Here is a 124,285-nt window from a genome sequence, read left to right on the forward strand (position 1 = left end):
GAATTTTATATTGATAGCAGTTTGGTGGTTGTTTTGGCTGAATAATGCCGACCATTCCCAGAATCTCTTATAATATTATATCACATAGTCCTGGACAAGTCATTGCTAAAAACATTTCCTGTTCACCAACTAATGTGTTTGTACAAGGTGATCCCAAGTATTACAATAGCAAAGTATTAGCGAGTTACAAGAATCTGGATGAATATTCAAGAGGAAGTCCCACGAACACCAAAATCGGCAGGCCGGGGGTGGGGGTGGTGGAAAATAATAAACAAGGGAACTCACCTGTCCCCGTGCCTCCGTTGCAACGTTCTCAGGTCCCATTCACAGCAGCTGGCCGTCATCTTCTGCTGAAAACTGGCTATGTCACGTACCCAGCTCTCCCAGCACACAGTGGTCTCTGCTGCCACCTCTGTCCATGTCAGGAACTGTCGAGAGCAGGAGAGGTTTTCTATGAGGATTTGCTACTACTACATAGACCAATAGAAGTAATAGTTTTCTGACACTAGATAATTTTAATAAATTTTTTTCTCTAGACTACCTCTTTAACCCCTTCCTGCATAAAAACGTAACTGTACATCCTGATGCGGGTGTGGGGTGGGGTTTAGAGAGGGGTCACGCTGCGACCCCACTCTGAACCAACATAATCCAGGCTGCTATTTGTAGCCCGGGACCAAGGCTATTAGAGGCATGGTCCGATCGCCATGCCCACTAATTACACATTTATGTGCAGCTGTCAAAACTGACAGCTGCATTTTACATGTATGATGTGCCCCTTTCTCTGGTGTCTAGTGGGTGGATTTCACCCCAGCAATGCAATCGCAGAGGGGAAAACCCTTCTCCTTACTAGGCCGGGGCTCAGCGTTGCACTGACGCTGATCCTGGCTCGGCAGTTGATGTATCTGGTCTGCAGCAGACCAGAGTAATACAGCGCTGATCTAATCGATCAGTGCTGTATTAAGTATCCTGCACTGATCTCTATGGGAGAGCACTGCAGTAATAATAATAGTCCCCCAGGGGGACTAAAAGTTAAAGTGTAAAAATAAAAATAAAGTATTTTTACTAACAAAAAATCCCCTCCCCAAATAAAAAGTAGAATCACCCCCCCTTTTCCCATTTTATAAATAAAAATGAAATAAATAAATGAACATATTTGGTATCTTCGCGTGCGTAATCGCCCAAACTATTAAATTATTACATTTCTGCTTAAAGTGTAAGCTCAAAAACTTGCCATTGCAATTGCAGATTTTTTTGTCACATCAAATTTAGAAAAATTGTAATAAAAAGTGATTTAAAAAAAATCACAAATATGCAAGTAAGGTACAGAGAGAAAGATCATGGCACAATTAAAGACTCCTCACACAGACCCGTAGACCAAAGGATAAAAGCGTTATAAGGATGGGACATTTTAACCACATTTAGTTTTTTTAAAAAGGTTTTATAAAAAAAAGTTATATAAATATCTTTCTAATTGTACTGATAACATGTCAGTTTTACTATAGGCAAATGGCGTAAACACGACCCCCCCACCCAAAAAAAAAAAGTATATATATATATATATATATATATATATATATATATATATATATACTTTTTCTTTTTTTCAATTTGACTGCACAAATAGTTTTTTTCCCAGTTTCCCAAAGTACAATTGGTGTCGCAAAATATAAGGGCTCATGTGGGTCTTTAGGTAAAAAAATGCAAGTGCTATGGCCTTATAAACATGGAGAGGAAAAAATTAAAATATAAAAATGAAAATTAGCCCGGTCCTAAAGGGGTAAAGTTGTCTGGTGTAAACATATGGAAAACAGTGTTGCGCAGCATAAATGCCAATATATGTATAAGTTGTCTGTGACAAGTACTGTCTACAGCAGGAGAGGTTTTCTATTGGGATTTGCTGCTGCTCTGGACAGTTCCTGACAATGACAGAGGTGGCAGCAGAGAGCACTGTGTCACACTGGAGAGAATACACCACTTCCTGCAGAACAAACAGCGGCTGATAAGTACTGGAAGACTAGAGATTTTGAAATAGAAGTAAATTACAAATCTGTTTAACTTTCTGAAACCAGTCAGAGAAAGAGAAAAATGAAAAAACAGAGAAAGAAAGTTGCCTAAGTACCCCATTAAATATAAAATCTAAATATCAATGATGGCAGAATTGCTAATTTACATAAACAAAAATAACATGTAGTCAACAAGATCTATATACCCCTAAATAGTATCAATTAAATTAAAACCTGTCGTGCAAAAATAAAAAAATCCCTCTTACACAGCGCCTATGACAGTTGTTCCAACTCTAAAAGCGTGCAGACAGAAAACAATTGTGCTAAAAAATATTTTACTGTGAAAAACAGGTAAAACACAAAGAGAACAACATATATTTGCTCATGGAATGTAGCGACAAAAAAACTAATTAGCAAGCAAGTCCTGCTGTATTCCGATCCGTCATGGGAATAGAGAGAGCCGTGTATGTATGGTCACTATTCTCAGCTACTGCCTCACCACGTGGATTTGCCATAAGACGCCTTTAGTGCAGGTTCACGTAGGCTAAAATGTTTGCAAATAACACAAAAAAAATGGTCATGACTTTTTTTTGTTTTGTTTCTTTTGGGGTTTTTTTTTTTAGCAAAAACGCTGCAGCCAAATGGTAGCAGAAAGTCAATTGAATTTTCTGAAATGACTAACTCTGTGTTTTTTGTCTGTATTCTATTTCTCTCCTCTCTGAATTTTTTTTTTATTTGTGTCTTTGTGGAAGTTTTTCCAAAATTTAGCGTGGTGGTGGGATTGGCGTTTTTATGTTCTTTTCTGCAAACTGTGGCGTTTCTCTCTTACAGCGTTTAAAGTGTCACTTTCATTTTTTGTTGCTGTTTTTTATGGCAGAAATCAATAGTCCAGGCGATTTTAAGGAACTTTGTAATTGGGTTTATTATCCAAATATGCCATTATCTGCATTCAAAAACACTTTCCCCAGGTCCCCCCATCTCTCCTCTCTCTCATCCACTGCTCATTATCAGGAAATCTTGACTCTTTTACATCAGTCGGGCCATGTGTAACCTATGAAGAGGGGAGGGGGGAGGAGGGAGATTAGTTACCTGCAGAGAACAGAGAACAAAGGATTACACAGCGGGACCTTTGTGAAAGCCGTATTCAGAAGTCAGAGAGGTCAGTGCTGACTTCAGAGGAGATAGCTCAGTGATGTAGCTGTAAATTAACTCTTTGTTGTCCTGTTTTGGTGCCTCATCTCCCTTCACCCCTCCCCTCTCCATAAGAAAACCATGAAGACGGGGGGGGGGGGGGGGGGGGGGACTTCAAGCTGCTTTTTCATGATAAAAATGCGTTTTTCGGCTAATAAACCCAATTACAAAGTTTATTAAAATCGCCTGAACTATTGATTTCTGCAAAAAAAAAAAAAAAATTAACTTTAATGGACTATATAATGTTCGTCTCAAGGCAAAAAAAAAAAAAGCCATTCAGACCTAAAGTCAAAAACTCCAGAAAAAAAATCTTTGGCAGTTTTTTTTTTTTGGAAGCCAGAAAAATGCAAGAAAAATATGTGTCAAACAGCATTTACTTTTATTAGCTATACAGTGTTTACTAATAAATTACCTGTAAGACGAAAGGGGGGGGGGCAGCACTTATCAAAATAGACTATATTAGCTCAAAACTAAGAGAGGCAAGCGGGGTCTCAAGGGACAAGGCACTTTTGTCCCATAAAATCTAAGATTTCCCATGGTATCATGTTGCATGTCTAACTACTGGATGTGATGATGAAGGTTGTGTCAATAATGATAAACTTAGCGGGGGATTAGAACTTCATGTGTATGTTTGTATAACCTGTGATCACTAATGGGCCCACGTGAAGGTGGCTGCTGAGTCCCATATGTTATGCCTTCCAGCCTATTAGTTAAGCCCTTGCTGAACCCCTTCCCAGCAAATCTCTTCCCTACGCCTTTATGACTATTCCAGGACCGCTGCTGGTTTTCTGATTCAGCAAAGTATCACACGACAACGTATTTACGATTATGGTTTCGTCTGCACATTCTTGTAGCTACAACTGCTGTAAAAGTATTTCCGACTGAAGTATACAATCGGTTGACACACTGCTAATGTGTGAACATTTGTGGTTTTGCTTTTTTTTTTTTTTTTTTTTGCTTTTTCTTCGGCGGAGATGTGTTTGCAAAGCCAAGATTTTTCTATCAAGGACTATAGACAGACAAAGTCTAAAAAGCAGAACTCAAGCATGGAATGGAGCAGCTCATCTTTATTTATTTCTTTGTTGGGTAGTGCCCCACGTTTACTAATCATGACGTCCTCAATTTTAATACAATCTATACAATTTTTCAACAATGTATTGAAAGTTCCCATTGAATGCAACAAAAAAGTTTAGTGAAAAAAATTTTAGGAATTTGTAATACATTTGGGTGGACACATGCTTTTTAGTTTTGCTCTTAGCTGACGTATTTTACACCAAAGTTTCTTTTTTTTTTTTTTTTTTTTTCAAAAATTGCCCTCCCATTAATAAACTTGACACATTTTAGGAGTCCACTAATAGTCCGTTTACACGAAGCGGTAATTCGCCCCATTGATCGTTTGACGATTTTGAAGCAACAATTTGGTTTTTATAACGATCAGCGTTTAGACGAATAAAGCGTTTAAAAAATTGATCGAAAATTTGTTAGAAAAATCGTTATTGCGCATTTTTTGCGATCGCTTAAGCCCATCTCACACATAGGGTGAATATTTGAAAGACTGTTTGCACGAAGCGATCTGCGAATTTTTAGCGAACAACCAATGGCGATTTGAGAACACGTTGAAAGATCACAATGATCACGATTTTTCGCTCGTCGCTTGATCATTTGCCGTGTTTACACGAGCCGATTATCGCTCAAATGCGATCGTTATCGCGAAAATTCAAACGATAATCGTTCTGTGTAAACGCACCATTACCCACAACTCTTTTACAATACACTGTTCAGAACAGAATCACCTAAAGGCTATCCAAAAATATTGAAAAGGCGGCCAATTTTCATATTTAAAAAAAATGACAGTTTTTGCCGTGATTTAACTGACTGCAATGGCAATGCATGGAAGTCAATGGGAAGACAGATGCCCAATGCACACAGTGTATTGAATAACGGACGTTTTTGCCGCGGACGTCAAAATAATGAACATGATCATTATTTTCGGACGTCTTTTGCAAACAGCGGACATTTTTTATTACTAGTTCACACGCAGTTTTGCTTTTGTCATCGTTCTTTCTCCGTTTTTGCTATTAAATTCAATGGACTTTTCAATTAATCCACAACCAAAGGCCAATTAGGTTTTATAACATTTTACTAATTTTAAACAGAAAAAAATTTTTATTTGCAAATAATTATGATGATCAAAATTGCCCAATTGTGATTAATTTTTATTAATCAAGTCAGCTCCTGAACGTGCTTCATAGAGATGTAAATCTATCCATCCAAGTGACGGACGTGGATGGCAAACATTTGCGTCATCTGTTGTTAATATCATCCTTAGGCTATGTTCACACAACATTTTTTAAGTTCCGTTAAAAATGACATCCGTTATTTTGAGTCTAAAAGAACGGACGTCATTTAGCTGTCTGACCTCCCTTTAGTGCAATGACGGGTGTTTGTACATTATTTTAGTTTGGTTGCTAATTGGCCTTTGGATGCGGCTTAATCGAAAAGTCCATTGAATTTAATAGAAAAATAGAGAAAGAATAGTGACAAAAGAAAAACTGTGTGTGAACAACTAATAAAAAACGTCCGCTGTTTCCAAAAGACGTCCCAAAATAATTGTTAAACTCATTTTTTTGACATCTGCGGCGATAACGTCCATTATTCAATACATTGTGCACATTGGACGTCCGTCTTTCCATTAACTTCAGTGCATTGTAGTAAGTTAAATTGTGGCAATAACGGACGTTATTTTAAATAGCAAATTTCTCTATTTTTGACGTTGTGTGAACATAGGCTGTAGTTTTTATCTGTACAGGCTACATCTGACAGCGAGGAGATGAGTGTCAGATGCAGACAAGACCCCAGGCTATGGGCGGTAGGGGGGCTGGTAACAACGGGAGAACACAAAAGACTTGAACCAGGTGGCCAGTGATTAATGCAACATAAAAAAACTAGAATCACACATCGGACAGACTAATGCTGCGTTTACACGAAGCGATAATTCGCCCAATCGATTGTTTAACTTTTTTTAAGCAACAATTAGGTTTTTATAACGATCAGCGTTTAGACGAATAAATCGTTTGAAAAATTGTTAGAAAATTCGTCTGAAAAATCGTTATTGCGATCGTTTTTAAGAACGCTTAAGCCCATCTCACAAAGGATGAATCTTTGAAAGACTGTTTACACGAAGCGATCTGCAAATTTTTTGCGAACGACGAACGACAATTTGAGAACATGTTGAAAGACCAAGATGAACGATTCCTCGCTTGTCGCTTGATCGTTCGCTGCGTTTACACAGAAAAATTATTGCTGAAATGCGATCGTAAACTTAGCATTAGAAACTGCAACTATATTGCAACTTTTTAAAAAGTTAAAAAAAAAAAAAAAAAAACTGGTAGAAACAGTCACACCAAACAAACCATCTCCATCTCAGCCAATAAAAATAGGACAAACACAATGACAAGACGGCAAAGGTAACCAAAATGGGCATCTCCGTTAGATACCCAATGAAAATCAAACTTTTATTTGTGTGGCCAGATTTTTCTAATTTGGTAGATCTAAAAAGAAGGAATTTATTAAAGTGAATCTGTCAGCTGCAATTGATGTTCCAAACTGGTGACACTGTTAGATAGCTGTTAGAGCAAGGCGACACATGGTACCTTTCATATACCCATCTGTGCTTCCATATTGACTGTTAATCAGGCAGGGACAGAGATCGGAGCGAAAGCGAGGGGGCTTAGGAAAGCCTCTTTGACACTTTGGCCAGAGAAGGAACTTTTCTATGTTCTGGAAGCACAGATGGGTACATGAAAGGTGTCTGCCTTCGCAACGTCTCTCCTTGCTCTAATACCTAAGAATCTTAGTGGTTTGGAACAGATTTACTTTACCAGTGCTTTGCAAAATTATTTGGCCCCCTTGAACTTTTCCTCCTTTTGCCACATTTCAGGCTTCAGGCACAGCTCTGGGAGTCGAGTCGTGACATCACCATGTTATCCAGGAAGTGACATCACCATGTTATCCCGGAAGTGGCATCACCATGTTATCCGGGAAGTGACATCACCATGTTATCCAGGAAATGACATCCCCATGTTATCCCGGAAGTGACATCACCATGTTATCCAGGAAGTGACATCACCATGTTATCCAGGAAGTGACATCACTATGTTATCCCGGAAGTGGCATCACCATGTTATCTAGGAAGTGACATCACCATGTTATCCAGGAAGTGACATCACCATTTTATCCAGGAAGTGAAGCCTTGATGCAGTAGTAAGTTCAGAGAAAAAAGCAATTTAGAAGCATTTCCCGTAATAAGTGTATATTGGTGATTTGTATATTTTTTGAAGGGCAATATAATATAATACTGTGATAAAAAAAATTTGCTGGACTTCTCCTTTAATGAGAACCCCGTGACTATTACAGAGCAGGTACACCCATACGAGTGGATTCTATTTATCGTCATTAGTCACAGAGATCCTCACTGACCTTCTGGAGGGAGTTTGCTTCACTCAAACTAAAGGGGCGAATAATATTGCACGCCCCACTTTTAAGTTTTTTATTTGTTAAATAACTTTAAAATATTCAATAAATTTCATTCCATTTTACGGCTTTGTCCCAATTGTTGATTTTTTATAAAAAAAAAATATATATCTTTATTTTTGAAGCCTGAAATATGGGAAAAGGTTGAAAAGTTCAAGGGGGCCAAATACTTTTGCAAGGCACTGGTAAAGTAAATCTGCCATTTATGTTAGGATTGCAAAACGGATTGCAAAAACACAGTGTGGACCCGGCCTTTTTCTTTGTGCAAAGATTGATAAATATATAGATATATAGATATTTTGGTGCTCTAGGCAAATAGTAGAAATGCTCCTCCATCATGCTGTTACTACCCAAGCGAACACAATAAAACGCTTGTTACTTGAGTTGAGATTTTTTTCAATGTTCGGGTGCTCAACTCAAGTAACAAACCCTATCGAGCTCAATCTGAGACCCGAGAATTTAACCAGGTGCTCCCTGATTAGCAGAAGTGGTTAAGGAAAGTGTAACTGAAAAGTAGGACAATAAAATGCAATACTTTACTGCAAGACACATTAGAACTCCGGCGGTATGTTGTCAATTGACGGCATACCACCAGAGTTCTACTACATCTTGCAGTAATCTGAGCGCCACAAGGTGCTTGATAGAGCATATCATTAGGGATGGCCGTGCAGGCCATGGCTGTGCACGCGGGACCGGGATCTATCTATCTATCTATCTATCTATCTATATATTATCTATCTATCTATCTATCTATCTATCATCTATCTATCTATCTATCTATCTATCTATCATCTATCTATCTATCTATCTATCTATCTATCTTCTATCTATCTATCTATCTATTTATCTATCATTATCTATCTATCTATCATCTATCTATCTATTTATCTATCATTATCTATCTATATATCATCTATCTATTTATCTATCTATCTATCTATCTATCTATCTATCTATCTATCTATCTATTTATCTATCATTATCTATCTATCTATCTATCTATCTCCTATCTATCTATCTATCTATCTATCTATCTATCTATCTATCTATCTATCTATTTATCTATCATTATCTATCTATCTATCTATCTATCTATCTATCTGCTATCTATCTATCTATCTATCATCTATCTATCTATCTATCTATCTATTTATCTATCATTATCTATCTATCTATCTATCTCCTATCTATCTATCTATCTATCTATCATCTATCTATCTATCTATCTATCTATTTATCTATCATTATCTATCTATCTATCTATCTATCATCTATCTATCTATCTATCTATCTATCTATCTATCTATCTATCTATTTATCTATCATTATCTATCTATCTATCTATCATCTATCTATCTATCTATCTATCTATCTCCTATCTATCATTATCTATCTATCTATCTATCTATCTATCTATCTATCTATCTATCTATCTATCTATCTATCAATCTATCATCTATCTATCTATCTATCTCCTTTCTATCTATCTATCTATCTATCTATCTATCTATCATCTATCTATCTATCTATCATCTATCTATCTATCTATCTATCTATCTATCTCCTATCTATCTATCATCTATCTATCTCCTATCTATATATCTATCTATCTATCTATCTATCTATCTATCTATCTATCTATCTATCATCTATCTATCTATCTATCTATCTATTTATCTATCATTATTTATCTATCTATCTATCTACTATCTATCTATCTATTATTATCTATCTATCTATCTATCTCCCATCTATCTATCTCCTATCTATCTATCTATCTATCTATCTATCTATCTATCTATCTATCTCCTATCTATCTATCTCCTATCTATCTATCTATCTATCTATCTATCTATCTATCTATCTATCTATCTATCTTGTGCTGTGCAGTCTGTGTCCTTAGTATTGATTGCATACCATTACAGTGAAATCCTTTAAGCGCAGACCTCTCGCTTTGCATTTTTAATAGGATCTTTTTTTGAGGGATTTTGCTGTGTGATCGGTGAGAGACTTTCCTGGAAGCTTCCGCTGTTCTATCATTCTGCGCTTCCAAATCACAACTGGGAATATTGTCCAAAAGAAAAGGCGAGGTGAAGCGGAGAGGAGGCTCCATCCCTGAGCAATTTATACCTCTCTCACCTCTTCTGACACGTTGGTGGGATCTGCTCTTCTCACCGCAATCTGCTGCCGCAGTGTCATTTCTCCGTGGCCTCCAGGCATTGTGTCAGGGTGTTAATGACGGCGGCTTCGGAACGTGCTAACTCCAATTATCATGTGTTTATTGGGAGAAATAGAAACTTATTTTTACTGCGCACAATTTCAGAATGTAGGTGTAATGTGGGAAAGGAATGGGATTAGTCCAGAGCTGTGACATCCCTTCAGCTTCACTATATGAATGACACAGCATTAAAGGGGTAGTTCACAAAATAAAATAAAAAAAAAATCTTTACAGATTGGTAATTTACTTTTATTTAAAAAAAAAAAAAATATCAAGTTTTCCAGTACTTATCAGCTGCTTTATGTCCTGCAGGAAGTGGTGTTTTCTTTCCAGTCTGGAGAGCAGAAGAGGTTTTCTATGGGGATTTGCTGCTGCTTTGGACAGTTCCTGACACGGACAGAGGTGGCAGCAGAGAGCACTGTGTTACACTGGAAAGAATACACCACTTCCTGCAGGACATACAGCAGCTGATAAGTACTAGAAGACTGGAGATTTTTGATGATCTTTCCAGAGACCGGCCGTTCCGTGACCCAGTTGGGTTATGGAACGGCCGGTCTCTTACGAAGTGTGAACATAGCCTAAGTGTGCAGGCAATGCAAGTGATCAATGACATATATTAATGGATGAGCTTAGTCAGAAAATAACAAATCCATTTGGATGACTTATAATAATTCTTTTATTTAGTTGATTGGGCCTCAAAATCTAACATCCAGGTTTACCTATCTGTATGTTTTCATTCTTTAAAGGGGTTTTCTAGTTAAAAAAAAAAATGTTTAAATCGACTGGTGTCAGAATAATATACTGATTTGCAATTTACTTCCATAAAAAAAAAATCTCAAGTTGTCCAGTACTTATCAGCTGCTGTATGTCCTGCAGGAAGTGATGTATTCTCTCCAGTCTGACACAGTGCTCTCTGCTGCCACCTCTGTCCATGTCAGGAACTGTCCAGAGCAGTAGTAGCAAATCCTCATGGAAAACCTCTCCTGCTCTGGACAGTTCCTGACATGGACAGAGGTGGCAGCAGAGAGCACTGTGTCAGACTGGAGAGAATACACCACTTCCTGCAGGACGTACAGCAGCTGATAAGTATGGGAAAACTTGAGATTTTTAAATAGAAGTAAATTACAAATCTATATTTCGTTGGATAACCCCTTTAAAGCCAATACATTTTTGTTATCCATGATGAGTACACTCCAATTATAGGAATATATTTTCGGAAGGCTATTGTCACACGTTGGAGACTGCAGCGTCTTTACAACTGCAATGTGTGAACACAGCCTAAAATCCCAGAGTGCAATCTGTTTGTATACATTGCTCATTGACTAGAGTGTTTACACCCTGCCAGACAGGACATGGTAATGTGAATGAGAACAATGACTTGCATGTGGTTGCTGGGAAGGCTTTCATTCTCCACATCGAGCGATATGATACACAGAAGCAGCTCTCCTCTCTGAGTGATGTCATGGTGCTGAGGCAGAGCTCTTGTCTGCTATGTCAGAAACAGGTTCATAAAGTTACTATATTGCATCATCATCTATAATACAGAATGACAGATGACAAGGGGGTGGGGTTCCCAGCAGTCAGACTCTTAAGTTCATACATTCATGAATGTGGATGAGTATTAAAGGGGTTATCCAGGCTTAGAAAAACATGGCCACTTTCTTCTAGAAAAGGCATGAATCTTTTTCTTTCAAATCAACTGATATCAGAAAGTTCTATAGATTTGTAATTTACTTCTATTAAAAAATCTCAAGTCTTCCCATACTTATTAGCTGCTGTATGTCCTGCAGGAAATGTTGTAGGATAGTCATGTTTGGCAGCCTCTATAATGGAGTTGTGTAGCAGGACCTCTATAAAAACCAGTCTGTCTCGGACTACTCACGTCTTTACCTCAATACAGAATTAGACCGCTCAATTCTCTATAGTTTCTTTTGTGATAACTATATTTAAAGGGAACCTGTCACCATGAAAATGCTACCTAAGCTATCACCATCATGTTATAGAGCAGAAGGAGCTGAGCGGATTGATATTTATCTTTATGGGAAAAGATTCACTATAACTTGTAATTTATTGATTGAAATCCAAGTCCATTTAGTGACCCCGCCCACTGGACTCCTTATCACAGAATAATCAGGGATTTCAAACAAGTTATACCGAATCTTTTCCCATAAAGATATATATCAATCTGCTCAGCTCTTCCTGCTCTATAACATGATAGTGATAGATTAGATAGCATTGTCTTGGTGACAGGTTCCCTTTAAGCAATATAAAATCAAGAGTTACAATATATCCCTAAGTGTCTAACAACCCCACTAAGGGCACTTTTTGTTCTGGATACTGCTAAAAGATACCCCCCTCCATACTAGCACCTTTCTTTTCTAGACACCAAGGGGTGGGGGATGCATTGTTATTCATAAAGCTCTTCGACCCCCTGCTACCTATAGAGAGACATGTCCTGAAGCCAGCTGGGGTGCGGGTGGAAACAGTCAAATGTGCACAAATACACCCTATTCCACGGGACGATTATCGTTCGCATAATCGTTAACGATAAACTATACAAACGAGCGCTAATATGAGAGACCTGAAATCGTTCACCCATTTACATGGAACGATAATGGTTACTTATGATCGTTCTTGTGGTCGTCTTGTCTACTGCGAACGACCGAACGTCGTCTTATTTAATGCGAACGATTTGCGAACGATAAAAATAGGTCCAGGTCTTCTTAAACGATCGACGATTTCTCGTTCGGTCGTTAATCGTTAACTGCTATTCAACCGAACAATTATCGTTTAGATTCCAACGATAATCTGAACGATAATCGTCCAGTGGAATAGGGCCCTTGGGTTGTGGCTGGAGTTCTTTAATTAAAAAAAAATAAAAAAAAATAGCTGCTTCTGCCATGGACCAAATCAAGGTTCATAATAAAAATGCAAAAGCTAAAAAAAAAAACTATAAAAATGAAGAATTCTAATAGAGTCCGCCCCAGACTACCGGCCCCCTTTACTCTTTTTTACCTCGTTGCTTCTGGATGTAGAACCGAGAAGCAAAGAGTTAAAATTCTCTGTCAATCCCTAGAGGAGGTAGCACTTGCATGCAACAGATATCTGGCTTAAGTTAGGAGGAAAAACTGAATGCTTTGGTCATTTAAAAAAGTGAGAGGGAAAGTGAGAGTCAGTCGACTGCATGAAAGTGGATGGAGCCAGAGCTGCAAACACGCCGGGGCTTCTCAGTGCCTGAACACTTGGTTTTGCTGATGGACTACAATACAGACACAGGCAGAGCCCTCTCTCTCTATCCTCTCTGGAGTTATCACTAGCCTTCTTACCAGAGCTCACCTTGAAGTGAATTCTCCATCAAATTAAAAAGGAAAAAAAAAAAAAAATCAAATCTACATTTCCGGAGACTTTTTTTTTTTTTTTTTTTTATTATATTTTCTTTGTATTTTGGGGAAATTTTCTGGAAAGAAAGGATTGCTTCTAGAAACATATCTTTTCACTCCATCAAGTGGAATCTGGACTGCTAAGGTAAGGGTTTTTTTTTGTGTTGATTTCTGTATTGATCCTGTAAATGTAAATTCGAATGTTTTTTTTTTTTTTTCTTTGAGCACTAAAAGACAAAAAAAAAACTGAATTCCCGGTTAGGAACGGAGAAGAAAATCATTTGTATACTTCTGTTTGTATATGTGTAATGTATATGTACAGTGATATATTATATCCTGATGGCAAAAAGCAAACAGTTTAGCTTAGCTGGAGAAACAGACATCTTTAATTGTCAGAAGGCATTAGATTACTGACAGACACTTTTTTTTTTTTTTTTTTTTTTAACCAACGTGTAGAATTCCGTGTTGCTTACAGATGTAGAGGAGCTGACTTTGTGATTTAACTCTTTGATGGTGCAGACTGAGGTTTATAAAACCGCAGATAACGCAAACCAATTCACTATATACAGTATATATATATATTTGACAAGGATGTAGTAGAATTTTTTGGAAACTATTTTGTTGTTGCTCTCTGCATTGTTTAGCCGGCTCGGTGCCAAGGAGATCCTTCACTTATCAGATTTGGACGCTATCGTTCGCTGGCGTCATTAAGATAAAAGTGTGGGTTTTTTTTTTTTTTTTTGGGGGGGGGCTGTTCTTTTTGCATGAGTTGGATCGTGGGGGAGAGAGCGTGAGGTCTGCTCGGTAATATGTGCATGGGTTCAGAAAAAGTAGCTTCTGCAAGGTCAAATTTACAATTCCTTTTTAATTTAAAACAGACATATCTAGGTCGTAGTTAGTTACTGCACAATGGAGAACAGAGAGAGAGGGCGTGGAGAGATTTTCCTTTCTATATTCTCTCACTGCGCTTCCCTACTTGTTAGGTGGTTGGGGGGGGGGGGGGGGAGAAAAAAAAATCTACCGCAGCACTTGTGCGAGTTTCGTAACATTTTAGCCATGCGTAAGCAATGGGTGTTAGTTTACCTATAGCACTTTACTAGCTCGAAAGATATGTATATATATATATATATATATATATATATATATATATATATATATATGATATGTAACAAATGCAACCAGAATTGTAAAGAGCTGCGAAATCTGTTGGCGCTATATAAATAAAAAATATTATTATTATTATTATTATTATTATTATTATTATTATTATTATTATTATTAAATGCAACCAAATAATATATAAAGGTAACTATCCAAATGGTCAAGAATATAAATAATCTTGTTAGAAGGAGACCGTACATGAAGACCGGCTCATAATATACAGTACAAGAAAAGGGAAATGGACAGGGTTCTAGAACATGGATACCTATAGAGTACATGTTATAGGGGATATAGAGCAGATACAAGGGTGATACATATACAGTACACGGAAGTTCTCGAAGACTACGACATACATGCTACAAATATAAACTCTTAGATATACAACACAGCAGGGTTCTAAATGTCTGGTCCATAGGTAGTACAGGGTATTTCGAAATGAGGAATAAAGCATAGATCGTTCAAGAAGGTTCAGGATGACAGCTAATGCATATAGAGTCCTGCAGGGTTCTAGACCCATTTGCAATACAAGAGATTTCTAGATGAAGAACGAAGCATATATCATTCCAAGAGTTCAGAATAAAGACTGATGCGTGTAAAGAACGGCAGGGTTCTAGATTAGAGATGAGTGCACCTCTAGTAAGTCCTAGAAAACATGGATACAGCCTATGGCCTTTGGCTCTATCCATGTTTTCCAGGACTTCCTAGGGCTTCATCCAACTTCTTCAGCCACCGGTATTCAAATACCGAATGATCCGACTCAAGCATGCTCCAGTTGCCCTCATCTCTATTCTAGATTAACACTGATGCCTATACAAAGGGGTTCTAGATAAAAACTTGCAATTACAGTACAAGGGGGTTCTAGATTAAGACAATGTACAATGGGGGTGAAAACTGATGCACATATACTCCATGTTGAGGGGGTCCAAGTGTGCAAAGGATGTAGAAGGGTTTGTAATATGTTATATATTGAATTTCAGAGCATTATCCAGGGTACAGTGCTACGTTACGTCATGGGTGAAAAAGAGTGACTGTAAACACGTCCAATCTGCACCTGTAGTCTCCAAAATCCAAACGTCAACTATATATAAGCCCTTTAAAATCCGTTCAGGTGTATAGGTAATCTCGAATATATCAAGTCCTTACAAGACAGTGGACAGCAAAGTGGAAAGTTGAGGAAGGCTTGACGCCGAAAGTCCTGCTGCCATTGTATTTTTGTGATCAACTTTTTTCTACAATAAATATTATGAAGCATTAGGGTGAGTGCCGAGACTGAACTTTGATAGTAAAGTGGACGGTGACAACATAAAATCGCAACCAAAAATATAAAAAGTGACCTACGATCTATGCAGTTACGAGACGCTACTGCAAGTAACGTTTTTTTCCCTGGCTTGTCCCTGTGCCAGGACCATGTGCTCTCTCCTCCGGGCACGCCCATTGATTAGAGGCTTTCATTTATGAGCTAACAAATCTGCTAACACCTGATACCTCTTTAGCTGCCGCTCGGAGTCTGCATGGGGGGGGGGATGGGGGGGGGGGCTGGCAGTGTTACAGTGAAAAGTATCATTTTCTGCTTTTCAGGAGACGGACAAAGCTCCGATGACTGAGCCGATTACATCTTTCCTGGGTAATAACCCAATATTATATTGGATCGTCCTTCTTTCACAATAGTCTATGAGCCGATAAAGAAACACAGTTTAGCTTTGGAGAAAGACACATTTGATCTCGCGGCTCGTCCTGGGTAACTTTATCTAGTGATGTTGAGCGGTAGAAGCCAAGGTGACATTACATAAACTGAATGACGTAGTCATCGGGTCCATTTTTTTTTTTTTTTCCTACCATCAAACTTTTTTTTTTTTTTACAGTTTCCAAAAAGTTCAAAACAAAGAAATGCGTAAAGTTGTAGAAAAGGGCGAAATACTTGAATCAGGTTGAATTGTTAATCCTATATAGGCTCCAGGCAAACTTGCTGGAATCGAGTCCTAGGCCGGCTGCGCGTTGCTTTCATTCATTTTTGGCATGGTCCCTGTAGATCGCAGAAGACATCGGATATCTCCTTACATGGTCTAATCTTATTCTAGCTTCTCCAGCTTACTCATTAGCTTGTCATCACGCATCTGTGAACAGATAGAATAAAGACGCTAAACCAAGCTGATTGCGGCTTCTATACTGATGTGCCTTTACCTCTACATTGTTTCTCCAAAAAGAAGACAGGGCCTACGAAAGGCATACTTGACATGGTAACATGGAATGCCCCTACACTTTAGCCCCACTTTATGTACTAGTTAGCTGCCATACTCTACGTTCCACTGTTGTTAGGCTCCTATACTGTAAGTTGCCCTGTAGTTAGGCCTCCATACTGTATCTCCCTTCCCCCATCTATAGCTGTTCCCCTAAACTGTATATATCCCCACTCGGTAGTAAGGCACCCCATACTGTATACCTCCCCCCTCTGTAGTTCTTCACTATACTGTATACCGCCCTCCCCTGTGTAGTTGTTCCCCCATACTGTATACCTCCCTCCCCTGTGTAGTTGTTCCCCCATACTGTATACCTCCCTCCCCCCTCTGTAGGTGGTTTCCCCATACTGTATACCTCCCTCCCTCCCCCTCTGTAGGTGGTCTCCCCATACTGTATACCTCCCTCCCCCCTCTGTAGGTCTCCCCCATACTGTATACCTCCCTCCCCCATCTGTAGGTCTCCCCCATACTGTATACCTCCCTCCCCCCCTCTGTAGGTGGCCCCCCATACTGTATACCTCCTTCCTCCTCTGTAGGTCTCTCCCATACTGTATACCTCCCTCTCCCTCTGTAGGTGGCCCCCCATACTATATACCTCCTTCCTTCTCTGTAGGTCTCCCCTATACTGTATACCTCCCTCCCCCTCTGTAGGTGGCCCCCCATACTGTATACCTCCCTCCCCCTCTGTAGGTCTCCCCCATACTGTATACCTCCTTCCTCCTCTGTAGGTCTCCCCCATACTGTATACCTCCCTCCCCCCTCTGTAGGTGGCCCCATACCCTTTGTCCCCTCTCCCATATCCAATGTTTCCTACTGTACATTTTCTTACCCCTCCTGCCTCCCCTGCAGCTGCAGCACCCAGTGTCAGGGATCTGGTCAGCTGACTGTAACTATGGACTATTAGAGCTTATATTTCAAGCCTACTCCATAACGCCTGCAAAATGAAGATAGGTCTTATTTTTGGAGAAACACAGTAATATCACCCAAAAAAGATAATAAAAATATTGGCACCTCTTCTGTGTTTTGGACTCAGCCCTAGTTTTAGCTTATAAATACTGACAGATAATAAAGCGTGTGTCCAGTTGTGATCGTAAAGAAGCTCGGCAGCCAAACCCTGAAGCCAAACCCATTAAGTCGCTTAAGGCCCCATTACACCAAACGATTATCGGCCGCGCTCGGCACATAACCAGCCGTTCTGGCCGATAATCGCTTGGTGTAATTGATCATGTTAAACGACCACGGTCAACCAGCATGCTTGATGTCAACTGCTTGTGGTCTTCCAACATTTTGAAAAGCAATGAGCTGTCTTTGTTGGGGGGAGGCGGCTGGGGAGCTGTCCTGGGGGATATTGCCGGCTGGCTCCGCCTACTTCCACCAGAGACAGTGTGCGGCTTCAACAAGCAGCACTTCTGCTCGCTGGGATAATGACCCCCCCATCCCCCCGCTGGGACGGAGACACTGTCTCAGCCAGCGCTCTGTGAGAGACGGTGTGCTATTTTACAGTGTGTGAACTTGGCCATAGACTGTTTGGGACAGCCATAATAAGGATGCTTTTTTTTTCACTCCAGTATTATGAACACAACACTGGGACTTCCCGCGGTAGAGCGCAGCAGTTAGAGCACAATAAACCCCTCTGAAGGTGACCATACACTCTTAAATTAGACCCACCCCCTTTTCCCTGGTTGAATTCACTAGGAGGTGCACACTTCTAGCAGGTTTAGATTTGAATCGTAGTTTATGCCTGCGAGAAGGGGGATATGGGGGGATATGGCCTACTAGCGGGGAATACGGCCTGCAAGTGGGGAATACGGAGGGATATGGCCTGCGAGCAAGGGATATGGCCTGCTAGCGGGGAATATGGCCTGCTAGCGGGGAATACGGCGTGCAAGTGGGGGATACAGAGGGATATGGCCTGCTAGCGGGGAATACGGCCTGCAAGTGGGGAATATGAGGGGATTTGGCCTGCGAGCGGGGGATATGAGGGAATACGGCCTGTGAGCGGGGGATACGGAGGGATACGGCCTTCAAGCGGGGTATACGAGAGGATATGGCCTGCGAGGGGGGGATTCGAGGGGATATGGCCTGCAAGCGGGGGATACGAGGGGATATGGCCTGCGAGCGGGGGATATGAGGGGATATGACCTGCGAGCGGGGGATACAAGGAGATATGGCCTGCGAGCGGGGGATAGAAGAGGATATGGCCTGCGAGCAGGGGATACAAGGAGATATGGCCTGCGAGCGGGGGATAGAAGGGGATATGGCCTGCAAGCGGGGGATATGGGGGGATCCGGCTTGCAAGCGGGGGATATGGCAGGCAAACGCCAGGGAAAAGGGGCGGATCTGTGCCTTCTTCCTGGTGTACACCCGGCTATAGGTTTGATAAATGTCCTCCTATGTTCTTTAGACTGACAGCTTTAAGTATATAGGGGTCTCCCGACTCTCCACTGACAGTTGATATGTTGGAAAGAAGGGTCGGGTACGATAGATTTGAAATGTCAGACCCTATTGTTCTGGGAGTAACAAGCCATGCTACAGCTGTGTGACTGCGGTTTACTCCTCCTCTCACCATAGGGAACACATAAGCGAACGTATCTGTGTATGGGGAAGCTGGAAGAGAAAACTGCTGGCCGAACAGTTGTTCTGCTTAAAGTTATTGGAAATGTATGGGCCCCGTCACACTGGTTCTGGTGAACAGCAGGAGGTCCAGGCATCTGTAATACAGGCACAGGAAGGAATCTGTATCATGGCTGTCTGAATGTGGCCTTAGGACACAGATGTAGTCAGAGACGGCTGTTTATAGTCGTAAGTAGTTTGTAATTGAACTCTTTCTCCAATACAAATTAAGGATAGCGCTCAGTGATTACGCACTGTTCAGAACGGCTTATGTGTTGTAACATATGGTCACCACAACCCGAACCGGGAGTCACAACATGACATTTTCATATTACAGCAAGGGAAGTTTTATCCTATAACTATATGTGACTAAGTAACCAGCTACAAAGGATTATTACTGGGAAACTGTGCGTTTTTAATGCTTTTTGGGGGGGAATTTGGACATTGTACAAAATAAAACCAACTAGACTGTGGACTCCAACATCCCATCAGGATGCAGTCTTAGACCATGTTCACAACATCCCGTCAGAGAGGCATCTATCAGTGGAATAGTAGGCAATTTATAGCTGTCTAAAACCTATATAATTATTAAGCAAGGATGCAGTTTTAGGCCATGTTCACATGGTGTAAGACAGCGGCCGTTCTGTGACCCGGCCAGGTCACACAATGGCTGGTGTCAGAGAAGATCATCCTAGCCAGTACTGTAGTATCGGCCGCATGATCTTCCCCTCTGAACACAATGGAGCATGCAGCCGAAGCCGCACGCTCCATTGTGTGAACTGACACGTCTTTTGCAGCCGCTGTTCACTGAATAGCGGACGCAGAAAATTGACACGTCCATTTTTCGTGCGGCCGGATGGCTGTAACAACCCATTTGACAGACAGCCCACTCAGCCAGTCAGTGACTGTTATGGGACACCACTGCAGTAACTGATTGGCTGATCAGCTGGGTCGGGTATTTTACCCAGAGTTTCGACAAAATCGTAACTCGGTAGAAAATGCCTTTCGGCGGGGGTCCCGACGCGTCACAGGGAGAGGCAAGTAAGGATTGTTTATTATGTCCCTCCCCCCCTCCCCGCCTGATGACAAATTTTTTATTTCGACAGACTTTAAAGGGGTCGCCTGGGACTAGAAAAACGTGACAGTCCACATTGTAGGAGCGTTGTTTCTTTGAAAAAATTACTTTATCCTTAGAATCTAATAGAACCGATACAGCAGTACAAGGAGGCTGGAGGCTCTGTATTAGGGAGATGTACTCAGCCATGAGCCCCTAGGTTGCTGTCAGCAAGTCCCTTGCCCCAAAGAGCACGGATCTGCCCCATGTGTCTGCCTCTCCTCATAAATATTCAGTGACGTCACATCAGTGCGCCAGGGGCAGGCTGGACCAAAACAATGCTAATTTACATATTCACTAGGAGGGGGGGAGGATAAAAGAAATAAAATGCTCTTACCTCCCCCTGCTCTAGTGCTGGAGACGTGTGAGGTCCGCTCAGCCAGTCAGTGTCCGTAATGTGGGGTCCACTGACTGAGCAGACATCATATGTGCCCCCATGCCCCCTCCCCACTTAACCGCAAATCATTCCCCCCCCCCGCCCGCCCATCAAGTGCGCAGGGGATATGGCAGGCGTATACCAGGGAGAAGGCAAGAATCTGCTCCCTCCCCATGGCATACACTATAGCAATTGTCCCCAGTGTACAAAGGCATGGTTGACCACACATTTGCACGCTTTGTAAAAAAAATAATAATAAAAGCGCAACTTTGCAAAAGTGAAATTATAAGCAAAACTTACATACTGAGGCTATGTTCACACTACGTTAGTTCCGCAGAAATCATGGCCGTTGTTACAATGGCCGTGATTTCTGCGGAACTTAAGTTGTGCTGCAGGCTGAGGGAATTCCGGCCGGAGTGATAGCGGAGAAGCAGTCCCTGCTCCCTATCCAGCTGGGGGTCTGTGTCGAAATGGCGCTGATCCTGGCTCGGTAATCTATTGCTCTCGGCTGCAGCAAGCCAGAGCAATAGAACTCCGATCTCATTGATCTATGCAGTATATCTATACTGCATAGATCTCAATGGAAGATCAGTGTACTTATACTAGAAGTCCCCCAGGGGGAATAACCCTAACCCCAGGGGGAATAAGCCTAACCCCAGGGGGTGAATAACCCTAACCCCAGGGGGGATAACCCTCTTCCCAGGGGGAATAACCCTAACCCCAGGGGGAATAACCCTATTCCCAGGGGGAATAACCCTAAACCCAGGGGGAATAACCCTAACCCCAGGGGGGAATAACCCTAACCACAGTGGGACTTCTAGTTAGTGTGTAAAAAGAATCTGAATCACCCTCTTTCCCCATTTTATAAATAAAAAAATAAATGTTTGGTATTGCCGCGTGCGTATTTACCTGAAATATTAAATTATCATACTCCTGATGTCACACAGTAATCGGCATTAGCGCAAAAAAAATTCCAAAGTGCAAAGTTGCACATTTTTGGTTGCATCAAGTCTAGAAAAATTGTGATAAAAAGCGATCAAAAAGTCACATATATGTAAACAAGGTACCGATAGAAAGTACACATCATGGCACAAAAAATGACACCTCAATCAGCCCCATAGACCAAAGGATAAAAGTGCTATAAGCCTGGGAATGGAGCGATTTTAAGGAACTTTTTTTTTTTCAAAAAAGGTTTTAAAGTTTTAAAAGCCATCAAATAAAATAAAAGTTACACAAGTTACATATCGTTCTTATCGTACTGAGTTGAGGAACATATAAAATATGTTAGTTTTACCCTAGGGCAAACGGCGTAAACACGAAACCTCCCCAAATAAAATTTCACCACACATATAATTTTTCTCTGGTTTCACAGCATATTCTATGCAAAAATTATGTCTGCCATTGCAAAGTACAAATAGTGGCACAAAAAATAAGGGCCCATCCAGGTCTTTAGGTGGAAGAATGCACTGGCTATGGTCCTATATACACGAGGAGGAAAAAACGAAAGCGCAAAAATGAAAATCGGTCGGGTCTTCTAAGGGTTAAATAGAAGTAAATTACAAATCTATTTAACATTCTGACAGCTGTTGATTTCAAAGGAAAATATTTTGGCTGGAGTACCCCTTTAATCCTATGACTAGCCTATAAATCCTCTGCCCATCCGCAGTGTGCGCTTTATATACAGGATCCTGTCCGTTCTTCTCTGATTGCTAAACAGTAAAATGAAGGGAGACCAGGAGCGGCCTGTGTTTATTATAATTGGACTTTATATAGCGGCGCGGATGACGGGAGGACATGTAAATATAGTTAGGAATTATGTTGTGATTAGGAAAGCAGATGTCATAACTGTTTAGTATCTCAAGTGTTTACTGTTCATCTGGTTCGACATAACAAATGATACCACCCATAATTGCTTATCAAACAATGACGGCCGAAAATAAAATCAACGTCCATCCTAGGTGCATCCGAATGACGTCACAGAGGATGGGAAACCCGAAAGATTAGTCACGGCTTAGGTGAGCACCCCGCTACATGCCGCATAACTGGCCCCGGTGAGCCATTGTATGTAGTTAATTAGTGCTGGTCTGCTATTTCTCCTATGATAACAATATATAATATGCGTGGGTTCTGCCGAGGAAATGAGTTATTGCATTTCCTTTACCTAATAAATTTGCCTTCTGCTCCTATTTGAAACCAACTGGTGTCAGAAAGCTAGATAGATTTGTAACTTATTTCTATTTGAAAATCTCAAGTCTTCCAGTACTTATCAGCTGCTGTATGTCCTGCAGGAAGTGGTGTATTCTTTCCAGTCTGACACAGTGCTCTCTGCTGCCACCTCTGTCCAGTATGACACAGTGCTCTCTGCTGCCACCTCTGTCTGTATGACACAGTGCTCTCTGCTGCCACCTCTGTCCAGTATGACACAGTGCTCTCTGCTGCCACCTCTGTCTGTATGACACAGTGCTCTCTGCTGTCACCTCTGTCTGTATGACACAGTGCTCTCTGCTGCCACCTCTGTCCAGTATGACACAGTGCTCTCTGCTGCCACCTCTGTCCAGTATGACACAGTGCTCTCTGCTGCCACCTCTGTCCGTATGACACAGCGCTCTCTGCTGCCACCTCTGTCCAGTATGACACAGTGCTCTCTGCTGCCACCTCTGTCCAGTATGACACAGTGCTCTCTGCTGCCACCTCTGTCCAGTATGACACAGTGCTCTCTGCTGCCACCTCTGTCCAGTATGACACAGTGCTCTCTGCTGCCACCTCTGTCTGTATGACACAGTGCTCTCTGCTGCCACCTCTGTCCAGTATGACACAGTGCTCTCTGCTGCCACCTCTGTCCAGTATGACACAGTGCTCTCTGCTGCCACCTCTGTCCAGTATGACACAGTGCTCTCTGCTGCCACCTCTGTCTGTATGACACAGTGCTCTCTGCTGCCACCTCTGTCCAGTATGACACAGTGCTCTCTGCTGCCACCTCTGTCTGTATGACACAGTGCTCTCTGCTGCCACCTCTCTCTGTATGACACAGTGCTCTCTGCTGCCACCTCTGTCTGTATGACACAGTGCTCTCTGCTGCCACCTCTGTCCGTATGACACAGTGCTCTCTGCTGCCACCTCTGTCCGTATGACACAGTGCTCTCTGCTGCCACCTCTCTCTGTATGACACAGTGCTCTCTGCTGCCACCTCTGTCTGTATGACACAGTGCTCTCTGCTGCCACATCTGTCTGTATGACACAGTGCTCTCTGCTGCCACCTCTGTCTCCTGTATGACACAGCGCTCTCTGCTGCCACCTCTGTCTGTATGACACAGTGCTCTCTGCTGCCACATCTGTCTGTATGACACAGTGCTCTCTGCTGCCACATCTGTCTGTATGACACAGTGCTCTCTGCTGCCACCTCTCTCTGTATGACACAGTGCTCTCTGCTGCCACCTCTCTCTGTATGACACAGTGCTCTCTGCTGCCACCTCTGTCCAGTATGACACAGTGCTCTCTGCTGCCACCTCTGTCCAGTATGACACAGTGCTCTCTGCTGCCACCTCTCTCTGTATGACACAGTGCTCTCTGCTGCCACCTCTGTCTGTATGACACAGTGCTCTCTGCTGTCACCTCTGTCCAGTATGACACAGTGCTCTCTGCTGCCACCTCTGTCTGTATGACACAGTGCTCTCTGCTGCCACCTCTGTCCGTATGACACAGTGCTCTCTGCTGCCACCTCTGTCTCCTGTATGACACAGTGCTCTCTGCTGTCACCTCTGTCCAGTATGACACAGCGCTCTCTGCTGCCACCTCTGTCCAGTATGACACAGTGCTCTCTGCTGCCACCTCTGTCTGTATGACACAGTGCTCTCTGCTGCCACCTCTCTCTGTATGACACAGTGCTCTCTGCTGCCACCTCTGTCCGTATGACACAGTGCTCTCTGCTGCCACCTCTGTCTGTATGACACAGTGCTCTCTGCTGCCACCTCTGTCTGTATGACACAGTGCTCTCTGCTGCCACCTCTCTCTGTATGACACAGTGCTCTCTGCTGCCACCTCTCTCTGTATGACACAGTGCTCTCTGCTGCCACCTCTGTCCGTATGACACAGTGCTCTCTGCTGCCACCTCTGTCTGTATGACACAGTGCTCTCTGCTGCCACCTCTGTCCAGTATGACACAGTGCTCTCTGCTGCCACCTCTGTCTGTATGACACAGTGCTCTCTGCTGCCACCTCTCTCTGTATGACACAGTGCTCTCTGCTGCCACCTCTGTCCGTATGACACAGTGCTCTCTGCTGTCACCTCTGTCCAGTATGACACAGTGCTCTCTGCTGCCACCTCTGTCTGTATGACACAGTGCTCTCTGCTGCCACCTCTGTCCAGTATGACACAGTGCTCTCTGCTGCCACCTCTGTCTGTATGACACAGTGCTCTCTGCTGCCACCTCTCTCTGTATGACACAGTGCTCTCTGCTGCCACCTCTGTCCGTATGACACAGTGCTCTCTGCTGCCACCTCTGTCCGTATGACACAGTGCTCTCTGCTGCCACCTCTGACCAGTATGACACAGTGCTCTCTGCTGCCACCTCTCTCTGTATGACACAGTGCTCTCTGCTGCCACCTCTGTCTGTATGACACAGTGCTCTCTGCTGCCACCTCTGTCCAGTATGACACAGTGCTCTCTGCTGCCACCTCTGTCTGTATGACACAGTGCTCTCTGCTGCCACCTCTGTCCGTATGACACAGTGCTCTCTGCTGTCACCTCTGTCCAGTATGACACAGCGCTCTCTGCTGCCACCTCTGTCCAGTATGACACAGTGCTCTCTGCTGCCACCTCTGTCTGTATGACACAGTGCTCTCTGCTGCCACCTCTGTCCGTATGACACAATGCTCTCTGCTGCCACCTCTGTCCATATGACACAGTGCTCTCTGCTGCCACCTCTCTCTGTATGACACAGTGCTCTCTGCTGCCACCTCTGTCTGTATGACACAGTGCTCTCTGCTGCCACCTCTGTCCGTATGACACAGTGCTCTCTGCTGCCACCTCTGTCTGTATGACACAGTGCTCTCTGCTGCCACCTCTGTCCAGTATGACACAGTGCTCTCTGCTGCCACCTCTGTCTGTATGACACAGTGCTCTCTGCTGCCACCTCTGTCTGTATGACACAGTGCTCTCTGCTGCCACCTCTGTCCAGTATGACACAGTGCTCTCTGCTGCCACCTCTGTCCAGTATGACACAGTGCTCTCTGCTGCCACCTCTGTCCAGTATGACACAGCGCTCTCTGCTGCCACCTCTGTCCAGTATGACACAGTGCTCTCTGCTGCCACCTCTGTCTGTATGACACAGTGCTCTCTGCTGCCACCTCTGTCCAGTATGACACAGTGCTCTCTGCTGCCACCTCTGTCCGTATGACACAGTGCTCTCTGCTGCCACCTCTGTCTGTATGACACAGTGCTCTCTGCTGCCACCTCTGTCTGTATGACACAGTGCTCTCTGCTGCCACCTCTGTCTGTATGACACAGTGCTCTCTGCTGCCACCTCTGTCCAGTATGACACAGTGCTCTCTGCTGCCACCTCTGACCAGTATGACACAGTGCTCTCTGCTGCCACCTCTGTCTGTATGACACAGTGCTCTCTGCTGCCACCTCTGTCCAGTATGACACAGTGCTCTCTGCTGCCACCTCTGACCAGTATGACACAGCGCTCTCTGCTGCCACCTCTGTCCAGTATGACACAGTGCTCTCTGCTGCCACCTCTGTCTGTATGACACAGTGCTCTCTGCTGCCACCTCTGTCTGTATGACACAGTGCTCTCTGCTGCCACCTCTCTCTGTATGACACAGTGCTCTCTGCTGCCACCTCTGTCCAGAGCAGGAAAGGTTTTCTTGTGGGATTAGCTACTGCTAAAGTTAAAAGCATCTCTATGTACACAGTCCAATAATCATAGAATACAATGGATCATTATCTTTACACAAATAAAGGAAAAAGAGAGGACGCACGCGCTGCATCTCCATAGACTTATATTATGAGCCCCACTGATGGGGCACAGAGTCAGGAGAGGACACCTTTCACTCTCATAGGTTGCAGGTAATTTAGGCCCATAAGCTACCAGGACACAATCCCCACACTAGCTGGCACAATGATATGATGTCTTCATAACCTGCATGGGGATCCCATTATGGTGAGTATTAGGGCATTATTAGCACAGGGGCACAGGAGGCATTATTAGTACAGGGGCACAGGAGGCATTATTAGTACAGGGGCACAGGAGGCATTATTAGTACAGGGACACAGGAGGCATTATTAGTACAGGGGCACAGGAGGCATTATTAGTACAGGGGCACAGGAGGCATTATTAGTACAGGGGCACAGGAGACATTATTAGTAAAGGGGCACAGGAGGCATTATTAGTACAGGGGCACAGGAGGCATTATTAGTACAGGGGCACAGGAGGCATTATTAGTACAGGGACACAGGAGGCATTATTAGTACAGGGGCACAGGAGGCATTATTAGTACAGGGACACAGGAGGCATTATTAGTACAGGGGCACAGGAGGCATTATTAGTACAGGGGCACAGGAGGCATTATTAGTACAGGGGCACTGGAGGCATTATTTTTACAGGGGTGCAGGAGGCATTATTACTACAGGGGCACAGGAGGCATTATTACTACAGAGGCACAGGAGGCATTATTAGTACAGGGGCACAGGAGGATATATCCTGTCACAGGCCGAGTGCTAATAAGTCTCTCCCTCTTTCTGAGGTAAATATAGCCACAGAGGTTATAGAGGGGACTGCACCTAGGTGTGTGGTGATTATGATACTTGTAGTTCCCCCTGGAGCTTCTCTGTTACTACTGTCTGAGGTTTTTATGAAGAAGCCCTTGATGGTGATGAGGGGCAGAGAAAATCAGACAACAGGAAGCCGGGGCGGTGAGGTACAACAGTGATGATGGCCCCTCTCCAGCATGGCTCCTCTCTATAGTACAATAAAGAATAACCAATATATTAATAAATAATTCAACATAATATAGGGTCCATATTAAGTATGGACACCACTACTGTATGGAGGCAAGCGGTATTATTATGTCTCTCCATTAGTACTGGCATTATTACTATATTACACCAGGGATTCCTATTTACTGGGTACTGGGGTACTGTTGGGGTACTGTTAGGATGCTATTTGTTAATGGGATCACAGGGGCACCATACTTTGCCGAGACAAGTCATAGTTGAAAGAAGCCGTCATGGTGGTTAGAGTGAGATTCCGACTCCAATCAGAGATGACGTCATCTGTGACTCACTGGATGTAACTATTACAGGCTGCCAGCTTGTATATAAAATATTAGTATCTATCACTATATGGGTACTGTGTGGTAGTAATACTGTTTGGCCCCGTTCACACTGAGCTAGCGCGCGCCCTGTCCTTCACTCAAGGCAGCACACTGAGCATGGCATTGCTCAGTGTGAACGGGGCCTTTATGTGAATAACTAATAAAAACGTCCGCTGTTTGGAAAAAACGTCCGAAAATAATGTTCATGTTCATTATTTTGACGTCCGTGGCAAAAACGTCAGTTTTTCAATGCATAGTGTGCATTGGACGCCTGTCTTCCTATTGACTCCAATGCATTGTCATTGCAGTCAGTTAAATCGCGGCAAAAACGGACGTTTTTTTAAATAGTGAAATCAGACGTTTTTTCAGAGCTGACATACTGACAAGATCAACACTAAAGTGATCTTTACTATGCTGTTTTATAGCAAGAGCAATATCTATCTATTCATCTAGGTATTATTATCTAATATTTATTATTTTTATTGTTTACTATTATTATTATTATTATTATTATTAATAAATATTTATTATTTTTTTATTATTATTATTTAATATTTATTATTTTTATTGTTTATTATTATTATTATTATTATTATTATTATTATTATTAAATATTTATTATTTTTATTGATTATTATTATTATTATTTAATATTTATTATTTTTATTGATTATTAATATTTATTATTTTTATTGTTTATTATTATTGTTATTATTATTATTATTATTATTATTATTATTATTATTTATTTATTTATTTATTTTATTAGGGGGGCAAAAATTTTGCACAGGATATTCAAACCCAGCACGCCTGGAAACTAATCTATAGAACTTAATTTTTTCTTCTTTAACGCTTCATGAATCTGCATTCAAAATGAAGATTCTGGGGGGCCCCTTTACTGCCTCTATAGAATTATACTATGAGCATAACTGGCGGTATGCAGCAGAGTCTGGCACACTTTATGCGTGCAAATCCTAATTGATGTCAGCAGCAAAAAGTCAATAAAACAGTAAACGGCCTTTACATATACCCCATCATAGGCTGGAGGGGGGGGGGGGAATTACAATGTCATATTTTCCATCTAACTGTAACATGTGCTTACACATGATACGCATGTCCTTATCTATAGTGTTACACAAGTCTTCTGTACCAAGAAATAAAAATCTGCTAAGGCCGTTCCAGTGTCTCGAATGAACATTAGTCTACAAAGCGGATGGAGCATCTGCTGAACATAAATCGGCTATATTAATCTGCACTGCAACCATTTTACAGCGTCATCCTGTTTTTCTTTGGAAATTGGAATCTGGCAAGAAGATGCATTCCTTGCACTGTTTTAAAGCAGTCTTTAAGAGCTAAGAATAAAAGTTGACCTAAATGTGTCGCTCTATACATTGAATACTTCACAAAGGTCTAAGAGATAAGGAAAATAAGGTAGAATAGGAAAAAGTAAAAAAAAGAGGAGTGGCTCTACCCTCTAAGTCGCCTGTTTATTTGAAGGGCAATAATAAAAGCCTTATAAAGTAAATAGAAAGTCGACTAAATAAAAAATTTGAGGGTTTGCGCTATACTTTCATGTCATTGTGTAAAAGCCTTATTGGGGGGGGGGTGACAACTGAGACTGATCCCAAAAATCCCCAAAATGAGAAATGTTGGCCCCTAATGTCTGATGGGAGATGAACGTGCATGTGAAATGAATGAGATATATGTACACACCATCTCAGCACGTTAAGGTGACCTCAGAGAAATGGTTCCTAAATAGAATGTACCATCTCGCCATGTTAAGGTGACCTCAGAGAGATGGTTCCTATATAAAGTGTACCATTTCACAATGTTAAGGTGACCTCAGATAGATAGTTTCTGCTCAGTGTAGGAACCATCTCTCTGAGGTCACCTTAACGTGGTAAGATGGTACACTCTATTTAGAAACCATCTTTCTGAGGTCACCTTAACATGGTAAGATGGTACACTCTATTTAGAAACCATCTTTCTGAGGTCACCTTTACGTGGTGAGATGGTACACTCTATTTAGGAACCATCTTTCTGAGGTCACCTTTACGTGGTGAGATGGTACACTCTATTTAGGAACCATCTTTCTGAGGTCTCCTTTATGTGGTGAGGTGGTACACTCAGGGCCGTATTAACAGCTGCTGCTGCCCTAGGCACTAAACCTGAAGACGCCCCATCTTCACCAATTAGCATCATGATTGGTAGATTGGCAGGTAATAGCTTCAGGCATTACATTTACCACCATACCCCACCCCCACCCCCTAAAAAAGACACCAGATTTACTGGCAAGTCTTAACAGGAGGTGGGAGACTAGAAAAAATAAAAACAACTAAAAAAGTTGTTTCCTCCCCCTGCTACCTGGTGCTGCCCCCCTGCAAGGTGCTGCCCTAGGCACCAGGCTACAGATGCCTAGTGGTAAATACAGCCCTGGGTACACTCTATTTAGGAACCATCTTTCTGAGGTCACCTTTACGTGGTGAGATGGTACACTCTATTTAGGAACCATCTTTCTGAGGTCACCTTTACGTGGTGAGATGGTACACTCTATTTAGGAACCATCTTTCTGAGGTCACCTTTACGTGGTGAGATGGTACACTCTATTTAGGAAACATCTCTCTGAGGTTACCTTAACATGGTGAGATGGTACACCCTATTAAGAAACCATCTTTTTGAGGTCACCTTAACGTGTTGAAATGGTACATTCTATTTAGGAACCATCTCTCTGAGGTTACCCTAACATGGTGAGATGGTACACCTTATTTAGAAACCATTAGAGATGAGCGAACCTTGAGCATGCTCGAGTCCATCCAAACCCGAACGTTCAGAATTTGATTAGCGGTGGCTGCTGAAGTTGGATAAAGCCCTAAGGCTATGTGGAAAACATGGATACAGTCATTGGCCGTATCCAAGTTTTCCAGACAACCTTAGAGCTTTATCCAACTTCAGCAGCCCCAGCCCCAATACCGAAAGCTCGGGTTCGGATGGACTCGTACCCGAACCCAGTTCGCTCATCTCTAGAAACCATCTTTTTGAGGTCACCTTAACATGTTGAGATGGTACACTCTATTTAGAAACCATCTTTTTGAGGTCACCTTAATGTGTTGAGATGTTACACTTTATTTAAGAACCATTTTTTTAGGTCACCTTAAGGTGGTGAGAAGGTACATTCTATTTAGGAACCATCTCTCTGTGGTCACCTTAATGTAATGAGATGGTACACTCTATTCGATCAAATGGTTTTCTAAGAACCTTACCTTTTTAACTAAATTTTTGCAGCAGTTTTTCCATTTCAAATTTCTATATTGCATATACGATAGGGAGGGTATATACAGCAAGTCCTAGCACCGGCAGGTTTCTGTTGCACTTTTCTTGTTTTGTCTGTATTTTAGCAATGGCAGCGTGCACCTGCATAATGTGAATAGTGGTTTTGGTGTGCTGGCCAAAGGAGTTTTGATTGGGGTCTGAGTGTATGATAAACGAGACGGGAAAAGTCCACATGCAGCACTCTCATTTACGGCTCTGTGTTATGTGACCTGGACGGCCGCATAATATAAGTCTATGCAGCCATCCAGGTTGGACTGACACCGAGCTGGGAGAGAAACGTACAGCTGTGCAGTCTTCTTCCTGCTCATTCTTCTGGTCAGTCGCTGTCTGAACCCTTAGAAACCTCCTCTGATCAAAACTTTTGACATCTCTCTAAGACTTATGAAAAGTTTTTCCTAATGACAGATAGTCTTTAAGAGATTCCAGGGTAGATTTTTTGTGACTGCATGGTTGTGGTCGGTGCTGCTTGTGAGTTTCCCTTGTATAAGTGATGGAGTTGCACAGCAGACAGTTGGACATGGTGGTTCCAGGTTGTACGGCCGGAAATCACTGTGTAGCCCTAGTCTAGAGTGAAGCTCTTAGAGACAGAGACAGCAATGTGGACTGAAACATATATTGATTTTTCAAAACTGAAAAGCCATTTTCGGTCTGGCAATTAAAAATGATTGTATAATGAAATTTTAATGATAAGGAAGGGAGAACAATTACTGGTTTAACCTATTGATTAAACTGTTACTATATAATTATATAGCCATGGCCTATTACAGCATAGTCTAGAAGTGCAGGAGAACCCAGTGCAGTTATGTATTATACGATTTGCCATAAAGCAGAAGTCCGGTGAACATTTTTATTAAACTATTGTATTGCCCCCCCATATTTCCCTGCATTTACTACTGCATCAAGGCTTAACTTCCTGGATAACATGGTGATGTCACTTCCTGGATAACATGGTGATGTCACTTCCTGGATAACATGGTGATGTCACTTCCTGGATAATATGGTAATGTCCCTTCCTGGATAACATGGGGATGTCACTTCCTGGATAACATGGTGATGTCACTTCCTGGATAACATGGGGATGTCATTTCCTGGATAACATGGTGATGTCACTTCCTGGATAACATGGTGATGTCACCTCCTGGATAACATGTTGATGTCACGACCCGACTCCCAGAGCTGTGCAGGCTGTGGCTTCTGGAGAGGATGATGGAAGAGGGAGGCTCAGTGTCCCTCCAGTGCCCCATGTCCCTCAGTGTCCCCCTGCTATCATCCTCTCCAGCAGCCACAGCCCGCACAGCTCTGGGAGTCGGGTTTTGACAACACCATGTTATCCTGGAAGTGACATCACCATGTTATCCAGGAAGTGACATCACCATTTTATCGAGGAAGTGACATCACCATTTTATCCAGGAAGTGACATCATCATGTTATCCAGGAAGTGACATCACCATGTTACCCAGGAAGTGACATCACCATGTTATCCAGGAGGTAACATTGCCGTGTTATCCAGGAAGTGAAGCCTTGATGCAGTAGTAAGTGAAGGGAGAAAAGCACTTTATAAGTATTTCCCATAAAAAGTGTAAAGTGGTGATTTTTATAACTTTTGGGGGGCAATACAATACTTTCATAAAAATTTTTTCGCTAGACTTCTCCTTTAAATATATTGAAAACCATGTGATGCTACATCTCCCCTGTGTTTCTGGAACCTTTACATGTTAATAACAACTCATTGTCAGGGATGTTTGAAATGCTAAATAAAGCCCACTCCTTAAAGGGGTAGTCTACTCAAACCTAACTTTTGATATGTTGCTGCCCATGGTGAGACTAACAATTCCTTCCATACTTTTTATTATTTATTCAGTCTCCTTTACCCAGTTCTGAGCCGCTGCTTTCTGCTAAAGACACAAAAATCTGTGTGTGAGCTTTTCTCTCCGTCCACCCCCTCCTCCCTTCTGTTACGGCTGATGTAAACAAGTCCCTGGCAAGCTGTATCTGCAACCTTGCTTCTTTGTAAAAAAGAGGATTAATCTTAGTGAGTTCATGAACAACTTGACCTCAGATTCACCCTCTTAGCATTACAAAGAAGCTACAAAGTTGCAGATAAAGCCTGCCAGCCATCTCGGAAGGGAGGGGGGAGGAGTGGGAGAAGAGTGTGATGGAGATAAAAGCTCACGCAGATTTTTGTGTCTTCAGCTGAAAGCAACAAGCTGCCCCTCAACAATACCCTATGCACTTTTTAAAAGAGACAAGAGACATATAAAACATTAAATGAAGGGGTACTCCATCAATTTTATTTATTTAATTTTTTTTTTTTAAATCAACTGGTATCTGAAAGTTATTTAGATATTTAAATTACTTCGATTTAAAAAACCAAAGTCTTCCAGTACTTATCAGCTGCTGTATGTCCTGCAGGAAGTGGTGTATTCTCTCCAGTCTGACACAGTGCTCTCTGCTGCCACCTCTGTCCATGTCAGGAGTGGTTTTTTTATGTGGATTTGCTGCTGCTCTGGACAGAGGTGGCAACAGAGAGCACTGTGTCAGCCTGAAAAGAACACACCATTTCCTGCAGGACATACAGCAGCTGATAAGAAGTTGAAGACTTCTAACTAACTTACAAATCTTTATAACTTTCTGACCCCAGTTGAGTTGCGAGGGGAAAAAAAAGTAAGAAAGAAAATTCTCCTTTAAATGGATGTGTGATATGTTATTATAGCGTGTGCCTTCAATAAAAAGATAGTTTCAGTGATACTAAACCGCAGCGTTCTCACCTTTTTTATATCGACCATAACAAGGCTTTAGAGCTTAGCGGGTAACGTCTACATAAAACTCAAGGAAAGTGTTAAGGATTGTGCAATGTGACCTTTGTTTCCTCAGCCAGTAATACCCTCTACACCTCAATCCAGAAACCTCCCGACCAGCTCCAACCCCCCCACCCCCCAGCCGACCACCCCCCAAATTGCATTGAGCAAGTCATTTGCATATCTAAAGTGACACATTTGTTATATATTAATAATTTCCCAAGACCAAATGTGGCAAAGAACAGATCTAAACCATAACCCGACCGATAATGATTCCCATCTGTCTAGCGGAACATGCTGCTTTAATAGAAAACCTAAGGGAACCGCCGCTCGCATATTGTATCGGTCTCCATAGCCGAGACCTATATTGTGCAAGGTTCATCCATCTGAGTTATATTGCTCCTATTTTTCACCAGTTGATTATTTTTATATCTCGCCCCCCCCCCCTCCTCCCCCCTTTAGAACCCATAAAAGCAACTTTATCATGGGACGGCTTCAGCAATACCTTCTGACTTCCTCCCATCTCCCAGGAGCCGTCCACTCAGAGCGTGACCTCTTGTTCAGACACATTTTTAGGATATAATTCCTCTGTCTTGTGTGTATTTTATGGGTCTCTCATGGTGTATAAATTCTGTTAAGTGAGGGGGTAATGTGTCTGTAAAATAGAGCAATAGTGACCCCTGACCATTAACTAACCGCACTCAGTATGTGCATGTTGTCTCGGTTATTTATGGGCAGGAATAATTCCAGCCCAGTCAGCCAACCCACCATCATTTGTAACTCAGCAGCTTTCAGGAGATCTCCGTCAATTGTCAGATGTAGCCGGGAGAAGTTCGAGACTCGACCATTAGCATTACAGAGAGGTTTTAGGTTATCAATCATTCAGCTGGCCACGTCTACACTGCATGACTGTATGTCTTGCATTGGTTATTAGTATTACCTGCTGGGATCCTGGCCCTGGGCCAGGACAGAAGATGGTCAAGGTAGGTGGTAACTAAGGGCATAGGTAGAAATAAGGAATAGAAAAAAAAATCAATGTCAGTGAAAGGCTATGTTCACACAACATTTTTTTCAGCTCCATTTAAAATGACGTTCGTCATTTTGAGTCTAAAATAATGGACGTCATTTAGCAGCCTGGCCTCCCCTTAGTACAATGACGGCTGTTGGTACATTATTCTAGTTTGGTTACTAATTGCCCTTTGGGTGTGCCTTATTTAACGGTCCATTGAATTTAATAGTAAAAACGGAGAAAGAAAAACTGTGTGTGAACAACTAATAAAAAAACGTTTGCAGTTTGCAAAAGACGTCCGAAAATAATGATCATGTTCATTATTTTGACGTCCGCGGTAAAAATGTCCGTTATTCAATACATTGTGTGCATTGGACGTCCATCTTTCCATTGACTTCAATGCATTGCCATTGCAGTCAGTTAAATCGAAGCAAAAACTGATCTTTTTTTAAATAGCAAAATTGGCCGCCTTTTCAATATTTTTGACATTGTGTGAACATAGTCAATCTATGTATAAACAAGACTAGTAAGGATCTGCTAGATCAGCGCTCGGTTACTGGGCCTATTACACGGCCCGAAAATCGTTTAATAAGGGCTGCAGGGACATCATTACTGATGTCCTTGAAGCCCTTGTTCAAACACCATACTTTACCTAAACATGTTGCATGGCTTTCCCTGCGGTCTTGGCCAGTGATTGGCTGAGCGGTCTGTCAGCGAAGACAGGCCGCTCCGAAGCTGCTTCTGCGCGGGACTGGGAGGAAGAAGGAGCGCAGGAGAAGACCTGCAACATGCTTAGGTAAAGCATGGTGCTTTTGAAATCATCGTTCGCCCGCTGGGCATCGCTATTCCACGCAGCGATGTGCGGTCAGTGCCCGATGATTTTAGGTTTGAATCTAAATAAACAATCATCCAATGACAACCAGGTGATTATTGTCTCTATAATTCTTTTTAAGCTGTTCTTCTTGGTACACTGTAAACAATTTTACTGGGATTTCCTTTACCACTGATTTGCAGGAGATGTTTTCTATGGGGATTTGCTACTACTGTGGAAAGTTCCTGACATGGACAGAGGTGGCAGCAGAGAGCACTGTGCCAGGCTGAAAAGAATACAGTAAAACCTCGGTTTCCGAACACCTCGGAGTTCGAACTATTCGGTTTTCGAACTAAATTTCCCCCTGAAGTTTTGCTCGGTATCCGAACATTGCTCGGTATCTGAACAAAACCAGGGGGATAACTGTCAGCTGAACTGATGTTCAGCTGACAGTTAGAGGTGTTCGGAACACTGAGAGGCAGGAGCGGGCGGCTATTTAAACTTGCCGCCGTGCTCCTGCTCCAATCAGCTGCGGGGGACACCCTGTAAAGAAGTGGGGAATCCCATCATAATGATGGGATTCCCCACTTCTTTACAGGGTGTCCCCGGCAGCTGAGAGGAGCAGGAGCACGGCGGCAAGTTTAAATAGCCGCCCGCTCCTGCCTCTCACTGCGGGGACAGGCTGTAAAGAAGCCGTCTCCCAGCGCTGTCCTCCTGTCTCTCCCCACCAGCCCCTCCGCCCCCCCACCAGCCCGGAGCGCTGTACACCCCTATATAGACTGCGGCGCACCTGCAGCCCCGCTCACCAGCTTCTTGCTCCCGCTGCTCCCCGCCGCCTCTGCAGACTCTCTCTTACCCTGCAGCGGCGGGGAGCAGCAAAGCAAGAAGCTGGTGAGCGGGGCTGCGGGCGCGCCGCAGTCTATTGGGGTGTACAGGCTGGGTAAGTTTATCGGAAGCGCCCCGGGACGGCGGGGGCTGGTGGGGAGAGACAGGAGGACAGGGCTGGGAGCCGGCTTCTTTACAGGGTGTCGCCCGTAGCTGATTGGAGCAGGAGCACGGCGGCAAGTTTAAATAGCCGCCCGCTCCTGCCTCTCACTGTTGCGGGGGATGTGGAGTGTTTTTGCACTCTGTGGGCCGGGTGCTCTGCACCTGACCCACGGAGTGTAAAAACCAATTAATCACATTTACATTGTTCCCTATGGGAACTTACAGCTCGGTTTTCGAACTGCTCGGTTATGGAACAGCCTTCCAGAACCAATTATGTTCAAAAACCGAGGTACCACTGTACACCACTTCCTGCAGGGCATACAGCAACTATTAAAGTGTACCTGTCATTATAATTTTTAAAATCTAAATCAGCAGCAGATGTGAAAATAAACACGTTTCCAATCTACATTCACTTTTTTTAGTTATCATGGGAAACACGGCTCTTCCTGTTTTCAGGTTTTTTTTTTCTCAAAGAACCGGAAACAGTCAGAAAACTTAAAGTCCGGTGTATTCCAGGCCATCTAAGCAGTCACAGAGAGAAGGCAGTGATGTCACTTACAGACACATTGAGGAGCTACTCTCTCTACTGGCTGGAATTCCTATGTTTAGTCTGTTTTTTTCAAGTACAAGTCAGAAAATCTGCCTTCAGGAGACTGGACCTGGATTTCTGGTAAGTATATCTGTTATATAGCAGCCTTCAGGAGACTGGACCTGGATACAGTAAGTTTAACTGTTATATAGTTACATAGCTAATACGGTTGAAAAAAGACACATGTCCATCAAGTTCAACCAAGGAACTCAGGAGACTGGACCTGAATACAGTAAGTATAGCTGTTATATAGCTGCCTTCAGGAGACTGGACCTGGATACAGTAAGTACAGCTGTTATATAGCAGCCTTCAGGAGACTGGACCTGGATACAGTAAGTATAGCTGTTATATAGCTGCCTTCAGGAGACTGGACCTGGATACAGTAAGTATAGCTGTTATATAGCTGCTTTCAGGAGACTGGACCTGGGTACAGTAAGTATAGCTGTTATATAGCTGCCTTCAGGAGACTGGACCTGGATACAGTAAGTATAGCTGTTACATAGCTGCCTTCAGGAGGCTGGACCTGGATACAGTAAGTATAGCTGTTATATAGCTGCCTTCAGGAGACTGGACCTGGATTTCTGGTAAGTATATATGTTATTGTCACGGCCGCGGCGGCGGCCCGTGTTCCGGGCCACCGCCGCGACCTCCTCCTGCCCCATGCAGCCGCCGGGGTCCTTGTGCAGGGACCCGGCGCTGCTGCTAGTTCGGCCCCTGGGGGCGCCTCACCTCTCCTCCGCTCCTGTCTCCGTCTGTGCCGGCCGGCACGCGCGTCCCCGCCTCCTAGGGCGCGCGCGCGCCGGCTGTCTCAGGTTTAAAGGGCCAGTCCGCCCTTAATTGGCTAATTACACCTATCACTCCCTATAAATCCCAGCATGCCCTGTCCCTTGTGTTGGAGCCTCTATATGCTTCCCATAGCGTTTGGCCCAGCCCCCTGTTGTTCCTGTTTCCTATCCGCTACCTGGTCCCAAGTCCTTATTCCTGGTTCCTGCTCCCCTGTCACTTCATTGCGCCTGTGTTCAGCCTGTCACCTGCGGTTACGCCTACAGACCTCTGCCAGCACCATCTCCTGCCTACTGCTCCTGCCACGCCTGGCCTGCCGTCACTGGCAACCAAGCCAGGGGTAGCGACCTGGGGGTCGCCTGCCGCAGCAAGTCCATCCCGCCTTGCGGCGGGCTCTGGTGAATACCAGCGGCCCCTTAGACTCCACTCCCTGGTGAGGTTAGTGCCATCGCTGGTGACGGTCCAGTGGATCCACTACTCCAGGCGTTACAGTTATATATTTGTCTTCACTAGACTTGACCTGGATATAGTAAGTATAGCTGTTATACAGCAGCCTTTAGGAGACTGGACCTGGATACAGTAAGTATAGCTGTTATATAGCTGCCTTCAGGAGACTGGACCTGGATACAGTAAGTATAGATGTTATATAGCAGACTCCAGGAGACTGGACCTGGATTTCTGGTAAGTATAGCTGTGTTTTAAAGCATGATAACAACAAAAATAATAAGGAATGTATTTGGCAAACTTATAGATAAAATGTTGTTTTAAAAAAAGTAATTTCTAAAAAACAAACATATACACGGCGCTGTACTTAGAAAAAAGCCCACTGTTATGCTGCTAAAGTGTAGCAAGGGATTCCGTGGTCCCTCCTAATAGTTAAAATACGCCAAAAATATGTGTGTACACTTAAAGCGCAGGTGCATCAAGGCCAAAATTATCTCTGAGGAAGGCGACCGCTGATCGCCGAAACATGTTAGATGTTTGACCTGCATGAACTACGGCAACTACTACAGTGACGTCACTGCTACTCCGTGGAAAACCTTTGGATTACTCACCGCATGCCGAGAGTTGGTAGTAGTGGAGCCACCGGCCGGGGCCCGCTCCCAACTCGACACCTTAACACCTACAACTACTGAAAAGATACAGAAGAATCGAGGATACTATACCACATCACAAAACTACCAGGACAGTATCTCTCAGGAAACTTCTTTTCCATCATTTAAGCACGCACTGTAGCGCTTTAAGTGTACACACATATTTTTGGCGTATTTGGCAAACTTGCTTTATATCACATTTACTGTTGATTTAGATTTTGAAAGTTATAATGACAGGAACACTTTAAGTACTGGAAAAGTAATTTACAAATCTAATGAACTTTCTGATACCAGTTGAAGAGAAAAAAAATGTGGAAGTACCCCTTTAATTTGCCCCCAATGTAACATAATGACTTGATGGTAATGGTTGTTAGTAATAAATACTTATCTGTGATACCCCCCCCCCCTTTCTATTCCACTTTTTGTTCTCCATTAAGTACATTTGGCAGGGGTTTCCTCTTCCACATTCCATTTCCAGTGTTACAGACGGTGAAGCTTTGTTGTAGTAGCTATCCATGAAACCGAGCTAAATCAAGACCCTGTTTCCAGTTTTATTGTCACCATAGGACCTATTAGTTCTCGCATTTTATCTAAAGCTTTAACTGCATGTGCAGGAAACCAGTCTAAGTCAGCCGTGAACCGTGTGATGCAGCAGTGTTGATTTTGTAGACGTCCGCTTAGCAGTGGATGACATTTAGGTCTCATTTTACACTCTATAGCCTTCCAGTTGGCCAGACTAATAGACACAGTAATATAATGCATTCCTGCCGCTCCATTGAGAACACTATATTCTGATTATCTATAGTCCTAAAACTTCCATGTGTGTATCCTAACAATACCCCAGATAATTTTGTTTATCTGGATACACTCCATACCTTTAAACCGCTCCTAGTTTGCGAGGGGGCAAAGGAGCGTCTCGTCTCTTATTCATTGCAAACCTCCTGCTGAAGATAGAGGGTAGAGAAGAATCTGGCAAAGTAAGATTCGTTGTGAATCAAGCTGTCAATGTGCTTCGTTCTGTGAAGCGAATTCACGGGGATTAGTTAAGAAATTCGCAAAAAAAACATGACGGCCGCATATGCCATCTTGAGCATCACTGGGCGGGAGAAAGGGATTAACCATAATTCCTAGCACTTGTCCAATCAGCTGCAAGCCCCTCTGTGATGTCAGCACCTCCCCCTCTATATAAGGAGGTTTGGTGACGGAGGCGGCCAGTCGGCTGCGTGTGGAGGAGAGAGCAGGATGGCAGCAGGTATAGCAGAGCAGGGAGAGACTAACAGAGCGATATAGGGACAGGGAGGAGAGGAGAGCAGGGAGAGACTAACAGAGGGATATAGGGACAAAGAGGAAAGAAGAGGATAGGAGGGCTAATTGTGGAGGCTTGTGTGTTGAAGCTGCCAACCAAGTGTCCGGTTTACCAAGTAACTGGGTGCCTATAGGAATTTACTGGGCAATGTAAATTCCTATTGGGTTATACCAATTTATTGGAATCATTGAATTTAGTGTGCTCCTTACTGTACATAATCAGTGGTTGCACTCCACTCCTAATGTGTTCTAAAAAAAATTTTCATTAGTGAACTGAGCAAGCGCTTTACATAATCAGTGCTTGCACTCCACTCCTACTGTGTTATACAAGTTTGTTTTCATTAGTGAACTGAGCATGCGACTTACATAATCAGTGCTCACACTCCACTCCTGCTGTGTTATACAAGTTTGGTTTCCTTAGTGAACTGAGCGTGCACTTTACATAATCAGTGCTTGCACTCCACTGTGTTTTAAAAATTTGTTAAAGTGTCACTGTATGCCGCTCATTTACCAATATCAACAGCTGTCCTGGGAGAAAATAGATATTATGCCGCTTTTCCACCGATGTCCACTGCTGTCCATGGCGGAAATTGGATGACTGCCTGGCTGGTTGACATTTTTTCCAATTTTTGACACTTGTACAAGAACATGCATTTACAAATTTGCCCTTCTGTAATAGTCCCAGTATTGTAGTTACTATAGTTTTTGGCTTTTTTATTGAAATTAGTTAAGATTCGATTCACAAATATTAACAAATTTGACCCAAAATTCTCAAACCATACGAATTTCCGTCTGCTTCGCTCATCTCTAATAGAGGGGATTACACTGGGTTGGCCCATTTTTTTTTTCTTGGCCACATTTCTGCAAGAAGAGTTGTTTCACCAATTTGTAACTAAAAATCTTCAAGTCGAAGAATGGGTTTAGCGAGTCTTTACATGTGATAAAATACAGATGTGGTGACTTCTGATGGCTATGCTCGTAGGATGAAAATGATAGGTTGGTCTTGGTGGACTTGTATCTTTTTTTTTTTCACCCATGCTTGTAACATTGCAGACCTGGAAAGAATTTCGTAGTGTGCGGTATGACCTATTCTTTTTTTTTTTTTTAAATAAAGTGTAGAAGGGAAAAGGTCCATTCTAAATGTAATGTAGGATTTATTTCTATTAAATCCTTGTGTACAGACCTAATTCCTTCTCTGCACGCACTTGGAACAGATCTCAGTAGGCTGTTAAATCAAGAAGTGCCGGCGATGGATTCTACAGATATAAGAAGATCATTTATTATGCACAATTATATAAATGGAATCCTAAGGGTGGGATACGGGGAGTCGTGGTTATAAATGCCTCTTGTAATGGTATTTTTATTCACGATGGGACACAAAGGAAAACACCTCTAAACATCGAAGACCACTTCTGGGCATTGAGTTATTTTTATACATGTCAGAATATAGACGTCATTTGCACTTTTCGTTCCATTCTTCTGTTTAGATAAGACATAGACTGCTGTTTAGAGTGATTCTCGGATTCATATTACGCGGGATAGAAGAGAGAGGCAGCAAAAAGAATTTTCTGTGTAAGGGTGGGTTCATACTGAGGAATTCTCAAGAATAATGTCAGCGGAATTCCGCAGTATGTCCGCGCGCACGGCCGCGCGCCTTTCCGACGGCTCCGTGCACGCGGACATACGGCTCCGTGCGCGCGGACATACTGCGGAATTCCGCTGACATTATCCGCGAGAATTCCGTAGTGTGAACCCACCCCTACATAGTAATTTTTAAAATCTATCAACACATTAGCTAGCAGTTTTGATCTACAAGTTTCAAAAGCTAGAGAGAATCTATATTTTAAGACACACAAAAAAAAACTTTCCTGACTTATATGGCAGACAAAGCAAATTCCTGTATGAACAATCCATCTTCAGTATTCTAATTGAAACAACTTGTAATATTACATGAAAGGTATGCAGGCTACTACTGAGCGAGCACTGAAAAGCTTGAGTGCTCCTTACTCGAGTCGAGAATTTTTCAATGCTCGAGTTCTCGACTTGAGTAACGAGACCAATTGAAATCAATAGGAGACTCGAGCATTTAACCAGGTGCCCCCAACTCGGTTTTTGCATTTTTTTTATTATTTTTTTTTTCATTCTAATTTTTGTATATTTTGTCCCTTGTAGGGATGTGTAAGCAAAATATTGAAAAAAAAAATTGAATGAAAAAATGCAATGTCAATTGACAGCATACCTCCGGAGTCTTGCAGTTAGGTATTGCATTGCTTTTCTTTAATATGTGTATATTTCGTCCCTTGAAGGAATGTGTGAAAGAAATATACAAAAATTTGATTGAGTATTTGAAGTGAATGTACCACCAGGTACATCACTTTGTGTTTTTTACATGAACAGACCGTCGCCAGCGCAGGGATGCCGGTGTGGCGGTCCTTTTTTTGAAGCCCTGCCCAGTTCCCCCACATGGTGCCCGGAGACTCCCAGTGTGACGAAAGTGAGTATATACTTGTAATGAAGCTGTTTTTGCCATGTTATGGCTTAGGGGGGACAAAATCAATTTCGGATTGCTATAAAATTTACCTGCAAATTCTTAGCTGCATCATGCTCATGATATTATGGAGTTGTACTTTATCTCACCACTTTCTGTGTACAGGGGCGAGATCCACATATACACAGGAATTTTCCATGATTTCTGCCTGCTAGTTAGTGGACTATGTGATGGCACAGGGTGGGGGAATGTAATTACTTTTTAGGGTACAGGAGGACCTAGGTAATATATAGGGACAAAGAGGGGACCTAACTACTATACGAGGGCACAGTGAGAACCTAACTACTATATAGAGGCACAGAGGAAGCTTAATCCTATACTTTCTGGAGCAAGAAACCTAATATGTTTCTATGGCAGATTCTGCAGAGAAAAGTCGTGGACCGGGTCTTCTACTGGCATCATTTGTACAGTGTACAGAGCCTTTATATCGTTGATATGTACAAATATATGGTCACTGTACAGGGGGATATTGGTCTTAGTATAGTATAGAATTATATTCAGTACTAATATGGTGGTGATGGAAGTGGTCATGGTGTGGTGGTGGTATTATTTGTCACTTGTTTACTGGTATTATTGGTTTATACTGGTCTTGGTATACAGTAGCAGTGTAGTGGATGAAATTTTTACAAAAATCTCATCAGCAGATTTTTCCCAATGTGCTGGTTATTCTTTTTTTTTTTTTTTTTCCAAACAAATATCTAAAAAGAATGTTTATTGGAATGGAGCAATGTGTATTCCAGATTCTCTATCATTTTAATTTGAATCATTTTTAAAGGAAATATTTTTAATTCAGAATCTTCTTGCTTTGTAAGGGATTATGCAAGTAGAAGGATGTAATAACTAAGTCAATAGGACTTGATGTTTTGCTGTACAGTAACATTTGTGGCCTTTTGTAGAAGCGCTGACTCGGAGATTCTGCTCTGTTCTCTCTGCCATTGTCCTCTCTCGTCAGTTCCGATATAGAGAATGAAACGACCTAATTAATAACAACTCATCAGTTTAGGCCGGTGTAGCCGAGGGTTCTCACATAGATTCACATGGCCGAATGCTATAGCTTAGGAGATAATTACATAGTAAAAACTTCCTGACCTTATGGACTGACTGGGATGTGATTGGACAATGTACTGCAATCTAGATTTGTGGCAATACTTAGTCTTCATTTTTACAAAGGCGTAAAGTTAATTTGTAAAGTGACTTTTTGAAGAAATTTAAATTTTTTTTATCTTTTAAGGGGTTGTTGACCCCTTTTTTTGCAGGATGCCCAGAGCGGGGGTGAGTGAAAAAAATAAAAGGACATAACTACTATATGGCGGCACAGTGAAGGCTTAAAGGGGTACTCCAGCATGGGGGCACTTTTGCGCTGGGACCGGGGACGAGGTGGCCCAGGGAAAAGATGTCCACTCACCTCCCGGCTCCAGCAGCGGGTCTCACATCACCGCGCTCCGGTGCCCGGCCGCTTCCGGGTGTCTGAAGCGGGCCCGAGACGTGACGTCTCAGGTCCACTCAGCCACTCAGTGAAGGAGGCGGGAGGAGTGGCTGAGTGGACCTGATACGTCACGTCTCGGGCCCGCTTCAGACACCCGGAAGCGGCCGGGAAACAGGCACCAGAGCGCCGCAATGCGGGACCCGCCGCTGGAACCGGGGAGGTGAGTGGACGTCTTTTCCCTCGGCCACCTCGTCCCCGTTCCCAGCGCAAAAGTGCCCCCACGCTGGAGTACCCCTTTAATACTATATATGCTGGAGCAAGGAACCTAGATTTGTGGCAGTAACAAGCTATCATTAAAGGGGTTGTCGACCCTTTTTTTTGCAGAATGTCCAGGGAGGGGGTGATTGTAAAAAAAAAACATACTTACCTCTCTGGCTCCCACGCTGCTGGAGTGGAAGGTAGTCTGGCAGGAAGGTGGTAAGAACAAACATAACCATTTCTTGTGATTTCCCTTGGTATTATTGATTCTATAATTTATTTTTGTTAATGTCCACATAAGCTAGGTTCACACAATGTCTTTTTGCCATTTTGCACCTGTTCTTTTGGACAGCCGTCATTTTGGCGGCAAAACACGGGCATCCCATGCATATTATGTTGCCCTAAATTGCATAAAACTGGCACATTTTGGCACCAAAATGACGGTCGCAAAAAAAAAAAACATTTTGGAATACCGAAACTGCAGTGGGTGGAGGCTGGACTTTTTTCTTTACTGTTGGCTGTTAAAAAATTAACCCCAATACTTAAAGTTATCACCTTTTCATGGGATTGGGAATAATTAGCTGATCGATGGCAGTTTGATCACTGGGACCTCCACTGATCACCAAAATGAATTGTGAAAAACTTTGTAGAAGGTGAATAGATCGGAAGTCAATCATGTACCCTGCTGTTCCCTTCTTTTGGGGGACAAGTTGCTCTAATATCCGAGGTTCAGGATACTGGCATTCCCCCTCTCCATATTATACCGTACTATACACAGTACAATAGCTCTGTTTGTTCACATCTTATATTATATATCTTATATTTTTTAACTTTTTTCTTTTCTTCTCCATCTTGCCCAAGCCATCATGAATACTTCTCCCAATCACAATTTGTCTCTATAGAATCTGATGAACAAAACATTTAGGCCCTTTACTCTAGCAACCGACTTATCTCTATACAAACCCCCCACCTGTATTGCCGCACACAGATAAAGTGCAAATTTTGGCTCCCTATATTGAAGTACTATAGCCCTCCACACTTCGACCCCATATAGCATAAGCCTTCTCTGTGCCCCACATATACATAGGATCCCTCTGTACTCAATATAGTATAGGCCCCTCTGTGCCTAAATATAGTGTACATATTATAGCCCCCTCCTCTATGCCCCCATATAGTATAGGTTCCCACTCTGCCTTCTTATAGTATAACTCATACCTGTGTCTTCTTATAGTATTAGTCCCCCTCTGTGCCCCCCATATAGCACAGACTTTAACACTGTGCCCTCTCTTTTTAGTGTAAGCCCCCACTTTGTGCCACCCATATAGTATAGGCTTCCTCTGTTCTTCATATATTATAAACCCCAACTCTGTGCTGCCCATATAGTATAGGTCTCCTCTGTGCCTCCATATGGCCCTCTCTTTGCCACTCTCATATAGTATTATGCTCCTATGTGCCCCAGTATAGTTTTAGGCCCTTCTAAGCCCCCCTATATAGTATTAGGCCCCCTTCTTTGCCTTCATATTGTATTAGGTCTCCTTTGTGCCCCCATATAGTGTTAGGTCTCCTCTGTGCCTCCATATAGTGACTGTTCGCTCTTTGATTCCTTGCAGTAGTTAGGCCCCTATAGCTTTTTGTGTTTTTCTTGTCGTCCTGTTTTCTACACAAAGAATGAAATTGCAAAAGAATAAATAAATAAAACATATGAATGAAAACAAATGAAATTCCTTGGGGCAGAAACTATATCCACCCTGCAAGTATTCCAGATAAACAGACTTCTCATACTAACATCCATTTTATTTTTAATGTCACTGTACATTAGGACTATTACACAACCCTTTGCCGTCATATGAGTCCGTTTTGCATCAAATGTTTCTAATTTGACCGTACCATGCTATGTTCCTTTTTGGATCGTGATGAATAATACAAGGAGCAAGATCATTTGGTTACATTGTAAATAAAATACAATAATAATTTTTTTTTTATTATTTTTTTTTTTAACTCCGCTAAGCAAAAACAAAAAACAAAAAATGTTATAGCTAATCCAATCAGTTTGGAGGGAATTTAATTGGATACAACAGGTTTTAGCAGAACTAGAAAACTCTGCCTCAGTTCATAGCCCTGAGGTCATTCGGAGGGGAAAAAATGATAGACTTTCAAAACAATGAGACAGATTTGGGATGAAGTCAAACATCTGTAATATTTGGGAAGCCATTCTATCCTGGCAACGAAACCTGGGATGTAAACAGTGGTACAACTCATACATCACTAAAGTCATGCAAACCTAATTATCCACGTGAAAGCTTTCTAATAGATCAGACTAATAGGTATTATTGAAGTCCAACTCTAGATTGTGCAGACTTTAAGGGGTATTGCCACATTTAGTGAATACGTATCGTTGTAAGGCAATGTTCACACACCGTCCTGTCTTATTTTGTCCGTTTGACAGCCACCTTTTTGGACGGACGGCATTTTGAAGTAAAATAACAGCTGTGATTGTACAAATAACGGCTTATGTCCAAATAATGGGCACTATTTGGACATAAAATGACGTCCGTCTTAAAGGGGTATTCCATGCAAAATTCCAACTATTGCCCGCCTTATGATCACCAGGCAATGGAAATCTAGAATTCCACCGTTAGCTATGGATGTTATTGCTGAAATTAGACATGCCCATGCATTAGAACAGCTCATAGCATATGGAAGAGGCACCACCGCCTCTTTCACCGCTCAATGGGCCGCCTGGGCCACTAGCAAATTTAGTGAAAACACTACTGCTCGAAATTGACCGAGACGCCTTTACCTGCCTTTATCCTTAATACACTACATTGCTGTTGACCCTTTGTTCACCTGTTAGTTAACTACCTTATCTAATGCCTACCCACCTGTTTGAGATGTAGCTGTTCTCTAATGTGTTGTTGTTTTAGAATCTGGATATGTTGCATACGCCATTGCGGACGACCTACTTGTAAGACTTGTAGCCTATTGTTTGCGCCAATTTCTCCCTCCCCCTCCCTCTTTTTCCTCTCCTTTTCTTACTTCCTCTTCTCCTCCTCTTCCACACGTACCCTCTTCCTTACGCTAGCATAGAAGCCAGATGTTCCTATGCTGGTAACAGCTGGGCTAATTGATTAATGAGGTGGTAATTATTGTAGGGTAAGTCTCATTGAAATAGCTGTAAACATATACTATGAATGCCCGCCTCTCGCTATTTCACATCTGCAACGTTTTATGCCGTACTATGATTCTGAAGTCCTTATAGACCGACTGTCAAGACGACGTTCTGCTCAATTTATATAAAGTCCTGACCGAGCTTGGGGAAGATCACCCCTTTGTAACTGAGGTTTCCTGTTCTTGGTCTTATCAGAAATCCACTGCAGAACCTTGGACTTTTTATAAGGATTCTTAACACTAAAACTTTCATTTACAAGTTGCTTACTAAAGGAGACAAACCAAAGCACGTATAAAAGCTGGCACTGCTAGAGGTAAGTGGTCTCCGAAATGAGCAGGGAAAACTGACACATAGGCAGGGCCGTATTTACCACTAGGCACCCGCGGTCCGGTGCCTAGGGCAGCACCTTGCAGGGGGGCAGCACCAGGGAGCAGGGGAAGGAAAAAAAAAATTTTTTATTTTTTTATTTTTTTAGTCTCCCATATCCTGTTCAGACTTGCCAGTAAATCTGGTGTCTTTTCCAAGGGTGGGGGTGGGGGTGGGGGCGTATGGTGGTATTGGTCAGGTCTGGTAAGGTCAATCGGTGGGTGAAGATGGGGCGTCTTCAGGTTTAGTGCCTAGGGCAGCAGCAATTGTTAATACGGCCCTGCACATAGGTCAAGATACCATATCATTTTACCATTGTTACTTTTTTTCATTTTATTTCCCCATTTTGCACATTGGTACTGTATATTATATGGTCTTTGGAGTACCCCAAGAAATAACAGTCTAAGGGTATAAACCCACACACCGTATATGCAGCAGATATGCAACAAAAACGCAGAGGATTTGTTGGTACAGATTTGATGCTGTGTTCAGTTATTTAGATCTAATCTGCTGCGAGTTTGCTGCGAGTTTGCTGCGAGTTTGCTGCGTATCGCAGCAGCAAATACGCTGCATATACGGTGTGTGGGTTTATACCCTAAAAGAGGAAACAGCTTTAAACAACTTTGAATGCATTTGAAACATACTGTCTTTCTCTGAAAATAAGACCTACCCCGAAAATAAGACCTAACCCAAATATAAGACCTACTCTGAAAATAAGACCAACCCGAAAAATAAGACCTACCCCGAAAATAAGACCTAGCCCAAAAATAAGACCTACCCCGACCTACTCTGAAAATAAGACCTAGCCCAAAAATAAGACCTACCCCGAAAATAAGTCCTACTCTGAAAATAAGACCTACGCCGAAAATAAGACCTAGCCCGCAAATAAGACCTACTCTGAAAATAAGAACAACCCCGAAAATAAGACCTACCCTTAAAATAAGACTTATCCCGACAATAAGACCTGCCCTTAGAGTAGATCTTATTTCGGAGTAAGTCTTATTTTCAGGGTAGGTCCTGAAAATAGGACCTACCCTGAAAATAAGACTTACTCCGAAATAAGATCTACTCTAAAAATAAGACCTACCCTGAAAATAAGAACTACCCTGAAAATAAGATCTACTTTAAAAATAAGATCTAACTTAATTTGCTGGCTTTTTGGAGTAGGCTTGAAATATTTGCCCTACTACTAAAATAATCCCTAGTTACAGTCAGCTGACCAGATCCCTGGTACTGGGTGGGTGAGCATCAGCCAATCAGTGCCAGACTTGTTATGCTCCGCCCCACCTGTTCAACGCAAGCTGCAGGGAGACTGGAGGAGTAAGAAGATGCACAGTAGGGGGCAGAGAATATGGAGGAGACGGAGGGTACATGGGCCATGGGTAGTGTTTTCATAGTGATCCAGATCCTATTGTGTTTCGGTGTCCCCACAGTTGAAAAGGGTTATCTTTCAGATCAACTGGTTTCAGAAAGTTATACAGATTTGTAATTTACCTCTATTTAAAGATCTCAAATCTTCCAGTACTTATCAGCTTCTGTATGTCGTGCAGGAAGTGGTGTTTTCTCTCCAGTCTGACACAGTGCTCTCTGCTGCCACCTCTGTCCATGTCAGGAACTGTCCAGAGCAGGAGAGGTTTTCTATGGGGATTTGCGACTGTGACTTGGTTTAAGAGCATTGCTTTGGTTTAAGAGTTCCTTGTACTGGGTGGGAGCGCGGGTGGAGGAGGGGCATGGTCTGCATAGTGTGGTCTACAGCCCTGTACTCTGACCCAGGAAGTCTCCCTCACCTTCCAAATCATAGCAGATCCACTTCAGGCTGGGGCTTACATCAGGGGACAGGACTGTGGGGGTAATCTCTCCATAGCTGTAACCCATTGAACGAATTATGCTCGTAATCCAAGGCACCACTGTATTTTGAATTTGGGTCACAACCTACCTTTTTCAGCTCTCGTCTTTTTTTTTTAATTTCTAGTTATTTCTGTTGAAATTGAGCTAGTAGATAGACTTTGGGACAGACAGTGGTATGGGGGGGGGGGGGGAGTACAGTACTCCTCTAGAAAGAAGTAAACTCTCTACCCTACCAAATATTACGCTGTCTGACTAAGCAAACTGGTTACATAACATATACATATACCAATGTAATATTAAGCATGTCAAATAAAAGTCTGCATCTTCCAGACCATAGGGAGCAGAGCAGAATGAATATCCTCTCCTGGTAACATTGATGTCCCTACACCCCTGTAATCTAGCATGTGATTTAAACCAGACTGGACTGGGTAATGTTACTAAAAGGGAAGTCATTATCTAAGACTTTTAGGCAATCAAGCCATTTTTTTGTTGGCTTTCTGTTACATTTAACTTTTTTTTTTTTCTTGCTGTGCATAAAACTCTGGGAAAGAGCAAAAAGCTGATGAAACCTGCCAACTTTATGGTGTTCTGGGTGTGAAGTTTTATCAGAGGTCTTCACTTTAAGACTGTTAAAGACTGAACAGCTGTAAAGAAGGAAATATATTGGGACTAGTCTGGGGGATTCTCTGTTGGCGGCGTGAAAAGGCGTTTAATGGGTCTTTTATTCTAATTAAAAGGGAATGGTTTACTATATGCTGTTACAGCTACTAAGGAACCCTATATAAGAGGAATACGTCTCTGGTAGGACTGCAAACTATCTTTATAGTTAGAGATGAGCAAAGCGGGCGGAAATTCGTTTTGCGAGCTTCACAAATTCACAAAAATCCGTAAATCGAATCTTAACAAATTTCATTAAAACAGCCAAAACTATAGTAGCTAAAGTACTGAGACTATTACAGAAGGACAAATTTGTTAAAGCATGTTGTTGTAAAAGTGTGAAAAATACGAAAATCACAATTTAAAAAGAAGTCAATAAGACAATCAATCTTCCAATTTCCGCCATTCCTTTCCTTTCTGTCCCTATATCTCTCTGTTAGTCTCTCCCTGCTCTCCTCTCTGTCCCTATATATTTCTGGTAGTCTCTCCCTGCTCTTCTCTCCTCTCTGTCCCTATATCTCTGTTAGTCTCTCCCTGCTCTCCTCTCCTCTCTGTCCCTATATCTCTGTTAGTCTCTCCCTGCTCTCCTCTCCTCTCTGTCCCTATATCTCTCTGTTAGTCTCTACCTGCTCTCTTCTCCTCTCTGTCACTATATCTCTCTGTTAGCCTCTCCCTGCTCTCCTCTATATCTGTAATGCCCCTATTCCACGAGTCGTTTGGAGGAGCAAACGAGCGCTATTAGCTCGCTGCTGCCGCTATTCAACGCGGCTATTCAATTCAGCGAGCGGGTGAGTGCGGGAGGGGCGGCGGGGAGCTGCTGGGTGGGCTGCCCGGGGGATCGCTGATCGTCCGGGCAGCCCATAGGATATAGCAGCATCTGCTGCCAACGGTCCTATTCAATGGAGCAATATCAGTCACTTGTTTTTCAACATGTTGAAAAACAAGCGACTGTAACGATCAGCCGACATGAACGATGTCGGCTGATCGTTGCACTCTATTCCACGGGGCGAATATCGTTCGTAGCGGCCGTTATCGGCCGAATACGAACGATATTGCTCCTCTAAACGACCCTTGGAATAGGGCCTTTAGTCTCTCCCTGCTCTCCTCTCCTCTCTGTCTCTATATCTCTTTTAGTCTCTCCCTGCTCTCCTCTCTGTCCCTATATCCCTCTGTTAGTCTCTCCCTGCTCTGCTGTAACTGCCTGCTGCCATCCTGCTCTCTCCTCCACACACAGCTGACTGGCCGCCTCCGTTACAGAAACTCCTTATATAGAGGGGGAGAGGTAGAAGCTGACATCACAGAGGGGCCTGCAGCTCATTGGATGGGCGCTAGGGATTATGGTTAATCCCTTTCTCCCGCCCAGTTCTTTTGCAAATTTCCTTAACGGATCGGCAGGAATTCACTTCGCTCATCTCTGTTTATAGTCTGAAAATTTATTGCAGGAATAATTTAAATTTGAAGGTCGATATATATTTGAATATACAAAAAAAAGGGCTTTTTGGAGCCTTAGTTACAAAATACGGTAATAGCCAGATATCCCTCCTGGGAAGGAAACCCGTTGCTAAGGGGGTCTCTGAGTGGGGAGATCACCAAACAACCTGTAATGTAGCCCCTCAAGTCCCACTCAGTTGTGAGTATTAGGACGCAAGCTGGGAAATACCAGGGTGGTCCCTTTTGCGTCAAACTCTAACTCAGTTGCGAATATTGCAACATCAGCAAGGAAACACCAAAGCCAGGCATCCACCCACAGACAGCTGTTTCGGGGTGTTCGCCCCTCATCCGTGTGGAGTAGGATACTGGCTAATGGGGGCAATTAAATAGCCGTCTGTAAATGGTTGCCTGGCTTTCATTTTCCCTTCTCATGTTTCAAGACTCGCAACTGAGTTAGACTTTGATGCAAAAGGGGCTACCCTGTTATTTCCCAATACTCGCAACTGAGTGGACCTTAAGGGGTTACGTATCCAGGTGATTTGGTGATCCCCCCACAAGAAGGCACCCCTTAGCAAGGGGTTTCCCTTCCAGGTGGGATATCTGGCTATTTTTTTTTTTTTTTTTTGCATATTCTAACTTTTTTTTAGGCGGCAATGTATTAATGGAGACTCAGCTCAGTGATTGTTGTGTTTTTTTTTTGGTATATATTTGGCTATATATTTAGGTTATGTAATGGTAGAAATTGGTGGCAAAATCATTACATAGTTTTAATGTAATAATGTGGCTAAACTTCTGACATGAAGTTTGGATAAGTCGTGGTCTGAGTGCTGAGACCCCTCACTAAAGGCTAGAACGAAGGGCAGAAGCCTATGGGTGGGCGCTTCCATCGGAAGCTTGAGAATACAGGGTCTTTATGACGTGTCAGATGTTTGTTGTAGGTTTAGCAGCACCTTAAAGGGGTTGTCTGTTATAAATGAGCATTGTGTGCATACAGCTGAATGGAGTTGCTTGCCTAATACACGGGCAAGACTGTTTGTTTCTACAGAGGGAGAGTTCCTGTTGGTAGCGAGTTTAAAGGAAACCCCCTTTACTAGAGGTCTTTTCCAAACGTTTGCATAATAATGCTACTAGAGCAGGAACCTTTTCATGTTTTAGTGATTACATCCGTACCTATGGGAAGTGTTTAATACAAGAAAACTTTTCCACCTCCTGCTGCCTCCACTTTAAGGCTATGTTCACACACCGTTAGAGACCGGCCGTTCCGTGACTTAAGTGTCGGCCGGATGAACCGTCCGGCCGCAGAACTCTGATGCGGGCGCATCAGCATGCGCCCGCATCAGAGCTTCCCATAGCACACAGTGAAGCAAGCGTCCGGAGCCGCTCGCTTCACTGTGTGAACTGACAGGTCTGAATTCCGGCCGCAGAAAACTGACATGTCAGTTTTTTGTGGCCCCGCATGGGCTCCCGGCCGGAGAGTATACGATGTGTGTACTCTCCGGCCGGGATCCCATTTATCAATAGGCATTGTTCCACCCCGCAAACTACGACCGTAGTTCTGCGGCGAGAACTACGGCCGTAGTTGTACGTTGTGTGAACATAGCCTAATGATAAAACTGTAGGTACATACCCTTATCTTCTCCTACTTGGACTACTGCAACATCCAGCCTCTGGCCTTCCAAGACCCTTGCTCCCCCCAGTCTGCAATCCCCGACTAATCTACCTCTCCCCTTATTACTTCTCCCTATCTTCTCTCCCTTCTGATCCCTTCATTGGCTACCCATCTCCAGTTCAGTTTAATTTGTTATCCATGACATACAAGACCATCCACGCCCTGTCCATGTATCTGTGACCTGATCTCCCGATAATGCCCTCCAATCCTCACCAGACCTCCATCTGTGCCTTCCCCTTGTCCGCTCCTCACAGAACTCCTCCACGATTACTCTTGAGCTTCTCCCACTCCTGAACTCACTACGGCCACATATCTGGCTCTTACCCACCAATGCAACCTTCAAAAGCAACTTGAAAACCCATCTCTTCATGATGGACTACGTGATGGACTACAGTAACCCTGCTGCCAACCGCACTGTGATGGGCTGCCCTCCTCCCCTTGTATATTGTAAGCCCTGCTGGGTAGGGTCAACTCTCCCTATGGAGCGGTCTGTCCTACTGTTCATGTTGTTTTCTTGGTTTTTTGTTTCTTTCTGTATGTCTACATTCAGTATGTTAACCCCTTATCATATGTACAGAGTAGAGATGAGCGAACCTTAGGCATGCTCGGGTTTATCCGAACCTGCACACTGATTTTGATTACCGGTGGCTGAAGAAGTTATATGCAGCCCTAGAGAGTCCTGGAACATATGGATACATGAATACAACCTATGGTTTTATATGTGTTTTTTAGTAAGTCTTAGCACAAAGCTCTGGTAGGAAGGGCGCTATAAAAATTCAGGTTTCTGGGTGTTCAGACAACCACCAACTGTTAGAGCTCAGCTAAGTGTTTCACTGTAGGAGACAGGTCTTGTAGAGAGGCAGGGAGCCAGGCAGTACCTAAGGCCCTATTACACGTGCTGATCTAGAGGAGCAAGCAAGGGCCAACCTGTCAGATCAGCGCTTGCTAGCTCCTCGTTCCTTACCCACTGCCGGCGCCATTACACGTGCCGACAGCGAATCAATAAAGGGGGGCGTTCAAGAGCGAGGGGCTCCCCAGACGATCTAAAGAGCCCATAGGAGATAGCGGCAGTCTGCTGCCACCGATCCTATTACCATCTAGTTTGTTTTTTTTCATCAACATGTTGAAAGACAAGGATCAGTCGACATCGTGCAGATCAGCTGATCGTTGCCTTTTAACAGGATCTATTACGCCGAGTGATAATCGGACAAATGTGGTGTAATAAGGCCCCTGCTTTATCTAACAATCAGTGGGGCCTAAATACCCAACCCCAATTGATCAAAACCTTTGACACGTCTTTAGGACATTACAAACGTTTTTTATATGGTTATATTGTTAAATCTTGGCGGTGACGTCTCCGGCCACTTAATGTTGTTTACAGCAATCCTCTCGCTCGCTGCTGCTGCTGTTTCTTATGTAATTTAACGTAATGACATCCAGATCACTTGACTTTGTAGGAGTCGCCCTCTTATTGTGCTTATTGTACAGTATATTAAATTATGTGCATATGCAGGTCATGGCTCTTAGGCTTGTCGTAAACCAAGACAACTCGACACAATGCAATTTTCCAATTCACATCACAGCTTTCTGGGTGGACGTCTTTCACAAAATTCCATCTTCTGAGTCCAGGATTTGTAGCTAGGCACAGAAAGTTTCATGTTTAACACATTAACCCCAGGAAACATCGGCGCTTGTCATTATATTATGTGTGTGGGTCAAGGCGTCTCTCCTTCCTTCTCATTCTTCTTCCATCTCCCACATCTGGATCTTGTCTTTCCCTGTTGACTAATCCTGCGAGACCCCGTTTACATTACAGAATACCTTGATATGTCCTGAAGAGTGCAGCACCAGTATATATATATATATATATATATATATATATAGTATTTAAAATAACTGAGATGTCAGATCTGGGTTTCACTAGCCCGGAACAGGGGATGGGGCAATCATATCTGTTTTTTATTACTTTTGCTTAATACTCTGGTGTCTGAAACTTCTAAAGGCAAAAGAATGTAGCTATAATACTGAGGGGGGGGGGGGGGGGGGGGGGGCATCTACAGCTAAGGGATTCTAGGTGGATGTAAAAATTGTGTAGTGCTTAGTGTCAGACGACTAGTATGGTTTTACTTTCAATTCTCTTTTTGGAATAAAAATTAGATAGACCATAAGAATCATTACAATGAAGATTTCAATTCAAGCACCAGGTTAAATACTCAAGTTTCCCATTGATTTCAATGGGGTTCGTTACACAAATCGAACACTCGAGTATTGACTTAACCCAAGCTGGGTGTTTGCTCTACTTTACTGGCCCTATAGCTGATGATACACTAGGATACTCTATTTTACATTTATTTTTCTTGTTATGTCCTGACCTGATAGGGAAACCAAATGGCAATTTGTCATGTATTCTCTTCATCCGTAAACTAACGACACATCGCTTGCACACCTTGTGAGGGGCCCAAAGATCAATCATGATCCCAAATTTTACTTTAAAATATGCAAAATAGGCTTGCCTGACATGTCCTGATGTTTTTCCTTTAAATGAGAATGGTAAAAATGCCACAGATGTAATAAAATGACACATGGCTGTTTTGGCACTTTCGACATGAAATATCAGAAGCAGACATGGTTTGAAGGAAAGGAAATAAATATCTAAATTAGTAATTCGGCATACAACTTGTATATGTCAGGAATATGCAGCAGCCTCGTGTGAACTGGGCCTAGTTTTTGCTTTTGTGTGACACACCCGATTGCTTCTCAGCTTCCGACAATGCAAGAGTTACATTTAGCTCTGCTAGCCTTGATTACTGCAGCTGAGCAAGTCTTTTTGACTGACTTGTTCCTCTTCCTGTCCGGAACCTGGAGGATCAGAGCGCCGGTCCAATGGGGATCCGGAAAGGGCTCTTGATCCTAATAAAAGAAAGCTGAGCCAGTCTCTCAGCGCTGGCTATTAAGGTTCATACCCTGATCCCAGCTCCCTCTGTCTATTCCTGCGATCCCCGTTCCTAATTACTTTGCTTGCTCAACTTGTTCTAACCTCCTGCCTGACTTTTGACTATCCGATTGTTTACTAATTCTGTACTGCGTTGCCTGTTTGGTTTTGACTTTGGCTTGTTTGGTTGTTGACTATCCTTTGTGTTTGTTTGTCTGTCTGTCTCATTCTGTGTTACACTTACACCAGAGCAGGGTCCGCCTTCGTGGTTGTCCACGGCTACCTAGGGCCATCTGAGGAAAGTAGGTAGGGACAGTGGGTGGGCTCAGCTGTAGGGCTCACTGTCGTGTCTTGTCCCTGCCTCCCCTGTCCTGACTACACTTTGGAATATGACTCACTATATAGAGTGGCACACAACCTCTCACTACACAGTCTTATGACCCTATTCCACCAAGTGAATATTGTCCGCAATCGCTCTGTGTAATAGCTCCTGTTGAAAGACAACAATCAGCTGACATAAACCATGTCGGATGATCCTTGTCTTTCAACATGTTGAAAAAAACTAGAATGACAGCGATGGTCTGCTGGCCGTCGCATTGGGTAACCAATGCTATCTCCTATGCGCTTCCGGACAGCCCCTCATGCAGCCCCCCCCCCCACCTCCGCTCTTACCTGCTCGCAGTTGAACCTGTTGCTGGTTTCCAAGGTTGCCCCCCCCATCCTTCCCCACTGAAGGGAGGTTTGCTCTCAGCCAGTAGGGGAGCACCAGTGCCTCCCTCTATGCAGGCTCGATCCAGCCCAGAGTGGTCACAGTAAGGTCATCTATAGAAAAAAAATTAATGTAATAGAAGAAAACAAACTGCAGTTCTGCAATCGGCATGCCTATTTGTCTTAAACAGTTGAAAATTTGAAATCAACAGAAATTATGTTAAAAATTGTTCCCCAGTGTAATTTATAGACAAAAGAATCTGATATCAAATACTATTAAGAGCCTAAACACATTTAGTTGATGTCTATATTTTTTAATATATTCATTATAATGCTGTATAAAAATATAGGCCATGGACCATACAACGTCTTGTTTTGGCAGTTTTGGGGGGGGGTTTTGGAGGGGGGGGCAGCCGCCAATTTGAGCCTAAATAACGGCCTTTATTGGGGCTTAAAGGGGTTATCCAGCGCTACAAAAACATGGCCACTTTCTTCCAGAGACAGCATCGCTCTTCTCTCCAGCTTGGGTGGGGTTTTGCTGCTCAGTTCCATTTAAGTGAATGGAGCATATTTGCAAACCACACCTGAACTGGAGACAAGAGTCGTGTTGTCTCTGAAAGAAAGTGGCCATGTTTTTGTAGCACTGGATAACCCCTTTAAAATGATGGCTGTCCAAAAAGATGGCAGTCATAAAAAAAAAAGCCTTGTGTGGTCGAGGTCTTTCCTATTTTTCAAACCATGTGGGAACAGATGGAAAAACACGGCCACATTTTGCAAAAGTAGGCCACCAATAATAAGCATGTCCAAACTGTAGACTTTTTTCTTTTTCTTTTTTTTTTTACATTATTAGCACAGGTGTTCTTTGTATGGGATATTCTCAAAACATGACCTGTTGTTGGGCCTTGAGGACTGGAATTGAGAAACATTGAGGTTTATGTGTTCCCAATTTAGAGTAAGAGTACGCTGATGCCAGACAGCCTTGGCGGGAGCTTACCTTTTTCGGAGAGAAAAGACAACGCAGTTAAAATCTAACACATCCGATCCTTCTCGCAACATTATATATTTTGCCAAACTGTGGTCCATGCTCCTATTTGGTCTCTTCTTTGTTTTATACTTCAAGCTTTCGAACATTTGTGGGCAGACACAGCTGAAAACAGAAGTTCAGCTTGCTGTGGAAACAAGTGTCTATGAGTTCTGTGCACGAGCCCTGTTCAAAATTGTTTAAAGTGATATTGTCACCCCCCGCCCCATCGTTATTCGCAGTTCTCAGCACCATTTAGACTTTTACATGCTGCACAGCTAGTATTTACCTGTATAAAACAAGTCTTTGTTGTTTTTATGGTCAAAAATACTTCACATACATTGTGCCCACGTCTTAGTTGGTGCCGCAGTCCCCGCCCCCTTCGTGATGTCATCAGCATGGGCCACTCCTACTGCAGTGGAGGCCGGGATTCATCTTCTGTGGCGCAGATAAGGATACGGCAATGTCACTGCCAGACCACTCCTGTGCCACAAAAAATCAATCCCAACCTCCAATGCAGTAGGAGCAGCCCATTCCAATGACGTCACTAACGAGGTGGGGATTATGATGCCGATATAGGAGGGAAGAAGGGAGGGCACAATGGCTGCAAAGCCCCACCCAGATGACACTGTCCACCAATAATAAAAAGCATTTTTGACCAGAAAGACTACAAAGACATGTTTAATACATAGAGTACAGTGTAAAAAAAAAAAAAAAAAGGATTCCTGAATTTATTTCTTGGCACTGTCAAAAATTATTCCACAACAATTGAAGCTGATTTATTGTTAAAAAAAAAAGGAATAAAATCATGCATAAAAAAGTCAATAACGCGTTTCGGGGTTATGACTCCCTTCATCAGGATGCATATACAATCTGATGAAGGGAGTTATCACGCCGGAAACACGTTATTGACGTTTTTATACATGATTCTATACTGTTTTTTTTGACCAATAAATCAGCTTCTTCTTTTTACAACCGTTGTGGAAGAATTTTTGGCAGTGCCAGGAAATCTATCCAGGGATCCTTTTTCTTACTGTACTGTATGTTTCCACGGACCCCAACATTGGGGGATTCCCTTTCCCTGGATCCTTCAGCCAGCAGCCATCATCGGACACTTTGAGCTACCCTACAGCAGGGTGACACGCACAAAGCCCAAGGGGCTACAAGGAGGGTGTCCATCAACGTTTTTGTTTATTCACACACCCCATACATACCAGGATTACATGAGGGGCCACCTTCCTGGCCTTTTTGTCTCTCTCTCTCTCGTGTTTTATACAGGTAAGTATGAACTGTGCAGCATATGAACTTCTAAATGGTGCTGAGAACTGCCCGTAGCGATGGGGGGGGGGGGGGGGGGACAACAATATCCCTTTAAGTGACTGTATGTACTATTACATTTCACCTGCAGTGGCCTCCGTAAAGGCAATGAGCAGCCATGAGAAAACCATTCATTTAGCCAGGGGTTTCATCAAAGTATACAGGACTCCAAATGACTGACTTCTAAGTTTCTGACCCGAATGAAAACAAAGGACGAGCGGGTTCACTTCAATAAACACAAACACCGCGGTGACCCAATTATTTTAGGGCAACATCTGCTCGAAACTAAACTTTTCCACTTGCTAAGAAAACTTCAAATGATTTGCCAAACCATTTGAGATTTATTCATTTGTATATTGAATTCTTTTACATAGTTTATCTTTAGAAAAATGTGTTTGATTTATCTAGCTCAAAATATGAAAAAAAAAAAAAAAAAAACTAAGCGGCATGTTGTGCATGGAATGAGGAAAAAAAGCCAAATAGGAGAAAAGATGTAGATGATCAAAAATGTAATAAATGTCTTCACAACAGGATTATAACAAGCAGTGGATCTAGGAAATGATGGTAGATATAGTGAATTATCCTTATTGGACCAAGCTTATGACTGTATCCAAATGTATCAGAGTTTTCCCAGATTCCCCAGGGCTGCATCCAACTTCTTTGACCACCAGTATTCCAATGCCGCACGATCAAGCATGCTCCAGTTGAGCTCATCTCTAGTGGCAGACAACGATGACTTCCTTGTACTGAATTAAAGGCAATCCGTCAGCTCCCGGGCACTACCTAAGGTGCTGACAGTGTGCTGTAGCTGGCAGCCCCCAGTAAGCATGGTGCCTTTTTGGTAGTTTTCCATGCAGCGGATTATGTACAATCTTATGTCTCCTACTGTCACTGAGCTGTTGTTCCTGCCACACTTGTCATGCATCCTCCTCCCTCTTCATGAAAAATTAATGCTGCCCGGCCTCCTGCTCGCTCAGCTGTCAGATTGCAGATCAGTCCTCTGTAGGCAGGTCATGTCTGAAAGAATCTCTCCTCCCTGATGTGTTGGAGCTGTGGTCTAGGAGTAACTCACCTGTCTAGAGACCTGACAGCAGTTTATTTTCTGGTTTGAATCCCCTGATGGAAATTAAATAGATGTCTTTTTTTTCCTCATTATTGTATCATTTTTAAGGCTATGTTCACACACACAGTATATTTGCTCAGTATTTTGGTCAGTATTTTGCAACCAAAACCAGAAGTGGATTGAAAACACTGAAAGGCTATGTTCACACACTGTTGAAATTGAGTGGATGACTGTCATTTAATGGCAAATAATTACAGGTTTTTTTTTAAACAACGTCCGATATTTGCCATTAAATGACGGCCATCTGCTCAATTTCAACAGTGTGAGAACATAGCCAGGGGATTTAAACCAGAGAATGAACTGCTGGCAGGTCTCTAGACAGGTGAGATACCTCTAGACCACAGCGCCAACACATTAGGGAGGAGAGATTCTTTCAGACATAACCTGCCTACAGAGGACTGATCTGCAATCTGACAGCTGAGCGAGCAGGAGGCTGGGCAGCATTGATTATTCATGAAGAGGGAGGAGGATGCATGACAACAGCTCTGTGACAGTAGGAGACATAAGATTATACATAATCCACTGCACTGAAAGTTACCAAAAAGGCACCATGTTCACTGGGGGACTGCCAGCTACAGCACACTGTTAGCACCTCAGGTAGGGCCCAGATGCTGACGGATTCCCTTTAAAGGAGAAGTCCCGTAAGATTGAAAAATGGGAGAAGGCAGGGGGGTGTGGGAAGAAAATAAACAAAGTATTCTTGGGCTGGGTTCACACTAAGTTTTTGCAATCCGTTTTTTGCAAAAAAAAAAACTGCCAAAAGGCCAATATAGCGCCCAATCTGCCAAATGACCATTAATGAGCCGAAAGTGACCACACTCTTTTTCCCAAACGTAGGTGCTAATTGTCCAAATATTGTAAAATTTGGGAATCGGATCAAACATACCTAATCACAATAAGATTATATTTGTCACATTAAAATGAATGGGCAGGTGGGCTCTACACTGTCAGAAACTCCAAAACATTTTAATGCAACCTACGGCAGGAATTGTTGTGTTTTGAAGGGATACAGTTGAAAGAGGTACTTTAGCTAAAGAAAATTTCTTTCAAATCAACTATTGCCAGGAAGTGGTGTATTCTCTCCAGTCTGACACAGTGTTCTCTGCTGCCACCTCTGTCCATGTCAGGAACTGTCCAGAGCAGCAGCAAATCACCATAGAAAACCTCTCCTGCTCTGGACAGTTCCTGACATGGACAGAGGTGGCAGCAGAGAGCACTGTGTCAGACATGGAAAAAATACACCACTTCCTGCAGGGTATACAGCAGCTGATAAGTACAGGAAGACGAGATTTTTAACTAGAAGTAAATTACAAATCTATGTAACTTTCTGACACCAGCTGATTGGAAAGAAAACAATTTTCACTGGAGAACACCTTAGTAATTCTATAATAAGGAATAGCCTATGCCATTGACGATCCTCCACAAAAACATTGAGAATCTGATGACAAATTGGACAGTCGAATGTAGAATTCTGCACATATCATGTGTATTATCATGTGTAAACATTCTTTTATTCTTTGAAGGATTTGTTATATGAAAAGATGTTCTCATTAGACATATGGGACTGTTCAGATTAGGATCAATGTAAATAACGTCCAGATTTGTGCCCAGGTGTGTATATAGAAATGTTTCCAATATACGTGTTTAATAATGAGCACATAGCCCTTCTAACCATGAGCTGAGACACATTTGATTTCATCTTGTGTTCTAGTCTGCATTATACCAGCACTTGGCAGTGGTAGGTTCAGGGTTTAAGGACCTGTCCTTGGTTCAACCCAACCAAACTTTTCATCCAAAGTATCAGGGCTTGAAATGAAAAAGTCTGGTGGTAGTAAAGTGTGCAGATGCATCTTTATTAGTGATGAGCGAGTAGTAAAATGCTCGGGTGCTCGATACTCGAAACGAATATTTCCCGATGCTCGGGTGCTCGTTTCGAGTAACGAACCCCATTGAAGTCAATGGGAAACTGGAGCATTTTTGCAGGGGACCAAAGCTCTGCACAGGGAAGGTTGTGGGAAGACCTGGAAACCTCAGAAAATGATGGAAACACCACGGAAATGGACAGGAAACAGCTGGAGCGGCATGCATGGATACCTCTGGGGCTGGCTAATCGCACCATTATGCCAAATTATGGACAACAGCTGGGTGGTGGCCCTCAATACCATTTTGCTAACCCAGACCAAGATGGGCAAGGCACATGTTAGGAAAGTACCCAACTAGGTGCAACCTGGAGGACTTTTGGTGTAGTCTATGGAGTCTGTGTGTACCAGATACCAGGTGCTGTATGTTTTAGAGCACCCGTTACAGTGCACACTGCACATCCAGGAGAGGTGTAGATGCACTACAGATCCCAGCAAGCCAAGGTACAGCAGCAAAAATGAGTTCTGAGAGGACTTTGTTCAATTACTTTGGGGTCTTTGTGCTGTCCCCTTTCTGGCACCAGTCGCTCTGCACAGTGTGCAGCCAAGATGGGGGTAGCTGAACTACAAGTCCCAGCCAGCAGCCAAGAGGAGGCCAAAAAAATGTAGATGTAGACCTTAGAAGGACTTTGGGTTCTTTGTGGATGATTCCTGCCTAACAGACACTATTATTCCCCCCCTAACACTCTCCCTGACAGACAGCAGCTCTCTCCCTAATCTCTTCCAGCCTGTGTCTGATGCGAGCATCGCGATACCTGATTCTTATATGCCCAGGTCATCTGATCTGGCCAGCCAATCGCTGCTGTCGACATGTAGGGTTCCCACGTGATGCTACCAAAGACTCTCCTGTATGATGATTGGCTGAGAAAAAGCCGCCAAACATGCAGGAAGAGGAAGATGCCATTTCGAGTATCGTGAAATGCTCGTCCGAGTAACGAGTTCCGTTGAGTACCCTAATACTGGAACGAGTACCAAGCTCGCTCATCTCTAGTATAGATGCATCTTTATTTATTTAATTTTTTTTACAACTCAATAGCTTTTACGCCAAGTCTTCAAAACTATACAATCACCAAAATAAAATGTAAAAAAATCATAGGTTTCCTGCAAACATTTAGCCATAATATACTCTTTAGAGACCAGCCTGTTTTTATGTGTTTTAAGAATTAGTGATTATTATCATTACAGATCCTTAGCAAATATTGGACGTCTTTTTGACGGACGTCTGCAATGATGGCCAAAGAATCCTGTAGTGTGAACTTAGCCCTTCTGTCTTTTCAACCCACTTCTGGTTTTGGTTTGAAAAATACGGACCAAAATACTGATGGAAATACTATGTGCGATCATAGCGTTTATACTGTGCAAGGTTTTATTGCTAAAGACAGACACCATGATGGAATCCAAGAGGTTCTGAGTATAAATCAGCGCTGTCGGTGTCTATTGTGTTACAAATCTGGCGCTCTGGGCGTGTGCAGGGGTGTGCACTGCCGCTGGCCAATCAGCATTCATCCTCGTTGAGCCAGTCTGTGCAGAGGGACAACTGACATCACTTCCTGCATTTGGTCCTTTTCAGCTGTTACTAAAGACCAAATGGCCTTAGTGACGGAGCCTGAACTGCAGTTTCCCAGAAAGTGAGACACCTAGTGGCTGAATTTATAGTGTGACTGCGGGGGTCCCAATTGCTGTGTCGGACCGCCGGAAGTGTCTTACCTTCCTCTGTGCGGTCCGATTAGCGCTCTGCGGATTGAGTCTGCGACAGGCAGGCTCAATCAGCAGACCTCCTATTACACTGATCAATGCTATGCCTACGGCATAGTATTGATCAGTGAATGCAATCTAATGATTGCATGTAGAAGTCCCCCAAGGGGACTAAAAATGTGTGGGGAAAAAAAGTAAAAATATTTTTTAAAGTACCCCAAAGCGCGTTTTCCGCCGACAATTTTCCATGTTTCTATGTAAGTTACTTGGGAATATTATTTGCAATTTTACAAGACTCGCTTTTTTTTTTTTTACCTTCACTTGTTCTTTCTTTTTACCTTCACTTGTTCTTTTGATTGTCCCAGCACAGCAGTCATGAAGAATTATATGCAAATATGTTTAGATGACAGAAAAAAAGCAGAGAGAAGAGACTCTTTCCGGTCTGTCTATTACAGTGCTGTATTATTGTATTGTTAAGAAAGTGTTTTACTTCCATGTAACTGGTTTCACTCAGAGCTGCGGCCAGTGACAACAGAAAATCATTCTCCTCCGATAGCTAAGTCCCAAGGAAAACTTTATTTGACCTGTGCAAGCAGAGATAAATTGGCAAAAGCTTCTTCGTTATTAGGATTAAAGTGTCCATGATACGAAACCTTGGAATTAATTACATAAAGATCAGAGGTGAGATTGGCTATGTGTGAGTAGGTTTTTAAAGCTGACGACCCCAAACCACTTGTACCTTCGGATAGCTGCTTTTAATCCAAGATCTGTCCTGGGGTCCGTTCGGCAGCTGATGCGGTTATTGTCCTAAAAAACAACTTTTAAACTTGCAGCCCTGTGTCAAACTGGCGTGGCCTAGAGTCTGTGCATTAGGCTGTCACAACCTCTCTGTCCCTCCTCCCCTCCCTCCTCATCACTAGGAATGCTCCAGGCAGATTTTCTCCGATTCATCACCTGTGTGAGCACAGCACATGGGCTGGATGGTTAAGGCACCTGTGCAGGGTTCACTGCAGAGGAATAGGAAAAATCCTGCCAGTGGCATTCCTAATGATAAAGAGGGCGGGGAGGAGGGACGGAGGGGTGGTGCATGGTAAGGGCACAGATACTCTAGGCCACGGCAGTTTGGCACAGGGCTGCAAGTTTAAAAGTTGTTTCTTAGGACAATAACTGCATAACCTGCCGAACGGACCCCAGGAGAGACGCCACTACTTATGCATACATGAACATGGAGGACGTAGAAGCCAGAGGGCGGCAGGATGGTGCACTTAGTGGCCGAGTATTAAAGTATTAAATTACTGGAAAACAGTGTCGGGGAGCAAAATAAGACCAGCACCGGGATCACCAACTATCCAACTACAGGTTCGAACCTGCTCACAGTTTACCTTTAAAAGAGAAATTTTAAAAAAGCAAGAAGGTGTGTGTGTGTGTGTGTGGGGGGGGATAATAAACAAAATAAACGTAACTGTTCCCGTGCCTCAGTACCGCCGCTCTCGGGTCCCACTGATCCGGGCCACCCTATGTCATTTTCAGCTGGAATTCAGCTGCTCAGCCAGTCAGTGATTGGGGTGGTGTCCTGCCAACTGCCAACCAACCACTCGGGTATATGACATTACAGCTAGAAGAAAAGAAGGGTAGGGTGCTGTTGCACCTTTTGTTTTTTGTCATCACAGGTGTTTGACGGCTGTCAATGGCACCCAGGAGCGGAGCTACGGGGCATGGGGATGGGTAAGAATACTTAGATATTTTCCAGCCCCCTTTGACTTTCTCCCTGTTTTCAATCTCACAGGATCTCTTCTTTAATATTCCAAACACAATTTATGAAGAAGAGTTTGTATTGGTAGATTTTTACCTTCGGAGAAACACAGTCAGGGTCAGAGCTTGCAATGAACCAAATCTTCATTTATTAGTAACCCATAAAACCGAAAGGTACATCGCCACAACCACCTCGGAGGGATTCCAATGCTTTTCTGGTACGGAACATACCCTTGCTCGTGGCTACAAGAGGTTCGGAATCTATTCTCAAAATGAGAGGAACATCTCAAGCAAAAATTCCTGGTCAGATTCTTCACGTAGGAAAGATCGTCTTCTCTACGACTGTTTGCACAATGCCAGAAATGTTTGAGGGCTTTGAACAACACTCACCAGTTAGCTATGGAAAAAAAAAAAAAAACATAAAATGATAACTGAAGAACAATTTAATTCATACCTCTCATTAGGCAGCTTTACACAATCGGCGTGCAGTCGTTCCCGCCACGTTCCGTGCACAAGCCCCATTGAATCGAAATAGGGCTTGTGCATGGAACTCCTGGTATGGCTGTATCCAGTTACCCAATCTCCCATTGGCAGCAGTGACTGCCTAATGACAGGTACACTTTAAGCCCTTCACCCAGCATACATTTTGGGTCTTAATGTCTACGTTTTTCTTTTCCGTTTTCCATTGTCACCTTCCAAGCACTGGAAGTGTTTTATTTATTTATCTACAGGACAGGACAAGTTGTACTTTTCAATGGTACCAGTTTTGGATTCATATATCTTACTGGTTAATTTAGGAAATTGCACTGCCGAGGCGTGCCGTCGTCTCTCTGGCTGGTTTCTTGGGTGGCTCCGTCGGCATCCTTAGCAGCCGGTCAGGTTGCTGGGGACAAACCCACACTTTCTTGTGATGTTGCCGTGGCCGGGGCTTTACTACCCCTGGCCGATCGGTATTAGGTATGTTATATTAATTCTTGACTGGCGCCAGACTCCACCAGTCAGAAGTTTGTATTTGCCCTGGGATGGCGTCTCAGCCCCAATCACGCCTGGGGCTTGGACTCCAGGTCCCATAAGAATCCTCCCTTTTCCCTTGTTTCTTGCCTACGATAAAGCCCAGTTTACTAGTGTGTCTTGACCTAGCGTTCCCTGCATTGTGTACTCGGTAATCTGACTTTTGGCTTCCGAACATTTGACTTCTCTATTGGATCACATTTTGTACTGGATTAATTGTGTTGTATTTGTCTGTCTTTGTTACACGTTCACAGTATATAGGATAAGGGGCTGCTGACCAGTTGTCTGCTGCAGTTTAGGGCTGTTGAGGCAAATAGGCAGGGACAGCGGGGCGGGTGTCAGTTTTTGGGTTGCACTTGTCCTTTCTTTTACTGGTCTCATATCCTGACAGATACCAAGTCTTATTTTTACATTTCACTATTTTTACTATAGAAACTTAAAAAGAAATGAACTTAACTTGTGGCAAAACTTGTGGGAAAACTCCTTCTTCATGAGAGATCCATGCCACCTTATTCTAGCCCCACCATAAAAACATGATGGGCTAGAATAGGTGCTCTTAATGACTGTGGTAACAAGGCATATCAGTGGTCATTAGGTGTTAATTTTTTCTATTTTTGGTGATGTTCTTATTCTGCAATGTGGCCCAGTTAAACCCCTTAATGACCCATGACATTTATTTTGATCATGTGCTCGTGAAAGGGGGTATGGAAAAGTGCTTAGAACTAAAGCCCGCTCCATACCCTGCTGGGGGCCTCCATTAATGGGCAGCACAGAGCAATCACCGTGTCGACTATTTAGCCATTTAGATGTTGCTGTAAAAACTGATAGCAGCGTTTAATTGGCCTCGGTGGTACATCATTGGTGGTACAGTGGTTGAAATCAGCTGACCGCAATGCGATTGTATGGAGCCCATTCGTTGTGCTAGACCTCTATGACTCCTGTGACTGGGTTATTAATAAAGCCTGCCTATGGCTGAATCAATAGATCATATGTACTGCACTGATGTGTATGGGCAATCGAGGAGGACTACAAAAGTGTATAAAAAAAATCATTCATATCATGCCTTGAGCCATTTTTCATATACGTATTTGGTATACGCAAAAAAAAGGAGTCCCTTGGTTGGTCTATTTTCCATTGCCCCCTCTAGCCAGAATCCTGCTCCACACTGACGAGGGACAAATACCCCAAAACAGCTGTCTGTGAATGAATGTCTGCCTTGGTAACCCTTGTCATGTTACAATACTCGCAACAGAGTTGAACTTTGACACAAAAGGGGCCACCCTGTTGTTTCCCTATTTATGTTCCAATACTCACAACCGAGTGGGACTTAAGGGGCAACCTATCAGGGTGGTTTTCACTGATCTCCCTGAGCTCAGTGATTACTTTGATTTGTTGACATCTTGGGTATACCTCTGAGCAGAAATGTCAGAAATATTAAATAATGTAATGTTATTGAAACTGCACGGTGAATTATTATCAAAAGTTCCGATCTTCACAAGCAAGGTACCAATAAAAACTAGCGATTATGGGGACACTCTATAGTTTGAACATTTTTTAATGTATTGGGGTCCAAAAATAGTAGTGGAAATAAACTGTTTTTAAGAGATTTATTTATTTTTTTTTTTTAAGTAGTAAAACATAAAACTATACAAAATTAGTTGCAATGGTACTGAAATTTTTGCCCCACAGTGAATGGCGTAAAAACTAAGTTGTTTTGAGAATCAAACAATGGCCTTAAAAGAAACCCTCATGTGAACATAACCTTAGAGAGAAAGGAGGAAATGCAAAAAATTTCATGTCATTAAAGGGTTAAACTTCTTATTAACTCATTGTTACTCAGACAGAATACAGGCTCATTACTACACATATACTGCATTACAACCATAGGCCCCAGCCTGACCATGGGTCTAATGACCTGAACTGATAGCATCACAGGAATCCATGATTCCATCAATTCAGGTCATTAGACATGAGGTCAGGCCAGGATTTACTAAGTATACAGAAATGGGTCCCTTAATCATGACTCCTCATGTTCATGTGCTTACAGGTCTCCCATTAGAATCGATATGACTGTACGTTGTCCCCTGCCAACATCTTCTGATGCATCTCACAGGCAGTATCCATTAATGCGCTTATGTAAAGTAAAATAGTAGTCAGTGCTGTGTAAAACAGTAGCACAAGAACAGTCACCCCCAGTCAGCTTCAGTCACCCCCAGTCTGCCCCAGTTACCCCCAGTCCCCCACTAGTCTGCTTCAATCACCCCCAGTCTACTCCAGTCACCCAGTCAGCTCCAGTCACCCTCCGTCTGCTCCAGTCTCCCCCAGTCTGCTTCAGTTACCCCCAGTCACCCCCAGTCTGCTTCAATCACCCCAAGTCTGCTCCAGTCACTCCCAGTCAGCTCCAGTCACCCCCAGTCTGCCCCAGTTACCCCCAGTCACCCCCAGTCTGCTTCAATCACCCCAAGTCTGCTCCAGTCACTCCCAGTCAGCTCCAGTCACCCTCCGTCTGCTCCAGTCTCCCCCAGTGTGCTCCAGTCACCACCAGTCTGCTCCATTTACTCCCAGTCTCCCCCAGTCTGCCTCAGTCACCCCCAGTCACCCTCAGTCTGCTCCAGTCACCCCCAGTCTGCTCTAGTAACCCTCAGTCTGCTCCAGTCACCCCCAGTCTGCTCCAGTCACCCCCAGTCTCTTATAGTAACCCTCAGTCTGCTCCAGTCACCCTCAGTCTGCTCCAGTCACCCCCAGTCTGCTCCAGTCACCCCCAGTCTGTTATAGTAACCCTCAGTCTGCTCCAGTCACCCCCAGTCTGCTTTAGTCACCCCCAGTCTGCTCCAGTCACCCCCAGTCTGCTCTAGTAGCCCTCAGTCTGCTCCAGTCACCCCCAATCTGCTCCAGTCACCCCCAGTATGCTCTAGTAACCCTCAGTCTGCTCCAGTTACCCACAGTCTGCTTCAGTCACCCCCAGTCTGCTCTAGTAACCCTCAGTCTGCTCCAGTCACCCCCAGACAGCTCCAGTCACCCCCAGTATGCTCTAGTAACCCTCAGTCTGCTCCAGTCACCACCAGTATGCTCTAGTAACCCTCAGTCTGCTCCAGTCACCCCCAGTCAGCTCCAGTCACCCCCAGTATGCTCCAGTAACCCTCAGTCTGCTTCAGTCACCCCCAGTCTGCTCCAGTCACCCCCAGTCTGCTCCAGTCACCCCCAGTCAGCTCAGTCACCCTCAGTCTGCTTCAGTCACCCCCAGTCTGCCCCAGTTACCCCCAGTCTGCTTCAATCACCCCCATTCTGCTCCAGTAACCCCCAGTCAGCTCCAGTTACCCTCAGTCTGCCCCAGTTTCCCCCAGTCTGCTTCAGACACCCTCAGTCTGCTTCAGTCCCCTCCAGTCTGCCCCAGTCACCCCCAGTCTGCTCCAGTCACCCCCAGTCTTCCCCAGTTACCCCCAGTCACCCCCAGTCTGCTTCAATCACCCTCAGTCTGCTCCAGTCACTCCTTGACTTCTATATATAGTCCGCCACCTGCTGGACACTCCATAGGAATTACACCCTTCGTCGTAGCGTCACGGTTTCTGAGAGAATTCTAACACTCCATGATCTAAGAAATTAAGGGAAATAGCAGTATATGAGCATTTCCCATAATTAATGTACATTAGAAATTTGTCTAATTTTCCATAAGTAATAACATATTAAAAAATACTTTTGGCCGGTTTTCTCCTTTAAAATAATATGCGTATATATGTTTATATGTGTCTGTATGTAGCAAAAGTGTGTGTCTGTCTGTGGGTATGTTTTTATAGCAGAGCTATGTATGTGCCTCTATGTAGCAAAGCTGTTTGTATTGGTATGCAACAGAGGTGTGTCTGTTTATTAATGTAGTAGCACTGTGTATGATTATATTTATATAGCAGAGCTCTGTGTGTGTATATATGTAGGAGAGCTGTTTGTGTATGGTAATATAGCAGAGGTGTGTGTCTGTAAATTGATCTAGTGGCACTGTGTGTGTGTCTGTGGGAATGCTAATGCATCAGAGGTGTGTGTGTATTTTGATGGATCAAAGCTGGGTGTGTAGGATGCAGCAGAGCTAGGTGTGTATTGTGCATGCTGCAGAGCTGTGTGTGTTTGGCTATAATGTATTGTCATGTACAGTGTTAAAGGACACTCTGGTGTTTTATTGTTTTTTTCCTTAATTAACACACATTACACAGTTGTATAACTATGTGGGTTTTTTTTTGTTTGTTTGTTTTTCCTTTAAAATTGCCCTGCCATTTCATGAAACTTTGACCTCTTCACTGTCTTAGACCACAGGGAGTTTTTTTTTCATATATATATATATATATATATATATATATATATATATATATATATAGTTTGTTTTTTTAACAGAAATTTTTTAAATGTGATTTTGTATACTCCATAAAGATAATTGAGTTGTGCTGTAAAATATGTATGTGTTTGTGTCTTATAGGCAGTTAACATAGACAACTTGGGACTTAAAGTGTCACCGTCGTTTAACTTTTTTTTTTGCACAAATCAATAGTACGGGCGATTTTAAGAAACTTTGTAATTGGGTTTATTAGCCAAAAATGCATTTTTATCATAAAAAAACAAACAGTTTGAAGCTTTCTCCCCTGTCTTCATGGTTTTCTTATGGAGAAGGGAGGGGTGGAGGGAGATGAGGAACCAAAAGATGACAACAAAGAGTTAATTTGCAGCTACATCACCACCTATCTCCTCTGAAGTCAGCACTGACCTCTCTGACCTCTGAACATCGGCTTTCACACAACTCCCACTGTGTAATACTTTGTTCTCTGCTCTCTGCTGCTAACTAATCTCCCTCATCCCCCCTCCCCTCTCCATAGGTTACACAGGGCTCGACAGTTATAAAAGAGTCGAGATTTCCTGATAATGAGCAGTGGATGAGAGAGAGGAGGAGGGGGGGGGGCTGGGGAAAGTCTTTTTGAATGTACATAATGGCAGATTTGTCTAATAAACCCAATTACAAAGTTTCTTCAAATCGCCTGGACTATTGATTTTTGAAAAAAATAATAATAATAAAAATGACAGTGACAATTTTTTTTTCACTTGTGCCTGATATAAACTACTCTAAATAACGTCCATGACCTCTGTATGACCAGTTTCTCTGACCTTCTAGCAGTTATATCGTCGGTTCATCAAGATGGAACCCACATTTAGATACTAAATAACAATGAGAAACAAGAACTGTATCAGAAGGCTTCGGCTATCTCCTTAAAGTGTTCCAGACGACCCTTAATAGTTCTTCTTCTAGCTCTGATCTGCGCACTTTCACAATATCCATCGTCTTCTCTCCGGAATCATAAACCTTAATCCCCCAAGTACCCCACTTTAGCAGCCGCGGACCTCTTCGGCATACACCATGTGCTTTCTTCTGGACTCGAAAGCTTTTCAAAGATTTGAGAGTTCCTGCAGACGAGACACTTGCAGCTCCATTCCTCCCAAAGCCTTTCCTAAACATTTCATTGTTCCTGCAGAACACCAGCATTGTTATGACATCTCAGTCAAACATCTCCCGCTTCCCACTTGCCAAGACGCTAAGATCATATTCCCCTTTTCTATATAATCATTCACTCGATTTAGTTTAGCTCTTAGGCTGGTACTTTTAATAAAACACTGGGGCTAAAATTAGGCTGGAATATTTTAAGACTTTGCCAGTATAATCTGTATGAGGGTCACTGCAGTAAGTTACCAAAGAAGATTCTAGAATGTTAAATTTATTTGTCTGAAGAACAACTTCACAAACTAAAAACCCCTTACACAACCGCTAGGCTGTTGGTTGGCTCCATGCTCGGACGTGCAACTCGTGCTGCTTGGTTAAAGGTGGCCATACACCTTCAATAAGTGATGGAAATTGCCAGCATACCGCCGGAGTTCTAATAGGTCTTGCAGAAACCCTTTACATTTTTGTATATTGTGTTTAAAGGGAACCTGTCACCCCCCGTGCCGGAGCGAGAGCCGCCCGACCCCCCGCTAGAGCCCCGGATACTTAACCCATCTCGCCGAGTCCCACTTCTGGAGCCGGTCCCGGGACGGAGATATCCTTGTCAGAAGCCCGGCGCACGCTGCAGAGGTGAGTCCGACACCTATAGAGAATGAATGAATTCTTTATGGGCGTCCGACTCACCTCAGCAGCGCGCGGGCATGGCTTCCGACAAGGATATCTCCAACCCGGGACCGGCTCCAGGAGCGTGACTTGGTGAGACAGGGGTAAGTATCCGGGGCTCTAGTGGGGGGTCGGACAGCCTTTACCCCAGCACGGGGGGGGGGGGGACAGGTTCCCTTTAAACGTTCCTTCAAGGGCAAAAATATCTAAGGCAGCTACCTAAACAATATAAGCAAAATAGGGGCACATTTACTTTAACTCCTTCTATCTGGATGTATTCTGGATGATAAAGGGGTTATCCAGCAAAAATCTTTTACTTTCAAATCTAAAATTTTCAGAAAGTTATATAGATTTTTACTTTTCTTCTCTAAAAAAGAAATTCAATCTTCCAATACTCATCAGCTGCTGTATGTCCTGCAGGAAGTGGTGTATTCTTTCCAATCTGACACAGCGCTCTCTGCTGCAACCTCTGTCCATGTCAGTAAATCTCCCTAAAAACCTCTCCTGCTCTGGACAGTTCCTGACATGGACAGAGGTGGCAGCAGAGAGCACTGTGTCACGCTGGAGAGAATACACCTCTTCCTGCAGGACATACAGCAGTTGATAAGTACTGGAAGACTTGAAATTTTAAAAAGAAGTAAATTACAAATTTATATAACTTTCTGAAACCAGTTGATCTGAAAGAAAAAGATTTTGACTGGAGTACCCCTTTAACGTCCAAGCTTTTTTTTTTTTTACTTCAGTTTTTTCCATTGTTGCTGTCCAAGAGGTGTAACTTTTTAATTGACCACCATTTAAGGGCACTTTTTAGGTTTATATACTGTTTTTTTTATTAAAGTTTATTTTTGTGGAGAGAGAGGAAATAAGTGTTAAAGCAGACTGAGACTTCTCAGCAGCTTTCTGCTGACTAGAGTGAAATCCGTGTACAATAGGGCTTCTTGCTTTGAATCAAAAGATATAACTCTTATTTCAATCTGTTGCTCCAGCTCTGAGATATGGGCTTTGGAATTTTTTTTTCTAATTAGGAAATAAGGGCCAAGGGTGTTCCCCTGTGTTGCAAAAACTGAATGATGCATTGGGTGCTCCATTGAGCTCGATGCTCGACTGAGTACCTAGTGTTGCACTAGTAAAGGCCCAGTTCACACTGAGCAAAAACGACAGAATTCTGCAGCAGAGCTCTCCGCCGTGGAATCCCGACGTGTTTAGTGTCCTGCAAGTGTCTGAATGGGAGGGCAGGTGTGCCTCCGCTCTCGCCGCTCTCTGAGCAGAGAGGGGAGGAAGCAGAGGCACACCGTTTTAGCTCAGTGTGAACTGGCCCAAAGGGCAAGATGTGTAAAGGAAATATACAAAAATTTGAAGAAAAAAAAATGCAATGCTTCACTGCAAGTTACTTTAGAACTCTAGCTGTATGAGATCAATTGATGTATTATGCCTGTCGTAGGCATGGCTGATCGGACTCTGCCTTAGGTCAGAGTCTGATCGCCTTCCATCGTTATGACACTGGAGGCCTCTGGCTGACAGCGCTACCATCAGGACTGTGCGATCGCAGAGGCCCTCTTTTTTTCTTTACTAGATGCTACGGTCGCACTGACTGCAGCATCTATGGGGTTACAAGCTGGATCCAAGCGCGGGCGGCTCCTGTGCCTGTTTCATCCAAACTTTGTGCATGTTTATATGCGGCAACGCACCATAAAAATGGATGTTTACATGATTATGCGGGAAGGGGTTAAATTGATCCCATTCCCCATTGTGAAATCAAGCTCTTCCTCACCTAATGGCACATAATAGTGGTTATCTTCTAAATGCCACAACAGCTATTGGTTCATGCACCGGCAAGTCCATATTTACACAACATATGTTTTGTATAAATCACGGCCGTTGTTGGAATTTGCAACAACGGCCATGATTTATACAAAACACACATTCTATTGTAATGAATGGAAACCCAGCTGGAGTGTATACACATAGTATACACTCCGGCCAGGATTCCATCCAGCCGCAGGAAAAATTGACCTGTCAGTTTTCTGCAGCCACTATTCATCTCCGGCCGCATGCTCCATTGTGTGCACAACAGTTTATAACATCTGGAAGTAACAATAAGGCTATGTTCACACAACGTTAGCCAATTTTCAACAACGACAATGCAGTCTTAAGGGAATCCTGGATGGAGTGTATACACATAGTATACGCTCTGGCCGGGATCCCTAGCGGCTGCACGAAAAACTGACATGTCAGTTTTGTGCGGCAGTTATTCATTGAATAGCAGCCGCACAAGCCTGACAGGTCACATAATGGAGAGTGCGGCTCCGGACGAACACTCCATTGTCAGCTGTGGTGAATTGGGATGAGGGCGCCCGCATCCCAATTTAGCAGAAGTGAAGAACATTACCGGACGGGATGATCTTCAGTAACACCAGCCGTTCTGTGATCTGGCCAAGTCACAGAACGGCCAGTGTTATACGCCATGTGAACATGGCCTAACTCGGGATTATTGATCCGTTTTAAGCTTCTTCTCAAGTTCCATTCAGTTGATAAAATCTAATTGTCCAATGCTTTTGGCAACGCTGCGTACAGTGTTTTTACATTTGTTTTATTATTGTGTTCTCCGAGATTTATTATGTGTGTTCTTTCTCAACACTTTATGTGTTTTGGACAGATTTGTGTGTGTTTTTTTTTTTTTTTTTTTTCTAAAACTGGAGTGAACTGAACTTACATACTTTACACGTCCCTTAAAGTTACTTGGAAATCGAGTCTGCAATCGTCCTGCCAATTGTAAAATTGTTTTAAGCAAGGATTTTATTGTGTGTGTGTTTTTTGGCTGGGTACCAAATAATGTCTATGAACCTGCCCTGTGACCCCTTCATTGCTTCGGTAATAACATGATAAGTACGGCGTTATTTATCACATAATGAAAAGGAAAGAAAACACCTTGTAAATTATTTATTACATATAAGATGAGGATGGAGTTCTCAGTCACAACTGATAAGGGGCATTCCAGGTACGGACAATAGCAGTCCAAATAAACTAACATTAAAGGGGTACTCTGGTGGTGGGGGGGATTATTTCATACCAGCCGGTGTCAGAAACTTATACAGATTTGTAATTTACTTCTATTTAAAAATCTCAAGTCTTCCAGTACTTATCAGCTGCTGTATGTCCTGCAGGAAGTGGTTTATTCTTCCCAGTCTGACACAGTGCTCTCTGCTGCCACCTCTGTCCATGTCTGGAACTGTCCAAAGCAGGAGAGGTTTTCTATGGGGATTTGCTGCTGCTCTGGACAGTTCCTGACATGGACAGAGGTGAAAGCACTGTGTCAGACTAGAAATCATACACCACTTCCTGCAGGACATACAGCAGCTGCTAAGTATTGAGATAAAGAAGTAAATAAATAAATAGAAGTAAATTACAAGTCTGTATAACTTTCTGACACCAGTTGATTTGAAGGAAAAACTTTTTTTTACCTTTTATGTACCCTCTATGTTATGTTCACACAATGTGGTTTGAGGCCGTTATTTTGAGGTGAAAACACGGCCATAATTTCGGGAGAAAATAAAAAACATGATAGTTATTTTACGTGCGTTATTCTACACAGTGTACGCACTGACTGACAAATTCCCATCGACTTCAACATATATGCCCTGATTTTGTTTTGTGTGAACATACCCTTAATGCTAGATTGTCTGTGCTAGAGCTGTAGCCAGTGATTGGCCGAGTGGGCTGTCACTCTTGCCTTAGTCAGGAAGTGGAGGTGACTGCAATCAGTGGGGGGACAACAGGGGAGCGCAGACAGGTAAGTATTGATAAGCGAACTTACTGAACCAAACTAAAACAGCTAAATGCCTGCCATAGTTTAGCGGTTTTAGTGCGGCAAACCTTTCGAATTTTGACCTGCTCGTATCGCAGTACTACTTTAGTTTTACTTTATTTCAAATCAGAACTTTGGTGCCTTATTGCCGCAACAGTTTATAACTGACTTGTCAGTTTTGTGCGGCTGCTATTCATTGAATAGCGGCTGCACAAGCCTGACAGGTCACACAATGGAGCGTGCGGCTCTGCACAAATTAAGATAATCTGTCCGATACTGCGAGCGCGGGGGGGGGGGGGGCTGTCATTGAGCGTAAGTGCTGCTGCTCCATCACTTGAGGATAATGGGTCCTTTCTTCTAAGCTGTTATGGTACCAATAGTCAGATCCCCACCAATCACCCATTATCACATCGAAAACACCACACAAACAACTTCCAGAATTTACATGACGTCATTCATTGGCATTTGAATACCTGTGGCTGGATACAACCCTGGGGAGTCAAGGAAAAGATTGATACAGCCTACGGCCTATGTCTATATCCATGTTTTCCCAGACTCCCTAGGGCTGCATCCAACTTCTTCAGCCACCGGTAATCAAATGCCGAAAAGTCAGATTCCAGTAAATATTGAGAAAAATTTGTCAATCAAGTTAGTCCTTTTGGCTCTTCTCCCCACCAATGGTTTCCTTTTCTAAACTATAGGTGGAGATTTATCAAACATGGTGTAAAGTGAGACTGGCTCAGTTGCCCCTAGCAACCAATCAGATTCCACCTTTCATTTTCCAAAGAGCCTGTGAGGAATGAAAGATGGAATCTGGTTGGTTGCTAGGGGCGACTGAGCCAGTCTCACTTTACACCATGTTTGATAAATCTCCCCACAAGGGAGCCAATCAGGAGTGGATTTAGCCTGTGGTTGAGCATTGTACTTCTCCTGAAAGGATCCCTTTAAATAATGTGTTTTATTTGGAGGGTTTATGCATCATGAAGATGAAATATTGCCTTATGGCGTTTCATTAGTAACAAGCATTCCAAATAAGTCCCACAAACAAAGGTCGCTTTGTAATTGATTCAGAATGCTCGGTGCAGATTCATCCAATATTATACAGTTTATTATACTGTGAAATTACTGTACAAATCCCTTCCGTGCAATCCCAACCTCCGAGGGTTACGTATATACCCTTACAAAGGCAGAAGTATATAGACATCATTCTTCTTAATGGTCTCTTCTCTGCTCATTCCCTGTATTTAAAGGTGTACTGCAGAAAAAAAAATAAAAAAAAATTATATATATCAGAAATGTACTTCTATTAAAAAATCTCAAGTCTTCCATTACTTATCAGCTGCTGTATGCCCTGCAGGAAGTGATGTATTCTTTCCAGTCTCTAGAGCAGGAGAGGTTTTCTATGGGGATTTGCTGCTGCTCTGGACAGTTCCTGACATGGACAGAGGTGGCAGCAGAGAGCACTGTGTCAGATTGGAGAGAATAAACCACTTCATACAGGACATACAGCAGCTGATAAGTACTGGAAGGGTGGAGAATTTTTTATATAAGCAAATTGTTAATTTCGGGCACTTTCTGATACTGTTGAGTTGAAAGATTTTTTTTTTCACGCTGGAGTACCCCTTTGAATCAACTTGAAAGTTATATAGATATGTACTTTACTTTCAGTCATCACCTGGCCATGCTTCCCCTCTAGTAACTGCGCTCCAATCTGAACATATTCCAATAACGGCTTTACAATGGTGGTAAGATGGTCATTAAAGGGGTTGTCCAGTGAAAATCTTTTTCTTTTAAATCAACTGATATCAGAAAGTTATATAGATTTGAAATTTACTTCTATTAAAAAAATCTTGTCTTCCTGTACTTATCAGCTGCGGTATGTCCTGCAGGAAATGTTATTTTATTTTCAGTCAGACACAGTGCTCTCTGCTGCCATCATTTGCCGAGACAGGAACTCTGTCTCGGTTTTCTATAAATCCCCATAGAAAACCTCTCCTGCTTTGGGCAGTTCCTGACATGGACAGAGGTGGCAGCAGAGAGGACTGTATCAGACTGAAAATAAAACGTTTCCTGCAGGACATACGGCAGCTAATAAGTTTGGGAAAACTTGAGATTTTTTAATAGAAGTAAATTACATATCTACATAAATTTCTGATATCAGTTGCATTGCCCCCTGGGAAACATGAATATCCAAAAAAAGGAGCCCGTGGAGCCTCATTGAAGAGTCTCAAAACACAGGACTAGCCAGATATTCCTCCGGGAAGGACCCAGCCAAGGGGCAGCTCCTGTTAGGAAACCACCAAAACCACCATATTAAGTGGTCCTATAAGTCAATGTAATGACAAGGGATAACCCAAGGCTAGGTAACCATCCACATACAGCTGTTTTGGGGTGTTGCCCCTCATCAGTGTTGAGCAGGATAGGAGCTGGTTAGGTGGGAGCAATGCCTAGTAGAGCCATAAGAGAAACAGATCTCAGGGAGAACAGCCAAACGATAACACCGTCGGCTGCTAGTGAAAGCGCTCAATGCAGTGAAATCCTAGGTGCATTGACCCCTTGGCTGGGTCCTTCTCGGAGGAATATCTGGCTAGTCCTGTGTTTCAAGACTCTTCAATGAGGCTCCACAGGCTCTTCTTTTGCATGTCCATGTTTCCCAGGGAGCAATGCACCTAGGACTTCACTGCATTGAGCGCTTTCACTAGCAGCCGGCAGTGCTATCATTTGGCTGGTCTCCCTGAGATCAGTGATCTGTTTCTCTTATAGTTTCTATCACTCGCTGTAGTCGTTCACTTATATCATCATGTGCCAATATTGTAATAGTAAAATACTGTACATAGTAAAACAATAACCATGAGATCACGGACACAAAGTATCCCAGGCAGCAAATGTTGGCCCATCTGGTGTGGTATCAGGGAAGCTGTCAGGTTTTATGGCGTGGATGCTTTTAAATATATTTATAGAGATGAAAGAGGGCAAGAGACTGGAACCGCAGATACTTGTCCAAATGTTCACATAAAAGAATCAGTTGTTAAGTCATTTCTTGGAGTGCCGCATGTTAAGCTGTTTCCTGGAATCGATTGGGCGGCTCTTCCCCCGTGCTCTCCCGCTGAGAATGGTTTCCTTCTGATTGTGTTGGAGAAGAATCAAGGGACGTCAAGGAACACAACATAAAAAGTCATGTTACTCCGTAATGGGGGAGAACTTAGCTGGGTGGGTTATTACTATTGTATGTATTCTTTGGTTATGGGAGATAGTATGGGACTACATCTGCCATGATACCTCTCCATCAGATGTACGCTATAGCTGGTCTCATCACATTAGGTATCGTAGAGAAAATAGTTGAACCCGCATCATTTGTTGCTATATTATTATAGAGTGCTATTCATCTCATACCCCAAAAGCGCTCATGTTCTTCCGCTACTGACAACAATAAATATCCATAAACTGTATGTGTAACTGTCACGGTATTCTGATGTTTTTTGAGTCTACTTAAAGGGGTTATCCAGAGTTTTGAAAGTTTTTGTATATTGCTTCACTCTTGGTAAACTTCTCTGCAGTCCCCTGGTGTTTTGATGCGGCTCCTCCGGTGTCCCCCACTGACTGCAGCTCCGCTACTTTCAAGATGAACTCGTCTCTGGAGTGACAGCCTGCTCACCCAATAACTGGTCGCGGCACTGTCCCATCTCTAATTGAACCAATGCCTGAGCCGGCTGTCACTCCAGAGACAAGATCTTGGAGTTTCCCTGATGTCCTGATGCGGCTTCTCCGGTGCTCCCTACTGACTGCAGCTCTGCTACTTCCGAGACAAAATGGTCTCTGGAGTGACAGCCTGCTCACCCAATCACTGGTCGCGGCACTGTCCCCTCTCTGATTGAACCAATGCCTGAGCCGGATGTCACTCCAGCGACAAGTTCTTGGAGTTCCCCTGATGTCCTGATGCGGCTTCTCTGGTATTCCCCACTGACTGCAGCTCTGCTACTTCTGAGACGAAATGGTCTCTGGAGTGACAGCCTGCTCACCCAATCACTGGTCGCGGCACTGTCCCATCTCTGATTGAACCAATGCCTGAGCCGGCTGTCACTCCAGCGACAAGTTCTTGGAGTTCCCCTGATGTCCTGATGTGGCTCCTTCGGTGTCCTCCACTGACTGCAGCTCCGCTACTTCTGAGACGAAATGGTCTCTAGAGTGACAGCCTGCTCACCCAATCACTGGTCGCGGCACTGTCCCGTCTCTGATTGAACCAATGCCTGAGCCGGATGTCACTCCAGCGACAAGTTCTTGGAGTTCCCCTGATGTCCTGATGCGGTTTCTCTGGTATTCCCCACTGACTCTGCTACTTCTGAGATGAAATGGTCTCTGAAGTAACAGCCTGCTCAACCAATCACTGGCCGTGGCACTGTCCCATCTCATGCAGTGATTGAACCAATGCCTGAGCGGGCTTTCACTCCAGAGACAGGTTCATCTTGGAAGTAGTGGAACTGCAGTCAGCGTGGGACACCAGAAAGGCCGCATCACAACACCAGGGGAGCACGGAGAGGTAAGTATAATATATTTATTTTGTTTACTAAGTGTGCAGTAATATATATATATATATATATATATATATATATATACTGTATGTGTATATATCTATATATATATATATCTATATATATATAAACTTTTAAAAACACTAGATAACCCCTTTAACGGTGAGCATATGCATTTATGCACTTAACATTCAAGTGACAGCTGCTGGCCATAGGAGCACTTTAAGTCGCATGCAATTCAGTACGCTCACGTGTACACTTCCCTTTTTTTTCTATGGAATGGTGTTTTAAAAAATAAAAAAAAAAGTATGTGAGTGGCCAGTATGTGGCAAAGCTTTCCGAAACGAAAATGGGGCAATTTTTTATTTTTTATTTTGGTCAAATTCAGAATTTGAAAGAAAATATTGTTAGATGCAATCTAGGAAACTGGATTGTGTGGATTAGGGCACTGTGTAATTGCATGGTTTGTGCATATGCTTTGTCAGTACCTAGCGCCTATTACAATGATCAATGCTATGCCTATGGCATAGCAATGATCAGTGTATGCATATGATGATTGCATGTAAAAGTCCCCCAGGGGGACTTAAAAAGTGTAAAAAAAAAAAAAAAAAAGTAAAAATGTTTTGTACAATAACCCAAGTCCCCTCCCCCAATAAAAGTTAAAATCACCCCCCTTTCCCATTATATAAAAAAGACATATAAAAATAATTAAATAAATCAACATTTTATATATACCATAGTGTGCGTCATTCCATATGACAAGCGGCGTAAGCGAAAAAAGAGAAAAAAGCGCCAGGATTATCGATTTTTTGTTACATTATATATAAAAAAATAAATAAAAAGTGATTAAAATGTCCGATCTACACAGATATGGTATTTATAAAAACTAGAGATTTTTATTAGTGGCAAAAAATGCCACCCCATACAGCCCCGTAGGTGAAAAACTAAAACCGTTATAGGAGTCACAATAGGCCCATTTTATTAATAATTAATTGCAAAAAAAAAAAGTTTAAAAAAAAAAAACATCAGAAAATCTGTGTAACCTCAATATGGTTGTTTTCGGACTGACCTGTAGAATAATGGTATCATGTCTTTTTTACCGTATAGTGCATTAGGTAGACACAGGAACCCCCCAAACGTTACCATATTGCATTCTTTTTTCAAGTTTCACCAATTTATATCTTCATAAATAATATTTCGGGGTTTCATCATACATGTTATGGTAGAATATAAGACGCCATTACAAAGTACAACTATTCCTGTAAAAAACATTACATGGCCTTGTAGATAAAAAAAATGAGAGTGCTGGAGCTCTTAGAGGGGGAGAAGGAAAAAATGAAACCGCCAAAATGAAAATTGACGCAGTCCACTGGGTCATTTTGGGCCTGGTCCTCAAAGGGTTAATACAGAGTGGAGTAACTGCAAAGTAAGCTTTTCTGGCACAAATAAGATCCAACAACTACAATCTTTGTTGAGTTGAACAGAATAAGGACTCACCGACCATCATCTGCACATCAGAAAACCTAGGAAATTTTTGAAAAATAAATTTAAAGCGACTCTGTACCCACAATCTGACCCCCCCCCCCCCCCCCCAAACCACTTGTACCTTCGGATTGCTGCTTTTAATCCAAGATCTGTCCTGGGGTCCGTTTGGCAGGGGATGCAGTTATTGTCATAAAAACAACTTTTAATCCGGCAGCGATGTGTCTAACGGCCGGGGCCTACATTTGTATATGCATTAGGCTGGCACCAGCTCTATGTCCTTCCTCCCCACCCTCCTCATCATTAGGAATACTCCAGGCAGATTGCTTCCTATTCCCCACCTGTGTGTATAATGAACATGGGCTGGATCGTTAATACACCTGTGCAAAGCTCAAACAGCAGTTAATGTTCCTGGATCATTCCTAATAATGAGGAGGGTGGGGAGGAAGGACAGAGAGGGTGTGCCAACCTAATGCATATACAAATGTAAGCCCCGGCCGTTAGACACAGCGCTGCCGGATTAAAAGTTGTTTTTATGACAATAACTGCATCCCCTGGCAAACTGACCCCAGGACAGATCTTGGATTAAAAGCAGCTATCCGAAGGTACAAGTGGTTTGGGGGGTCAGATTATGGGTACAGAGTCACTTTAAAAATATGACATGGAGACAAAACTTTATAAATGACAATACATTTCATACAATTCTTCTAATTTCAAAACACCCACATCGAGACAATGTTTTATATGCACAGAACAATGTATATAAAACATGATTCTGTTCAGCTTCTCTGTCTATACTTTATGCTACACTTAGATGGGATCTTTACCGCCTAATGACCGAGGTCCATTTTTTTTCCAAGCTGACCTGTCTCTCTTTATGTGGCAGTAACTTTGTGATGCTTTAACTTATCCAAGTGGTAAGTGACAAGTGAGTGTATGTAAGTAGTAAAATGCAGTTAATATATTGAGAATTTTTTGCTAAAAAAAAAAAAAAAACTCCAAAATTTTTTGAAAAGTTGTAAACATTAGAATTTTTCAAAATTGGGGATTCTCTGCTTGTAAGAAAGATACTTGTGTCACATAAATGAGTTAATAATTCCACACTTACAATATGTCTACTTGACATCATTTGGTAAACTTACCAGCAAATGTTTAATCAAACTCTCCCAACCTTGATAGGTGGTTTACAGGAATTAAAGCTACATGAAATAAAATTTTAAAGATTTTTTTATTTGTATTTTTATTTTTTTGCAAATTTTAAATTTTAATCTTTAAACATTAGTATAGTACTCTGAATCTGCTGGTTTTATGAATATCCCGTTTGTGGCCGTAAGACTGACTGACTGACAAACAGACCTCAAATACCGTATTTTGGAGAACGTGGGAGTAAAATATAGGACGTGGGAGTGAGCCCTTATTTAAAACCATTGTTGGGCACCTTGCACATTTGCAGTGCCCCCTGTGGTAGCAGGAAAGTAGAAACACCCCCAGGGCTATGTTCACACAATGTTTTTTCAGCTCCGTTTAAAATGATGTTATTTTGAGTCTAAAATAACGGACGTCATTTAGCAGCCTGGCCTCTCCTGGTGTTGGTACATTATTCTAGTTTGGTTACTAATTGCCCTTTGGATGCGACTTAATTGAAAAGTCCATTGAATTGAATAGTAAAAACGGAAAAAGAATGGTGACAAAAGAAAAACTGTGTGTGAACAACTAATAAAAAACGTCCGCTGTTTGCAAAAGACGTCCGAAAATAATGATCATATTCATTATTTTGACGTACGCAGTAAAAACGTCCGTTATTTAATGCTTTGTGTGCATTGGGACCTCCGTCTTCCCATTGACTTCAATGAATTGCCATTGCAGTCAGTTAAATCGCGGCAAAAACTGATGTTTTTTAAATATAAAAATCGGCCTTTTTCTATTTTTGACGTTGTGTGAATATAGCCCGGAAGTGACCTCATTTTAGATACTTTACTTCTCAAAAAATTCATCTAGGGGCAATAGGTGCATTTAGACCCCACAAGTGTTGGAGGAAAGTTCTTATCATTGGGCTGTAAAAGTGAAATTTTTACATTTTTCCAGTAAAATTTGGATCGAAACCCTCTATGGTACCAGTACAGCAGAAACCATCCAGAATTGACCCCATTTCAAAACTTCACCCTCAAAGAATTCATGTAGGAGTCGATTAAGCCTTTAGACCCCATAGAATTTATAGGAAAGTTTTGTCATTAGACAAAACTTTTTGTAAATTTGTACATTAAGCTCAAAATTACGGCAGTGCCCTATACGTAACCAGAATCTGCTCTTTGATCACAAAGCAGGACTGAGAAGAGGCGGAGCGCCAATTTTTGAAACATAAAAAAAAAAGACTAATTTGGTCAGCTCTCCTACAACACCATTCACACTAGGCAGGAGCACGTTGCTATGGCTGAAATTGCAAACACACAAAAATACAGAAAAATGCAACAACTCACCGCAATGTCAAGACACATATCCAACGCAGAGCACAAATTTTTGTTCAGATTTAGCTGGAGTGGTTTTTGGGATGCTATGTGAATTTGTCTCGATGGTATAAATACACTGGGTGGTTATGAACAGGGAAATACCTAATTTATACGTGTTTTTGTTTTTTAATCATTAGGAAAGAACATTTTTTATTTTACTTTTTTTGTCCCTCTAGGGGACTTGCCGCTGCAACTGTCAGATTGGCAGTATAGTACACAGCATTAGATCTGTACTGCTGTGCACTATACCTAACAGTTACAGCTGGGCCTCACAGATTTTCATAGGTCTCTGGCCTTCAGGTGCCATGGCTCCCATCCAATCCCAGTTCTTACCTGGCATTACTAAACAGCTAAAAAGTTGCAGATAGGGACTTGTTTACATCATCTGTCTCAGAAGAGGGGGGGAGGGGGAGTCAGAGATAAAAGCTCACATACAGATTTTTGTGTCTTCAGCAGAAAGCAAGGAAGGAGCGGAAGGAGACTGCATAGATAATAACAAGTATGGAAGGAATTGTTAGTCTCACCATGGGCAGCAACTTATGAAAAGTTATGTTTGAGTGGAATACCCTTTTAGGTTACCTCGACTATATGCCCCTTGAATAACAAGTAAGGGTCCTATTCCATGGGCCAAGCAGGGCCCGATCAACGATGTAAACGAGCGCCGATCTGCTAGATCGGCGCTCGTTTACTGGGCCTATTCCAGGGCCCCGATGATCGTTAGGCGAGGGCTGCAGGGACATCATTACTGATGTCCTTGCAGCCCTTGTTACATAAATTACCTGGCCGGGCGCAGGTCTTCTCCTTCTCCCGGTCCTGCGCCACAGCAGCTTCGGAGCGGGGCTGTCTGAACTGACAGACCGTTTAGCCAATCACTGGCTGGAAACGCCGCGGCCAGTGATTGGCTGAGCAGTCTTTCAGTTCAGACAGCCCCACTCCGAAGCTGCGGCGCAGGACCGGGAGAAGGAGAAGACCTGCGCCCGGCCAGGTAATGTATGATGCTGCTGAAATCGTCGGTCGCCGCCGTGCACCGCTATTTCACTGCAGCGATGCGCTGGTGGCGAACGATGATTTTAGGTCTGAACCAAATTTTTTTAGTTGGTCACACACAGTTTTTCTTTTTTTTTTACCGTCCTTTCCCCTTTTTTAATATTAAATTCAATGAACTTTTTAATTAAAGGCCAATGAGTAATCCCAATAATGTACCAGCAGCCGTAACTGCTCTGATGAGCGGCCAAATAGCGAAATGACGGACGTAATTTTTTTTCTCTTCAAAAACAGAGAGGAAAAAAAGGTTGTGTGAACACAGCTTAAACGTCTGGTTTTTTTTTTAACCTGCTGAATAGGAATAATTTAACAAATAATTCATAAATCTATGCATAGAATATTCTGGTACTGATCAGATGATATATCGTTAACTCAGTTACCTTACTGCCAAACCTCTAGTGTTCCGGTGCGCTCAGTGTTTGCTCCATCACTTTATTGCCCTGCAGTGACATCTACTGGTTACACTGAAGAACATACTGAGGTTTTCCTACAATGGACGTCTATCACTTATCCGGACGATTACCGATCTCATAATCGTTAACGATAAACGATCCAAACGAAAGACCTGAAATCGTTCGCCCATTTACACGGAACAATAATCGTTAATTATGATCGTTTTTGCGGTCGTCTTGTCGTCGCTATTGCGTTCGTCACTACTGCGAACGACCGAACGACTTCTTATTCAATGCGAACGATTTGCGAACGAGCGATGATAAAAATAGGTCCAGGTCTTATAAAGCGATCAACGATTTCTCGTTTGGTCGTTAGTCGTTAACTGCTATTCAAACGAATGATTATCGTTTAGATTCGAACGACTTAACGATAGTCTGAGCGATAATCGTCCGGTGGAATAGGGCCCTAAGGCTATGTTCACACACAGTATAAAAAAAAGGTAAAACAGGTAAAAAACACACATATAGAATAGAATAATAATAATATTTATTTGTATAGCGCCAACAGATTCCGCAGCGCTTATTTAAATATATAAATACATTACAGGTTATATATTAAAATGTATAATGAATAAATATAATAGAATCTAATGATGTGCTACATTAAAGAGAAGTAAAAAAAAAAAAAAATGTTTTCTTTCTAATCAACTGGTGCCAGAGATCTGTAAATTACTTCTATTAAAAAAAAAATCTCCAGTCTTCCAGTACTTATCAGCTGCTGTATGTCCTGCAGGAAGTAATATATTCTTTACAGCCTGGAAAGCAGGAGAGGTTTTCTATTGCCCCTGCTGTGGACAATTCTAGACGTTTGAAACAGAAGTAAATTACAAATCTGTATAATTTTCTGACACCAGCTGAAAAAAAAACATTTTCGTCAGAGTACCCCTTTAAAATCTGTTGTAAAGTAACCTGCCACTGCTTCATTTTTGTTTTTTTTTTAATTGGGGATTTCATTGTTCTTTGGGCAGTAAAACTTGTTATCTGTATTCCTCTGGTCAGTCCGATTAAAATAACCCCCAATATGTATATTCTCTGTCACGTTTTATTGCTTTTAAAAAAGTAGCGTGAAGACGTCACGTCTCATGCCGCAGCTGTAACCAGGAAGCGGCCGCGGGTACGGGGCGGCGTAATCCGAGAGCTGCCGCTGGAACCGGGGGAGGGGGGGGCTAAGTCACCGCCGGTTTCTATTTCAAGCCCCTCCCCGGCTGTACACAGATTATACTGCAGGGCCGGAGTACCCCTTTAATGATCATGATCAATAATTCCAGCCGTAGGTAGTGTCAAACGTCGGCCGTTGTTTGTACAGCGTGTGAACATAGCCTAAATCTAAAGTGATCAACTTCTATACCCATCCATATAAATGAGACTTCTCTCTTCCCACCTTATGCAGCACTTAGGAATCACGGAGTAGGCAGAGGTCTATGGGGGACATTTATTAAGTCTGGCGTTTTCTGTGCCCCCCGTACCGCCCCCTCCCTGCCCCCTCCCCCTGGTGTACCGGGCGGAAAGTGGCCATTTGCGAATATTTTATATTTTTATTTTTAAATAAATTTATTCGCAAATGGCCCCTTTCCGCCGAAAAATACGATTTCGCCCCTTGATACATGTCCCCCTATGATACAAGTAGGACTCTCTAGGTAATTTATTATTGGATTTTTTATATATAAGTCTTTGTATTAACCGCTCCTTATTTCTGTCTCCCCTGCAGCTACCCCCGGAGGATTCATGTAGCGTCTCCAGTGACAACATCAATGGAACTGGATCCGACTTCACAATGTCAGAAGAACTGCCTGCCACTTAGAGTTCCCAGAGCAGATGATGTGAATTGCAGGTTTTTCCCTGGACCAGGCATGTACAGACTTGCACTTGTCATCAGACTCAGCAGATACTAAAACAACCACCAGGGTGGCACCGACTCCCTCCAATCTGCCGGCTTTGCATGCACTCAGTGCTGGAGAGTTACTATGCAGTTTGGACTGTTCACTGTGCTCGTCTTGATCTTGATGGATATTGCAGACAGCAGCAAGGTTGTGAAGGGGAGGAGACACAGGAGAAGTAAGTACAAGCCCCGCCGCTGACTCCGCTCCATCTAACATTCATTCCATTCCACAGTCAGATATGAAATACAGAAAATTATGTTATTTTTTTACCTCCAGTAAAGGCGGCCGGTCTAATGCAACGTTCCAATAAACTTTGCACTTCCATTCAAAAATTCTACATGCCGGCTGTAAACTTTTTTTTTAATGACTTTAAAATAGAATAAATAATACATTTTATTATTATTATTATTATTATTATTATTATTATTATTATTATATTAAAATATAACTTTATTGTAATAATAATACAATACAATATGTATAATATTGTATAACCCATTGTACTATTATATTCTGCAGACATTTCCCATGTGTACAGCACATATTTCCTAGGGCCATGGATGCCGCTGGGCTTTTAGTGTCATCTGCTGTACATTACTATATAGGCATCCTGCAAAAAAATCTTGTAGTTTATTGAACATTATTGAATATTTTGTTGTTTTTTTTGTTTTGTTTTTTTTAATCATGGGAGATTTTGAGGATTTAAAGAGACAGAGTCGTCAGAAAATGACTTATTGTGTAAATTATGTTTTTATGTTACATATACTTTTTAAGAATTTTTGGTGATTTTTTTTTTTTATTTTTCAATTTTTCTATCTATATTATAAAATAATCCTGAGATCTTACAGTTTTTATTGTTATCACTGGGGCCAAAACTAAGCTGAGACTTCCTGTTGTGTCTGTGGTGATAAGAGGAGGCTGCAGTAAAGTGTTCTGTACAGCATTGCCGCATCATGTGACACCAGTAGATAGAGGAGACAATAGCAGCTCCGTGTGGAATCATCTCTTCACAGGCCACAGAGCGCGAGTATTTAGTTTTTAGTTTTGAAGGCAGCAACTAACAAGAGTGCACCATTAGTTGAGTTACTTATTAAAGGGGTTATCCAGCGTTTAATATATATATATATATATATATATATATATATATATATAAATATCGCTACCCTGTTGGTAAACATAATAAACGTGTTATACTTACCTCTTCACGTTCCCCCGGTGTCCTGATGCGGCCTCTCCATTGTCCCCTGCTGATTGCAGCTCCGCTACTTCCAAGACGAACTTGGCTCAGCAGTGACAGCCCGCTTAGCCAATCACTGAACATTTTGCTATCCTGTCTCAGCCAGTGATTGGCTGAGCGGGCTGTAACTGCTGGGAGGAGTTTGTCTCAGAAATAACAGAGCTGTAGTCAGAAGGGTACACTGGAGAGGCTACAATGGAATACAGGGGAGTGCAGAGAGGTAAGTATAACATGTTTATTATGTTTACCAACAGGGCAGCAATATATAAATAAACATTAAACTCTGGATAACCCTTTTAAAGATGGGATAAAAATACAGCTGCTTTTAATCCAACATCTGTCCTGGGGTCCATTCGGCAGGTGATGCAGTTATTGTCCTAAAAAAACAACTTTTAAACTTGCAGCCCCGTGCCCAACGGCCATGGCCTAGAGTGTCTGTGCATTAGGCTGGCACCATCTCTCTGTCCATACTCCCTGCCCTCCTCATTATTAGGAATGCTCCAGGCAGGTTGTCTCCTATTCATCAGCTGTGTGAACACTGCACATGGGCTGGATCGTTAAGGCACCTGTGAAGTGTTCACTGCAGAGGAACAGGAAATATCCTGCCAGTGGCATTCTTAATGATAAAGGGGGTGGGGAGGAGAGACAGAGAGGCGGTGCAAGGTTAGGGCATGGGTACTCTAGGCCACGCCAATTTGACACAGGGCTGCAAGTTTAAAAGTTGTTTTTAAGGACAATGACTGCATCACCTGCTGAACGGAACCCAGGACAGATCTTGACAGTATCTGACGGCACAAGTGGTTTTGGGGGTACAGACTTTGTGGACAGAGTCTCTTTAACATGTAAAACAAAGCCCAGACCATGTATGGTTATATTATGGAATTTCAAATAATTTTATACATATACTTTCCGCTTTTGTTCTCATCAATAAACTTTATTAACAAAGATCAATTTAATTGAAAAGTTTTAAAATGGGATAATTTAGGGATAATTCAGTTAACAATGCAGTATATACCAGCAAAACCGGAGAGCGCGTCTGCCCTGTGCATTGCCCTGTGATGAGAACGCTGGGATTGTCGCCCGCTCAGCTTATCGCTTGTATGTTTTGCACACTTTGGAAGCTGGCATGTGCTTGATGCTGTGTAATCTGCAGGAAGTCCTTGTCTATGGGAGGCAATGAAGTGAGCATTACACTGGAATTATCCAACTATTTTCTAGCTAATCACGAGATCAGAAAAGGAAATGCAAACAGACTGACTAAGCCGCTTCTAAACGTGTTTTTTTCCCCCGTTATATATATAAAGCTTTCAATGTTTAATCTCCTGGACGCGTGGAAAACATGGTCATTCTTGTATACCAATAGATTTATATTTTTTAATTGTGTCCGATTTTGCTGTTAGAAACAATGGACTCTCTGGAAACAAGGCCGATATAGTTTATTACCATCCCGTACATTATAATAAAACATTCGACAGGGACCCACAGCATTTCCTCCACATAGAGGTAGTAACCTTGATCAAGAAATGTGTACCTTCAGTTCCGATATGATTTTTCTACTAACTCCACGGATGGAGGGACATGGTGAGGGTTGAACTGGGATGTATCTTTCTTCATATATTCGAAACCTAAAAGTAGTGATGAGCGAATAGTGAGATATTCGAATATTCGATATTCGTATGAATATCCCGCGAATATTCGATTGAATATTCGATCCCATTAAAGTCTATGGGAACAAGTATTCGATTAGTGAAAAACATCTATTTGAACATTTGGAGGGTAAAACCGGAAGCTGGGGGATATGAACGCTTATCGAATATTTGTCAAATATTCGCGGGATATTCGTACGAATATCGAATATTCAAATATCTCACTATTCGATCGAATATCTATTCGATCGAACAGTATTTGCTCATCACTACCTATAAGTGTACCCTGAGTTTATGCCATACCTTGCCCTCTTAGGGTATGTTCACACTGAGCAAATGGGACGGAATTCTGCGGTGGAACTCTTCACTACCGAACTCCGACTGCTTCAGTGTCAGACCGCATCTCTATGGGAGGTATTGCACGCTCTCCGCTCAAAGAGTTGACATTGACGTTCTTTCAGAGGACAGCGGAGGCGCGGAAGCCCTCCCATAGAGATGTGGTCTGACAGTGAACCAGGCGGAGAGTTCCACCGCGGAATTCCACCCCATTTGCTCAGTGTGAACATACCCTAACTGTGTAGGTATTGGTAAAATGATTAAAGGGGCATTGTGGGCGAGAGACCTTCTTTCATAAAGCCGGGGAGGGGGTGCATGAAAGCAACAACGTCCTTTTACCTCCCCGTTTCCAGCATTGGGGCCCACATCATGCTGGTCCAGTCCCCCGGTCCCCGGCCAGAGAAGGGGCTTGAGGCCATTCAATGGCTGTAATGGGGTCCCGCTTCTGTTGTTGAATGGCTAAATGGGCTTGAAACGTCACATCTCAAGCCCTGTCCGAGACCAGGAAGCAACGGGGGACCTGGGGACTGGAGTAGTATAATGGGCGCCCCAGTGCTTGAACTGGGGAGGTAACAGGATGTTGTGGCTTTCATCACCACCTTCGCGGCCTTAGCGAATACCCCTTTAATATCCAGTCTTATTTAGAGCAGGCGATCCTGTGTGGGGTCATTATAATGCAGACATTTTTAGATTGCTTCAAAGCGAGACCTTGTTATGGCCATATGGTAAGGTGGAGCATTGTACAAGACATCAATACTCCATAGGGCAGTTACTGGTGGCGTGGACAGGGATCTCATCTGCCGAACATAATAATGCAGATCATCGATAACGCGTGGACACACGACATTAGAGGTTCCTTCAGGCAGACAATAATCGAAGCTATTTCCCTTAGCTCCATGCAGTATAAACACGCACCGGGTCCGCATATGACATTACAAAAAAGTTCCTGAAGATGTTTGTAGATTCTGTAACTGCACGAAAGTCATTGACCTGTAAGAGCGGGGAACCGGCTACTAGAAATAGTCAGTTATTTGCGGCCCCGTACAGGATCCCGGCCGGAGCGTATACGATGTGTATATGCTCCAGCTGGGATCCCATAGAAGATATGCTGTGTTACACACCGCACAAAGTACGGCCGTTTTTGCCGATGGCAACAACGGCCGTACTTTTACGTAGTGGAACATAGCCTTACAAGGTTGTTTGCTGTTGGGTTTGGATTAATCGTATAACCCAGGATTATGTTAAAGGGGTCTTCCAGTATCAGACTAAATAAAACGTTCAACTCAAGAAACATAGCTACTAACTAGTTATAACTAATTGTACTGGCTTCAGCCTGCTATACCCCTGCTTTATTTAAGCCCCTATTCCATGGTGCGACTATGAGGAGCAAACAAGCACCATTAGCGCTCGTTTTTTCCTTGTTCCCCACTCGCTGCAGCCACTATTCCACGCGTCAGCAGCGAGCGGATGAGTCCGCCCGCCCATAGCATACAGCAGCGGTCTGCTGCCGCCGCTCCTATCCCACGTTGTTGTATGAGTCGTTAGTTTTTACACAACGATCAGCCAACGTGTACGATGACGGCTGATCGTTGCCTTCTATTCCACGGGACAATATTTGCCCGTAACGGCCGATATCGGCCGATAATCATTCCGTGGAATAGGGCCTTTACCCCTGACAGGAAGTTTAAAATGAAAGAACTACTATGTGTGGTATGGTCTCTAGCTCGCTGGCTTCTCCAGCTCTCTGGGACAATGCATCGTCCTCTGCTGTCTCGGGAGGCTTGGCTGCATCTTGTCTCTGGGCTCCCGTCATGCCCTTCTGACCACCACTCACCAGCCGCACCTATGTCATCTAAATTTTTCTTTAGCAGCTCTGGGCGGGGAACTAGCAGGAGTGCTGTAGGAGGGGAGAAGGGAGGGTGGGAGGACTGTGATGAAAAGCTGAGGGAATGAAATGCATTCTGGGTAGAGATGAGCAAATCACTCAGAAATTCGTTTCATGAAGTTCGCAAATATTCGTGAATCGCATACAAACAGATTTTCATTAAAACAATCAAACTATAGTAGATACAATAGTGGGACTACGAAGCAAATTCAATGCCTGATTTGCTAAAAATTTGCTGCAATGCTACATGCGTCTGCACATTTTTATTTTTTTTTGTACATGATGTTGGAATACCACTCAGTTGTTGTTTCCTTCTAAGCTAAACCAGAATTAACTTGAATGGACTACATGATAGTGTGTACTCCAAAATGTTCTTGTGGTTAATTAGTAATTTCCATGGACGTGAGGTCTGTCCGTGGTATTTACCTTTGTCATTTCTTTATGGGGAATCTCCAGTTTTACTTCCAGCATTTATAGCTTGTTATCGATTAACCCAGGGATGGGGAGAACCTTCCGCCCTCCAGCTGTTGCAAAACTACATCTTTTGCTGCTCAGGCATGATGGGAATTGTAGTTCTGGAGGGCCGAAGTCTACCTGGGTTATCCCAATGACAGCAAATACTTTCATTTAATGTTACCAAATAACATACTTTAGAAAAAAACTACTGAATGTATGACACTTATAGGGAGGGGGCAGGACAAATGGAGTCCATTGGCACGGGTTCCAGTCAAATTAAAAAAAAAAAAAAAACCAAAGTTTAAAAAACCAAAAAACCAAACTTTAGTTTGTAAACACTGTCTTTTAAACTCAAATATCTTTTCTTCAGCATGAACATAACTTTAAAGTGTTACTGTTATTGTTTTTTTTCCTTTCTTTTTTTGCAGAAATCAATAGTACAGGCGATTATAAGAAACTTTGTAATTGGGTTTATTAGGCAAATATGCCATTTTCTGCATTCAAAAAGACTTTCCCCAGGCCCCCCCCCCCCCCTCCACTCTCTCATTCACTGCTCATTATCAGGAAATCTCGACTCTTTTACATCAGTCGAGCCCTGTGTAACCTATGGAGAGGGGAGGGGGAGGAGGGAGATTAGTCACCAGCAGAGAGCAGAGAACAAAGGATTACACAGTGGGAACTGTGTGAATGCCGGTATTCAGAGGTCAGAGAGGTCAGTGCTGACTTCAGAGGAGATAGCACAGTGATGTAGCTAAATTAACTCTTTGTTGTCCTGGTTTGGTGCCTCATCTCTCTCCACCCCTCCCCTATCCATATAAAACCATGAAGACAGGGGGGAGAGCTTCAGACACATTTTTCATGATAAAAATGCATTTTCTGTCTAATAAACCCAATTATAAAGTTTCTTAAAATCGCCTGAACTATTGATTTCTGCAAAAAAAAATGTAAACAACACTGACACTTCAAGTCCTTACTTTAGGTAACATGCAAGTAAAGGTAGCGGTCTCACTGTCTAGGTGCAGCAGGCCCCACAAGCTTACACTGAACGAATATCAGCTTTACTTGGCCGATTATCGACCATCCTGGGCGATAATTGTTCAGTGTTATAGCGGATGTTAAACAGAAACGATCAGCCAACATGCACAATGTTGTAAACAATGGTCTGCAGCTCCGTGTAATAGGAGCCACGGAATCAGACCACAACTGACTTTAGTGGACCACCCGAACAATCTAAGGATTGTTCGGGTAGCCCCTCTCGCTGCTCCCTGATCGATATCTATGAGTATAATAGCAGATAGTATTACATGGGGCATAGGGCTCTGTTCAGTAAAGCACCACACCCCTAATGTATTGAACCAGCTGCCTTCTAAATGGCTGGTACGGCCCAGGCTGGAGTATGGGAGTGGCCTTCCCCATCCAGGCTTCAGCAAAAACAACCACTCAGCAATGTGTCACTGGTGTGGGTCTATTGGGTTTTCTATATCACTGAGGCCAGCGACCTCACAGACACATACCTGCCATCAATGACAGCACCTACAGCCTTCCTAAACACTGCATGCTCACTGCTCACTCATCTCAGCAGTGACAGCCTGCTCAGCCAATCACTGGCCACTATGCTGTCCTATCTCAATCAGTGATTGGCTGAGCAAGCTGTCACTGCTGAGACAGCCTTGGAAATGACACCAGGGGAGCAAAGTGAGGTAAGAATTGCATGTTTATTATGTTCTCTGCAAAGGAAGAACCATATAAAAAATTTTACATGACTGGAAATACCACTTTAGGCTATGTTCACACTACTTTTTATTTTGGCCAGCTGTCAATAAAACAGGCTGTGTTTTGTGCTAAGGTGGCTCAGTGGTTAGCACTGTAGCCTTGCAGCGCTGGGGTCCTGGGTTCAAATCCAACCTAGGGCCACATCTGTAAAGAGTTTGTATGTTCCCTGTGGGGTTCCTCCGTGTACTCCGAGTTCCTCCTACACCCAAAACATACAGATAGGTCCATTTAGATTGTGAGCCCTAATGGGGACAGGGACCAAAATTAACCAACTGTCAATAAAAGCATTATTATTATTATTTCATCCGATAAAGAGAAAAAGATAAGAGGGCACTCACCGTACTGATGTGCAATCTTTATTTCATGTAAATTTTTTACATTTCAGCAGGTCCATCTGTAGCGGGCTCAGACACCAACCACTGATTCACACAAGCTATCACAGCTGTTTCATGCGCATGCGTGCTTCATCAGATCATTATCATTATTATTATTATTATTATTATTCATGGCTTTCCAAAAAAAAAAGAAAAGAAGAAAACTGCTTCGAAACGGCCCCCCAAAAAGTTGCGTGAACTTTGCCCCAATCTATACGGGTAATAGGACTTTTATGGCACATTCACTGCATAGATAAGTCTCATCAGAGACATCTCAGGATCAGTAGAGTCTCACTGGTTGGATCAACTTTATAGGTCACAAAAGCTTTTTGTTAGGAAACCAGTTTTACGAGCCACTTTGCACGATCCGCACACATGGTCAGTAAGACTATTAACGTTTAAGAAGAAAAAGAATTTAGAAGAAGGTAACCACAAACCACAACCTTGATATCATGTCCAAGATCTGCTGGAAGAAAAAAGAGAGAGGTAATTGCTTTGGTTGTTTACAGGATATAACGAGCTGTTATAAGTCGCGAATCTAAATAATCAGACATTCCTGCGAGTCGTCGGGTTGTAAACACCCCCCAGCGCACAAAGGGTTAGGCATGTCTGTAAAACCAGAGTCACCACAGACATGGAAGACAAATTGCTGTTTATAAGGACGATGCCTAACAGGGCTGAATATGATCGCTTTTAGTGCGCTGGGTTTCACTTAAGCCCCATAGTATCAAGTCGTCAATAATTAATAGTTTCTACACCAATATTTTTGCATTTATGCAGCGATCAGCACGAGGTTTATGCTTTTTTAAAAAATATTTTTTATTTCTTAGTTTTTAAAGTAGTCACCACTAAAGATGAACTGTGGTAGGAACAACTAGTTCTTTATACACTGCGGGAGGGGTGGTGGTATATAGATTTGTAATTTACTTCTATAAAAAAAATGTGCAGTCTTTCAGTACATATCAGCTGCTGCATGTCCTGCAGGAAGTGGTGTAATCTTTCCAATCTGACACACTGCTCTTTGCTGCCACCTCTGTCCATGTCAGGAACTTTCCAGAGCAGGAGAGGTTTTCTATAGGGATTTGCTGCTGCTCTGGACAGTTCCTGTCACAGACAGAGGTGGCAGCAGAGAGCACTGTGTCATACTGGAAAAAATACACCACTTCCTGCAGGACATACAACAGCTGATAAGTATTGGAAGTCTAGAGATTAAAAAAAAAAAAAAAAAAAAAAACGCCACAAAACTTGACAAAGATTATTTTGGCGTTTTTACTGGCATTTTTAGAGTGAATGGCTTATTTGGCGTTCTTAAGTTGAACAGAAGAAAATTCCATTGAAGTCTATGGGAGAGAAACGCCACAGTTTGCAGAAAAAGATGCCTAAACCTCAGCATGCCGTGTTTTGGAAAAAAAATGCTAAAGAGCTGGGGAAAAAAACTAAACAAAAAAAACACCAAAGAGGAGAGAAAAAAGCCGCAATTTTTTTTTATTCACTTACAGCTAAGATTTGGCCATGGCTTTTCTGATTTTACCTACTTTGCTTTGTCACATCAACCCTTTTAAAGAAGCACTCCAGGCTTTTCTGACTATATAATCTTATCTTCTGTCCTGTATTCCTTCAGTGTCCTGTTTCATCCCAGCTCAGCTGCAGCCATAGATTTCATTACTACAGCTGGTTCGTGTTATCTCCAGTCTCATCACTAATTACATGGCTTTATTTGTGGAGTGAAGAACCACTTTACCCCTTTAGGCTGCGTTCACACATAACGGATCCACAGCGGGTTTCTCGCTGAGAATTCGCAGCAAGTCCCGCTGCGGATCCCTGCCCAGTACACCCTATGAGCAGACAAACTCGCAGTAGGATGCACATGCCACTGCGAGTATGTCTTGTTAACCTCCCCGCCTCCGGAGTGTATACTTCACCTGGTCCCCGCTCGGGGGTTCCAATCACATCCCGCTCTGCCGTAGCGCACTGATTGGCTGAGCGGGACGTGAAGACACCGGGAGCCCCGAAGCAAGCCGGAGCGGGGACCAGGTGAAGTTTACGCTCCGGCAGCTGGAGGGTTAACAGGCCGGGCTGCGGACAAACGCGAGTTTGTCTGCCCATAGGGTGTACTGGGCAGGGATTCGCAGTGGGTCTTGCTGCAAATTTGCAGCGAGAAACCTGCTGCGGATCTGTTACGTGTGAACGCAGCCTTAAAAGGCTTATTCCAATGATATAGCCCCCTCTTATTATACTCTGTGACTGCATATGGACACCAAAAAGGGGGTCCTATGCTTTATTATCCAGTGAATAGAGTTGCTGCAAACAGCTTGTCTTCACCAAAGAGGTAAAGCTACAATGTATTACTTGGTTGGTCATGTAATGTGTGCAGGGTCGCGTCAATGTGATCAGTGTCCCCTGAGCCAGACGTAATGACAGACAGCCGTAGTTACACAGAAAGTCAGTGACAGGATTAGGCCTGTCACTGACTGATCGGGTAAAACACTTGTTGGATGGGCAATCTGTGCATAGAGTTTGCTCTCAGGCAGACTCTATACACAGATCAATGATAGTACTGATGAGTGCTATACTATGGCATAGCATTGATCAGTATATGCTATCTGAGCATAAAAAAATAGTGTGTAAAAAGAAGGGGAAAAAGTTATTAAATAATGCCCCAATAAACGTTTGAATTATCCCTGTCCCATTATACAAACAAAAATATAAGAAAAATAAATAAAAAAAACATTATATATGGTAGCATGCAGAATTGTCCAAACTATTAACCCCTTAAGGTCAAAGCCAATTTTCGACTTGATGTCGCAATTTTTGTTGCAATTTTTCACCTAGAGACCCACATGAGCCCTTATTTTTTGCGACACCAATTTTACTTTGCAATGACAGACTTTATTTTCCCATAAAATATGCTGCGAAACCGGAAAAAAAATCGCTTTCGCTGTCAAATTGAAAAAAAAAGGAATTTGTTTTCATTTAATTGAGTTTTGTGTTTACGCCGTTAGCCCTGGGGTAAAACTATCTTGTTATAAATGTTCCTCAAGTCGTTACGATTACAACGATGTGTAACATGTATAACTTATAAATTCAAACCATTGTTAACAAATATATGTTCCTTAAAATCGCTCTATTTCCAGGCTTATAGCGCTTTTATCCTTTGGTCTATGGGGCTATTTTTTGCGCCATGATGTGTTCTTTCTATCGGTACCTTGATTGCGCATATACGACTTTTTGATCGCTTTTTATTACATTTTTTCTGGATTTGATGAAACCAAAAATGCGCAATTTTGCACTTTGGAATTTTTTTGCGCTGACGCCGTTTACCGTGTGAGATCAGGAATGTGATTAATTAATAGTTTGGGCGACTACGCCCGCGGCGATACCAAATATGTTTATTTATTTATAAAATGGGAAAAGGGGGGTGATTTGGACTTTTATTAGGGGAGGGGATTTTTTATTAACAAAAAAACGTTTTAACTTTTTTTTTTTTTTTACATTAACTGAAAGTCCCCCTGGGGGACTTGTATATACAGAGCACTGATCTCTGATAGAGATCAATGCTGTATATATACACAGCAATGATCAATGAGATCGGTGATACATTGCTCTGGCCTGTTTCAGGCCAGTGCAATCTATTGCCGAGCCGGGATCAGCGTCATTGTGACGCTGAGTCCAGACCCAGCCAAAAGAACGGATCGCGATGCGATCGCGGGGGGGAGATCCCTCTCACTAGACACCAGGTAACTGAGGAGCAAAGCCTTTAAATGCAGCTGTCAGGTTTGACAGCTGCATTTAGATGCTTAATAGAGGCGCTCCCTGGCTATACATAACAGCCTGGGAGCGGCGGGATCCCTCTCTGAACTCCCCCCGCGTAAGATACGGGGTTAAAATATAACGATATTGTTCCTGCATGGAAAAACACCTGTATTGCGGATTTATTTTTATTAAATATATCAGAAAAAAAAAATGATAAAAAGCAATCAAAAATTTTCTAAATAAAAACAAGACATCAAGTTCTTGCAAAGTGAAGCATCATTATGGGACTGTGTCTGGCTACAGTTTACAGTTTCTTTGTTTCATTGAAAAAAAATAATTGGTATAAAGAGCAATCCTATGATGTAGACCTAGGTGTTAAAGGGGTACTCCAGCGGGGGGGCACTTTTGTGCTGGGACCGGGGAGGAGGTGGCCTAGGGAAAAGACGTCCACTCACCTCCCCAGTTCCAGCGGCGGGTCTGGCATAGCGGCTGAATGGACCCGAGACGTTACGACTCGGGCCCGCGCCAGACACCCGGAAGCGGCCGGGAACCGGGCACCGGAGCGCCGCGATGCGGGACCCGCCCCTGGAACCAGGGAGGTGAGTGGACGTCTTTTCCCTAGGCCACCTTCTCCCCGGTCCCAGCACAAAAGTGCCCCCCCCCCGTTGGTGTACCCCTTTAAAATATATGAACTGAGCCCAGAAAAACATGTTTTTATTTCAAATAATAACCTAAAACTGCATGCATATCCATTATTATATGTTCTGTATTTATTTACAAAGCAAGTGACTTCCTACTGTGCTCTTTCCTCCAACAGGAAGTACCGACGTGAGCCAAAGCTGCACCAAAGGCTGTGAGGCTTGTTCGGAGTTTAACGGTTGCGTCAAGTGCTTACCAAAGCTTTTTATCCTTTTGGAAAGAAATGACATACGACAAATTGGGGTCTGCTTGCAATCCTGTCCTAAAGGATACTATGGTGATCGCAATCGGGATATTAGCAAGTGCATGAGTAAGTTAAAGAGGCACTGTTGCAAAAATAAAAAAAAAATAAAAAACATGAAATCCCCATGGGCTGTGATCACAAGACGTTATACTGCAACATACGCTATTATTATTTTTTATTTACTTTTTTTAAATGTTTAAATCAACATTATTCATATGGCCACTAGGTGTCTCCCTTCCGGTCATACTGCGGGCCATGCTCGCTCCGTGCTGATATTTGTTTTTTTCTATGTTCAGAAAAGAGACCAAAGACAGGAAGTCCCCGTTCTTTTTACGCTCGTGACTTTGATTTGATCGGAATTGATGGGCCGTCATTTCTGGGCGCATGGAGCAGAACAAGTCTTTTCTTTGCATGTGTACAGCTTCCATATTCAGTAGAAGAGAATCCTAGGGGTGCTCGCATTGTACGGTCAGCTCTCCTGTCATACATCACCAAAATCTCTGTATACAAGGTTACAACCTGCATGATGTACAGGCATCTTCCCTTGTGTGAGTGCTCAAAGGACGGGGATTTCCTGTGTTTGGTCTCTTTTTTTGAACAGAGAAAAGACTGAACTGAGTGCAGTTTGGCCATGTGTATGATGTTGCTTTAAACTAGTATATGGAAAAACTGCTTGCCACCACAACCCCTGTTGATTTCATTATAGTCTATGGATACCTTTGTAGTGTTGTTATTTCCTATATGCAGAATCAGAGGTGCGGCCATCATTAGCTTGTACAGTATAAGTATTCTGACACAGGTGTTGGTTACCATACAATATGTCAATTAGATTGTTGTTTTTGTGATGCTGATGATAATAATAATTTGTATTATTTTTATAGGGTGTAAAATGACTAACTGTGAGGAATGCTTCAGCAAGACATTTTGCACAAAGTGTAATGATGGTTTCTACTTACATAAAGGAGTATGTTACTCCACCTGTCCAGAGGGATTTATTGCAGCAAACGGCACAAAGGAATGCAGTTCCGGTAAGTCTACTATACATTCCCGTACACCTATGAAGAGTGTCATTGAGGTATACGCCCCAGGAAGTATACAGGTAGTATATGTCCCAGGAGTATACAGGAAGTATATGCCCCAGGAAGTATACAGGAAGAACATGCCCAATAATGTATATGGGAAATATATGCTCCAGAAAGAATATGTCCCAGGAAGTATACAGGAAGCATATGCCCCAGGAAGTATATAGGAAGTTTATGTCCCAGGAAGTATATGCACCAAAAAGTATACAAGAAGTATATGCATCAAGAAATATACAGCTACTGAATGTGGACACGACACCTAGTGGCCATATGTATGAACATTTATTTAAACAGAAAACTTAGAGTACTGTATATTGCAGATCCTAAATTTTGATTCAAGCCATCTGCACATCATTTGTCTCAGTTATAGCTATTCCATTGTACATTGGGATCCAATGACATCCAGCTCTTTCTATCATTCTCGTCTGTAGTCAGTTTTTACAGATACATTTGCCTGATATACAAATCAACTGCTATCTATTGTATTTCAGCACAATGTGAAATGAGTGAATGGGGATCATGGAGTCCATGTACTCCTAAAGGAAAAAAATGTGGGAGAAAAAATGGATTCGAAGAGAGAAGTAGGAAGGTCCTGAAGGCACCACTAGGGGGCGAATCTCTCTGTCCACCTACTACAGAGAAGAGGAAATGCACAATGCCCACTAACCCATGCCCTAAAGGTAGGTGTTCACTTACCTGTGTGTACTGCAACTAACAGAATATTAAAGAAGTTATCCAACATGAGAAAAAGCACAGCTACTTTCTAGCAAAAACAGCGCCAGCCATCAACCAATCTCTGACTGCGCCACAGTCATGTCTCAGTCAGTCAGTGATTGGCTGAACTGGAGAGTGATAGCCTGCTCAGCCAATCACTGGCTGACTGGGACCAACAGCACCATGGCTAGTGATTGGCTGAGAGGGCTGTCACTCGTCTCGAGAGTGACAGCCCACTCAACCAATCTCTGACAGCTGTGCTGTCCCGTCTCAGTCAGTCAGTAATTGGCTGAGCTGGAGAGTGACAGTCCACGTAGCCAATCATTGTCTAAGACAGGACAGCACCGTGGCCATTGATTGGCCGAGAGGGCTGTCACTCTTGACTCGAGAAAAACAGCCTGCTTAGCCAATCACTGGCCTCGGCACTGTCCCATTTCCGTCAGCCAGTGATTGGCTGAGTGTGCTGTCATTCTGCCGCTGAGCCAATCACTCGCTGACTGAGACGGGAGAGTGCCGCGGCCAGTGAATGGCTGAGAAGGCTGCCACTCTTGTTTGAGAGTGACAGTCTGCACAACCATTCTCTGACAGCTGTGCTGTTCCATCTCATTCAGTCAGTGATTAGTGGCGTGGGCTGTCACTCTCCGGCTTGGCCAATCACTGACTGACTGAGATGGGACAGTGCAATGGCCAGTGAATGGCTGAACAGGCTGCCACTCTCGAGACCAGATGACAGCCCACTCAGCCAATCACTGTCCGCAGTGCTGTCTCATCTCAGTCAATGATTGGCTGAGTGGGCTTAAGACACAGCTGAAGACAATGGAGACCCGGCAAAGGACATCGGAAGAGGGTGGACAGGTGAGCAAACATTTTCTTTTTTGTTTTTTAGATGAGTGGCGGCCATCTTTTCAAACAGGTTCTGAACTTTGTAAAAAGTTTGGTTCGGTACTTTTTGCACAGTTCGGAATGATTCTCAGTTTGGGAACTTCGGTTCTCTCATCTCTAATAACCACAAAAGGTCTCTACTTTCTTCAGACCTAAGGGTATGTTCACATAGGCGTAATTCCGCGGCACAGAATTACGCCTGCCTCAGTGTGTCATATCATCTCAATTGGAGAGCGCGCGCTCCTCCGCAGCCGCAGCCGCAGCTCTCCACTCACAGAAGTGACATGTCAGTGGCGGAGCGCGCACCCTCTCATTCACTCACAGCGGGACACTGAGCACGGCGGGATTCCGCTGTATTTGCTCAGTGTGAACATACGCTAATTTCTCATGACACCTCTTATAGAAACAGGGGCGTAACTAGAAATGGCTGGGCCCCATAGTAAACTTTTGATTGGGCCCCCCCCCCCCCCAGACTGACCACTAAACGGTCAAGTGAAGTCATAACTACATAACTGCTAGCTCTGGTCAGGAGTGCTTGCAGTTAAAGGGACATTTGCAAAACCCAGGAGACCAGCAGGGCCACCCGGTGCTGCAAATGATAACGGCTCAGGGGGCCCAGTGTATTGCAGGAGCAGGCCATGGGGCCCCCTGATGCGGCGGGCCCCATAGCAGCCGCTATGGCTGCTATAGTGGTAGTTACGCCCCTGTATAGAAACACCAGTTACCTACTGGAGACCAAAGACAAAAAAACTTGACTGATTCCTTGATTTTGATTAAGGATGGTCCGAACCTGCCGAGGTTCGGGTTCGTATGAACCCCAACGCTCGGCATCAGATTCCCGCTGTCTGCCCGCTCCGTGCAGTGGGTGGATACATCGGGAGGACCACCTGGAAAACTGGGATACAGCCAATGGCTATGGTCCTCCCGCTGTATCCACCCTCTCCACGGAGCGGGCAGACAGCGGGAATCATTGCCGAGAGTTCGGGTTCATACGAACCCGAACCTCAGCAGGTTCGGACCATCCCTAATTTTGATGCCATGCTCAAAAGTGCAGAAATTTATGTCTTTATATAAAAAAAGGGAATGTTTTCTGCTTATTCACTTCAAGGGTCCGATCTTTATTAATCCGAAAGGCAAAGAAAATAAAATTTATTCACAGATCTGGTCCTAAAACAGATAATTCCTCCAAATGTTCCATGAAAAACATATTAGTGCGACCCAAAAAAAATAAAATGAAGCCTTTTTGTTCTTAGTGACTAATGTTTTTGGAAAAGGCAGATAACCGCTATATCTCTGGAGTCTTCCAGACCACCAAATCGGCAGAGCCATGGACGGCTCTGACTGGCCGCCAGGTCTGGTGTACCAAACAAGACTATAATGAAAGCTCTATTGCAAATCCGTAAAGCAGTGTGGGTGATGATAAAAGGGTTGTCTGGGCAGCTGCCTGCCCTCCAAGCAGTAGGTTCAAGAGAATTCACGTGGTGCCACAGGCGTCTTAGTGGCGGAGCTTACAGAAGTGGACTTGTGTTTACGATACCTTACCGCTCCAGGAATTTCTCTGGAGTGAACTTCTAGACTCTGGTTTAGTCTGATAACGTATCATTTGTTAAAAGGGCATTAATTAAAAGGGGCCAGCTTACATTCTTCCTGTATAAACTTGGCCGGACCCTCGGATGTTATCTCCAAAACAAAACCTCAGGCTTTAGAGCTGCAAAACATCAACATAGAGAGAAAAACTGCAGAAACAAATCTATCTCCAATACGCCTGCTCCTTCTCAACACCCACGGACTGCGAAGAATCTCGCACAGCTGCGGCCAAAACATCAGTCTGAGCACAGGCACACTTGTTCTTAAAGAGAACCTGTCGGTTATTCTGACGTAGCTGTATCAGTCGATAGTCCGCGAAGGTAACAAGTGTGTATTCTCCATCAGGCTATGTTCACACTAGGTAAAAACAACAACTGTATTTAATAGCAATGGCCATAATTGTTCAAACAACTGCTGTTTTGTTTTTTTTTTAAAATGGCCATGGTTTGCCGTTGTTTTTACATAGTGTGAACATAGCCTAAAATAGAATTTAGAAAGGATGCCCACAAATGATTGTGTTGGGCCGTTTATCTATTATTCTTACTGGAAATACATAAATAAATTGACAGCAGGATGTTACCATTTGGGGATCTGTCAGATTGTGTAGGGACACGCCCCATCTGGTAACACCTTGTTGTCAATTCATTGTCAATTTTCTAGGATGTACATCTGAGGAACATTGTGGTGAGCCCCCAGATGATGTTGTAGTAGTGGGACAGCCGGTCACTTGCTAGATGGAAGTGTGACGCCACTACTTGTGGTGATGGCCGAGATACAGCCGGGCCTTAAGGGTTTTGTCAGGTGACGCCAGTGCCTGGTGGGCACACAGGTGTGTTGGCAAACCTGCTTTTTGAGTATAAGGCCGGTTGTACCCTTCTCGCTCAGCATTTTGGTCAGTAACCAAAGCCAGGAGTGGATTGGAAATACAGAAAGGCTATATTCACACACTGTTGAAATGGAGTGGATGGCCGCCATTTAATGGCAAATTTTTGCTGTTTTTTTAAAACAATGCCTGTTATTTACCATTAGAGATGAGTGAACCTCGAGCATGCCGGAGTCCATCCGAACCCGAACATTCGGCATTTGACTAGCGGTGGCTGCTAAACTTGGATAAAGCTCTAAGGTTGTCTGGAAAACATGGATACAGCCAATGACTATATCCATGATTTCCACATAGCCTTAGGGCTTTATCCAACTTCAGCAGCCACCGCTAATCAAATGCCGAAAGTTCGGGTTCGGATGGACTCGAGCATGCTCCAGGTTCGCTCATCTCTATTTACCGTTATATGGCGGCCATCCACTCAATTTCAACAGTGTGTAAACATAGTCTTTCTGTGTTTTCAATCCATTCCTGGTTTTGGTTGCAAAATACTGAGCTAAATACTGACCAAAAATTCAGACCAAAATATTGTGTGGGAACATAGGCTAAAGCTGGGCTGTATGTATATGTATGTATGCCGGCCTGTATGTATATATAATAGTATGCTGGGCTGTACATATAATAGTATGCTGTGCTGTGTATATACAGACAGATGAAGGGGTAGAATGGCACTGTGTTGACTTGCAGTCAATAAGCTTCAAGCTTGAGGGTGCGCGACTCAGGTAACCGACCCCCGGTACCTTCAGGATAGTAATATAGAAAGGGAAGAGACGCCACTCCGGAATAAAGTGAAGGTGTAATTTATTCACCCAACACGTGTGGCAACGTTTCGACTCTGCTCTAGAGTCTTTCTCAAGGCTTGAGAAAGACTCTAGAGCAGAGTCGAAACGTTGCCACACGTGTTGGGTGAATAAAATACACCTTCACTTTATTCCGGAGTGCCATCTCTTCCCTTTCTACATTACTATATATATATATATATATATATATATATATATATATATACAGTATATATATTGGTATGGTGGGCTGTATATATATAATGGTATGCTGGGCTTTATATATAATGGTATGCTGGGCTTTATTTATATATATATATATATATATATATATACACACTAGAAAATGTACCCGGCGCTGCCCGGGTATAAAGTGTCAGTGTGTTAATTAGATTTGTTCTAAGGTGCCCAGGAGGCCAATCTAATTATGGGTATTATTTCATCTGAGTTAATCAGTGGAATTAGTGTATACCCGTAGTGCATTGTTGGAGGGGTTCTGTATACCTTCAGTGTATAGTTTTTAGGGGTCTCGCATATCTGTAGTGCATAGTTGGGGGGTCCTGTATACCTGTAGTGTGTAGTTGTGTGTGTGTGGGGAGGGGTTGTATACCTATACTGTATAGTTGAGGGAGGTCCTGTATACCAGTAGTGTATAGTTGGGGGGGGGCTGTATACCTATACTGTATAGTTTGGGAAGTCCCGTATACCTGCAGTGTATAGTTCAGGAATCCTGTATACCAGTACTATATAGTTGGTGCTGTATACCTGTAATGTATAGTTCGTGGAGGTCTTGTATACCTGTAATTTATAGTTTGAGGGTCCTGGATACCTGTAGGGTATAGTTGGTGGAGGTCTTGTATACCTGTAGTTTATAGTTTGAGGGTCCTGGATACCTGTAGGGTATAGTTGGTGGAGGTCTTGTATACCAGTAGTATATAGCTCGGGGGTCCTGTATACCTGTAGTGTATAGTTTGAGGGTCCTGTATACCTGTAGTATATAGTTGGTGGAGGTCCTGTATACCTGTAGTGTAAAGTTTGGGAGTCCTGTATACCTGTAGCATAGAGTTGGTAAAGATGCTGCATACCTGTAGTATAGAGTTGGTGGAGGTGCTGTATACCTGTAGTGTATAGTTTTGGGGGTCTTGTATACCTGTAGTGTATAGTTTGGGGTCCTATATACCTGTAGTATATAGTTGGTGGAGTTCCTGTATACCTGTAGTGTATGGTTTTGGGGTCCTGTATACCTGTAGTGTATAGTTTGGGGTCCTGTATACCTGTAGTATAGAGTTGGTGGGGGTGCTGTATACCTATATTATAGAGTTGGTGGAGGTCCTGTATACTTGTAGTGTATAGTTTTGGGTTCCTGTAAACCTGTAGTGTATAGTTTGGGGTCCTATATACCTGTAGTATATAGTTGGTGGAGTTCCTGTATACCTGTAGTGTATAGTTTTGGGGTCCTGTATACCTGAAGTGTATAGTTTGGGGTCCTATATACCTGTAGTATATAGTTGGTGGAGGTCCTGTATACCTGAAGTATTTAGTTGGTGGAGGTCCTGTATACTTGTAGTGTATAGTTTTGGGTTCCTGTAAACCTGTAGTGTATAGTTTGGGGTCCTATATACCTGTAGTATATAGTTGGTGGAGTTCCTGTATACCTGTAGTGTATAGTTTTGGGGTCCTGTATACCTGTAGTGTATAGTTTGGGGTCCTATATACCTGTAGTATATAGTTGGTGGGGGTCCTGTATACCTGAAGTATATAGTTGGTGGAGGTCCTGTATACCTGTAGTGTAAATTTTGGGGTCCTTTATGCCTGAAGTACATAGTTGGTGAATGTCCCGTGCACCTGTAGTGTATATTTTTGGGGTCCTGTATAACTGTAGTGTCCTGTATACCTGCAAGGTCGTATTTACCATTAGGCACCCATGGTCTGGTGCCTAGGGTAGCACCTTGCAGAGGGGCAGTACCCTCCCGTTCAGACTTGCCAGAAAATCTGGTGTCTTTTCAAGGGGGGGTATGGCAGTATTGGTCAGGTCTGGTATAGCGGTGTTATCCAGTCACAGTATGGCGGTAGCGGTCAGGTCGGGTATGGCAGTGTTTTTCAGTCACAGTGTGTCAGTATTTGGTCAGGTCTGGTATGGCGGTGTTATCCAGTCACAGTATGGCGGTATTGGTCAGGTCTGGCAAGGCGGTGTTCTCCAGTCACAGTGTGGCGGTATTGGTCAGGCCTGGTATAGTGGTGTTATCCAGTCACAGTATGGCGGTATTGGTCAGGTCTGGTATGGCAGTGTTACCCAGTCACAGTATGGCGGTATTGGTCAGGTCTGGTATGGCAGTGTTACCCAGTCACAGTATGGCAGTATTGGTCAGGTCTGGTATGGCAGTGTTATTCAGTCACAGTGTGTCGGTATTGGTCAGGTCTGGTATGGCGTTGTGTTATCCAGTCACAGTATGGCGGTATTGGTCAGGTCTGGTATGGCGTTGTTATCCAGTCACAGTATGGTTGTATTGGTCAGGTCTGGTATGGCGGTGTTACCTAGTCACAGTATGGCGGTATTGGTCAGGTCTGGCAGTGTTATCCAGTCACAGTATGGCGGTATTGGTCAGGTGTGGTATGACAGTGTTATTCAGTCACACTAAGGAGGTATTGGTCAGGTCTGGTGGTGTTATCCAGTCACTGTATTGCGGTATTGGTCAGGTGTGTTATGACAGTGTTATCCAGTCACAGTGTGGCGGTATTGGTCAGGTCTGGTATGGCGGTATTGGTCAGGCCTGGTGTGGCGGTGTTAAATGTGATGTCTGGAGCTATTACCTACCAGTCCTGATGCTAATTGGTGAGTGAGGATGGGGCGTCTTCAGGATTAGTGCTTAGGGCAGCAGCAGCTGGTAATACTGTCCTGTATACATGTACTGTATAGATGGAGTAGGGGGCCCTGTATACATGTACTGTATAGATGGAGTAGGGAGCCCTGTATACATGTACTGTATAGATGGAGTAGGGGGTCCTGTATACATGTACTGTATAGATGGAGTAGGGGGTCCTGTATACATATACTGTATAGATGGAGTAGGGGGCCCTGTATACATGTACTGTATAGATGGAGTAGGTGGTCCTGTATACATGTCCTGTATAGATGGAGTAGGGGGTCCTGTATACATGTACTGTATAGATGGAGTAGGGGGTCCTGTATACATGTACTGTGTAGATGGAGTAGGGGGCCCTGTATACATGTACTGTATAGATGGAGTAGGGGGGCCCTGTATACATGTACTGTATAGATGGAGTAGGGGGGTCCTGTATACATGTACTGTATAGATGGAGTAGGGGGGTCCTGTATACATGTACTGTATAGATGGAGTAGGGGGGCCTGTATACATGTACTGTATAGATGGAGTAGGGGGCCCTGTATACATGTACTGTATAGATGGAGTAGGGGGCCCTGTATACATGTAATGTTTAGATGGAGTAGGGGGGCCTGTATACATGTACTGTATAGATGGAGTAGGGGGCTCTGTATACATGTACTGTATAGATGGAGTAGGGGGCCCTGTATACATGTACTGTATAGATGGAGTAGGGGGTCCTGTATACATGTACTGTATAGATGGAGTAGGGGGTCCTGTATATACATGTACTGTATAGATGGAGTAGGGGGCCCTGTATATACATGTACTGTATAGATGGAGTAGGGGGTCCTGTATATACATGTACTGTATAGATGGAGTAGGGGGCCCTGTATATACATGTACTGTATAGATGGAGTAGGGGGTCCTGTATATATATGTACTGTATAGATGGAGTAGGGGGTCTACCAGTTATTACTGTGGATGTTGTGAGGCAGCTTCCCTAGCAACCATTGCTCCCTGTGAAAATGAAAGCAGTAATCCTATTGGTTGCTAAGGATCCCAACTGCCGTGTCTGCTGCAGCTAATTATACCTGTGTGTGCAGTGAGGAGATTTTCCCATTCATTTCTATGGGGCTCTCTTCCCCCTCCCCTCCTGTACATCTGGCGAAGACGGGATCTTCACTCTAACCTGCCTGGGCACCCAATGTATCTGTGGGCCAAATTTGGGGTCAAATGATTCATTTGTTTAGAAGACTAGAAGGACAGACAGACAGACTTTGATTTTTATGATATAGATAATGGTATGCTGGGCTGTATATATATAATGGTATGCTGGGCTGTATATATAATGGTATGCTGGGCTGTATATAAATTGGTATGCTGGGCTGTATGTATATATATATATATATATATATATAAAATGGTATGCTAGGCTGTATATAATGTATGCTGGGCTGTATATATATAATGGTATGCTGGGCTGTATATATAATGGTATGCTGGGCTGTATATAAATTGGTATGCTGGGCTGTATATATATATAATGGTATGCTAGGCTGTATATATAATGGTATGCTGGGCTGTATATATAATGGTATGCTGGGCTGTATATATATAATGGTATGCTGGGCTGTATATATAATGGTATGCTGGGTTGTATATATAATGGTATGCTGGGCTGTATATATAATGGTATGCTGGGCTGTATATATATAATGGTGAGCTGGGCTGTATATATAATGGTATGCTGGGCTGTATATATAATGGTATGCTGGGCTGTATATATATAATGGTATGCTGGGCTGTATATATAATGGTATGCTGGGTTGTATATATAATGGTATGCTGGGCTGTATATATAATGGTATGCTGGGCTGTATATATATAATGGTGAGCTGGGCTGTATATATAATGGTATGCTGGGCTGTATATATAATGGTATGCTGGGCTGTATATATATAATGTTATGCTGGGCTGTATAGCTGGAGATATAACCAGTAGAGGGAGATTGTGATCCCGCTGTATACAGATCTAGTGACATCACATCTGGAATACTGTGTCTAGTTCTGGAGACCTCACCTACAGAAAGATACAGAGAAAATAGAACGGGTCCAAAGACGGCTACAAAAATGCTGGAGGGTGTCCGGCATAAAACATATCAGGGAAGACTGAAGAAAAGAAGGGAAACCCATAAATATGTTAAAGGACTAAATAGGGTTCAGGAGGGAAGTTTTTTTTTTTTTTAATTAAGAAACTGAACTCAAGAACAAGAAGACACAGTGGGAGATTAGTTGGGGGAAAGATCAGAAGCAACGTGAGAAAATATTATGAAAGAGTAGTAGATGCTTGGAACAAACTTCCAGTAGATGTGGTTGGTAAATCTACAATAACTAAATGTAACCTGCCTGGTATATACATGTATCTATCCTAAGGTAAAAACAAAAGAATAAAGTATAAGGGCAGGCTAGAAGATTCAGGTGGTCTTTTTTTTTTTTTTTTTCCTGCCAACAATCTTCTAGGTTTGTAGATAAAATTTTAGAAAAATTGCCCTAAAAAAATGCCAAAATGCAGGGAAAAAAACTGCTGACAGAGTGGTTGTTGGGGCTTTTATAGGCAAAATAAACGGAGTGAAGGAAGACTGCAGAGATCCATTATATCAGTCTGCTCCCTGGGAGAACACTACCAGCAAGGAATGGGTTAAAAATGCGAAAATGGAGTTGTTCTGTTTTATGGAGAGTATAAAAAGTCCCTCTTTAAGTGCATCTACTTACACGGGACATAAATAATAGGAATTGTTGTGCAACTAGATCCTTATGGGGCCCCTGAACAATTGCCATTTATGGAGCTGAAGGAATACGTTTCCCGTAACAATGCGGTATGGTCGGGATATAATTCACCATGCAGGATGCTTCGTGTAAAAAGAAGCTTTAAGATCCCTGCAAAGGCTACGGCAGCGCGTACACTTTAAGTTTCAAGAATTTAGAGTGATCACGGTTTGTGCTGTTTAAAATGAGCCAGATTTGTCATGTAGGTCACGGGAACACAGAAATGTTATAAATGGAGTTTTTAAAGGGATTTTCCAGCAAAAATAATTTTATTTCAAATCAACTGGTTTTAGAAAGTTATATAGATTTGTAACTTCCTTCTATATAAAAATGTCATGTCTTCCAGTACTTATCAGCTGCTGTATGTCCTGCAGGAAGTGGTGTATCTGCTGTGCTCTCTACTGCCACCTCTGTTCATGTCAGGAACTGTCCAGAGTAAGAGAGGTTTTCTATGGGGATTTGCCTAGGTGGCAGCAGAGAGCACTGTATCAGACTACACCCCTTCATGCAGGACATACGGCAGCTGATAAGTACTGGAAGATTGGAGATTTTTTAATAGAAGTAAATGACAAATCTCTGATACTTTCTGGCATTAGTTGATTTGAAAGATTTATTTTTTTGAGTGAACTACCCCTTTAAGACCAGCGTGCTCGTATACCAGTCTTAAATAAAGCCCCGCCCCCATTTACTAAGAGGCACATGCTTCATAGTAAATCCGAAGGGACCTGCACCTGCCGCACAAATCTACGCCTGCCCCGGAGCAGGTCACTTACGCCTGTGTACAGATATAAATTCTGAAAAATCAGGCACAGGAGAAGACCACACCTTTGCCCCGCCTTGTAACCCCTCCCTTCCTGCCCTTCAGGTGAACGGGGCTTGCGGCTGGCGTATACCACGGAAAAGGGTAAACTGTGACACTCTTTCTTGGTGCAATAGATCTGCAGCCAACAAACACCCAAACCGGAAGGCTAGATGAGTGATCCAGCTCTAAATGTACCATCAAAAAGGCTCAATAAATAAGCTCTGGTCTGCTGGATCACATAATACTAGGAATGGGGCCAGTGTGTAGGTGGTGGTATTACCACGTCATATAAAAGAAGAATCCAACTGTGCCGTCACGTTGGCTACAGAATATTTATTGAATTAAAAATAGATACAGGTAACTCAATCTGCAAAAAATGGTGTCAAAAATCAGTCAGATTTGTCAAGATGGTGCATGAGTACATCCTCCACTATATGGCTATGTTCCCACATAAACAGCTGTTATTTGCCCATATTTTTACATAGTGGGAACATAGCCTATGAGTGTCCTTTACATGCCCGTACTGAAGAGACTTTTCAGCTAGGTGTACAATACATACAAAAGACATAATAAATTGGTGCATGTACTATTTATTTCATTAAAGAGAATGTACCATAAGGTACATTCTCCTTTAAAGAGGTATTTCCCCCAAGAGCTAAAAAAATTGAATGCCCCCAAACCTACTCACCAAGTCCCCCTGATTATTTTGATATGTCTCCCATCTTTCAAGCTTCTACCGTTCCTGAGTTACAAGTTTTTCTAAAACATGGTCTATATCCAAGATAGGAAACTACATCTCCCATCATGCAATGCTTCTGCTTGATTGGTCCATGATGTAGCAGAGCTGATAGCCACATGATACAGCAAAGTTGAGGTAGTAGAGTTGAGGTAGTGAGATAGCAGAGTTGAGGCAGTGACATAGCAGAGTTGAGGCAGTGACACAGCAGTGTTGAGATAGTGACATAGCAGAGTTAAGGCAGTGACATAGCAGAGCATAGCATAGCGTGTGAGTGCCGGGTGGGTCCTCAAGCGAGCACTGGGGGCCACCGGGGGCAACCGAGGGGGGCACACAGTGCCGCAGTCTTTTTTTTTTTTTTTTTTTAACTGCGACCCGGTTCCCTTGTACAGCGCCATTCATTCTTGGGCACCAGACGGGGGTGAAGCACTGGAGGCAGGCCGACCCGCCCCTAGTGGGAGGAACCTCCCAGCCCCTCTATGGCACAGCTCCATTGGTTCTCCAGTGCTTCACCCCCGGCTGGTGCCCTGGAATAGAACAGTGCCGTACATGTGAACATGTACCTGATGGTACATTTGCTTTAATTTTCCCAATTGTGTCCGCAAAGAGAAACACGTCTTGCATCTTTTAAAGAGGACCTGTCACCCCCTGTGACACCCCGTCCTGTCGGTGACAGGCTCCTGACCCCGCGTTAGAGCCCCCTATACTCAGGTGATCCCGCCGGGTCCCGCTTCTGGAGATGGTCGGGTCACGGAGATATTGGCGCCCGAAGCCCGGCGCGCGCGCTCCTCAGATGAGTCCAACACTCATAGAGAATGACAGGAGAGTCCAGCGCTCCGTCATTCTCTATGAGTGTTGGACTCATCCGGGCTGCAGCGGCTGAGGTCTCCGTGACCCGACCATCTCCAGATGCGGGACCCGTGAGTATAGGGTGCTCTAACGGGGGGTCGGGAGCCTGTCACCGGGGGGTGACAGGTTCCCTTTAAACATGGTTCTGCCATCTATAGGAACTGAAGAAGGACGAGGCGGGAATCCAGCAGTCTGGTAAGCATTTTTTGGAACCTTGTAACTTTATTCCATAAGGTTTCACATGAGAACGACGCATTTCGCGCATGTGCACTTAATCATATCCATGATTAATGTCCATGATCACGGACACAATTAAGCGCGCATGCGCGAAACACTTTGTTCTGCTGTGTGTCCTCATGTGGAACTTCTAATCTTCTTTATTGAATAACGTTACAAGGTTTAAATTGTTTGTCTTTCTTCTATACCCCGCTAACCCAAAACCAGAGTTAATATGGTTGAAAAACTCTCTTTCTTCTAATGCAGTCGCTAAAATTCCTTTATTCATTGCAGGAGAAGGAAAAAACAGGAACAACAAAGGAAAAGGGAACAAGAACAAAAACCGAAACACAGGGGCAGGAAACAAGAAGAAAAGAAACCAACAAAGAGTAACGTCAGTGCCCATCACTCCATCTGTCCCGACAAAGTAGCCGTCACTATAGGGTCCAGCACCACCAAGAAAATAATGCTGCTATATATCCAAGACGCTTTCTTGAACTGGAGCACTGCTACAACTTAAGCACCTACATGATTGGCGGACTGGTACGGTTAGAGAACTGGGGGTATACTGCCAGGAGGAGGATACCATTTTTACCCAGGACTTCTTCAGAGGAGAAAAAAAAAAAGGGTAAAAAGCTAATTTCTTGATCAGTACAGGAAAGTCATGACTTTTTAGTCACAAGCTAACACCTCGGAGGTAACGCTGAAGAAACGTCGACGTCACAAAAAGTTACAAAAGCTGGAAACAGTTCGGAGAAACAATGCTGAGCTGTGGGTCTTCACCTCACCTAGAGTATTACCCACTGTTCCCATCCCTTTAAGTGTTTTCAGATGTTTGTATGACTTAATCTTTGGGGAGTATATGTCATGTGACCCGTGGTCGTGGTCATCGCTATGAAACTACTTCAGAACAAAACAAGAATAATAATTAAAAAAAAAAAAAACTGAAAAAAAAAAAAAAAACTGCGAGCAAGCTTCTGAAGGAGGACATTATGGAGATGTATCGATAAGTATGGGGGCAGTGACAATGAACTAAAAAGTTTTATTTTCAAATAGATTTGTAAGTGTTTTATTGTTACAAAAAGAAAGGTAATTAAATAATAACATAAAAAAAAAAAAAAAAAGTATGGTATGAGTGAATGCACACACGGTACAAAATGGATACCGGCACAGTACTGGCTATAAGGGACTGCGAGCCTGATTAGGGAGGTATTAGAATTAAAAGGTTGCCATAGTTAAAGGGGAAGTATCAGACAAATGTACGAATATAGAAGAATCTAACTTGGTGATGACTCCATATTAAGCGAAGGGCACTGAGGATGAAGATATGTCTATAACCTTCATCCTCGGCGCTGTTCCTGTTGTTTAATCCTTAGTCCGGTAAGGCAGGTTGGAGCAGTGCCCCGCCCCCAGAGCGCTGCTTCTTCCCCGGTCAGCCGGCCCCTTCTAATGATTACCAGTGGAGCGGGCCAGTCAGGGGCCATATCAGTGCTGTGGGTGCAGGAAAGTTTTCCAAACGGCCTTATCAAAAAGAGGGCTACATTAAAACTGCACGGGAACAGCAACGAGGATGAAGGTAAGAGACATACTTTCATCCTCAGTGCCCTATACCCTATTAGAGTCGTCTGAGCTGCCGATAGTTCCCCTTTGAAGGGGTTTGTCTGGGAAATTTCAATAAACTAGCATTGCAGCAGAAAGGGCAGCATGACATGGAGGAGAGTAGGGCTGATAGCTACCTTGTGGGTGGCACAGTCCTTGTTGTCTCTCCATGTCATGCTGCCCTTTCTACTGAGCTCTAATATTAGCTCCGCCTACAGGGACAGGGCTAATATCAATGTGCAATTCCAGCTAGGACACCTGCTCCACCCACCTGACAACTCCACATGTTCAGTGGAAGGAACAGGAAATAGATATTGAATGTGACATCACAGGAAGTAAAGAAGTAAAGAAATCCCTGTAATGTGACTAAGTCCAAGAACGCAAGAGGAACTAGAAATTATGAAAGTGTATATAGAACATACAACACCCACAGAAGTCGCTGCAATGCTAGTTTATTGCAAAATCCTGGACAACCCCTTTAAGTCCAGAGCAGGCATCAGGGCAGTACTGGCAGTACTGCTGTAAAGGGCCCTTTTATATATATATATATATATATATATATATATTTATTTATTTATTTTTAAAAGTACTGGTCACTGCACTGTCTGCCCCACACTCAGTACATTTACAAAAAAACATGCTAAATTTCTGCCGAGTCACCATGATTGGGACAATTCTTTTTGCAGATGCATTCAACGCCCTGCACCACAGACATGGAGGAGGATGCTGCTGTGGTGTCTGTGGGGAGAGGGTGGGCATATGCTATGGCCTGTGTGAGTGGATGGACATGTGTGGCAGTCTGTGAGAGCAGGGGGCCATGGCAGAAGTCTATGGGAAAGAGGAGGGCAGCAGACATAGAAACATAGAAGACTGTCCGCAGAAATAGACCAGTTGGTGCATCATGAGTCGGGAGTCACGAGTGGCAGAATATGTGTGGGGGTGAGTTGCATGAGCAGCAGTCCATGCGAGAGGGCCCACATGAGGGGCAGTCTGTGGAGAGGGGCTTTTGGTTCGATATAGGTCCTAAATTAATGCTTTGGTTTGGTCTGGGGCACATTATTTTGCTCTATTCTATCCTCAAGCTCTGTTCTATTTGGGTGTGTTGGTCAGTGCTGAAGCTAACAGTATTGAGGCACATGAGGCAGAAGGGTGTCAGTATTAAAGGGGTACTCTAGTAAAAAAAAAAAAATTCTTTCATATAAACTGGTGTCAGAAAGTTATATAGAATTGTAATCTACTTCTATTTAAAAATCTCCAGTCTTCCAGTACTTATCAGCTGCTGTATGTCCTGCGGGAAGTTGTGTATTCTTTCTAGTGAGACACAGTGCTCTCTGCTGCCACCTCTGTCTATGTCAGGGACTGTACTTTTCTATGGGGATTTGCTACTGCTCTGAACAGTTCCTGGACAAGGACAGAGGTGGCAGCAGAGAGCACTGTGTCAGACTGGAAAGAATACACCCCTTCCTGCAGGACATACAGCAGCTGATAAGTATGGGAAGACTTGAGATTTTGAAAAAGAATTTAATTACAAATCTATATAACTTTCTAACACCAGCAGATTTCAAAGAAATTTTTGTTTTCCGGATTATCCCTTTAAAGGGTGTTGCCATAGAAAGGATAACTTATCCTTAGCCAGTGCATGTTCTTGGATACAAATTAAAGGTACAGTGTAACAGATCGCAAAGCACCTAAATACCTAGCCGATATGTTTGTACTTGATCACTGGGACACTATATAAACAAATGACGGAGTGCTGAGGTTGCATCCAAATACAAGGTGAAGTGTCTTCATACCTGATACTTACCAGTCCCTGCTGCTGGACATGGCTCTTACCAGGCAGCCAGATACCTTTACGGATACACCAACATTGTCAGGTTGCTGAGGCAGGTAATTACAAACAATTATGTCATACCCTGGCAGCCTATTTAAAGGGACACCAAGCTAAAACAATCTCCAACTAGCCAATCAGCAGCTAAGGCAGGACACTGGCTGAGCGTCAGTGGTAAACAAACAAGCTAGAAGACAGGAGCGGTAAGTATCACTTTAACCCAGGGTCGGCTCTAGTTTTTTGCGGGCCCTTGGGCGACAGCTGTAGCGGGCCCCTCATCCATCCACTATGCACAATCACTTCACCACTAACGTACACAAACACACATTACTGACTGACTGACACAGCACTTACAGTCTTCTCCCTCTTCCTCTCTGTCAGGCTGATCTCCACACTCTGAGGTTGAGGACCTGCAGGTCATGTGATCAGGTCCTTCACCCTTTTCTCTCACTGTGCAGGTCCTGCTCATTCTCCTGTGACTTCTGATGTTCAGCCCCTCCCCCTGCACTACAGTGATCAGGCTGAACATTAGAACACAGAGCCCCCCTCCCTTTCTGGGCCCCACCCCTGGGTATTGTACATAAGAGTATACAGTATACGGGGGGGAACAGGCCCTGCTCTGTATAGTGCTGTGCAGCAGTGCTTGAACAGAGCAAGAGATCGGGAACTGCAGGGCTACACAGTCCTATTGTTCCCAACACAAATGTTGGAGGCACCTGAGGGGGAATGTGTTGCCCTTTTCTGCTCCCACTAAAGCAGGCATGTCCAAACTTTTTTCGAAGAGTGCCAAATTTGATGAAGTGAACATGTGCGAGGGCCGACCATTTGACATGCTACATGCTATATGCTTTATAACACAGGCAGATAATAGCAAGCTGGATACCTGGGGGGCCGTAAAAGTTCGGAACGCGGGCCGCAAATGGCCCTCCGACCGGACTTTGGACATGCCTGCACTAAAGGGATGTGTATAGGTAAATAAAAAAAAGATATATACAAGTATTTTAACCCCTTAGTGACCGCCATGCTGCCTTTTCACGGCGGTCACTAATGGGCTTTATTCCGATGCGTACGCCTTTTAACCATCGGAACGAATTGCCGCCCGACGGCGGCTGCAGTGTACACTGCATAGTATACACTGCAATAGTAATGCAGTGTATTGAGTATCAGTGATCAATGATCACTGATCAGTATTACACTAGTGTACAGTAATGTACACTAGTGTAAAAGTGAAAAAAAGTGCACCAAACACCCCCCAGCCCCCCAATAATAAAAATGCATTACATTCCCCATACACTATAAAACGTTACATAAAAGTGATCAAAAACACAAATCCTATACATATTTGGTATCGCCACGTCCGTAACGACCCAATCTATAAAACTATATCAATAATTATATCGCACAACACACGCTGTAAAAAAAAAACAAAAAATAAAACAGTACCAGAATAGCTGTATTTTATCAATCCACTATAGAAAATACGTCATAAAAGAGATCAAAAAGTCATATACATAGAAAACTTGGTATCAATAGAAACTACAGATCTTCCCGCAAAAAATAAGCCCAAAACCAGCTCTGTCATGCAAAAGATGAGAACGCTATGGATCTTGCAATGTGGCGACAGTTTTTGTGGGTTTTGGCTAGGAAGATAGTTTCTATTGCGCCAAAGTGGTAATAGTTAAAAAAAACCTACACAAATGTGGTATCGCCGTAACCGTAGTGACCCAGAGAATACATGTATTATGTTATTAGTGACCGCCGATACGGATTTTTACGGCGATCACTAATGGGCTCTATTCTGCTGCCATCAGCTCTTGATGGCGATGGTGCAGAATAGTGCAGCAGCGCCGGTAATGCCCGCAGACCCCTCCTATCAGCTATCAGAGGTAGCTGAGGGGTTGGGGCAGAGTGTGGGGTCAGTCCCGGCAAGTCCCCTCACCGGCGATCGCCGTTATTATCAGTATGACGGCGGCCACCGGTAACAGACATTGCCAGCGCAGCTGAACGCTTTCATCTCTTCTCACAGTGAATCCACAGTGAGAGGAGATGAGAACATGTCCCCCCCTGTCCCCAGAATTAACCCTAGTGACCTGGTCACTGACCCTCCCCTCCCTGGGCGGCCATCTAATCCTAGATGGCTGCCGCCATCACTGTGAACAGACTCTTTTCACAGTGATGGATTCCTAAAAATGATCAAAGCCTCCGGTGGTGGAGAGCATGGGGCAATGATCGGTGACCACCCGGTGTGATCCCAGTACAAACGATCAGCGGTATATACTATATACCGCTGAACGCTTGTTCCGAATGGTGCCGGCACTTTTTTACACCTGTCACCAAAGTCAAGTGCCCTGGATTACCCGTAACCACCCTGGATTACTTGTAACCACCCCAAATTACCTGTAACCACCCCAGATTACCTGTAACCACCCCATATTGCCCGTCACCACCCCAGATTGCCTGTAACCACCCTAGATTGCCTGTAATCTCCCCAGATTGTCCGTAATCTCCCCAGATTGCCTGTCCCACCCCAGATAGCCCATAACCATTCCAGATAGCCCATAACCATTCCAGACAGCCCGTCACCACCCCAGATTTCCCGTCACCACCCCAGATTGCCCGTTGCAACCCCATATAGTCAGTGAACACCCCCAGGTTGCCCATCACCACCCCAGATAGCCAGTAAACACCCCAAGATTGCCCATAACCACCCCATATAGCCAGTAAACAGCCCAAGATTGCCCATAACCACCCCATATAGCCAGTAAACACCCCAAGATTGCCCATAACCACCCCAGATTGCCCGTGACCACCCCAGATTGACCATAACCCCACCAGATTGCCTGTTGCCACCTCAGATAGGCAGTAAACACCCCGAGATTGTCCATTACCACCCCAGATAACCAGTAAACACCCACATATTGCCTGTAACTAAAATGACACTCCTTCCCTTCTGAGCCCCGCTGTGTGCCCATACAGTGGTTTATGCCCACATATGGGGTACCATTGTACTCAGGAGAACCTCCGTTACAAATTTCGGGGTGCTTTTTCTCCCTTGTTCCTAGTGAAATTGAGAAATTTCAAACTAAACAAACATGTTATTGGAAAAATTCAATTTTTTTCATTTTTACTGTCTTCTTTTGAATACTTTCCTCTAATACCTGTGGGGTCAAAATGGTCAACAAACCCCAAGATGAATTCTTTGAGGGGTGTACTTTCCAAAATGGGGTGAGTTTTGGGGGGAATCTATTCTGCTGACACTACAGGGGCGCTGCAAACGCACCTGGCGCTCAGAAACTTCTTCAGAAAAATCTGCACTGAAAATGCTAATTGGCGCTCCTTCCTTTTGAGGCCTGCTGTGTGCCCATACAGTGGTTTATGCCCACATATGGGGTACCGTTCTACTCAGGAGAACCTGCATTACAAAATTTCTCTCATGTTTATTATGAAAATGAGATACTTTAATCTTAACAAATATATTATTGGAAAATTTCTATTTTCCATTTTTTTCCAGCCCCTGTAGAGTTAAAATCCTCATTATACCCCTAGATTAATTCTTTAAAGCGCAACTATAATTTCAGTAGCCAAAAAATTAAATTCCTCATATAAAAAGCCCTTGTGTTACCTTTTAAAAAGAGCCCTAAACTGCGTTGATAGCATGTACGCTCGCTGAGATATCACCAGTTGTTTGGCTCAGAGGAATAAATGAATTTTTCTTCTGGCTGAGAGAAAGTGGGCGTGGCCTATCCCTCATCTCCCTGGCTGTGTCCCTCTATCCACTGAGCAGCACCTTAGCAGATGTATCACACATAGCAGGATCAGATACAGCCCCAGCATACAGTATCACAATGTAAGATTAGATACAGAGCCCCAGCAGATGGTATCCCACACAGTGGGATTAGATACAGTCATCTGCTCTCATTACACTGTAGGATAATGTCAGCCAGACAGGGGGAGGGCCTGTTGCAGACATCTGATAGTGAATGTTCTATGTACTATGGAAGGACTACAGCTGTGTTGTGCTGGGACTTGTAGTCCTCCCCTCAGTGACTCACCCACTCTCCCTCATGCAGTACATTGGAGTCATGGTGACACTGGATACACTTGTGCCTCCATCCAGCTCTTCCCCTGTGCTGCTCCTCACACACAACACCCTCAGCTCTGCTTAGTCACCTCTGTGAGGGGAGGGGGGAGAGCGTGCTGCTAGGAGGGGGGAGGAGGGTTTGTTTATGTCTCTCTCTCTGTGTCAGGGCCGTTATCTGATCCTCCTGTCACAGTCCGTACACTCAGGACGGATCTGCAGGGAGGGGGTGTGTCCAGCAGGAATGCAGAAATAAGTTAGAGCCAGACAGAGCTGTAAGGGCATAGTTAGCCTTATGTATTTAAAAAACTGTTCATTTTAGGTTATTAATGTGTATTGCAAAAAGTCTTATCATGACCTAAGCTAACTAAAACTGAAAGGTCAAAATATTTTATAGTTGCGCTTTAAGGTGTCTAGTTTCCAAAATGGGGTCACTTATGGGGGTTTCCAGTATACAAGCCTCCTAAATCAACTTAAAAAAAGAACTGGTCCCTAAAAAAAATCAGTTTTGGAAATTTCATGAAAATTTGATAATTTGCTGATACATTTCTAAGCCCCGTAACACCCTAAAAAAGTGAAATATGTTTACGAAATGAAGCCAGGATAAAGAGGACATATTGATAATGTGACTTACTAACTAATTTTT

At 43.1% G+C, this 124,285-nt stretch overlaps 1 protein-coding gene across 1 annotated transcript; it reads left to right on the top strand.

The window, feature by feature from the left end:
• Positions 1 to 13,044: 13,044 nt before the first annotated feature.
• RSPO1 (R-spondin 1) lies at positions 13,045 to 117,232 on the top strand. The gene is made up of 6 exons (XM_069972664.1): positions 13,045 to 13,470; positions 89,362 to 89,708; positions 101,811 to 102,002; positions 102,818 to 102,964; positions 103,510 to 103,698; positions 116,429 to 117,232. The coding sequence occupies exons 2-6, from the start codon at positions 89,618 to 89,620 to the stop codon at positions 116,563 to 116,565; spliced, it is 756 nt and encodes a 251-aa protein (XP_069828765.1). The 5' UTR covers positions 13,045 to 13,470; positions 89,362 to 89,617; the 3' UTR covers positions 116,566 to 117,232.
• Positions 117,233 to 124,285: the final 7,053 nt, after the last annotated feature.

The sequence above is a fragment of the Dendropsophus ebraccatus genome, chromosome 5 (assembly GCF_027789765.1).
Source record: "Dendropsophus ebraccatus isolate aDenEbr1 chromosome 5, aDenEbr1.pat, whole genome shotgun sequence".
In the NCBI taxonomy this organism is placed as follows: domain Eukaryota; kingdom Metazoa; phylum Chordata; class Amphibia; order Anura; family Hylidae; genus Dendropsophus; species Dendropsophus ebraccatus.

Bases quoted from the DNA above. Each gene is read 5' to 3' on its own strand.
- RSPO1 (XM_069972664.1), top strand. From the start codon at position 89,618: ATGCAGTTTGGACTGTTCACTGTGCTCGTCTTGATCTTGATGGATATT. The intron at 89,709-101,810 runs GTAAGTACAAGC...TTCCTCCAACAG, and splicing joins GGGGAGGAGACACAGGAGAA to GAAGTACCGACGTGAGCCAA. The intron at 103,699-116,428 runs GTAGGTGTTCAC...TATTCATTGCAG, and splicing joins CACTAACCCATGCCCTAAAG to GAGAAGGAAAAAACAGGAAC.